The sequence below is a fragment of the Homalodisca vitripennis genome, chromosome X (genome assembly GCF_021130785.1).
Source record: "Homalodisca vitripennis isolate AUS2020 chromosome X, UT_GWSS_2.1, whole genome shotgun sequence".
Taxonomy (NCBI): Eukaryota; Metazoa; Arthropoda; class Insecta; order Hemiptera; family Cicadellidae; genus Homalodisca; species Homalodisca vitripennis.
In genome coordinates, this window is record NC_060215.1 from 140,523,354 (window position 1) to 140,647,757 (window position 124,404).

The 124,404-nt window shown below is 33.7% G+C and overlaps 1 protein-coding gene across 2 annotated transcripts; it reads left to right on the forward strand.

The window, feature by feature from the left end:
• The first annotated feature begins 6,248 nt into the window (after positions 1–6,248).
• Positions 6,249–106,003, forward strand: LOC124369920 (prohormone-3). Of its 2 annotated transcripts, none has more exons than XM_046828105.1 (7): positions 6,249–6,347; positions 67,892–68,046; positions 77,060–77,186; positions 95,957–96,100; positions 96,804–96,892; positions 101,390–101,561; positions 103,766–106,003. In XM_046828105.1, the coding sequence occupies exons 2-6, from the start codon at positions 67,894–67,896 to the stop codon at positions 101,534–101,536; spliced, it is 660 nt and encodes a 219-aa protein (XP_046684061.1). In that variant the 5' UTR covers positions 6,249–6,347; positions 67,892–67,893; the 3' UTR covers positions 101,537–101,561; positions 103,766–106,003. The 2 variants fall into 2 exon arrangements, with proteins under 2 accessions (XP_046684061.1, XP_046684060.1); XM_046828104.1 differs by having other exon boundaries at positions 103,869–106,003.
• Positions 106,004–124,404: the final 18,401 nt, after the last annotated feature.

A 124,404-nucleotide genomic window follows, 5' to 3' on the forward strand; every position in this document is an offset into this window, starting at 1 on the left:
ACCTTCTGGTTTTTCATGAGACTTTAGGAACACAACCAAAGGATGTTAATATATGGTATGAATAGTTCGGTCTGATGTGGTAGGCTTTCCATAAATGCTGAAAATTTATTTTCTCTTGTTATCATTAAATCTAAAACTTTATACTATTTTTCTGTTCGGTTTCATGTGAGATCCTAGGCTCAGTAATATTCAAATTTAGCACACTAAGTTGCCTCACACTGCGCATAACATAACAATAGTGTCATCAGCGTTCCTGTGTACAATTAAATTTAACCCTGATTAAATATGTTCTATGGCGTATAAATGAAATATTTTGTACAATGAAGAATTTTCACAAGAACTTGAAAACTAGATCTAGTATAACACGACTCTTCCTTGTACGGTTAATCTGGGACACCAAATATTTCAGCCGCTTGAAGGACAACCCGTGATGCAAGATTGAGGAGTTGCGTTTTGAAGTCCTATAAATGTCGGGAAGATTGAAGTCGTCGACTAAATAAATATAGAAGCATTGTGTGTGTTCATGACTTCTGCCACGACATCTGTGAATTCAATGTGGAAGCTTGATTGAGGGGATGTACAATGTCTAACAGCAAAAAAATATATTATTATTGTTACTGATATTTATAGCTCGCTATGCCTTCTTGTGATGGATATAAAAATGAAAATTTTTCTTTTTTCAGGCGGTTAGGGCTACATAGCATTTAAAGAATATCATTAATAGTTTCTAAGTATTCTAAAACTAACTACAAAGTAGTTTATAAAAACTAAATGCATTGTTAAGTTTATACTGTGCCTAAAACTAATCATATATTGGAAAATAATATTGATGATGATTTTCAAACAGAAATAAGGTTCAATATGTAATTTCAAAATAAAAAAAGAATTCTATCTTTATTAAAACTATTCACTTTTACTAACATATTCGTTCATTCGGTCTACAACAAACCAAGAGTAGCGACCCTCGGGTACCACGGCCGCGGAAATCCGTTGCAAAAAATATAACTTAACAGCCGAAACAAACCGATCCCGGGTCACCAAAGACTTCTAAGGTGTTGGGAGGGAATTCCACGAACGGCTAGCAGATACTACAAATTTTTGAAAACACCCGTTCTGTAGTGAGGAATTCGCAACATCGACGAGCCAGTGCGGGTGTTCCTCAAGCCTTCTTCAGTAGCAATGAACTCAAAATAGTTTGCAAAGTGTTTTAGAAACCCAATTTTTTAGAATAGAAAGAAGTAAAATTAGGATTCTGAAAGCTCTTAGATCGTGCAATTTTATCGCTTATTGTTAAGTTAACAATAAGTAAACAATAATTTTGGATTTTCTGCATTCTATTATTCAAAGCAACAATCATGTAAATAACCACAGCACAACAGTAAAGGAAGTGGGGAAATACGAGCGATTTAAACAGTAGAAGTTTCATGTGGTGTGGTAGAAATAGTTGCATTCTCTTCAGCGTTTGAACTGCTGCAAGTACCTTTTTACAGGTACCTGCAACGTAGTCGATCCAGCGCAGTGTTTTCGGAATAGTCGATCCCAAACTCCTTACACTACTACAACATGCTAATGTCTCTCCGTTTACCAATATTTTACGTACGTTGTTAAGTCAATTGAATTCAAAAATCTGAAATGCCCAATTATTATGGGTATAGTTTAGCCCGAGTGGAGTTTCAGTCCATGATTTTCAGTCTAAAGTACAATATTTTGAATGTCCAAGGTAATGTTTTCAATAGTTTGTTTAATGTTACTAACGTAATGGGGATTACGTGATACAACATGGGATTCTGGATGGAGGCGGCCCCTATCCCCGATATCCCCCATTCTGAACATACTGTCACTCCGGAAATAGCGCATAGGTTCTTTATAATGAAATACAATGATAAGTTTCCTCAGCTTCTTGATCTAAGTAAAGATAAACAGCAGTACAACACTGCATTACTGAGGAAAATATCTACGACAGTTACACAGAAACACAGTACACTAAAAAACAGTGTATGGATTGGCTAAAACACTAAGGCACTTCTTGGTGGTGCATACATCCCATCAATCAAGCTTGCTTCTACGATGAATTCACTGATGTCGTGGCAGAAGTCATGAACAAACACAATGTTTCTATATTTTATTTAGTCGACTACTTCAATCTTCCCAACATTCATAGGACTTCAAAATGCCACTCCTCAAATCTTGCATCTCACAGGTTGTCCTTCAAGCGACTGAAATGTTTGGTGTCCCAGGGCAACCATTAAAGGAAGAGAAGTCGTGTTATACTAGACTTAGTTATCTGAGTGTTTACATATTTCATATATTAAGTGATAAAACATATTTCATCACGGTCAAACTTCATTGAACTTAGTGTGCTTTATTTGAATAGTACTAAGCCTAGGGTCACACATGAAATTGAATTGGAAAACAGATCAAAAACAGCACAGGAAATGTACGCGAATGTACGATGTGCACCTAAGAAGAACTACATTTAGTAATGTAATGATTCAGTTCCCAATTCATGGCGCTGTTATTTACAAAGTTTTTCCACGTACAATCAATCTGACTGATTAACATGTTAGATAATTCAATAAAGGAAAGGAATAAACTACAAGTTAAGAAACAGTTGAACAAATTTCACTGGAAAGATATGACTGAATTATTATAACACATAACTGAAATGTTAGATATTCTGTACACATTTTTCTAAGTAGATAATCGTTTTGATAATGAAAGTTAGTTTTTGTCCTAAAAAACAATGCGTTTCTTTTGGAAATGGTAAACAATGCAAAGTCTGTATCTTGTCTTTTTGAATTTGAAGCATTCAACGTAATATATTGAAAGAAATATGTATTTAAGGACACAAATTAGGTTTTAGTAGTGTAAGTGTTTACGTTTTTCTTAGTTTTGGGCGCAAGAAAAGGAAATTGCATATATAATTATTTGTGAAGTTTTGGACCTGTCCTGGTGGAAGAGTGGACCTGACGTGTAAGCTCAACTAGTTTCCAGAAACCCGAGGAATGTACTCAGCGGAGAGAGAGAGAGAGTGAGGGGGGGGGTACTCTTTCTTGAAACTAGTACCTAGACTAGACACTAGACACTAGTAGTGATAAACGTCTAAAAGTCGCGCACATTCACACGAGGTCACTGGACACGAGGTTAGATTAAATGAGCTCCCTTGTGTGTGATTTTTTTTTTTTTTTTTGTAGGGAATAAACAGAGAAGAGGTGTGGCCTTGAACATAAAAGACAACATCGCCTATGAACAATGCAAACATACTCAAGAATTAGATCTTGTTTCAGAGACTCTGTGTGTGCGAGGAAGAATGGGAAAAGGTTGTGGTTTTGCGTGTTTTACAGACCTCCATGTGTTACGTACACTTCTATTTCGGCTGTTTCATTCTCTCTTTATAAACCTGACAGTTGAATTCAATTCACTTATTCTATTAGGCGATACAAATATTTATTTCTTGTTTAACAAGTCCAGTAATGCTTAATACCTACGCCGACTCTTGAAGGAGACTCCAGTAAATTTCCTCCATATTCTGGAAGCATATTCATAATTGAATTTTGAAAAATCCCTCTATGTCATAACTCTGGTTGTGTTATACTCAGTACACTGCATTATACAAAACTTGTGGTCGAACATCTTTACTGCTCTTTGGTCCAAGATGCTAGGAGCATCACTGTCGCCGGTCCTCTTGATCTCAGTTGACCTGTCCATTATAATATAGGCCAACAAAGTTGCTGAGGAAGCAGTGATCCTCGTTGGTTCATTGATAATTTATACTTATAATTTATAATTTGTTTAAGTATAAATTATCAATGAACCAACGAGGATCACTGCTTCCTCAGCTACTTTGTTGGCCTATACGAGTATTATAATGGACAGGTCAACTGAGATCAAGAGGACCGGCGACAGTGATGCTCCTAGCATCTTGGACCATAGAGGAGTAAAGATGTTCGACCACAAGTTTGTATAATGCAGTGTACTGAGTATAACTCAACCAGAGTTATGACATACAGGGATTTTTCAAAATTCAATTATGAATGTGCTTCCAGAATATGGAGGAAATTTACTGGAATAACATTAATCTTATCAAGAATGTGGACATGACTAAACAGTACATATCAATAAATATAAAAACATTTTTATGAACAAGCGTTTTTTGTAAGCAAGTAATTAGAAAGAGAGTACCGTGGGAAAATATTTTGATAAATAATCAGATTAAGCTCAAGAATAAATTCAAGAAAATTCTCGAACACCAGAAGCAGTGAAGACTGGAATAAATACAAATGATTAAGAAATCAGTTCAATTCCTTTATCTGGCTTATAACAAAGCAAAATTTAACTCAATAATGAATCCAAGTGACTTATAAGCTTGCTCAAAACAATGTAATATTCTCAGTGGCAACGAAAATGGAAACATCCAACAAAATATAAAGATACGTGTTAATAAGTAATTTGTACAAATGGGAAATTTCTACATAATCAATATATTCTACGACCTATATCAATATTGACAGCCATGTCAAAGATTTCAGAAAATGTCACCTTGCGCCAAATAGTAGTTTACATGAAGTATGACAATATATTATTAAACAGACAATCTGTGTTTAGAAAAAATAACAGCATATGCTTTGCCCTGTTGAATCTATTTAGTGATTTAATTTATGCAAAAGATGGGGAAAAATATAGATCTTTGGTGTTACTGGATTATTCGCAGGCTTCGATTCTATTGATCATTTATTGCTGACTTACAAATTTCATTTTCATGCGTTTGGCACAAATTGAGTGGGTCACGCCGTGTTTAAATTACATATCACAGGTTGCAAGGTTGGGAGGTGAAACTTCAGCTGCACTAGTAAAACATCGTGAGGTTACTCAAGGGAGCAGCCTAGACCCTGTCTTGTTTAATATATACACATCTGACCTCCCCAGTTGTGTGTGGAACTGCACTATCCATCAATATACAGATGACTGTCAGCCTCACTTGTCATATAATTCGGAACTCATTGAAGAGGCCATTGTTCAGATCAGTGCTGATCTTCAACTTGTATTCTCCTGGTCAGTCAATAATAGCCTTAAGTATATAGAAGTGTAATGTGCTCCATCTGGCGCCCAAAATGTTATACATAATCTCAGTGGGAGTGGCGTGAGGGTTGAACTTGGCGGTAAGTGCTTGTAGCTAATTACTTAAATATAAACCTTAGGTGTCATAATTGACAGTATATAATCACGACACTCACGCAATTCAGCGAGCTGTAAGCAGGCTGAAAGGTCTGTGTTGATTTAGAAACATGCTGCCAGAATATCAGCATGAGAATGTATCAAGTTACAGCTCATGCTGTCACTTGTTCTTTCAGTATTATATTATTGCTATCCTGCTTATGACAACAGCGTATCGAAGGAGAACACCAATAGAATTCAGAAAATACAAACCGCAACATTACGCTATGTTTACAATTTGAAATATTTTAAAAACGTGTCCTCTTATCGGCTTGGGGCTGACTCGGTATTGACTAACTGCATGATGCATAAAATTCTAGAGTACTTGTGCGAGAGGCTGCGGTTCCAGAATGAGGTCTCCCAGCGTAGAACCCACCATGACAAACAGCTTCACTTCTGAAAAGTGAGGCTGGAGGTGGGCGGAAGCTTCTAGTAGTTCAGTCCGACCTTGTATAATGGCTTCGCCGAAAATTTAAGGAATCTTTCCATTTGACAATTAATAGGAACGTGTATTTTATTTAGTTATAATTTAAACATTATTATGATGCTTCACATTGAGTTGTTCTGTAAACCACACACATATATATATATATATATATATATATATATATATATATATATATATATATATATATATATATATTTCTGAGAAACGCTCGCAATAAAATGGATGTTTATTTTTTATTTGATTTATTCTTTATAAAAACTTCTATTAAATCTTTCTAAAAAAGTTGTTTAATGTAAAATATGTCCCACGTCATATATATGCAAATGATTTACAAGTGTTTTCATTGAATTAGTGTATCTAAACACAAAACATAAGTGATGTTTTCCACAGTACACACAAAACTGGATTGGTGAAAGGGTCACCAAATAAACACCCTCAGTGTTATAAAGAGGCTGATAGTAAGTCCATCAGTTTCCAGAAGAAGCTATAACGGCTTGAAATCGTGATAGGATATCCTGAAGGAATAACATAGTAGACAGGTAGGCGGGAGTGCGTAGGGGTGGCCGGGCCGGGTGGCCGATGGGTGGCAGTGGGTGGTGCGCCAACAGTACTGGCCCTATGCGTCGTCTACTCTCTCACTAAGGTTCCAGGCTCTCTCCAGGTCACCAACAGCTCAACAGCCCAGGTCAGTACTGTATTACAGTTCTTCTCATATATATTACATCTCTACTTGAACACTCTTTCAAAAATACTGAAGGACATCTTTACTTGATCCAGTCATTTAGCGGAGAACGACTATTTCTAAATCTACCGGTACGAGCACAACAAAGGAGTCTCTCACGTCCCGCTTTTGGTCTTTTAAAAACCGGACTTAAAAATTCTGAAACTTAAATTACTTTTGCTCTCTTTTAGATACCTTTATCAACAAATAAATAAGAAAAATATTAACTAATCCTTCGTCTAAGTTTTGAAAGTAACTGGCGTTATTTTATGACACCGTTCCGAAAAAGTGATGGAGGAAGTTGAAAAATAAGGTACAGTTTTTGAATATAAATAAAGAGCGCGCAAGGTTTATTTTGTTCACCCAATTGTTGGGGCTACCGGAGCTGGTCGATACTACGCGGCGACGGCAACGACAGCGGCCTACAATGCCGCGGCCTGCGGGCCACTCAGTTTGGGCCCTCGTTCCTTTGTGGAACGATGGACTTCGTTTGGAAACGCTCTAAAACTAAACAATAAAGATGTTGATTTATTGCAATAATATCACGTCTTTCACGTTTGAAATTAATTGCACATTGAGGAAATTGCGGGCGAAATAATTTAAGTTTAAAAAATAAAATAATCGAATAAATTCCATTCTGAATAAAAAGCTAAAACATTTCCTTATCGTTTTTAAAAACTACCAAGGTCTTTCTCAAGACTTAATTTTTAGAAACTGAATTTATTCCACGTACAACATCGTAATGGACAATATCTTACAAAAGCATAAATAAGCAAACAAATCATAACGTTGGCATCCACTTAAGCGACGAAATAAATTAGATTACGGGTAATGCATAGTTACGTAGGTATTGTAATTCACGGCATTAATTCTACATAATGTCACATTAAGATGTAATGTACTGTAAATTCAACACCTTGCAATTTAAATTACACAATTGCACTGTTATGATTTATTTTCATTTAAATTTCAATTGAGGCTGAGACCATCAGAAGTTCGCTTCTGATTGGAAAGAAACTCTGATTCATTTTGTCTGTTTTTCACTAAGATCTCATGAGATATTTTTTTAAACTTATATAAACCTGTTGTTGTTAAATTTGCTGATTATTTATTTGAAGGGGTTATTATATTGTTCAGAACAAGGATTTTAGTTTTGAACCATTTTATATTAAAAACACGTTAGGTCGTTACTTCCATATTTATTGATACTGAACAGTAACAACAGTAAGGCTCGACTGACAAGAAGGAATTTAAGATTTACTGAAGAAAAAGAGGTTGGACATCAAACTTGAGAATGTACATTTAACGAACAAGCGGCAAGTGAATACAAGATTGTATAGCTTGTTGAGAGTTTTTATGCATTGATACACCAACAACTTATTAGAAGCACAACAATTATTCCCTCTCATAATTGTTATTCTATTAACCAGCATTATTGTGCGTAGAATTATATGACGTCGTTACAAAAAAAGTGAATTATACTTTTCCCTGCTCTGTTAACTAACTAAACTTCTTTAACATTTTTATATTTTTCGATTTGAAACAAGAAATATGCCAAAGATTATTAAAAAAATATACTAATATTGGCTATAACGGTAGATAGTTTATTTGACAAACCGAATGGAAATAATCATTATGTATAAAATATATTTTAATACAATTAGTTAATGTTATTCATTTCAAACTTGCATTCCTTTTTAATTTTATGAGTTTTAACAAATTTTTCATATACAACTAGAACCGTATTTAAATTAGCTAAAAGTAGATGAATCTTAGGAAGCATAATTTCTAAGTTTTTTGTATGTTTGTACGATATTTGTCTCATTGCACTTTACAAGTGTGTACTAATCTTAAAAATCCCTAGAATGCGTTGACAAACCAATACTTATTTAAAGATTAATAACCATACTATACATTCGATTGACATTTGAAAATTCATATTTTCATTTATATATTTTGGTTCAATTATTTTCATCGTAAATTTATCTTAATTTATAAACCTAAATCTTTGCATTCCATGGGTGTTATTCAGTACCACATTATACGGAATTAAGTTTTTATATTTGTTTTTTGTTATTAACATTCTACTGCACCTTGTGACTCAATTTTCAAAAAACGTAAGCACTTAGTTTCATTATTGGTAATGCGATCCAGGTAAACACACAATACAAAAAATATTTTACTACATTAAATCGAGGGTAAATTGTAAAATATTATGCATTTGTAGTAGTTGTAGTGACCAAACTCAAATTAAAAGGGAAGCTTGGAATTTTCTAGATCTCTTGTCATTACAAATATATAGACATTTTTGTAACTTGTTATCTTTTTCACACAAAAAAGACAAATAAGATTTTATCTTCCCAGTAAAGAATTGACTTTATTTTGAATTCTAAAACACCTTAGGTTACGTTTTAAAACATTGTTAGGTTCACAAATGAATACGTGAAATTGACTGTGCCTATGATTGGTTATTTTATAGTGTTTTTAATCAATATTATGAAAAGACGTTTGCAATACAATTTTGTCAATTGTTTTTTCTGCAATAAAGAAATGAAACTTAGGTATATACATTATATGTGTAATTTTAAGATTTCTGCAATAATTACTAAAGTATCGCGATTAAAATGTGCAATAGTCCATCAGTGTACGTTGTTCAGTATTAAAATATACATCGAAGGACATTTTTATAATTTTTAATGTTTTACCAGAAGAACTTTTACTCTCGGCATTCAAAGTCTGAAGAGACAAAGATGGTTTGCAAAGTAAGCATTTAAAACGCCACAGTCTGAATTTGTCGCACACATGTCGCCGACATTTACAGGTTGCGTGCACGCTGTGCAAATATTCGCGACGAACATGTTTGCCAAACAAAATATTGTCCGCAAATGTAAATATTTCTTGCAAAAAATGTTTGCCAAAACTTTCTTTGGATGTTTGTCAAACAAATTATCTTGTTTGCTGCCCATTCAGTGTTCGCGTTATCAGTGAACATTAATTTTGGTGTGCATCTCCATTTACTTGCATCTACTGTTATTTGTGCGGCAAATATATTTATCAGGTATCAGCGCTGTGGTGGCAGGGACACCATCTAATTAAGAAGACGATACGAATATAATGAAGACTTCAGAGTGAACTTGACAGATTTCTGTTTTCCAATTTTACTGCCGGGAATTTTAAAGTTGCCTGCTTTCCAACTTTACTCAAAAGATTTAGAATTTTTTAGATTTTGAATCGCTAATAATATTCATAGATCTTGACATTTCAAAACAGAATACAAATCTAGAATCAATAATTGTGAAAGATGGACTAGTAATTACTTTTATACCATTCCTTACTGTATTTCTATAAAATATCTGAACACAGTATATTGGTCCAGGTTTCCGGAGTGTTGTTGTTCCGGAAGCATATAACCCATTTGTGCATTATCTGCTTATCAGGCTTCTACTGGGTTGCAGTAGCAAATAAATACAGAAATAAATGATAGTTTAATGAAAGTTTAGGAACACCTGATGGCAAACACATCGAGCTGCAGTTCCCATCGACTCAAAGGGCTCATTCACCGAGGCAAACATAGGGCGAACATTTTAGCCAAACAAAATTGTTACACTAACACTTACCGAACATCAAACATTCGCTGGCGAACAATCCATTGTTCACTGACAGGTTTACGCATACAGAGTATTTCCAGTGTCTCTAGATTTAGTGTGGCTACATTAATAGTGATACTTTGATTACCATATGGAACATGGTGCATAAAAATATTCTGATCAGTCATTGGAACTACTGTTCATTGAATTTATGAGAGTTTGGTGCCAAGCGGTCTAAGGCGTTGGACTTTGTACTTGAGTTAGTATAAAATCCTGTCCGCGGCCTACACATTTTTTATCAGTTCTGTCGACTCTTTTGTGGTACCGAGGTTTGCTGAGGTCCTTGCACAGGCCAGTGGTGGCCCATGAGGACGGATAGCATAGGCTAATAAGGTAGTCGGTCTTTCCTTTAAAAGGTACTATCGTTCTCCCTGGTACTAACAAAGTTTTATTTTCTGTTGCTATTTATAGAACTGTTACATAATATTTTGTAGCACAATATGTACCAAAAGACAGTTGAACATTGCACAAAACAACTACGAGGAATGCCGATGCTCCGACTTCTTTCAATTACACTGCTAATTCCATATGCTATTTTGAGTTAGTCATGAAGCATAGTATAAAGTAGAAAAAAAGATGCAATAAAATATTACATGTATACGTAATAAATTAATGATATTTTGCAAGTTTAATTAATACTAAGAAACGTTTGACTGATATTTGATCATCACATCACATGTTGTGTAATGTCAACGGGCTACTCTAACATGTGATGTATGACCAAATACCAGTCAAACGTTTCTTGGCATTAATTAAATTTGCACAAATGTCATTACTTTACTATGTACATATATATTTTTTTAATTGTGTCCCTTTTTACTCTAATTTATTATCACACATTCACCATTGTATGTTGGAAATAATATTAATGAAGCTTTTGTTTACTAATTTATTATGATGGGTAATATTCCTCTCTGGTACTTTAATTGGTGTTTCAAACACAACAAATGTGATTTTCCTATTTTAACCCCACTTTCCATAGAGAACCTGTACCATTAGTATTCAAAATGTATTTTATTACTTGGAGCTATTGAACAGGTACAGAGCAAACTCAGACTACTGTCTTATTGAAACTGGTAATAACATTTCTTATTGGCTGTTTAAATATTGTGTCACATTTCATCAAACTAGTCTCAAAAACTGAAAATTTTATAAAATTGAATTATTGCATAGTACTACATATTATACTCTGGATGTAAAATAAGCAAGAGGCTTATCTATAAACTTAGGCGTAGCACTTTTGAGGTTGTCAACTATTACAAAATTTTATATTTCGTGCACTTTCTAAAGATTAACTGAATCGCGAGTGCCAATGAAACATTTATTATTATTTATTGGTTTTCTCTTAAGGTTTTTAGCTGACTTAAACATTATATTTCACCTTTATACTATGGGACAGTAGTTTCACAATGCTCACAGGGTTTATATGAAAAAGTAGGATGTCTATAAAGCTGAAACTTTGCAACTCTTATAATTTTTTATGATGTTTTATACATTTTAATAGCTTAATACGTGAACTCGTAGTAAGAACTCATTGCCAAATCTTCTAAAAATGTTGTAGGCTGCGTTTTGAATTGTGATTTACCAAGGGCGCATACAAAATCGAAGCATTAATAATTAAGGATTATACATAAATCCCGTATATATTCTCCTTACGGTCTTTTAACGAATAGCGGAAAATTTACCGAAAACGGCGATTGGACTTACTAATCTAACAATCGTGAAATTTCCACAAATATGGAATATGACGCTTAAAATATAAAATACATATTGAATTTACTTCTGAAAATAATAATGTAATTTTATAAATGTATCATACACCTGTCATTTCTTTCCATAACTCTTTCTTAAACAAAAACTAAATACAATGGTAATAAATATTAATAAAATTGGTACAGTTCTATGAGTAATAGTAAAGAAATAATTTTAGCAGGTAGCTCATCATCTGCTTGAGGAAATATTATAATAAGTAATTAACTTCCTACAGCTATAGTTTGGAGAATTATAAAACTATTAATGACTTTTAGGTTTATTGATGATTAATTATAATGGTATGACTTAAACGTTAATAAGTATTTTTAAATAAATTATATGAAGATATAATAATTGTGCAACGTATTACTTTGTATTGGGGAGGTCCCCGCTGAACGATAATACAGAACTCAACAATGCACGTTTCTAACAATACAGGATTCAACGGCTGGAGTCCCACACAGATTATTATACCCATGGGTTATGACTCCACGCCAAAACCGATGTCTTTAAACCTAAACGCTGAAATTCTCCACTACCAGTGGTACTGTTGACATTAAATTGAACAGTCTTAACGTTTAAATTAGCATTTGGGTTCCACATGACCATTAGGCTGATCCCATGATGAGAATTTTAGCTCATAATTGATCCTGTAAGTTCACGACAAATCACGACTGCATTCATTTATTATGAATGAAATATTGATTATTTATAGGTATCCGTTAATATTGGGGGTTGAAGCTTAGAGTTAGCTTGGTGTTCTAATATATTTCGCACATTTGTGAATTTTGCGACATAAATTTAGCATTAGAATCCTAGATGCAATTCAGCTATGTGTCCTCAAATCTTGAAATTGTTCCATGTACAAATATCTATCTAAAACACTTTTATACATTATTCTACATTTGTGTCGAATTAAAGGATCAGTTTCACGGCCGTTATCAGTGAAACTATCCGAGTCAAACGTCTTATCGCTATAGAGATAACGCGGGCTTGCAACTGGTCAGCTGGGCTTGGAACTACAACTTATCCCAATAGAAACTTATCCCAGCAGAATAAATCTATGCAAATGCATTTATAATTATATTTTATTGCTTTCTCAGGCTTTTGTGATCAGACCCTCTTTGAGTATATTTTGTTACGTGATAGACATTATCTCGATGGATGTTTTCATTCGCTGATATTCTTCCATAAATGATTTCATTTCTTGATTACCCTCGATGGATAATACCATTCTTGGACACAATTCAATGGATAATTTCATTCGTTGATATCCCTGTATGGATAATTTTATTCGTTGACATCCCTCGATGAATAATTTCATTTATTGATTTCCCTCGATGGATAATTTCATTCTTCGACATCCCTCGATAGATAATTTCATTCTTCGACATCCCTCGATAGATAATTTCATTGACATCCCTCGATAGACATTCTTCGACATCCCTCGATAGATAATTTAATTTGATGACATCCCTCGATAGATAATTTCATTCTTCGACATCCCTCGATAGATAATTTCATTTGATGACATCCCTCGATAGATACTTTCATTCTTTGATTTCCCTCGATGGATAATTTCATTCTTCGACATCCCTCGATGAATAATTTCATTCTTTGATATCATTAGGTGGATAATTTCATTCTTTGACATTCCCTCGATGGATAATTTCATTCTTCGACATCCTTTGATAGATAATTTTATTTGATGACATCCCTCGATGAATAATTATCATTCTTCGATTTCCCTCGATAGATAATTTCATTCTTCGACATCCCTCGATAGATAATTTCATTCTTCGACATCCCTCGATAGATAATTTAATTTGATGACATCCCTCGATAGATAATTTCATTCTTCGACATCCCTCGATAGATAATTTAATTTGATGACATCCCTCGATAGATACTTTCATTCTTTGATTTCCCTCGATGGATAATTTCATTCTTCGACATCCCTCGATGAATAATTTCATTCTTTGACATCATTAGGTGGATAATTTCATTCTTTGATTTCCCTCGATGGATAATTTCATTCTTCGACATCCCTCGATGAATAATTTCATTCTTTGACATCATTAGGTGGATAATTTCATTCGTTGATTTCCCTCAATGGATAATTTCATTCTTCGACATCCCTCGATAGATAATTTCATTCGTTCATATCCCTCGATAGATAATTTCATTTATTGACATCCCTCGATGGATAATTTCATTCTTTGACATCCCTTGATAGATAATTTCATTTGATGACATCCCTCGATGAATAATTTCCTTCTTTGATATCATTAGATGGATAATTTCATTCGTTGATATCCCTCGATGGATAATTTTATTTGTTGACATCCCTCGATGGATATTTTTATTCTTTGAAATCTTTCGATAGATAATTTCATGCGTTATTATCCTCGATGGATACCTTCATTATTTGATTTTCCTTGATGGATAATTTCATTCTTTGACATCCCTCGATGGATAATTTCATTTATTGACATCCCTCGATGGATAATTTTATTCTTTGGCATCTTTCGATAGATAATTTCATTCCTTCGTTATCCTCGATGGATACCTTCATTATTTGATTTCCCTCGATGGATAATTTCATTCTTTGACATCCTTCGATAGATAATTTCATTTGATGACATTTCTCGATGGATACTTTCATTCGTTGACATCCCTCGATAAAGTTGTGATGGACCGTTCGGAAACAATAATAAATGTTGTTTTCCTTGCTTTGCTCGTTTTTGTGTCTATATAACAAGGTTCACGATTAGAGGGCATACAACTCAATTTAACCGAATTCCATAATAGTCCATGTGTGTTTGCAAGAAATAGTAGTTAACTGCTTTCGTGACAAATTGCGGTACTTAGTGGGAACATTTTGTGCCAAAGGGTTACATGTTAGTAACAAACTAACTGAGGTACATAAATCTATAAAGCCTCCTGAAATTGACTGAACTTACCTAAAACATGAGCATAAAAACGGTTTGATATCTGATCAGAAAGCTCTTTCTTACTTGCCTTTAAATTGTCAATAGAAAATAATATATTATAAGTACTTTGAAATTAATTATGATACCTTACATTTTTAAACGACAAAGGTTTTATTCAATCCGATTTCATGACCCTATCTTATTACCTACGGATCCTAGATTATAACCCTAAGTATATTTTCTCTATGAACACGAGGCCCTTAAATTTATTTCAGGACGGCGCAGATTTCTGAATGATTTGAGAAGGAATCACTGAAAAAAGAAGAATATATTTTTTGATAATAATTTACGTTTAAGAAGCAAGTAACTTGAGAGAGTATTTACAACGTTAGTTTCATTCACATGTACATGAAAATAAAGGAAAGGACAGTTCTTTCGTTCTCTAGCAACCTAGAGGTTAACGTTACTGATGTTCTCGAAGAAATTCCTGAACGATATTGTGAAATGTGATTCAGTCAGCTGTATTACACAAGTCTGGAATTCTGTACACAAAAGTATTTTTGCACTTTGGTGTTTGTACATGCTACCAACTCAGAACTAACAACCCTAGTTAGTTAGAATGGATTCTATAAGTTACGACTCAGTTTTATTATAACACTTTTATTATAACACTATTATAACACAGTGCCTCTAAATATACTTGATTTTTCAAAATTCCAGAGACGGATCAATAACTTTTTACTGGTTCAACTCGTAAAATTGAAACTCTGTATACTAATAGGACTTGAATATACTTTACTTATGCGAATAATAATTGCTAACCTCCCGATGGAACAGCTTATTCTAAATGTCATTATGAAGGTTGAACAGTGCCATGACAATCGAAGTTCAATGACGGTTACAATGGGCTAATATCAGTTTTCCCAATTTTTTACAAAAACAGTTGACTAATTATTTTTTTAATACGAGTTTAGGATAGTGAGAACCAAATAAATGAATAATTGATGGCGTATAAATGCATGTCTGATTTAATTAAATATAAAGTGAAAAACTCATGAGCCTTGTATAATTTCAAAGAGAGATATTTTGTAATGTCTGTTAACAGCAACTCATTTACACATCTACTATTATGTCACACTAACTGGCGACGTTTATTCTTATGAAAAATATAGTCCCTTTTTATGATAAAATAGGACTATGAAATTGCTATAAAATAAAATTACAATGTGGTGTTGTTTACTTATTGTATATAAAATAAATTAATATTATCAGTTACTTATTTTTCAGTGCTTCTACATTTTTCGTAGATGTAATTTTTACGTCATATATATTTGAATGAATGTAGACATGTATATGGCGAAAATACAATTTTCTTGCAGGACCATTTCCGTGTGCTTTAATTCATATAAGTTTTCTGCAACTAAGACTTTAAAATATTCCACATGTCCATTTGAGCGAACATTTTCAAAAAATAATACAAATATTTACACAACAGAAAGCATGGGAAACTGTGTAAAAGGTGTATTACATGTGGTAAAGGTCTTTTAGTATTCACAATCATTCATTGCATATATTTATTCTAAAATAGAATTCACATTGGTGAAGTTAATTTGTAACAAGTCTGACAGAAGTATATGTGTGTAACAACACATTTAAGAATTATATTTCGTAGATACGTAAACACTGATTGTGAAGTTTCTTGTAAAAAACTTTTTGTGCAGTCATGTTTAATAATACAAAATAAAATAAGACAACGAATTTAATTTCATTTACATAGTCACATATGTATTATTACTACGACAAAAATACTAAAAAGGATTAAGTTTATTTACAAGAATTAGGGTTTTGAAATCCTTACAGGAAAGCTGAAATCAATTCATTACTTTGTTGTTGAAAAATTAACCGCTAATAACAAGTGAACACTCATTAAAATCGTAACGGGAAAACGAAACTCGCTAATTAGAAATGTGCATCAATTTATCAATCAACCGGAGATGGAAACCATTCCCTCCGGAAGCGTAGCTTAGCTGTAACCCAAATCTCATTACATATTTCGAACCTTGATGCTGTCTGAACTGACGGAATTCCTGTTAAATAATTAATATCGTACTCGGTATTGCAACAATCCAGCATGCTATTTAGGCTTCTAACCGATGTGGGCTTTTGGCCTTTTTCTATGCAGTTAGTTACGTAGCTACTTTCAGATGATTGGTGATGAATACTTATACAATTATAAATTTGGTGTACAGCCATAATATAAATTGTTTCATTTGTTTTGTGAAAAAGGAGAGGCCAATTCACTATAACTTTATTCTGCCCGTCCTCATGGGACACTGGCCTGTGCGATGATCTTATCAAACTGAATAAGGAAGAGGGTCAGTAAAATGCCTGGTTGACAGTATTGATAATAAGTGCAGCGGCGTCATTATAAATATGGTGTACAGCCATAATATGAATTGTTTCATTTGTTTTGTGAAAAAGGAGAGGCCAATTCACTATAACTTTACTCTGCCCGTCCTCATGGGACACTGGCCTGTGCGATGATCTTATCAAACTGAGTAAGGAAAAGGGTTAGTAAAATGCCTGGTTGACAGTATTGATAATAAGTGCAGCGGCGTCATTATAAATATGGTGTACAGCCATAATATGAATTGTTTCATTTGTTTTGTGAAAAAGGAGAGGCCAATTCACTATAACTTTATTCTGCCCGTCCTCATTGGACACTGGCCTGTGCGATGATCTTATCAAACTGAATAAGGAAAAGGGTCAGTAAAATGCCTGGTTGACAGTATTGATAATAAGTGCAGCGGCGTCACAAAGGATTTGAACCTGCACTATCAATAATTCAGATCTAAAGCCCTCCACCTAAGACCGAGAGGCACTAGCTCTCCATATTGATCCATTCATCAACTGTACAAATTATTAAGTATCTTTCATGAAGAATTGAAAATGCCATGTCAATAATCATAACTTCTATTTGAACCAGTAGTTAGTAGCTATAGAACTGTTTGGTAGTAGTCACTGGCCTGAAAGCAATAAAAAATACACACTTTATCCTATTTGATGTAAGGTAACTTTTTCGGACTTTTATACTTTATTCCAGTTAGGTCTTATGGGTAACGAACAAAACTAACTTCAAAATTCTTGAAGATGTTCATTGCTTTGACATCGACAATGACAGAACCTCTTCCACTTTACGGAATTCCTTGGTGTGTGGCTTTTAGACATGTTTATATGTGGGTGAACCGAAATATAAAAAAAGATTAAGAATGTGGGCAAGCTTCAGGAAAAGTAAGCCTTTTCTTCATTCTTTTTCGTGGGGTTACTTCTGAATTCTATCCTAAAGCTTAACGGCTTAACGGTGGAGTATGGAAACACTAAAAAGACCTTAATATATTGAGAATATTTATATGTAATCAAGTATTTTCTAATCTATATGTTGTATGTATCTATATGTTAGAAATAAGAAAGAATGTGCTATACCAACTTTCATTCTCACAGCTAGTCAACGAGAAAGAAAAACTATACAGAGGGTTGTTATTCTGTCTGTGAGTTGTAAGGGATCACTCTGCCACCACTTTACTTTGGACTGAAACGGTAATTACGTCAGGAAGACCTGATCTGTTGTTTTTCTGGAACTACTGAACTTAAATTATAAACTGTCAATTAGTTTTATACCATTTCAGTATTCAATAGACCTTAATGCTTAAGTACCTGTCAGTAGGCTGCCCTTTAGAAGAAATATATTAACAGTAGAAACCAAAATACACGTACGAGAGAACACTAAAGGCACTACTAATACTTGCATTGGGGAAATTAGACCTCCAAATGGGTTTATAGAAAGGCCTAAACTAAACATATAGATTTTAAATATGGGTAAACTATAGAAGAATCGATTAGTTAAGCCATTCGAAGTATTATACATAATATACAAATATATAGCAAAAGAGATTTCAACATTGTTGGAACTCGTTTAGGCCAAGACGCTGAAAAACCTCTCATTGCATTTACACCCAGTAGGGATCACTTCTGGCTGGTTTATACCTTCCAGTTGACCCTACCACTGGGCACAGCAAGAACCGATGTGTCACTTAAATCTGGGCAACCTTATGGATGTCCAGGAGCGGCACATGACTAACTGTAAATGTAGAGAGTCTAGGGTGCAAGGGTAATTCGATAGGTCTAGTCTACTGCGAGAGATGACTGTTGGAGTTGGTGGGGTTCTTTCTCTATGTATCAGAGATTATTGCTAGCCTCAACAACGGTGTGCCTCCAACTTCCTGATTTGACTGGAGAGGCCGGTTCAAAGATCCCTCCCCCTTCTTCCTGGGGGAACAGGGCGTTAGTATTAGTGCCCTAATTCTTCCTCTACAGGAGGCCCCTACCCCCTAACTTTACCCATCCGAATATCCTGTCTCTCCGGAGCAGCGTTAAGGTCCTTATAGGTCTAAGTGCAATGTAGAGAAGCTTCTTGTCCTAAGAGAACAAAAAACCTCTCATTTCACTTAGCCGTAAGTGACATGGAATGTTGGAGATACGGGATGCAATCTGTCAAGACCTATTTTACCTCTCCCATGGAGAGACAATGGACACTTACTCAGTTTTGGAAGAATGACAGCATAGCTCTTTTTCAGCCTGTTCCTGTTCCTTCAAAGCGAGAAGGAAAACAATACTCTCTCATGTTTAGGCTTGCAACAGACTAAGGGATCCTCACCCACTCCATTCATCCTCCGCTATAAAGCACTTATAATTTTGTAAGAAAAGTAACGTTAATGGAGAAACAATTTTCCTACCAAAAAAGAAGTAACGTGGAAACCTTATATCTATTAATATTATTTTGGAAATATTTCTGAGCGGATGAATATTTTCTTGAACCTTTTTTTATTGACTAAAAGAGTCAAACCTGTTATATGTTTTTGATTTAAGTTTTTTTTATTGGTGATGAAAGGATAATAGGGTTTCTTATATGTGCCATTGTAGTATGGCACAAAAATAGAACACTGTGTTTAAAACGTGGCATTTTGTGATTCTTTCAGGAAGGAAAGCACCAAACGCTATTTCTCCCGTTTCCACCAAAGTACAAAAGTAATGTCACCGAAGTGACATCTACAGAAAGACGGAGCGTTTGGTAAAACCGTTGACATTTCTGTTCCAAGCAGTTACAGCTAAATTGGATTGGTTAGATTCGACGGAAACCTTACTAAAACACATCAACGAAAATGTGCGAGAACTAACGATAACTTTTCATTCAATAACTTATAACATAACTATTCCCTATTTTGTAAAGTACGTTACACTCATTACATTGCTAGTGAATTGCTAACATTTCTCGCTAAATGTCTTAACTGTATTATATTAAAATTAATTTTATGAGTAAATTTTGCTATTAAATATATTATAGGTAAATATAAATTATGAATGATAAAATTATACAGAAACTTTAACTCCATCCACACAAACTATAAACTCACAATTTGGCTAGTTCATAGTTCTTGGGATGCTATCTATAATGAATTTTCTTTTAATTAAAATTTTATTTTGCGAGTATGAATACTTCTCGTTTTACCCTCATGTAACATGAGAAAAGCACAAATACTTTTATATTTGCCTACTTCCAAAATTTCGAAAGTAAAGTTTAATAAAACTTGGTAATCTAGTAACAATACACTTCATTGTTATTGTAAGTAAACAGTATACATGTACGTTATTGAGTGTGATTTATTCTTTTAATCTTCAAAGTTACTAAATCTAAAAGTAAAACATTTGAACATAAAAGTATGTTTTGCAGTGGTGAACTTCACAATTTAAATAATCTTGTATGGAAGGTATTCTTTTTGTAGATCAGGATATAACTTCAGTATCAGAGACAGCAAACTTTTTTACTTACAGTGTCCAAAAAGAAAGACGTTTTTAAACAATTTTATCAAAATTTAAATATTACAAAACGTTCTAAATCAGTATATTGTTCATTAGATTGTAATATAAACCCATACGTTCAAAAAGTGAAATATTTAAAATAATAATAATAAATTAAAATAGTTATCCTACTGGAGTGGTTATTTTCTACTTTCTACTTCAAAATTTAGTTACTTTTTTGTAAAATTCAAAATTAAAGACATGTGTCTCCATAATGTGCTACACACACTATTCCATGATTGTATACATTTTGCGGTGCAAACACGTTATTAAGACCATATTCATCTCATAAATACGACTACAACTTTGGCTTTAGGAAAACCCTAAATCTATTGCCGTATTATAATTTTAACGTAGCCTTCTATAATGATAAGTAGACTATTTTCTACTTAGAAAAACAAGTTCCTAGTTGTAGTATAGCACGCTAATTTTAAAACATTTAACGTGTCATGGAATAAAAATGTAAAATAAATAATGCAAAAGACATTTTATTTAAGGTGTAGATTATATTGTCTCTTCCAGGATTAAAAGATTCTACTGGCGGAAACGGAAGTGGGCTTTCGTAACGCTTGTGCTTTTATGCCCTCAGCCAACCCTGTCGTCGACACGGCTGTTTGGCGCTTTTATCGCCAACCTAATCACATCTAATTCCCTTCAAGCCTCCTTGCGTGTATTACGAGTGTATTTCACTTTCGTTTACATATTGCATGAGAGAGGAAATCGTAGCATTTAGGTAACTACTCAGTAGCTGTATAAGTATTACAAATATACTTTTCTCAATGCAAATATAAATACAGCATTTGTTAATATCGAATTTCTACGCCTATATATGTTTGTTTTGTTTTACATACATATTTTGCGTCTTGAACTATTTATTGCCCATCCCTATGTGATAATTACAGTATCAATTACGTTAAGAAATAAAAATTATTTAAGCTGTAAAATGTAAATCGATCTCTTCAAAGATTGAAAAGGCTCTTTATTGCACTTATTAAAACAAAATATTTCAAGTTTATTTAAAGATACAGGTTCGTTTACTAAATTATCAATTTCCAAGCTACCATCTTCGGGCATTGATCTAGAAGTTACATACGGGACAATTACAATGAAATAGGATGATTTATAACGGCTGATCTTCAATTCTTATACAATGGTACACAATATACCCGTGGTTTCCTACTTGCCACAGAAAATACTATAAAATCTTTTTTTTAGGGGCTAGGTATTATTTTAAAATTTAAAAAATGTAACACTCCAGCTTAGGCATATCTATAACAAAGAAATGTTATTTTTTGAACTCCCCTGTAAAATCTCAGGACGAAACGTGAAATTTAACATCTAAAAACAATAATGTCATGCTCTGGGGACTGTTCTTCTGATAAAGTTACTTGGAGAAGTAATACAGCCATTGTTGCATAAAATTTCACGTGCAATCATATTATTCTAAATGGCGTTAAACCAGTCAAAAGAAAACCAAAAGACTATCCCAAAATATACCATCTGACGATCACAAACACAATGGTAACCGATCGGAATTTGACTGTATGTTTTGAGTAGACCTTTATTGCAATAATACTGGACTTAAACCCAACAGGGAAAGCGGAATGCTCTCACAATCAAGAACAAGGTAGAAGTGGACAAAAATATATTTTTGAACACTACTCCAAAGAATCTTGCGATATATATTTAGTACTTTATGTTTTAGATGAATAGGTAAGTAAGAGAGGAAGGGTGGTGGGAACAGAATTTAAAAGAAGGATTCTACGAATGTTCCAGTGTATTCAATCTGATGTATCCAATATGAGTAGAGTGCAATGTACTAATCGCAAGAATCCTCGTTCTAAGAAAACTTGCGTGACGCCGGCAATCGGAGCTATCAGTGGTAGTAACGCAAGTTTCTAATGTTAGCTAGTCACGCAATATCTGACAGAGAGGTAGGATAGTAGGAGAGTATTCCTTGTGTGCAGAGAGACAGGTTGGAGAGGGTAGTAGGAGGGTATTCCTTGTGTGGCAGAGAGACAGATAAGACATGTTAATAGAAGAGTATTCCTTGTGTGGCGGAGAGACAGATCAGACAGGGTAATGGAGAGTATTCCTTGTGTGGTAGAGAGACAGATCAGGCAGGGTAATAGGAGAGTATTCCTTGTGTGGCAGAGAGACAGATCAGACATGTTAATAGAGAGTATTCCTTGTGTGGCAGAGAGACAGATCAGGCAGGGTAGTAGGAGAGTATTCCTTGTGTGGCAGAGAGACAGATCAGACAGGGTAATGGAGAGTATTCCTTGTGTGGTAGAGAGACAGATCAGGCAGGGTATGGAGAGTATTCCTTGTGTGGTAGAGAGACAGATAAGACATGTTAATAGAAGAGTATTCCTTGTGTGGTAGAGAGACAGATCAGACAGGGTAATGGAGAGTATTCCTTGTGTGGCAGAGAGACAGATCAGACATGTTAATAGAAGAGTATTCCTTGTGTGGTAGAGAGACAGATCAGGCAGGGTAATGGAGAGTATTCCTTGTGTGGTAGAGAGACAGATCAGACAGGGTAATGGAGAGTATTCCTTGTGTGGTAGAGAGACAGATCAGACAGGGTAATGGAGAGTATTCCTTGTGTGGTAGAGAGACAGTTCAGGCAGGGTAGTAGGAGAGTATTCCTTGTGTGGCAGAGAGACAGATCAGACATGTTAATAGAAGAGTATTCCTGGTGTGGCAGAGAGACAGATCAGTCAGGGCAATGGAGAGTATTCCTTGTGTGGCAGAGAGACAGATAAGACATGTTAATAGGAAGAGTATTCCTTGTGTGGCGGAGAGACAGATCAGACAGGGTAGTGGAGAGTATTCTTTGTGTGGCAGAGATTAAATTAGTATTAATTGCATGGTAGAGAAATATGAACTTGTAAATTTGCATAGAAAAGTTAGACAGGACAAGCAGAAATTAGTTATTATATGTCTGAGAGGCCGTGGCACTCTTGCTTCTAAGACTTCCCTTTAAAACGAAAAGTGAATTAATTCATTTTACTGATAATTTGCGTCAGTTCACTATAGTATGGGTTTTGTTCAAAACTAAGAGGTGCAATATTATAAAGCTAATACTCGATATAAGACGTAGAGTGCCTTCTTCTCTTCACACATTGTAAATTAACATGAATACGAAATGATACTAGTTATACTATACGGTAAAATCCCATTGATGTATTTTTAAATAACTAGTAAATTGACATTTCAGTGTTTGTATTAGTACTAGCCTTAACCTTAATCAATATAAAAACCTTAATTCGTTAGTTGATTTATCATTTCAATTATACTCCTATAACAACAGATAATTATACTGATATTTTTTGTATCTCAATCTTTTTGCTTTTATACGTATCATGATATTAATTGTGTTTGTTTTATAACTTATAACACGCGGGCGAGAAGTATCATGTGTATGACAAACAAAATTTAAGTTTATTTAAACAACAGGAAAAAACATGTTACAAGGTAACGGGAAAACATCCATGTGAAGATGTATCGTAGTGTAAATGTTCGTTTAAGTAGTTTTTACACCACATTGTTGTACTAACCTGTACTAACACTTATATTCCACCTGCAGAAAAACCAGTATTTGCTTTCACTATAATTTTTTACTAAACAATATATGTCTGGTTTATTTAAAGTACACTGTATGTAAGAGCTAGTTATTTATTTATTCTTTTTTTAATTCCCTCAACAAATTTTATACCGTTGGTAAAATTAAATATTGTTTAAATATATTTAATAACAAACTCAGCTAACATAACCATTTCATCGCTTAATGTGTTATATGCATGTCAGAACTAATTGGATCTATTTCATTAATGTATGACTGATTGGTTCTAGGTTAAATTAATGTTGAGCCATACTTGCAATTACGGTCTCGAAAGTTCGGTTTACTCTGGATATTTTAGAAAGTTATTAATGAATACAACTAGAAAAACAGCACTGTATAATGAATCATTAATTTTCTTGAGTTCGAAAATATATAAAAGAGTTTAAAGCTAATCCAGACAAAAAAGTTCAATCGTTTTCTGTAAGAGGTGTTACCATACTATTCACCTTATTAAAATTGCCTAGTACAATTTAATTCCTTTCAAATGCCAGTTTAAGAAATATTATTAAAAATATTACAATAATTTAAGTAGTTTTAATTTAATGCAGTTATTTGTTGGCATAATTATAAAAATCATTTACAATTACTTCATTGTAAATGCATTATTCTCATTTAAAGCACGTTACACAATATTGTAGAAGAAATTATAGGCTGCTTATAAATATATGATGCCAGTTTCATAGAAGCCGTACCTCAATGAATATTCAAGTATACATTTGAATACTTTAAATCTGTTGACATCAGGCATGTCATAACTAATTGGATATATTTAATTCATTTATGACTTATTGGTTTTAGCTGTAAATGAATGTTGAAACATACAAGCGATTACGGGCTTTACAGTTCAGTTTTCTCTCAATATTCCAGAAATTCATCACCGAATACAACTATAAAAAAGTACTCTATTATGAGTATTGATTTTATGTCCGTTTCACCTCTCGTTTAGTGCAGCGTCAGACATCTGACGCTGGTACACACTTGACTCCTGGAATCTGGAGTCCACGTCTTCCGCTTAGTGCAGCATCTGAAATCTGACGCTGGTACAGACTTGACTCCTGGAATCTGGAGTCCACGTCTTCCGCTTAGTGCAGCGTCTGAAATCTGACGCTGGTACAGACTTGACTCCTGGAATCTGGAGTCCACGTCTTCCGCTTAGTGCAGCGTCTGAAATCTGAGGCTGGTACAGATTTGACTCCTGGAATCTGGAGTCCACGTCTTCCGCTTAGTGCAGCATCTGAAATCTGATGCTGGTACAGACTTGACTCCTGGAATCTGGAGTCCACGTCTTCCGCTTAATGCAGCGTCTGAAATCTGACGATGGTACAGACTTGACTCCTGGAATCTGGAGTCCACGTCTTCCGCTTAATGCAGCGTCTGAAATCTGACGATGGTACAGACTTGACTCCTGGAATCTGGAGTTTACGTCCGTCTGAAGTGGACTATCTTCAAGTACGAAACGGTAGAGTACCTTGGCAATACTACTTAGTACTCAACATTCACATTGAATCAATCCTTCCCTGCATAGCACTGTTATATGTGGTACTCAATTGGTTACACCCAAAATGAATAAATGAATAAATGATTTATTTCCATCAGCATCATACAACAGAAATTGCAAATACAAAACCTGGAAATTGACTGGCCACGTAACCAGTAGTGTGGCCAGTTTTTATAAGGCAAAGATAAAAATACAATAATTTTTTTTTCAGTCTAGCACATAAAGTTTAAATATTCAAGAAAGACACTCTCTGCAATGTTTATGCTTTCAAACTCTAAACTAGACTACTTAAATATTGTAATAACTATTCAATAATTAGAACTGTGAAAAGGTTTTTCAAATGTGCGTTAACATTAATTTATGACATATATTGTATGCTATGGAAATAATTAAACTATATTAACTAATTACAAGATTCAAAAATTCTACATCTTGTTTAGTCATTAGCCAACTTTTCAACAGTGAACAAAATTCCCTAAGTCTAATGCTCTGTCTTATATAATAAGGGACCTGATTAAAATATTTAGGTGCAAGGTAACTATAGGAATGCCTAAAAATGGATTTGTTTACTTTAATTAGTCTAACATCACCTGCAGAACAGCTCCTAGTATTATAGTGATATATTAAATTATTTTCTTTATTGCCACTTCTCCTGTAGAACAGACTTAAAACTTTAAACACGAAAATATGACGGAAAGGTAGTATATTTAACGTTTGGTATAATGGAAAGGAGGTTTCCCTTTTCTGCTTTTTTAAAATAATACGTAAAAAATAATTTTGAGAGATTCGTAATTTATCGATCAGAGTTTTAAATGTGCCTCCAAAGCAGACGATACCATATTGTATACGTGAGTGAATTAAAGCAAAATACAACGATCTTAACAATGAAGTTTCACAGAAATTTCTTAAAAAATAAAAAGTTCGAATAGATGACTTTATTTTCCTGTGTAGAGATAATATATGTTCGTCCCATTTAAGTTTGTTATCAAAAATAATTCCCAAATATTTAATGCTTTTCACACATTGGATTGTTCCACAGTTACAAACAAGTAAATCACAATTAGTGGAATGGAACTTTATCTCAAAAGGTAAATCGCCACCACCTGGATCAAAAAGTATCGATTTCGTTTTATTAACATTTCATAAAATTCAAAGAATCTTTTTAATAAGCTTTAGCCTAACTTATATAGTTAAGTTATATATGTATGACATATTATTTATGAAATTATGTGTCATGGAATTAAAATAAATTTTAGAAAAGGTCTACCTAGTTAGGATAAAAAACTATAAATTATATGCAGAAACGTGTAATGTCAGGCAAAAAGATAGTATCCATATTTTGTCACAGCATTTTGTATAAATTAATACATGATTAGGTAACTCATACCTAACTCTATTTTTGCATGTTAATAAGTAAGTATTAATCTACTACTGTTAAATAAATTTGTTTGTATATATTTTATATAACATTATTTTTACTAATCATCAAGGATTTATTCTGAATTGTTAATAATATAACTTAGAAATGTAGATGATTGTTTGATTATTGTAAGAAGCTCATTTTTTTCAAATCTCTAATCCTGTTATAGATTTTGAAATTATGAAGGAAATAAACATCTCTTTTAATAACATTTGTTTTAAAAAAAGGTGTCTTATTATCATTCTTTCATCCTGACGATTCTTAATTTCTAGATTTCACAGTATTCATAGTTTTTAAATTGATTCATTTTCATTTAAGATCCACCAACTACGTTGGAATATTGTACTGGCACCAAAATGACGTTCAAATCATTGTTTGTATAGTTTTATTAGATAAAAGATTAATTAATGCTTCATACATAATGGAGGAACGTCTCCCATATACAAGCCAATTTCCTCTTTCCCAGCGTTATCGTGGATCGAACGTTGCTTATTTCACAAATCAACAGCGTGTTTCGCCGGAGTAAAGATGAAAACATCGACAGAAAGTATTTCGTTTACTTTGTTATCGGGGGCAACTCAGAATCGTTATTCGATAACCTGATTCAACAAAGGAACATCACAAATAACTGTTACTTACAAGATGTACGAAAATTTTTATTAGAGAGGATTTTATCCTTTGTGCTTAAAAAATACTGTTGTTAACGTGTAGAAAGAACGGGTGAGCGTTTTAAGGCAAAATAAAAGATTATATAAAACAGTGATGGTATATACTTTCTAAGGTTTTTATGTACAAATTTTACTGAAATAAAAATATTCAGGTTCAAACTCCAAATCCGGGTGTACATTATCCAACTTGATCGTCGTTTCATCCAACTTAGTCGGATGATGAACGAGGTTGGACTGGGGTGGCGACGGGCATAGATGGTTGGTAACTCTTCACACACTATCTAACATGGTCGACGCAAAAGCTGCAACATTATCTTATGTTCGGACTATAGTAAAGTAAAGATGTCTTATTTTACCAGGTGAAGTTAGGGCTAAGATGCCCTGTATAACTCGTAACCTGGAGACCAACAGCTTAAAGGTGATTTCCAAACCTCCACCAACGGCCGTGCAGGCGGGCTGCTTGCAAAGAAAAGATCGCTTAGTGGTCTCCCATCCAAGGACTACAGTCAGGGTTCTTACATTCATACACAATAACAATACCGTATCACACCAACCTTTTATATACACGCTCAAATCATTGTGTCTGTTTTATTTGTGTTACCGTTTGTTGCAATTTTATAAAATTACAATTCGATTTTGAAATGGTCTGAAACAATAGGAAGTAGAAAACTTTTAGTCGCTGTAATATTGCTATTAGATAAGACTGGGGTGTTTATTCAAAAAGCAAAAAGATATCAGTTATACATTAAACATTTCAACAATTTTGTTATTGTCTGTAATGACCTCACATCACATGTATTAGTCAAAAGTGTATTAACTATGTTTTGGCTCAGATGTAGACACGGCAGAAAAACGCCATATTTTACAACGTTATTATTATTACGTTATTATTATACGTTATGGTTATTAAGGCCTGGAAAACATGGAGTGCGACCCAACAATGCCCCGGTCTGTCCTCCCACAGCAGGCTCGTGTTTACAGTCTAGATCGTAAACCAGAAGTTCGGCCAACTCGGTACGGTACGGCCCGCCAGTCACAACACACCATCAAACCCAGCCCAACACGATCGTGTTGGGGCCTTGTGTTGGCGACCAGTTTTAATTGCGTATAAAGAATGTCTGACCGAGGATTTGTGCGTGCCAACTTCAAGCAAACCTTGCACGGTCTTGAACGTCGGCCCGGGGTAGACTGTCACAGAGGGGGGGGGGGTTATTGCGTATTGTGAGTAGTGTGGCCTTCCACAATCGGTAGACATTAAGACTAAACAATCATTAAGGAGCGGTTTATGAGCTCGGGTTTAGCTTGGTGGAGCCGAGAACTTGGCGTTAGTCTTGGCCTATTCTACGTTTTATAGCCCTAACCTACCTCAGAAATAGGCTAACTTAGGCCACGTCCAATGGAACCGGAAAATATTCGAGCCGCGAGGTTGGTAACACTCTATCACCAGTCCTGTTAACTGTCATTTATTTACCTAAAAAACACACATTTACAAAAGATATATTCTCAAAAACTACTTCAAATATTTTGAAAGATAACAACGCCTAATAAGTTTTATATAAAAACACTGACTACGCTAAACCTCTTTAATATTGAAAACATTAAATATTACTAAAAAGAATCCCTTCTGGGTGCAATATTATTAATATACACCACTAGACGGATTTAATATTACTGAGTGTGAGGTGTAGGCAGCAGCTGCGTCAGAGAATTAACTTTACTGGCGCGGTTAAGATGGAGTGAAATGTCAGAGCGCCAGATCACGTCAATGGTGGAGCAAATGGAGCAGAGTGGAGCGGGCGGCGGTGTATCACTTTGTCTTGTCTACATCTTGAAAGTTAGCTTTTTACCGTCAATATCGATCACGCTTATCAGATACAGCGAGAACACGTTGTTAAGATCGTGTCTCGGTGATTCTGCCACGTTACGTCGTTACGTTTTATACTTTTTCAACCATGTATTGCAAAGAGTATTATACTTTGTGGTAAAACTATATAGTACTTAGTACTATAATATTGAACTAATGGTTTAATAGTAACTAGTATTATACAAGCATTTTACCTTTATACAACATACATTGTTATTTGACTAACTGACAGAAGTGAAGAGATTTAGACTGAAAAGTAATTGATATTATCACGGTTTCTAATTGTATACCATACTACAACTACATAGAACTATTTATGAAATATAATTTTATGTAATATGGTTTATTTCGTTTGAGGCACCTTTTTTGACTAGTTTATAAAAGAATTTTTCTTTCAAGACCAAACACGGATTGTGATTTATCTCGATCTACTGAGTTTAAAAATTGTAACACTATTAATCTCTTTATAATTCAAAATAATCCCTGGAAACATATACACATTTAACTCATAGGGCTATGCCGAATTTCATAAAACTACACCGCTTGTATTCTTAACATTCATGAAATTGCATCCAACGTAAAATACAAATAAAACCCTCTTAATGAGATAGTATAGCTATGTAATGATATTCTCTAAAAATGTATGCTTTTAAGTTATCATTTTGTACGATATAGACGGGGGAAAAACCACTCGTAAGTATTAATGTGAATGTTTAGAATACTTTTTTATTCATTAAAACAAGTTATTTTAGAAAAGCCTTTGAAATTAAATATTATTTATAAAAAACTGTCTAGGTGTTCGCAAACAACACCTGGATGCCTAATTTGTTGCTAAAAATTGCGTTCGCGTGTCAGCATACATATAATGAAAATTTATTTTGAAATTACTTTTGTAACTGACTTGATTCCAAGACATGTATTTCCACTGTTTTTATGTGCCTGCTAAAAACTTCCTTCTATAAGGAAAAGGAAGTACACCGGTAAATGTTTTTATATTACTCGTTAATTTCCAAATAAAACATAATGAATTTTTGAAAGGTTGGAATTAAGTATAAGACCATTGGTGTTGCATAGACGTAGTTTTTAGCTATTAAAACAAGCGATGAATTAACACTATAATCAGATTGTGTATTTCAAATTGTAAAACTAAGATTCTTGGAAAATGTGGGTTATGCCGTTGATGGGCCTGCCATGAAAAAATGATCAAAATGAAAATTTTGTTGATCACCTTCGTGATCCTCACCATTGTTCAGTAAGGTACAGAAGGATGCAAGTTGAAACATGGCCATGCTTTACTTGGAAACGTAAAACCTAAATTGATCACCATTTCAACAGATTGGTATTCCCCAAATACCCTACTACTGAGAAATGGCCTTAAACACGATCTTGATTTCAACGGAAACTCAGGGCTATTGAGGTGATTTAGTGAAAATGACATGCTTACGGGTCAAGAATAAAGTCTTATCTGTAACCATAGTCGTGACTAAATCTATTAAGTTGTTTTATTCTACCGATGAAGCATTTTTTATATCTTCTTCTATACGTTGTTTTAGCAAAGAAAACTTCCATTATTTCCCCTCCTTTAGTTTTAATTCTTATTGCTTAGTACTCATATTTGATACCAATGAGCGTTAAGTAATTTAAAATACTTGTGTTTCGGTTATGAACATATGCATGAAAGATCCAGTAGGAATTTTAGAAAATGTAAATACAAACAATGTATGTTTGTTGTTGTTGAACGTGACAACGTGAATGTATAGTTTAGTTCCAGTTCGCATTCCTCTTAATGTTATGTGTACAATACGAATTCAAACTAAATTAAAGTTGATATACGCTACTATATTGTATGAGTTTTCTTATACATTTTCAAACTGAGCTAACGTATTTGACAACCAAACTGTAAGGTGGTGTTAGTGTTGAGCCACTATGTAAAGGTTACCTCACAAGAGCTCTTGTCTCGAGTTGGCTTTTCTTGTACGTGCTCTCTCCTCACCCCTTCATCTCCAATCTAAGTCATCCCGCCATTCTGCTGCGTATAATCTCTAAGGAATGGCCATACGCCTTCCTCAGTTTACTATTATTGGTGGCCATTACACTCTATGTTGCTCTTTGTTGTCTTTGAAGAGGTCTTTGGATTTTAGAGTGGCCTCAGGGAATGGTAGAATAGTACCATAAACAGGACCGTAAAAGTTCAGAAATGGTTCGCTTTATAGATTTCTTTAAGGAAACAATAGCATTTAGGGGGAATTCACTCTCTTTCTGATTATTTGAAACAGATGATAAACAAATATGGGACAAATTATTACACTGTTTTTTAACCATATGAAATACAAAGTTATTTACATTAAATAAAATACAGAGTAAAAAAGCTAAAATGTCTGGTAGATACAAATCATAAAAATCCAGCTAAGGGGCCAGACCAAAAGCGGGTCGACATACTAAAAACTTATAATAATTTATACTTTTAACGGGAAAAAAAAAAACTGTTTTCGATGCTTTTTGATGTTTTTATATGTATATATAAACAGTAGACAAAGGTTTCGAGTATGAAAATATTTTCGCCCTTGGAGAGGCAAAGTGGATTTAAAAATTTGAGTTACCACGTTACTTAACCAGTTTTTCGTATTCCTTTAAATCGAAGCAAGGCCTAAGAAGATACTCGTATGTAGGAATATCCATAACTTATGGTTTCGACTAAAAAATAGGGAAAACATTTCTTTCCGACGGAAAGTTTCTTAACTGAGCTAAAGTACTACCATATAAATCAACTGATGAATCAAAAAGCTGTTTTGGAAATGCATTAGGAACAATGTTAATAACTTGGAACTCAGCAATTCCTAAAAATACCCTCTTAGAAAGAAACCCCTTAGAATTAGAGCTAAAGATACTCTGTTGCCGTTATAGGAGAATACGCAGACTTAAACCACTGAAATATTAGCTGGCTTAACCCTTATAATCCCGCGTAATAAAGTGAGAGTACCACTCTCGAGAGTAAATACTGCACGTAGTGATGTGTTCACATGGCATTACTTGGCTTTTACGGGTTTAAAGCTTTAAAAGGACTACTTTGGTGCACTAAAAGATGCAAACGGCCGTATCCGAAAGTGAAAGACAGGTGAATACGTACTGTAACTTTTTTAAGTTATATTAATATGTCGAATAAAGGTTCATATTTTTCAATTTAAGATCTTAAGAAGCGTTCAATATATCTCTTTGCAATTTTGTTGCTTTTTACACTATAGTATAACTAACAGAAAACTTTTGATGTAAGTCACGAATTAGTATAAATGCAAATTATATTTACAATAATTATTACAACAACATAAATAAGAAGAAAATTATAATTTTTGTATTTACAGTATAATTGGTTTCATTATAAACTTGCCAAGGAATTCCAAAACATCACTAAGATTTGTAACTATTTGTCTTAAATGAGAGTGTATCTAAATTTAGGCTTTTTAACATGGGCTTTATAAGACATATTAATAATTTACATATTTACTTTAGTTTTGAAACAAACTATTTTTTAGCTCGGATTGCGTTCTTAATCTAGCCTTTATTAATCGAAACGCAAACATTTGAAATCTTTCGTCGTGTTCTAAAAATTATTTTGAATATTTATTTAAAAATGGTTATTTCAAATTTAAATGCCTGAAGGAGGATTCTTATATTGTTTCTATCCAAAACAACCACATCAATATATACAAATCAACGTTTATAGAAATGGCTTTCGTCTACATTTTGCACCTCTCATTGGTGGTTTACCATATAGAATTGAAGAAAAAATGATATCATACATGCATTTCCTTGAAAATTAAAAATTATGTTTTTGTTGTTATACCAGTGTATAACGTGCAGATTAGAGGGTATAATCAGCTGTCTGTTTAACCACACATTATCAATGCATTTATACACACCGAAGGTAAGTATCTGGTAGTGAGATGGATCTCAAATTTTCCTAAGTTTAAATGAATGAAAAATGCCTTTATTAAGCGTTTAAGCGTTTAATTTGCAAAATATTCAGGGGTACATTCGGACATACTCATTTTTATTTGGCGGTATTACACTTTTCCCAAATCCTCTTTTACATAATGTTCAAAGTGTACAAAATTTTCATCAAGGCACATAAACAATTCAAGGTTATCATACATACTTTAGAAACCTTCAGCCAAACAAACATAAGATTTTAGAGCCTAAAAACATATTGGACGAGGACAATACCCATTCATGTTACACATATAAGAGTAAACATTACAATTACTATAGGTTTCAGGTAGCCATTTTAAATTATATTAACATAAAAATACTTTTATTTTCATTTTTATAGTTACATAATCTATACAATATACATGATTTAACATGATTATTTGATAAGGTTCAACAAATAAAAAATAACATTGTAGTTGTTATTATTTTCCAACGAAACATAATCCACCGGGAATAAAATTAAATTTTCATTATTTGCAAACGGATGTCTTATCACTTAATAACAGCTACAAAAGTTAAAAGAAAATAAAGACATGTAAAAGGTAAATCTTAATTACCTCTTATAAAGAAGATTAGTATTTCGTAGAATTAATTAGTCGAGAACAAAGAAACGACACTGTTGAAAACATTTTTGTTTGCAAGAATAAAGCAGTCCCAGACGTATTCCTTGGCTTGATATTTCTTAAACAATGCAAATTCCCCTCTAACTTTGCTGTTGTTGGTGGATATTAGCCTTTAGTTTCGTACGTTCTCCATTCCTCCACAATAAAGAATCAAATCAACTTTTTTAATATTAGCACTTTAGCTCGTGCATTTTCCAGCCAAGGATTAATTTATGTATTTATAAAAAACAATAAAATTTTAAAAATCAATAGCTCTGTGGTGTAAAGGTAACATGCTCGCCCGGCAACTGAGATACCCGGGTTCGAGTTCTGGCGGACCAAGTACTTTTTGTGATTCAATCTTTACTTGAATTAAATCAGGCTATTGCACATTTTTTAAAAAAGTAATAAATGTAAAAAGTCGTTTGACAGGTACTTAATCTTTCGATCATATGTTAGTTTGCCCATTTAAACAAATTTGTGACAGAAACGGCCAAATTCAAACTCATTAAATTGTAAAAAGTAATGGCTCTGTGGTGTAGTGGTAAAATGCTCGCCCGGCAAGTGAGAGACCCGGGTTCGAGTTCTGGCGGACCAAGTACTTTTTGTGATTCAATCTTTACTTGAATTAAATCAGGCTATTGCCATTTTAAAAAAAAGTAATAAATGTAAAAAGTCGTTTGACAGGTACTTATAATCTTTCGATCATATGTTAGTTTGTCAATTTGAACAAATTTGTGACAGAAACGGCCAAATTCCAAATTATTAAATTGTAAAAAGTATTGGCTCTGTGGTGCAGTGGTAACATGCTCGCCCGGCAAGTGAGAGACCCGGGTTCGAGTTCTGGCGGACCAAGTACTTTTTTGTGATTCAATCTTTACTTGAATTAAATCAGGCTATTGCATTTAAAAAAAAGTAATAAATGTAAAAAAGTCGTTTGACAGGTACTTATAATCTTTCGATCATATGTTAGTTTGTCAATTTGAACAAATTTGTGACAGAAACGGCCAAATTCCAAATTATTAAATTGTAAAAAGTATTGGCTTTGTGGTTGCAGTGGGTAACATGCTCGCCCGGCAAGTGATAGACCCGGAGGGCCAAGTACGTTTTGTGATTCAATCTTCAAGTTATGTGCGTGTATATATATATAAATATACGCACGTACATATATTTGGATAGATGAATCTGTATAATTAATTATGGTTGTGTATAATGGACTTCACTTATATTATTTATCATTCCATTTATCAGTTAAACTTAACAAAGTTTAGACAGACGCCAAGAAACCTTGTCGACTATATTTATATCGACAGGCAAAGTATAACAAATGTTACACATTAAAAGAAAGAGTGAAGCTGTTTGTTGTGAAAAGGTGACTTTCACATCACAAGATCATGTTATTGGTTTCTCATATACTGAAAACTTATATGTTGCTTATTTATATTGAATTACTCTGTTTCCTACTTTGTACTGGTTTATCGATTTATTCATATTATAAAAAATAAATCAAAATTATTAATTAGTATTATATTATTTTCATACTACCAACATTCGTTGTAATATATTCCAAAAATAATACTATAGCTATGTCTGTACTAAGACAAAAATACACTATCACTTCATTATCATCATGACGGAACATCACAATATAACCAGTGTTCCTTAAAATAAGTAAACACTTTACTTATTCTGGTGTAACTGACAAATGGAATTATCATGGTGTTAAACTATATCATTTTAACACTAAAGAATTCATTTTTAAATTCTCTGCCATAAAACACTAAACGCTCCTACTTCTCAAAAGAGAAGCTTGAAACAAAGAGCATTTCTAAGAACGTTATTCTCTGTTACTGGTACAATTTCAGGCGACGTTCCTTCTGGACCTCTAAGGTTTTAGACTTTGTCCTAGAGAAGTGAGTCTGTATTAAATAAGGTAACATATGGGATTTTCTTCAGAAAATAACTAACCTTGGAAAATATCTTTTTTAATTCACTTATAATCTTCAAAAATCGCTTTTTGAGAAAGAGCGTCCTGCAGTGCAAGAAACACAACGGGTTGTCGATAAGTGGTTTTATAAATACGCAAGTTATTTCGTTATTGGAATACTTATCTCGATGATGATTCATAGTTGAATAATGATTTAATTTAATTTATTTATCTCATAAATATATACAAATAGAACAAGGTTTCAAGTAAGGGTTCTAATGGCGACTCCAATTTAGTTATCCGCATGAAATTATATACAGAGGTAACGATAAGAGGAGAGAAATTAAGAGTTCTTAAACTAACCATGAATGATTTTGGGGATACTTAGGGTCATTACAAATTTCACTTCAGATTTAAAGATAATGAGATCAAATAAGTGCAGATAAGACCCCCATGCCATTATAAAGGGTGTCCCGTAACTCTCTGGACGAAGGTATACTACACTACACTGTTTATAGATCAGGTCAAGATAAACATATTTTACAATATGAACATGGGTCTCTGATACTTAGTTTCTCATCTGTACGTATATGTTTTTAAGAAAAGAATTAACAACTTCAAAACTAATAAGTATAATTATACCAAATTTGGTTCAAATGTAACAAGGCGAATTACCGATAAACTTATCATGAAATTATCTTTATTATTTTGAAAATGGTGGCCATAAGAACTTTTAAACTTTGAATATCTTAAAAACCAGCAACTTTTCTCAATAACTAATAGAAAAACCATTTTTAGAAAATATTATCACTAATCTAATGAAAAAAAAATTAAATCGAATAACTAGATAATTTCATGATATTTTTTCAGTAACTAGCCTTTTTATCATAAAAAATTTCAGCCAAATCTGGTACAATTTAATTCATTGGTTTTTTTACATATTAATTGTTAAATAAAAAAATATACGGCAGAAAGATGGGAAATTATGCATCTAAGACCAATGTTCATATGTACGTTTTGTCTTAACCTGAACAATAACGTGGTATACCTTTGTCCGGATAGTTACTGGACACGCTGTATATTTTACATGAAATTCAGTCGATTAAGCTCTCGTCTCACTTTAGGACCTTCTACACATGGTCTCTAGGAAACTAGGCACCCAAAAATCTCTGGGATGGTTGAAGATTCCTGTCCAAATAAAATAGTTCATTAATGTCCCCTGAAATTCAGAAATGCCAGCCGGCATAGGACAAAGAATCAGAAACTGTCTGACTGTAGGTGTTTGAAGGTCATGTATTCACAAAATGTTATGTCGCTTATTCAAGCATCCCAATCCTCTGAGGATTTAAGGGCGCTTACGGACCCATGTAGGGGGGGGGGATTAACAATTTAGAATACAATTTAATGGTATGACGCATCATGTACGAGTAATTTCATACATTTTGTTTATAATCAGCTTTATAAAAGCCCCCAAAAAAGGGAAAAATCTAAAAAGTTTCATATGAAAAAGGTCAAAAACCTTATACAAATATATTATCTATTTTAAATATTGGCTTGAAGAAAATTCAATTCCACATATGTGCGTACTAGTACGAATCTAGAGGCCATCAGTTGGGTTAATGATATCAACTTCTTGGTTTGGTGTGAAAAAAAAAAACTACTGATATTCGCATGGTAACTAATGAACCCCAAATCGGGGTGCATACACCGCTTTTTTATGTTTAGTTAACCTGTATATAACCACGAGTAACTGTCGAAATATAATCATTTTATGCGAAAAACATACTGCGGTCCTTAACGCAGTACTAAATATACTGCAAAAAAAAAAACTAGTATAAGGAAGATAAGTTTCATCCTAAATCATTTTGTTGAAACCAATTTTAACATATATCTAAAACCTTGTAGGCAAATGGATGTTGCAGGTTTTATCACTCTATTACTCAATGTTATCACCGGCTCTAACAACTAGTGGAACTGGAACATTTCATTAGGTCGTGTTACAAATTAATTACAAACGCTTGATAATGTTTAGAATGGGGATTTTGCGCTAAGGGTTTAGGTAGTACAACCTCCAGTTACATTACAATACCTTACAGGCTTGAAGCCCCTTGTGTCGATTAGTCAGCTGCTATCAACATTCATTAGTCATATCAGTTACTCACTGGTTTCCACACATAAAAACACAATGGGAAACATAATGAAAAGTGATAACAAAGCTGAGCAGTATGTGGACGTGATTTATCAGGCTGGCGCTGGAATGGGAATTAACGCTCACATGAGTGGCGCGGAATAATGGCACTTGTATTGATAAGGTGATTGTTGATCACAGAGACTGAGCCATTAGAGACTGCAATATTAATGGCTAATATGTGGTGTGTTCCACATACAGTTCGTCAGAACCCATAATAGTGACGCCTACGTGAATTCACACATTATAAAAATCTTCTGGGGCTATATAAAACACTGCGATTGAATATAGGTTAACGGATTTCTGACACTGATATTACCTCACAAGGTCTTTTTAATAGGGCAATATATTTCGCAAGCAAGCGTGAAAACCATAAAGGTTAGCTTATACAAATTAAAACCCAGGTTGACTGAATTAAACGATCAGAACAATTTATATTTAGTACATTTATTTAGAAACAGCTGTTCTTATTGCAGTAGGCTTAATATTCTCAGTACAACAACTAAAAATATTTATTACATATCAATAATCAACAATTGTGCGAACATATGATTGGACATGTATACTGATTCTCAAGATGAAAATATTAACTTAGCAATGTCTTTTTGGACAGGTTAATTTATTCTAAAACAGGTCAGGGGTTTAATAAACTAAAAAACAGTACGACTGAGGGATTTATCCAGGATGAAAAGTGAAAGGTAGAGTAAATCGACATGAAAATAATTTTTCTTTATATTTTAGAAGACTTAATATTCTCTGTTCTATAAAACAGTTAAAAATTTAATTCCATATTAAGAATTAACAATTGTGCAAACAATCGTAGAAAACTTTTTGTCAAATTATTGTTGGCTCGGTAACTAGAACTCGGAGAAGGAATACTTTCTAACTGGTACAGTGAATTCCTGATAAACAAATTGCTTAAAAAACTACATAGACTTACGGAAGCTTGTGGCCGACGAGCTAAACGACTATTTTCACAAGTAGGGTACAATATGGCACATGTGCTAGGCTCAGGAGGACTACCCTCTACACTTCCCACGGTTACTGAAAATGACTTACTAAAGTACATAAATAGGCTGCATGGAGGCTCAGATCCAGGGTATTACTGTATTCTATGCCTTTCCTCCAGGAGTTCTTTCAAAATCCATTACTACTCGTATATACAGGGTGACCATTAAGTCTTAGGACGACTTTATAACTTTTAAACAGCAAGAGATATCATAACCAAATTTTGTATACCGTTACTGGAAATTGTAAGCTACTTTTCTGTGTACATGGTGGTCGTATTTCACCTTTGGGGGACGGCCCGTCGGGGGTTATAAGAAAATCTTTAATGACAGCCTATGTTGAGTTGTATATCATTTTAAAGGTCTAGTTAAACTGAAAACAATGCCGCAAACCGGACTTCAAAAGATTGATCCAGTCGGAAGAAATCGCTGTTCAAAGTTTAAAAAATGTTTAATACCATTATTACATAAGAAATATCCAATACTGTAGCTGTTAGAAGTTAAGGGGAATACTTAGTGAACTCATTTAAAAGTAGATGTTCAAAATGTTTCCTTTTGGCCGTCTGACAATGTGCTACGTTTAATCAGAAAAACCTGCTGCATTAAGAAGTACAATGAAAAGTGAAAGCAGTACCTCTAGGTCAAGGTTTCCCATCCACTGGACTTCCCCATAATGGCTGTTATCTGTCTATCAGTTCTCTTATCAGTGTCACTTAACCTACAGTACTTTTTGCAGCCATATCCTGTTACTGCAAGTTGTAAGTTTTAAGAGATGTTGCTTAGTGAGCGTGAAAGAATTACACTTTTAATGATACGCGACTGGGGTGATAATGTAAGACCGTTTGCAGAAGTAACACATTTATTCAATGCTACTTTTCCTGATAGAGCTCCTATTTCTAAATCCACACCACAGTACACAGTTCCTCGCTTTGTAGACACTGGTAGTGTTAAGGATCGAGCCAGATCTGGACGACCAAGTACTGTGACAGACGAAAACGGCTCATAAGACAGTCTTTCATTGAAAATCTAACTAAGCGAAGGTGTTTTTGATCGCCGGATGGAATTCAGTGAAATTATGATGAATAAAATTGACCAAAACCCAATACTTTTAGACGGTATTGTATTGAGTCGACTTTTATGTTGCATGGCCATGTTAACAGGCATAACTGCCGGTATTGGGATAATGTTATAACCCACACTGGATGAGTGAGTGTCACACACAAAATCCCCAAAAATTAAACGTATGGGCAGGTATCGTACGTATTTCAATTATAGGACCATTTTTCATCGATGGAAATTTAAATGCCAACAAGTATCATGATACGCTCCAAAATGAGATTGTTCCTGCTTTACAAGCTACTCTGGGCGCTGACTTCCAAACATGATTTTTCCAACAAGACGGAGCACCGCCACACTATGGTGTTCAGGTAAGGCAATACTTAGATTCCCACACCGGTGGATTGGAAGATGTGGTGCGATTGAGTGGCCGGCTTGTTCCCCTGACCTAACTCCGCTTGACTACTTCCTATTGGGCTACATTAAGGACAAAGTGTATCGAACTCAGCCTACAGATCTGAACGAACTCAGACATAGGATATCACATGAAGCTCAACCTATTCCACGATAATAAATACAAAATGCAGTAGCCGGCTTTTATAACCGGTTAGCACATTGTCAGACGGCCAAAAGGAAACATTTTGAACATCCACTTTTAAATGAGTTCACTAAGTATTCCCCTTAACTTCTAACAGCTACAGTATTAGATATTTCTTATGTAATAATGGTATTAAACATTTTTTAAACTTTGAACAGCGATTTCTTCCGACTGGATCAACCTTTTGAAGTCCGGTTTGCGGCATTGTTTTCAGTTCAACTAGACCTTTAAAATGATTACAACTCAACATAGGCTGTCATTAAAGATTTTCTTATAACCCCCGACGGGCCGTCCCCCAAAGGTTAAATACGACCACCATGTACACAGAAAAGTAGCTTACAATCTCCAGTAACGGTATACAAAATTTGGTTATGACATCTCTTGTCGTTTAAAAGTTATAAAGTCGTCCTAAGACTTAATGGTCACCCTGTATAATCAATAATAGTATATGCTTTGGAGAGTATACCGACGACTTAGATTAATTCCATTGTATATAGACAATGATATACAGGACAAATAAAATTCCCACACAATAAACCTGCTTAAAGTGTTTACTGAAATAATGGTAAATATTATAAAAGATCAACTCACTAAGTACGTCAAATGTTTTTACACTTTAACTAATATTCAGCGCGGGAGTTACAGAAACAAAAGAACATTAGAGATGTATGTATGTATATATATATATATATATATATATATATATATATATATATATATATATATATATATATATTTAACTCTTTGTAAGGTGAAACTATGTTTAGTTAAACTACACCTAGGAAAGCAATTGATTCCATCAACAGATGCAAATTGATACAAACATTACAATTTATAGGTGTGAAGGGCAAACATTAAATTGGTTTGATATTATTTTACACATAGGGAACATTTCACTACAGTTAATGGAACCGATAGCGATCGTAAATCAATAAAGTACGGAGTAGTTCAGGGTTGTGCATTGGGTCCGTTACTGCTTTTGATATAAATTCATAATTTAGTTAAGGTTAATATCAAGTTTTTAAAAAGTTTAAAAGTTGCTAACTCTAAATATTTTCAATTGTAATAGGCTAAATTGAGCACGTTTGGTTGCCTATTTAAATTATTAACTTATGGATATGTTATAAGTTTTTAGTGAGATAAATAGTTTACTCACTTCAAGTGAAGTACGATAGAATTTTCTGTGCAAATAATTTTCAGTCTTGGATGGAGGTATCATGGCATGGGGAAGGGCATATTAAGCCATTTGAATCCACTGGGTTTCACTCAGTTAAATTAAGACAGTTTTGAGGTAACAAAATCAAAGTTTTTTATCGGTCAACTTGATTTGAGCATTGGTTGTACACATTCACTAATATGGAAATACTTAATATAAACCAATAACACCAGAGTATGCCACTTAATATAAACCAATAACACCAGAGTATGCCACTTAATATAGACCAATAACACCAGAGTATGCCACTTAATATAGACCAATAACACCAGAGTATGCCACTTAATATAAACCAATAACACCAGAGTATGCCACTTAATATAGACCAATAACACCAGAGTATGCCACTTAATATAAACCAATAACACCAGAGTATGCCACTTAATATAAACCAATAACACCAGAGTATGCCACTTAATATAAACCAATAACACCAGAGTATGCCACTTAATATAAACCAATAACACCAGAGTATGCCACTTAATATAAACCAATAACACCAGAGTATGCCACCAGAAGCGCCAGTAGTGTTTGGATAGATATATTTCAATTTTCAAAAACATTTTCGTCAACAAGCTCTTACTCTAAAGCCAAAAATGTTTATATAAATCCCTCAACAACACTACGCGACAACTTAGACAAACATTTAAGAGTTCAACAATAACAACTGATAAGATTGGGAGTGCCGATGGCCGAGCCGTCGTTGGACTTTGGGTCTGAGTTAAAGATAAAGCAGGTTCAAATCCTGTCTGTGACCATTGCACTTTTTATCAGGACCATTTACCTTGTACTGTATCGACTCTCCCCCTTATTCTGTTTGATAAGATCCTCGCACAGGCCAGTGGCCCATGAGGGCGGATAGAACAAGGCTTAAAAACAAAGATCAGGTATTACATTATATTATCGATAGTAATAGTACACACTTCGTATTAATTGATTATTTGTATAATTTATACTTTTAATTGCTTTTCTATTTCATTATCAGGGTAACTTGGAGAATGTTTTTGTGTAATGGAGTGTGAACGGTTTCCTATGTGTGATTTGGAGTGTGAGAACGACGCGTGAATGCATGAGTGCATATATTGATGTTGAAAGGAAATTGTGTTCCAGTAGTGAATGCTTCTAGCACAAGGTTGGGTTGTGCATAAACGAGCCGTGGTGTTGTTGGTGTTGGTGGTGTGAAGGGATGTGTAAGGAGGGGGGAGGTCTTTGTCCACCTGTTTGTAACCGGTTGCATCCCAAACTGCAACCGTCCAAACCGTACATGTCACATTATTCGGTGATCTCAAGCTAATTTGTGTACCAATTATATTATTAAGTGGCTGTTTAATCCATGTAAGCGTATTTCAATACTTAAAATTCAAATAAAATACTTGCGTTTGTATGGTATGACATATTGTATAGTATAGAAAAATATAAAAATCCTCATTATTTTTTTTGGAAATTGATGCAGTATTTTTTTAATTTTGTTCGTTAATAACATGATTTTGATTCAATCGCATTGACTGAAACACAAATCATTGCAACTCTGTGTCTAATGATAAGGCAGTACCGCTTCATTTCATTTGTTATGTTTACATGTGAGATAGAATCAACACATCACAATGTATCAGATCCAATCAAATTCTAAAATTAAAAAAGCAAGTATACATCAACATTCTTAAATTGGTAAATTTTACATCCGGTTTTCCCAAATGTATTTATAAAACTGTTTTCAACTTTATCACATATGGGCACCACAAGTCTTGTTCAGCTTTGCGTGAAAATTGGATGAAGATGAAAACAATACGGTCAGATAAGAACAAAGTAATCGCTTCAGTGATGATAACGTACGCTTTTTTGGGGTACGCTCCAGTTGCCACATTGCTGGAGGCCGACGCATTCAGCAATGCGGAAGAGACAGCTCTAATGTATTGTCGATCAGATAATTCTAGTAACCCTTCCCTCTCTGGGTACTGCAAAACTGTCATTGCCAACGATTCGTTTGGGGTTTTCATACATGTATGTCGCTAATATACAATTAGAGATTATATTTTTTAAAAGTGTTATCTAATATAACATTTTTATAATTAAAAACTAATTTTAAATTTCAGTATGTAATGGAAAGCATTTAATGGGCAAAATCTTTGTTGCAAACAAAGTTTGAAGAATATAATTTGTGGATAGCATAAAAAAAGAAAATCTCTTCCTACTATTATTAAATTAATATATATTTTTAATAAAAAATTACCTTTTTAATTTGCGATAGCGTCCAAATTAAAAGTACCAAATTAAAATTAGTGATGGGTTCAGAGAGTAACTGTTTGAAATATTGTATTGTTGATTTATCAATATTAAATGCATACATTATTGCGTAATAAGAGTTTTATAAATGCATAAAACTTATTAAACTAGATAACAATTTCAATTTATGATAAGCAGGCAAATATATTGCAATTTTGAAAATTATTTAAAAATAAATAAATGCATTATTCATCTCACCTTGTTACGAATAAATGTTACATCCCCGATCATGACACGTTATGAAAAATGAACAATCATGATTTTAAATTAGCACGAATTCCATAACGAATAACCGGAATTGGCTGTTATATTCCATGAGGTATTTTATATTCGACTCTGGATTATCACAGGTTGGCAATCGTGCTGAGGACAGAACTCCACAACTCACATCGCGTCGTCACCGGAAATGGTTTGACAGATCTTATTTGTTGTCGTACGCCCAGAAAATCTGTATTACATTGTGTGCTTGCAATCGTTTTCGGAAACGTCAGGGCAATACAGTTCACGATGTAAACTTTCGGATTATTAGATTGTTAATCATATTTAGCTGCACAGTGGCACATCATTAAAGTGACATCATTATCGTTATTTTACAGATGTACTTATTTTCCTAGTACTAATTTTTCACAAACCGCTGCAGAATTATATATACTCACAAAGGCTGAGTGAAAGTTACAAAATACTTTTGGTCATTAATTTTATACAAAATACAGCAAAATATATTTAATAATATATACTGTATACATTTAAGAGTAAAACAATGGAATTGCTGGAATTAGTAGGCAGAGAGAATATATAACAACTGATAAGATCAGGTATTAGATTATATTATCGATAGTACTCGTACATACTCTGTATTAATTGATTATTTGTATATCAAATAATCAATTAATTTGAAGATCAATATTTTTAAAGATAATCATATAGTTGCTATCGTAGTTACATAATCAACAGCAGCGGTTAAATATGATGACTATTACGAAATCGATTTATTTTTAGAACATCACATATTTTTCAGGTAATTAATTGGTAATTAAAACCGATGGATGCCAACTTCTGGACCTTCAGGTTATGCATAAGTTTTTTGTGACTTAAATCACGTTCTGTTGTCAACCTTGGATTTGGTGGGCTAGTCACTTTACAGTAATTACTTTTTAACTGCTGCATTTGCTTTAATGGATTTTGACCCTAGTGAAGAACATAGATCCCAACCGTAGAAACGAAGTGTTTTGTAACATATAACGATAGCAAATGCCCATACAGCTGTTATCCTTAATCTCATCAGTATTTGATTCTGGAAGGATTATGAAACAGTGTCGTCAGCCCGATTTGATCGGGTATAAGAAGGTGTAAAAAGTGTAAAAAGGTCGGCAACCTAACTGTGTGTCACTGACACTTAGGTGGTAGTTAGAATTCTTAGAAAAGAAAACATAAATATATTGTTAGAAACCGACCTCAATAAAATATCAATAGAAACTAGTCTAGTGAAAGCTCAATTTATACTCAAAAGATTGCGATACAGACTTACAAAAAGCAGATGTTTGTTATCTCATAGCTGATAAGGATTGCAGAAAACTAGAAAATATCCAATCCTTATCAGAACAGTGATGAAGATAAAGATTTGATTAGGCACAGACGCGGTAGATAAGACAGGTAGACTATTTCCATCCCTCGAGCAGGTCATCTCAAGAAAGATATTGAATAAACGGCCTCTCTCTCAGGTCCCACCATTGCTTGAGCACCTTTAAACACCAAATTCTTGTAAACACCACGGTTATCGCAATCACAGTTTTATCAGGGACAAAACAGTTTCTCTCGTATTTTGTAAAACTTTTTTTGAATTTTTATTTAGAACTTAACATCGAAGAACACAAGATATTATCAGAGTATGAAAGGTAGAACACATATTGCAATGGATGGGTATCGATTGTTTTACATTTGCAGGCGGAGGGATTCCCTATTGGGGGTTTTAAGAGTTTATAATGCATTTGTACGGTAAAACTTTTTACGTGTTGCAAATCTGAGCATTTAGAATCTAATTTTTTCCGGATTATATTTTTCAAGAGGACATAACTTTTTGTAAACAGATCAAATTTTAATTTTTTTTAGAAACGCCCCACCAAAAGATAAAGTAATATAAATTGTTTGCTCCAAAATTCCTGTATATTTAATATTTCATTTATAAACACGTATTACACAGAGGGTTACAATTTGAAAGTACAGTATTGAATCGGTGGCAACGCCCCAATATAAAAAATGTTGTTATAAAAAAAATGTTGTTATATAAAAATGTCAATGTTGTTCTAGAAACATTGGTAAAGTTTCATTTTGCTGTCTACAATCGTTCAATCGTTGGAGTCAGACTATGATTATCATGCATTTTGAATGATTGCTACTTCAGTCTGCAAGACGAAAAACTATATTTTACCGAAATAGTTTAGTCAAGTCTAAGGCCTAAGAAATATTATCATTTCGATTGTATAATAAACGATACTACAATTATTAAAACACATTGACTTCTTACTTAAGTTCTAATAATACATACGTTTTCATATTGTTACAAATATTCTAAATATACGCTGTAAATATAAACAAAATAATAAATATCACTATAATACTCTTTAGAAACGTATTAATACAGTGCAATAGGAGAAAAAACAGTTCTCATAAAGGCAGTTAATAATATATGTTCACTGATTGAACTGGCTTTATATGTCCTTCAGTAGTTCCAGGCGACTGCGTTACATGGAAGTTAAGTCGATACCTACGAGTCTACACCAACCACCTTCTGGCCCAATAACAAAGTTCTCAAGCTTTATTGTCTCTAGAGAATAGTTGTAACTGATCCGCACAATCTGAGATTTAAAATGTAGATTGTATTTTGATTGCGTTTTTGTAGTTTTACAAAAGAAAACACTTCTTTTATGGGCTATCTGAAATCCTAAGTATAACTATTAACTATAAAGTTCAAAAAGCAATAAATTAAATATATTTAGTACAACTTTGTACTAATATTAATCCAAGCTCTTCTATTTTGAACAGAAAATTGCAACACAGAAAATATGTTACACCTATTTATATTACATATGTCACACCTTAAAATATGTTTCTGTAAGTAAATAGTAACGATAGTTATCACATTACAGATATTAATGCCAAAATTGATTTGATAATTTAAACTTGCTCTGTTTTGGCATTGGAGCTTCCTTTGAAATTAAGTGAAAATTCCTTTATTTTAACACTTACAACTAGGAAAGAATACCATTTTTTACAACAACCTGCATTAAATAAAATAAATAACAACATTACTAAACGGAAAGAAAATATTACCTACAATAAATAAATTTACTAAATAGACTAAACACATTTTAATCTTCCCCTCCCCCCAAAAAAATTCACATATCCGTCAGTGCTAGTGATGGTCACTTCTAATACGACTTTGTCTCGATCTGTAAAACATCAATTCCTTCTGATTGGCTTGAAACCGTGAACAACGTCTATTAGATTGGATATGATGGAAAGAGGAAAGGAGATCTGTACTCCCTTACAATTTGAAAGTACGGTGTTCAATCTGTTATACCACCCGAATATCAAAAAGTCAATATTATACTAGAACACTGCTCAAGTTTAATTGTACTAGTTGATTTGATATATGAATGATGATTCATAATTGACCATTAGAAAAATCCAAGGGCAAAGGTCAGTAGACTTATCATGAAGCAAATTTAAGAAACTGTTTTGTGCTAGTTTAATTTTGAGAATTCTAATTAAAAACTTTATTTTCATCTTGATATTTACTAATAGCATCAACAAATTGAACCAGATAACTCAGTGCAGTACCTAAAATACCTTCCAATACCTAATCCAATTGATTTGTCAACCAAAAAGCTTCGTATCATCGAATTACTCCTTCAACCATGACATTCAAGAGCATGGAAAGTTAATGAACATCATACACACAATCATGTACAACTATGATTGTATTTTCATTACGGATATTCTAAATATAAACCGTTTTATGTTCATAATATAAAATGTTCTCCATTTTTGCACATACAACTTGATTTACCGCAGTACGGTAGACGGCCAAGCTGGAGCTAAAAATAAAACATAAACTTTACACCACAACTTTTCATCGCTCTCCCTGAGATTGTGACCTTTTTATTTCCATAGAAAGTTTACGAGACAGCAGTAATGAGATCGTAGGTTGCCTTATGATGTTCACGTGATAATTTTGCTTTAATCTGATTTAAATGTTTCCGAGTTCGACATCTAAGGGGACTCTAATTTCAAAGATATTAATATAAATTCCAAGATTCTTTAATTCCACAACATATATTGGAATTACTGACAATTATATATGATACATTATGATCAAATAATGTTTATGTGTGTGTGTGTGTGTGTGTGTGTGTGTGTGTGTGTGTGTGTGTGTGTGTGTGTGTGTGTGTGTGTGTGTGTGTGTGTGTGTGTGTGTGTGTGTGTGTGTGTGTGTGTGTGTGTGTGTGTGTGTGTGTGTGTGTGTGTGTGTGTGTGTGTGTGTGTGTGTGTGTGTGTGTGTGTGTGTGTGTGTGTGTGTGTGTGTGTGTGTGTGTGTGTGTGTGTGTGTGTGTGTGTGTGTGTGTGTGTGTGTGTGTGTGTGTGTGTGTGTGTGTGTGTGTGTGTGTGTGTGTGTGTGTGTGTGTGTGTGTGTGTGTGTGTGTGTGTGTGTGTGGTGTGTGTGTGTGTGTGTGTGTGTGTGTGTGTGTGTGTGTGTGTGTGTGTGTGTGTGTGTGTGTGTGTGTGTGTGTGTGTGTGTGTGTGTGTGTGTGTGTGTGTGTGTGTGTGTGTGTGTGTGTGTGTGTGTGTGTGTGTGTGTGTGTGTGTGTGTGTGTGTGTGTCAAGAAATTGAGGGAAAATATGACTTAAATGTTACATCTTAGTTAGTGCTATATAACGGAAAAGTTTCAATTACGGAGGTGCAATCTATTTTGGGTTTGGAAAATATTCTTTTGGGTTTAAAAAGAAGGCACATGGTCAAAGCGCATCAGGCAGAAAATAGAGCTTAATGCCATTTTAAGCTGAATGCAGAGTTCTGAATCCTTTTTTCTTTGGGTGTTCTCACATGAAATGCTGTTTCCGTAAGCTAGATAACAGTCAAAACACTGGCAAGACCATAGATTGGATGGGTTCCAGCTTTAAGGATTGTAGCAGCAAACTTTATCAATATAGACAGAGCCCTTGGCCTTCCAACCCGTTGAATGGAATGAGTCACCGTCGGAATATAGATCCCAGAATTAAGCACGATGCCAAAAGATTTTATTTTCTCTAATTCCTCTAAACTCTCATTATCGAGAATGAAACTCTCTTCGGGTTTTACAGGTTTACCACAGTACCAGATGAAGGATAGTGCACTTGTCTATGTTTAGTTGTAGCTCATTTTAGGCTGACCACTTATTTTGTAAACCAAACATTGAATGAGAAATAGCCTTAGCGGCAAAGGTGGGCTCATAGGCAGCCGGGAAAATCGTATGTTTACAAATTAAACAGCGTAGGGTCCAGGTAAATCCTCTGTGGCACACCTCTCTGTCTGATGAGAGCAACAGAAGTCTCACTTTCAAAGCTCGTAATCTGAACTCAGTCTTCAAGATATGATTTCCCCACTCCATTTATATTTCACCAAAGCCATGATGTTTCATTTTAGTCGACAAAAATGTGTAGTTATTAGAATCAAATTCATATGAATAGTCCAGTATTACTAGTGTGCATATCTTCTCAAGTCTTAGGCATCAAATAGATCGCTAAATATACTTACCACGGCAGTACAATTACTGTGACTTTCTGAACACAGATTGTGTCTTCGGTAATATATTTTGTTTAGTTGAATTTGGCGTAAAATTTGGTGTAATTTTCTCCATAGCTTTAATTCCTGGCAATGTCGACATGGGACGAGAATTTTCAGGAGCCGCAACTTTTTGGATAAGGCGTATAGTTTTTTATTTGTAATATGTAGGCAACTTTCCTTTGCATAATGAATTATTATTAAGATAAGTAAAAGCTTCTACAGCGTACAGACTCACAGCCTTTATCATTTGTATGGATATACAGTCCAACTTTTATTATTATTCAGGTTATTTATTGTATTAATCAGGCCCAAACAAACGCGTCCTAACATAAAAATTTCAAATATTTACATGTTTATCATGTGTATACAGTAAAAAGTTTACATTTTTATCTTGAGCTGTATTTTTTTGAGCCACATTACAAAACGGCCTAAATTTCCTACTTGAAATGGCTGTAGTTCCACCACGGCTGGTATAAAAATGTTCTACTTTTTCCGTCTTCGAGAAATTTATCTTAAAGAGCTATGAATTTAACATTAAAAGGTATTTTCCAAATCTAATATCGATTGAACCATCTTAACAAATTCTAGTCTTTTCTAAATCCCAAAACAATTTTTTCTTTAAAAGACTTTTCCGCCCGTTCTAAAACATACACTGTTCTTGCTCTATAGACAATTAGGGTTAAAGTATGATCTAAAAATTGTCTACGTGCAAAATTTAATTCAACACGTAGACATTGATAAAGTTTACCGGGAAGATAACGTTTGTCTCCCCGCTGTTGGTTTATAGAGGATGCGATACACCAACACGAATAAGTAATGTGCGGCTACATGTTTATGGTGTACATAAAGTAAACTTGCGCACAGTTTCGGTAGCGTTTTCACACTTTATTACGATTATCTCTCTCTCGCACATAGTGTCCTATTTTACAACAATCTGTAACGTATAATTAAGGATCTTTACAACCGACACTTAGTAATCGGTTGTCCTCCTTCGACTAATACGTACAGGGTGAGTCCATAAAAACCGAAAGAATTTTCTATATATTTACTTTCTAACTGTATTTGTTTAACTACTGTTCGTCTATGCTTTTGTATTATCTAATTAATAATTTACGTTAACTCTTAAGCGAAATTGTAATGCTATTACTCTTATTATAAATTAATAAACCTGTTATCAATAGAATTAAGGCTTTACAGCGTTTCTACTAAAATTGTTTTAAGAGATATAATTTATTATCTAAGACACATAACCGTATTTTTATTATTATCTTAGCTGTTGGTCCTAGGTTGTGTTCGAAAGAGTTTCTTAGCCCTAACTTTGCCTGGTAAAATAACACACTCATTACTTTTTTTACTTTTTACACGTTTGTAAAAACTACTAAATTTTACATTTTACAGCTACTGTAGAACATCTTGACGAGTTTACAAAGAATCTCCGGTCGAATGGTATTTAAGTTGTAATTAAGAGTCTTAGGATATATATTAGTTTCACTTATTTCGTAAGGAATGTAATTATTTGCAAATGAAATAAACTATTATTTAATTGCTGTAATAATTATTTATGGCAGTTTGACCATTGTGGATTGTATTACAACATCCTATATTTTACCAAAGCCGATTATATTTCGCAGCGACTTCCATGACCTCGTCAATCAAGTAAAACGTATTCACTATTAGAAGATTTTTTAATCGATCCGAAGGCTGTGAAGCTTGTATTCGTTTGATATATTCAGGAAGCCTATTAATCAGTTTGACACCAGCTTGACACGCTAGGTTCGCAATACGGTTGTTCTATGAACTTGGATTCGAAAGTTATTACTGCCTCTAGTCCGATAGTGAGGACGCCCCGACCTCGGATCAATGCACACTCTGACCCACGGAATATGACCAACTTCATGTCATAGAGACAGGGTGACGTTAGCAATTCAAGTGCCCTAAATGCATTGTCCTACACGACTCTCGTCCTGAATTGTATTTACAAATAATCCGGACTGCCTTCTTTTGGAACTGAAATACTCTTTCTAATTTATATTTAGCACATCTGCCCCATATACCCAAGCCACATTACATGTGATGATATGTGAAGCCATAGTATGTCATTTTTGAGACCTCTACGGTTTAAAACTGTAATAGGAAACTTAAAGCGCAAATACCTGAAGGAACTCTAGCACAAATATTATCAATGTGATTGCTCCAGATACATACCAGACTAACATACCAGATTAATAAAAGTATAGTATGAACGTAAAAAGTACTAGTCCACGTAAAAGTACCAGCCCAATACTAAATATTGATTTATATGAAAACTGTAGATTAGTCTTATTATTAAAGATTTTTTCTAAATGAAGCTTATTTTTATAACGTTTAGTAATGTTTAATTGTTATATACACAGTGTGAAAACAAACAAAATAATTACTATTGATTAAAATACGGCCATTTTAATATTATGATGTAGATTTCCAAGAATACCAATACAGAAACTTCTTAAAAGGGACACACTTAGTATTTCATCAGTTATGATACTAAACTAAAGCAAATCTCTAAAAGAAACAGCGAACATTTTTCGCTAACATTTGAGTGAACATAAATGCCTTATAAATTTAATTTAATATGCGTACACACAGATGGTAAAACTAATCTTATAATTCTACTAGTTCCCAAATTCTCTGCAAAGTCCCAAATAATTTAACTTTTTCCTTGTTGGTGATGTTTTTTACGTTCTTTGAGATCTTTTAAATGTGGTAGGATGTTGTGAATGGAGTTTAATGATAAATATTAAAATCATTTTGAAAGTGACGATACATTGTTACTTTTAACCCCACCTGTATGCCATCAAACAAAAGTGATGTAAATTATAGAACCGTTTTACTACCAAGCCAGTTGTTAGTACTTGGTGGTTGCCAGTATTCATTTTATGATTTGTAACAACGAATTGGTATACTGTATTCAGCGTAGCCTGATTTTTAGTTTCTATTTAATCTACCTGAGTTGGAGATTAGATTGCAGATCTCGAAAAGCAGTGTTGCTGTTTTTTTCACTTAACGATGGCAAATCCTGTTACCATAAAAATCTTCCACCATATAAAACAAACGTTAAACAAGAAATTGTATTTTGTGCTGGGAAAATTACCGAATAAGAGCGGAAACGAATGAACTCAATCATACAAGGAACCGGAAATGTTCCATTGCCGTGCCTGTCACAACATGCGTGATATGTCGAACAGGGTATTTCTACATTGTCCTTCTATATACGAATATAATGTTACAGATTTTTCAGTATTCAGATTAAAGAAATTAATTGGGCATGTAAATAGATTATTTTCTATGATTTTTAAATCACCCTGTGTAAAATTTCTAAGCCGGAAGAAGCGTGTATGGATAAAAAAAGTCTCAATTTTAAGGTCCCACAATCGATTTTGGGTTTCGTTATTTTTTTTTATAAACACATACCTATTTAAGATCAAATAATTTTTTTTTAATGTTTTGTTCACACATCATGAAATTGCATGCATAATTTTGGGTATTTTGTAAACAGACGCAAATAAAAATTGCTGGAGATAAAAAGAGAAAATTCTGCAGAATTTACATGAGTATGACATGTTTTTTATTCATTTATGACTTAAGGGATTTATATTGTTAAGGAATACAATGTTAAAAATTTTACATGTTTAAAAATATTTTTAAACGAGATTAAAATTATTAGAAATATAAAAAAATTGTCACTCCCTGAATCTATAATTACGTGTACGTGTAGTTAAAACTTAATTTAAATCTATTGCTGTTTTATGTATGCCTGATTACTAAATGTCTAAATTTTCTAATTTAAATTACTACAGGAATTGATAGTAAATATTTTCCATTTTTTATATAGGAAAGTTACCCGAAGGAGCTATGTATTTAACATAAAAAATACTTTCCACCACTTACAAAAATACTTCTATTGCACCACCGTAGTAAATAGTATCTACATAATTCAACCTGCCAACACTTGTGTAGCTTGGTAGTAATAAATTGTTAAGAACATATTAATTGTGACCACAGAAAAGGTACAGTAACTTTGATCAGTATGATGATGCATTACGGTATTACATATCTTTATTCAATCTAATCTAGACCACCGAAAGAAATACAATACTATAATCAATATTCCGACGTATATCAATTTTCAATTGAAGGTTATACGTTAAAAAAGGAAGAATCGTTCTTTCTACTTACACTAGATAAAGCAAGACAAACATAATATGGGTTAATATCCACGCTGTCAGGACAAATAGATTTGCCAAGAAGATCACCAATCATATATTTTTAACCTGCCAATTAAGGTGCGTATTAAAACCAAAATAGTGTTCATCAACAATAAACGCCAATTAAAGTTTGTTTAGTAAAGGTCCTATAAGTGCTAAGATGTTAAACTAAACCATTAAAAACCAACGATAAAGTTTACTGTCAAAGGTAATGTACTGTATTGTGCCTGCAACATTAACTATATGAAGTACACGAGGATTATAATGCGTACAGTATGTAGAGATTTAGATGAAGCTTCAATAACAGCGATCACGTTGTGGCAGCTCTCATGTACATTGTGTAATTGATATTGACTGTTTCTGACACATTTCGCTCCCACAATTACACCGGATATCCTGTCATGCCAACTTGTATCCTGTTATGATTTGTTAAATCACTGACGCTTCTTCCTTGTGTGCTTAATATGATATTAGATCCATTTCCACCAACTCTGCTCACTGCACGTCTGGTTCTCTCTTGTCTTTAATGTCATATAACAAAAGAAATGGAACTATTAACTGTTACCATGTCAAGGCAGTGCAAATGGATTATCTCCTAAGATATGAACGTTATTATGTTAGTAGAATAACTTTAGGCCATTGTTACTTTACATTGTTTAGAAACTTGACTAAAACGCGTAAAGTAGCTATGGTGGGAAGACTTGATTCCACGTGAATGTTGATGGTAAGCTCAAATTCACCTTCCTCCTAGCATTGGAGCTTAACTCAACATTCATGTGGAATCAAGTCTTCCCACCAATAGCTGCTTTATGTGTAGAAAACTCGGTCGCTCCACCGTGCTTAGAGATCGTGTATATCACATCGTAGTGCACTTAATGAGAATACCTCTTCACCTATATTACACTATATATTATGGTCTAGGTGTCTCTGGCGTCGAAACGATATAACGAGTTCATTTTGAGCCTCTTCGTTGCCGACGTTTTTGGATTTCTTCAGACGAACATGACTCCAGATTTCAGGAGTCGAGCCTGTAAAAGCGTCAGATCCCAGACGCTGCAATAAAAGGAAGGTAAATTGGAGCTGAACAAAACATTCACATAAAAACGCTTGATGTAATATCCATTACCTGTTAAGCTTCCTGTACCATCAGAGCACCATGCATTCTGCGGGCGCAATGCCGTCCTGTTATCTTGTTATCTGCTAAGGACACATTTATTATTTAATTGGACATTAATTAAATCTACTCGTTTAAAAAGGTAAGGATGACAAGACTTAACTTCCATCTACACCACCGTGGTACTTAACTTCAAATAACCAAGCTTAACTCAACTTAACTCAAGCACGCGTAGCTTAACCTTTCTAAGCAACATTTATTACTTTGCATATTATTTAATGAGGATGTTACTGGTTGTATTATATTAAGTAATGGAACAAGTAAGAAATTAGGTTTTTTATTAAGAATCTACCGTTAGCTAAAGAATTCATGAAAATTCACAATTTTGAAAGTAATAATAATAATAATTTTTGTTATACATTTTTATACATTTCAAAGATACTAAACAATCTTCTATAATGAAAACAAAACTCGAATTGTATTATACCATAACAACGTGTTTAATGACCGAAATCTTTAAATTGGTGTTAGTTAATAAATATTAAAAAGTAAAACAAAACGGGACCATTTTAGGACTTGAAAATGTTCGTGTTCTTTATAAGTAAAAAAAAACTAATGACATGAAAATAGACATATTTTTTATGTATAATTAAGGATTAACACACTTTAAAGTACAGTACATAGCTAATCAAGTTTAGATTTATGATATTTACATAATTAATTGTATGTTATAGTAAATTGGCAGGCAATTGATACAAACAAAATTCAGAGCTTAGCTAATTTAATTTATCGCATAACTGGTATATATTCTGACTTCTCTGGCCATCGTAACATCCCAGATTCTATCTTCTTAGCCACATCAACACTTTATGAAGAAACATACCGTCATTTATTGACAGTATGAATCATGAATGTGCGTTGAAGGTAGAAAGAGGTATGTGGATGACAGCTTTAGGATGAAATGATTTCTTCGATCATCTTAAAAAACTGCTCTTAGGGGATCATTTTGTAGCAAAAGGTAATCGTTTATGTTCAGGTACTAAAGAAAGTTTTCTAAGGGGTGTAAGTGCGGATTATAGGTGCCTGTGTGGTCAATATGGTCGGAATCGGAGTTTTATAAATGATTTTAAATTACCAAAGAAAGGTCTTAACACATTTCTTCGCTGAATCTACAAACCAACCATCATTGTTCTTTTTAAACCACGTTATTTAATCAAGTTATAGAAAACAGTACTGTAGAGCAAAATAAATAAATATTTCCTACCTACTCAGGATATTTCTCTCTTATACAATTTCATCTTGAGTTTTGTCGTCCTCCAACGGAGAGTGTTCTTGTTATTGTATTATCTGACAAGAGACAGTCAAGAGGCCAGTAAAGAGGAATAACGTTTGCTCAGAGAGCTCTTGAAACAGGAACGATAACGTTATCTTGATATATCGAGCTCTTAAACCACTGCGTCTATATTCTGTTTCCCGCAAAGTGTCTTTTTGTTTCCTTATCTAGCGGAATATACATTTTCACAGTTTTACCCACCCACAGTTCTACTTTCTTTAAAGAGTATTATTCAATTTGTGGTCTTCGATGTCAAATACCACTATCTAAGTCCAAAAGAAATAGATACCGCAAGAGTTGAAAATGAACGATAGCGTGAAGCGAGCAATTGCATAATTTTGCATACCATTCAAATCATTATATTACAATAATAATTTTGAAACTAAAATACTACTCAATTCAAGCAAAGGTGTTGAATACGTGTTCAAGTACTGAAATGTAGTGTATTGTTACAAGCATAAACTGTGTTGCAGTAGGTTTATAATTGATCCCTGAACACTATACTTTACTTTGTACAAATTACATGCAAAGCTGCTAAACCCGGTCATGACGTGGCTCAGCGGGTAGCTGGGAGAAGAACGGGCGGGCCTCTCAATAATTCATTGCAGTTTTCTAATTACTCTGGAGGTAAATTGTTTTCCTCAAACAAGCTAATTGCTGTTATTTTGTTTTTACCGTTAAAATAACTCTTGTTGATATTGTATGATTCAAGGAAACCCATACCGACAACAATTACAATCTTTTAGTTCTATAAAATAATAATAAATTATTGTTATCGAGTTTTGGAACTGGAAATTTAAAGTTTTTCAAAATTTAAATTGATATGTAAAAGAAAAATACTCCAGTAGAATTATTAGCCGAATTGTTTCACTACCCCATTGACTCAACATAAATATTAATTACTACACTCTTACAGGAGTATGTGAAATTCGGAAAGTGGGGTCGCTTCCTATTTCAATTTTTGAAACATGAATAAAAAAAGTGATACCTAGAGACTAATATGCTACCTAAATAAAGATTATCATGAATTATTAATATTAATTCCTCTGTATTAATTAAATCAATTTATCAATATAGTTTATACCCTACCATCCTTAAAACGTAACATGCCAAATAAACAAAAATAATATTAATAGCCGAAAAGTCTAGGTTCATATTGTTTCGTATATAAATTATAGTGCTTAACAATTTCAGGCGTTATTATTTTAACTGGTATTTTTACGTGTGCCCATTGGTTATCATGTTAATATTTTATTTAGAAAATTCCATTAACCGTCATTTAAAACCCAATGAGGACTTTCATAACCTTTTTAAAATGAATTATACACTCAATCGTGTAGTTTCAGTTTTCATCACAAATTATTTAAAAGCTCGAACTATGAATCAATTAACTACGTAATGTACACATCTAACAAATACTTTTATGTAAAGGTCATAATTGACGATAGCTGGTTAAGTAAAGTATAGATGCCTTATTTTACCAGGCCAAGTTAGGGCTAAGAATCCTTCTCTAACACTTAACGTGGGGACCAACGGCTTAAAGGTAACTTCCGAACCACAAGCAATGGCCGGGCAGGCGGGCTGCTTGCAAGGACAGGATCGCTCAGCGGTCCCATCCAAGTAGCAGCCACGCTCGACGTTATCTTGTGATAACAACCGTACCCGCTACACTGCGCCATTGGCACAGAGGGACTGTGCATTGGTGATTTGGTTGGTTTGAGAGACTGATAAAAGTATCACTGGCATTCTTTGCCATAGTTGAATATAAGTAGTGATGGTTCACAGCTCAGTGATGGTTTATCTCACAGATCAAACGTCATTTTGCCCCACATTCAACATAGATTTGTAAAATCTTGTAACGCGATATATAGTAGACGTATTTTAGTAAGAATTCGCGATGCAGTTTCTTTTTCTTATCTTACAAAGTAAATCTTTACTAAGATTATTTAATTACTTGTGACGTAGTTTTATTATAACTTGCAAGGTAATTTTGTCCGAACTGTAAGCGTAGTTTTGTTAGAACATAGTGTCATCGGAGCTTGCATTGTAATTTTATCCGAGGTAAGTATAATTTTGGCAAACTTTTATGGTGTTATGCCTAACTTCAGACGTCGTTTTAAAAAAAAATAAATAAATAAATAAAACGTCATTATGTATAATTTTACGACGTAGTTCCGCCAGTGCTTGCAACTTAGTTATAGTTAAACTTGTTATATACAACTACTTGTGGGAGGAGGGAGCCGTACAGCCATGGCACAGTTGGCAATACTGGCACTTTAGTTACATCCATTTATTTAACCCTATGTGTGCTTTGTCGGGAGGTACGTTAAACACACAACGTACTCATGAGTCTTCTTCACCTTATTTGTACACGAATCGAATACCATGTCATACACATCAAAATGAGGGAATCTCCAATTGGTGGACAAACATTAAAATAAATAAAAACATTTTTGTACTTTTGTAAAGTTAAAAAACACTTTCTTGGCTCATGATTGGCATGATTGTGTGTAATTTTTAATTTAAAAAGATTTTATATGGAAGAGAGAAATGTCATACATTCCCCTGTCGACCTACCTATATATAATTCAACAGTCTGGGCCAGTTTTAATATTTTGTTCACGGTTTCCAACGCACAATGGGCCGGTATAAACGTCAACTCTATTGTCAGTGAGTAACACATTCGTGAATTGCTAATCTTGCAATTAGTGTAACATTTCTCTCTTGCATCTTCCAACAAGTGGGTCACCACTGGACAAGCTGTTTGAAGCGTGCAAAATAGAAGCAATTCACACTGATCTACATTTCTCAAGTTATTTAAATTTAACTACATGATTTTGGAACTAACTTGCAATAATATCATAGATTTTTCGGGGAGAATTTTGAGTGATCTCCTTTAAAAATTGCATGTAAGTTTTATAAATCACACATCATTCATGACTAGGCAAACAATTATAACACCACGATAGTGCGAATACTACTAGTAGGTTACTGGAACGTACATTTACTGTAAAATGAAATAAAGAATAATAAATAGAACAATGAGGTCAATTTAAATTTTATATTATAAGTATGCATGTTTAAAAATATACTTATGACTGGATGTGGAATGGGAGCAGATGAATTATTATATATTCTCTAATTTTGTTCAGTATCTTGAATTTTATCACTTTACTTCAATTTTGGAAGTTTATGACTTCAATAAACCTCACTTCTAATTTGGTGTAGCGTGTAAAATGCAAAGCAATAAAAACTATAAATTGCTTGTGTATTCTTTTAATTCACCATTGCTCCAGTTCTCTCATATCGTGGTTCCGTTTCACTATACCTTTGAAATAATATAAAAATATATATTTGAAATTACATTTCTTTACCACTATTTAATCGTTGGCCAGTAATTCTCTAACGCGACTAGTAATTAAATTACTTAAGACTTTAAGTTGTTCTTTAAGCATCATTATGAATGCTCAAAAGAAAACACCGAACAATGAAAGCTGCATAACTCTAAATAAAGGGGCAAGAGCATAGCTAAGTAAGTTAGCCGGAAGTTAAAATTAGAGCTTGACGGTGCCCATGAGACCACTGTAATGGAACTGGAAGTTTTAAATGGATTTATCTGTGAAAGCCGCCGGAAGATTTAATTCCAGCTAAATGCAGATGCGTACAATGTACAATCCAACGATCTGCTTACAGCATTTTCTTCCGTGTACATTAATTACTTCAATTCATTTATTTAGCTCGCTTGCAAAACCAAATGAGAGATTAAGACCACTTTGGAAATAAGAGAAGGATTAAATAGTCATTCTCTCTTGCTTCCATACATGCATGTGTCATATAGTGGATTACACCCAACAACGTCTATATTACATTTTCTCCGCATCTGAACTAATGAATTTGATAAACGTTCTCTACGGGGGTTTGCAGTATAATAAATAAATATTTATTCAGATATTTACTAAATTTCCTTCTATTTCATCAAAAAGGTTCGTGGGCAAAAAATGGGAGCAATGTCTTGATAAACAGGCCTACCACACATTTTATGTGTGTATGAAACGAATGAAATACCTCTTTCGTTAAAACTAAACTAAGAAAATCCTCTGTAGAACAAGTATTTCCCACAACGAAAATGATTTTTTTGGGCATTTCAAAACATTTGTATCCAATTACTTTTTGTATGACTTCAAACTGAACATTTTGATTATATACAACCGGTGGTGCCAATAATTTGAATTCCTATAAATCCTATACCTAATATTTAGACCATTTTTTTGTTAGAATTTACTAATTTTATTTCTGTAAGGGGACAATTTAGATACCATTTAGGATGGAATGATCAGAAATGAGTCTTAGTGGTGCTTTAATAAGAAATTTCACTACAAGTATCATATTTTTACCATAGCCTTGAAAACTTGTTCATTTCTACACTTTCTTTAAAACTAAGTAGTCACCCTTTAAATTACAGTTATTGTAGTGTGAGTGATTTTATTATTTTCAAAGATTAGCCTCTTAATTGAGCCATTTTAGCAAGGGTGGAAGGAGACAAAACTAACATATCAAATGTCCGATTCTAAATAAACATTTTCAGAATTTGTGTGTTTAAATTGAGTAGTAGTTAGTAGACCTTGAAAAATGTCAAGTTTGGATTGCGTTGACAATATGAACCGTATGCGGTGGGAACTGGAACTCTTAGAAGATAGTAAAAACATAATTGATTACTGCACAATCTTAAAAGGATTATTTACTGAAAACAGGATTTGATTTTCCCAAATATGCTTTTATTTCACATTAACGTAAACTTAAAACAACAGCAACCTTTTATTTTTGCATAATATAATAATAATACAAAGAATCTTCATAACGGATTAAATTATATATCATCTTTCACCCTCAGTTAAATACTTAAAGGCATTATCTACAACTTTTAATTGAATTTTATCAAATTCTTACAAGAGAAATATGAAAATACATAGTAAAGTATATTTATCAGTATATAGAGCCACGCGTACACTACATATGTATCATAGTCAGTTATTTGCGTTACACTGTAAAAGTACGAAGGTAGGTATAGTGTCAGAAACATATGCAAACATTCATTGATAGCATTCATTGATAGATATTTCAAATGTATTTTGTATAGACAACATCAATGTAAACTTAACCAATCCTGGGTGTACTCATGCTTTCGAATACTTTTCATACTAGTAATAATTAAAAATCTTCATATTATATAATGAAAACACGGTAAATTTGGAACGATTTGAACTGTAGGATAATAACATCATTTACTAAATGACAGTGGCTTTGGTAAATTTAAAATTTTTGCTAGGATATTCCATTAACAAAATCACAATATTATTGATTTATAAACAAATTCAGGTATTCTACATTCAACATTAGCCACTTCCACATACTGCAAACACTTGTCAGATTAGAGGATAACGCATAACGTAATTACCGTTTTATTATTAAAGTGAAACTTGTATTCATGAACACCAAGAGATTAAACCCTGAATTTTCCTCGCTTCACATTCAACCCCACATGAGTAGTGTGTAAACCACACTATATCTTTTTAGCCGTTAAATAAACACGGAACCAGACAAAACAAACTTTACACCGAGTTTACAGACATCCCATATTCTCCACCACGAGCCGCAGTGAGCTTTGCACGAGTAAAGCGTAATTCTATAACTTATTCAAAGGTTTCTTCTTTTTAAAATTTTATATTAATTATATTTTACTAAAAAAAAAGAAGATACTTTTTTTTATTTTAAACCAAACCGTAAGGCACAGCAATATTTTGAATAATCTTTTTTTGAGATTATATTAAATATACAGGCTTTATTTTTAAAGCTAAATTCAAGCCGGTAAATAATAGAAACAGTCAGTATATACTTAGACGTCTAGCTGAGGTCGGTAATATTAGGACTAGTCAAAAGAATGCACTAATTGTTTTATAACTTGCTGCTGGATAGCATGCTAAAAAGTGTGTATAGTTTTGTATTTTCCTACCGCTTTTAAGCTTTAATACTTAGCATGTAACGCAATACACAAATGTTGGTTTCTACAGAATTTTTAAGTTTTAGCAGAACTGCACAAAATACTTAGATTTACTCCAAGCATGGACATTTTACAGTGAACACGACATTTCAGTGTGAAACTCCACTCCTGTTCACCTCTCGGTTTAAAATCCCAAGACGGTTAACTTTACATACATAATTAACTCTGGTGGTAAGTATAACATTCCACATTCCCTGCACTAGGCGGCTTGAATTCTCGTGAGGGGGAACAGCATAATTAGATAATCAAAGTTTACACTAAGAATATTAACATACCGCTGTCTGCATTGTACTATGTAATCTGTTTATTTCAATGCTAGAGCAGTGATAACACTTCAGCGATCTCGTCTTGGGGACTCATTTATATATATATACATATATAGGGAAAATGCGATACAACAAAATTTATATTTAACATTATAAATGTTGAACTCCTTTTTATAAAACTTTAGTTTAATTCATACCACCATAAAGTTTTCTAAACTTTCTGTGCCAACTGATTTAGTTATAATTTGCTTTTAACGGGCTATTTTTATTTGTATTAATGTCCTCCAATTTATACCAAGTTAGACCCCTTATTACATGTCATAAACGGCATTTTCATGGAAGTCCACGTTAAAAAAAATTCACTTGCAAAAAAGCCCTCGACTATACCACAAAAAGGCCTTTTAAATCACAAAACCACAAGTGGTTTAATTTGGACGTGGTGCAGAAAAGGTTGAAGTAAACAGGTCACTACGTTGTCTCTCCTCTAAAGAGCAGGCAGCTCTCCGTGACCACATAATTAGTCTTCCAATATAAAATATTTTGACCGAAAAAGATTTTGGTCAATCGTGGACAGAATTTCAAAAATAATGGTCATTTTTGTAGACTTTCTGGATCCAAATTATTAGGATGGAATAACATCCCACAAAGTGTGGGTTTGAAATGAACGTCATCTTTGTTGCTCTATGTTTTCAAATCAGCCTACTTCTTTGAGTTCTCCACTTTCAGTAGATATAACATCCCCTATAACCTAAGCCCTCACCTCTTTTTTATTAATCTATAGGGAGAGGAACTCTCACCCTAAGGACACTTAAACACTACATCTCTGTTTTATTGTCACATAAAATACAAACGCTTATTAGAAAGGTTTATGACCCCCCATGTCAAGTTTAATAGTATAAGCTTCCCAGGAAACAATTACTGCACTGTTCTCAAAGGCGTGATTTCTGTCACAGACTTGTAAGAAGGAACACGGTTTATCTTCAACTGCAATATAACTTACGTATCTCACAGTTCAAGCAAGCTTTTAAAGTCACTTTAACCAATGGATTTTAAATCATTTTTTTAAAGGTCAATTTTAACCTGGTTCATTAAAATACGAAATACTGTTGTTTTCATATAAATAATGTTTTTTATGCATAACTCCTATGGATTTACATTTATTGCTACCAATAATAATGTTTTCCTGACTTTTACATCACTGATGTAAGTTTAATATTACCCGAATCAGCTATATCACCACAAAGTGGTGTGTGTTTAAGGTTTTCTTATTCTTTTGTTAACAAAATATTATCTTATTAGAGTACATATGTTTTAACATAACAAATGAGGCACTAGTCCATGTAACAGTTTTTAAATAAATTTTACTTGTAAAAAGAATTATTCGAAGGTTTACATTTTAGTCTAAATTTACTCCGTCACTCCTGCTGGATTATAGTTAGTCATTCCCTGTTTTGGGAATGTACACGATTAGGAAATTTGAAAAAGTGATGATCTTAAAACAGCGCTGCTCAACATTTTAGTTTGCATATTAAACCTCAAAATTTACAAAATGCTTAGTCTTTTCCTCAATATGTTCCAGGATGAAATCCTATAAGTAATTTCCATTAATTTCCTGAAAATTAACTGGCTCTGGTTGAGGAACCAGGTGTAACTGTAAAGCTACGAATCTTCCTAACAAAGCATGATACTTGGCACTGGGGTAATGGATTGATAAGGCCCAAGGAGAGTTCTCTTCTGGTTAGCTTATACCCACCAATAGAACGTATACTTATTACAGGAAATCCGATGTATCACTTACATTTGGGCAACCCAATGGATGTCCAGCAGCAACACGTCAATATCAGCAAACGTCAAGATATAGGGATATTTTGATCGATAGGTATAGTTTACTTTTCATGGTGTGAAGGGTTTTTGAAAGCCAAACTGAGACATAACTGCCCTCAGCCCACTTTCACTGGTAGGACACAAAACATAGAAGTGCCTTCCTCCAAGGGGGCATGGCTGAGAGAGTGCCCACTATCCCTTCCATGGAGGTTGTACCATCCAAGTTTGGTGGAATGAGGTGCAGTAATCTAACCCATAATGTAACTCTAGAAGTTGCGCAGAAGTCCTAAAGTATTAAGTGTAGAGAAATATCTCCTCCTAAGAATCCTTAATAAACAAACAAAGGTTTTACAAACATAAATCATGTTTCAGACGTCGTATACTTTTAGTCTACTATACTGCAGACTAACAGTAATCCCGCCTTTCTTATCGTAATCGCTATCATCTACTGTTAACCGGTTGGATGTAGACTTTGTTGTTTCGAAGTATTATGTAATGGAAGTGTACTTAATTCTCCATAAGTGACAACCATCTAAGATGTAATAGCGCTTCATTGTGACCATAACGTCCTTGTAGGTAGTAAAGGTTTTATTGCATCCATCACCAGCAAGATGAGGCTGTAAATAGTCTTGTAATGACAGAAGATCTAGCTGCTTATTATTGCCCTTACACACCATCCAGCCAATTGTAATATTCTGGTTCTGCATTCGATTTCTACACTATATTGGCAATAAAGTCATTGTGATTGCACACAAGAATAGGTGACTTTGCCACTTTTAGGGTTATTTTTAAATTGATCACAGGTTCACAAATTTTTGATCTCAGCACGTTTTACACCACTTGTTTGGTAAGGTCCATGTATTAAACATTTGTCACTGTTATTACGTTGGCACATAAAAGCAGTATTAATAAAACTTCAAATCAATGCACACTAGTGTAAAATTATTACAAGATAAAAAAGTCAAGGTTCAAGATTATATCATACGAGTAATTATGCATGAACGTATATTTTTCAATTGCAACAGTTACTTCTCCATCATCAGCTCCAACGTTGGCAATTCTCCGTTGACATCGCCATCGCGGCTATAAATTCTAAAAATACCATTCATTGCGTTGCTAAACTTAGATGCTAAATGTGTACCAGTAAAGATTGCTATTTGTTGCAGTTGCTAAGTTTGTCTTCGCGAGAATCGGGGACTGTCGGAACTCGTCGGAGGACGTAAATACCGGAAATAACGAAACAAATATTCTGATCAGACTACCACAATTTATAAAACTTCATTGCTCACAAAACGACTACCTTCAAATGTTAATTTCCAAATTTTATACGAACGTTCTTTACAGTAATTATTAAGACCGCTGTCTGCTTCCGTACATCAAATTCTACGATTATCTAATTTTCGATATTAAAATCGATTGGAAACTCAAAGAGAAACGGAAAACATAACTTTTTCCACTGTGGTGCTACCATTCTTCGGGTAATTATCTTGACATTCCCCGGTATATTTAGCCTTAAATGTACGGCCGTTCTCAGAGTTCAATCACCATGAAGGCTCCTCGTCAATTCGGCCGGCAACAATGAACTTAATCTCTTTGGGACAACTAATCCACTCTCCAACTTAATTCCTCAGCAAAATTAACCTTCCGGTCAATTACCCATATCAATTTCAGTCTTTTGTCAACGTAACCCCTTAGTTAAATTCCGCAAAATATATCCGATCACTAAATGATGTTCTTTGATCTGTTTCTGAATCCAAAGAAAAAAATTATAATGACTCTTAAAGCGGGATTTTGAATTAAATCATTGTGTAGGTGTGTGTGTGTGAACCACTTACTACAGGATGCTATGACATTATTTTCCAATTAAATATAATTAAAGAAAGGATTATAAAAGTTGATTGTGGAAGAATATTATAGTTTGTTTTGAAACTGGAATTACGTTGCGGTTGGTAAAATCCCAGTCTCAAGAAATTTGCAACAGCTTTTGGAGTGTAAACTTCAACTACGAAATATAAAGTCATCAAAAACTACTTCTAACTTGATTTGCGAAACATTTTTTTCAAGCTTTTGGATTTAGTTATTGTAAAGTATGTAAAGAAGCATAATAAAATATACTTCAAACTTCTGGGTAAATCACTTCGATTACTTAGCTTAAGTCTTTATATTTAAGTAATGAATAATAGTTCTCACTCCTTAAAAATAATATATTGAATTCAGATCTATGCATTTACTTCTTTGTAGAATTTTTCCAAAAAATTCACTACTAGTGATTACTATACAGGACGACAGTAAACAGCGCCTAAGTTACGAGAGCTTTTTTATGGAAATACCACGTTTCAGGTGTCTAAGCCTGATCAGGTGTCTTTCTCAGATCGATAAATAATTTTAACATATAACAAGATAAACTAGCTTGAGTAAATAAATTATGAAAAAAGTGTTGACTCTCAAAACAACTTTAGAATAAACACCGTGTTGTAAACACGCCTGAACCTATCCAACACTAAACACGTCACAACTCTGGAGCGTCAATGTGGACTTTAGTGGTTGCCAACGTGGGTAGGTAACTACTAAAACTACATGGCCTATATTAGTTTAACTAATGTTAAGGCTTGTCATACTCCGTAGCATATGCTGTATAACGTGCTGATGTTACAGACATGCTGATGTTAGCCGCACTCCTGCTGGTGGCTGCCCAGTCCCTGCAACCCGCACAAGCCTGGGGCGGTCTCTTCAACCGGTTCAGTCCGGAAATGCTCTCGAACCTGGGCTATGGGGGTCATGGAAGTTTCAGAGCACAGCCGTTTTTACAGGTAAGATAAGAGAGTCATCTCTTTACTAACGTTATTCGGGTAAAATTAACATATGTAAGAAATTATATAACGGAACTGTCATCAGTGTTAAGTTGGAAAAGAACGTATTACCTTAAAACCAATAGTAAGTAGAATAAAAGGTAAACATAGGTGACACAGTTGGTTTGTTCTCTGCAATTAAGCTTAATACTTAAAGTTATCATTTTCTAAGCTAAACAAAATATATAGTAAAATAATTTAAATACTCGCGGTACAGGAAACGTGTATTAGTTATCAAACTTCTCAGACGCAATATGCCTATAACCCAGATATGGAGGTTATAGATCGATTGAGCCACAGATTGTATGCCCAAAATATAAAAATGATAATGTTTCTGTAATATTTGAGAACTAAGCAGAAGACTAATTTAGACTAGCAAATTTGATGAATGTATCATAATAAATATTCACAATTTTCCCGACGTCTACTGACTAGACATTTTTCTCGTACTTCTTTATCGCCCCGTCGCGTCATATAAGTTAGTGGCTTAATAGTCTTCACAGCCAATAAACATAAGCATTTGATGATGGATGTGGTTTAGGTGTAGCTGAGTTGGTCGTAACCATAACTATTCTTTGGTCTTCAATGTAAAGTGTAGCATCTCATTATTTTAGCTTCAATACCAGCATGGGTAAACACTTTTTCTGTGAGCTTTAAGGTTTTTCTAACATCTAAGAATTTGTATTAGGCAGCTTCATGGCAGCATCCTTCCGGGCTCAGTAATTTCACTTATTCGTTTTAATGTGTCTGGTTCTGTTGAAAGAATTTACAAGACCTTTGGCCATTCTAATTTCCCCACCTTTCAAATCACATCTTGTGACTGATCAGAAAAACCTAGTGGCAAAATCTATCGTGTCACTTACATTTGGGTAACATTGGGGTAAAAGGGTTGATCGATAGTCTAGTTTACTGCGAAGGGTAACTGTTTGAGTGGGTGGAGCTCCTTTAGTATTGAAGGCTATTGTAAACATCAATGAGTACCCACATTGACTGTAAGACGCTGGAGCATTAAGCCCTTCCATCTTCCCAAGTGACTGTGGTATAGTGTCTCCTCTTTGTGGATTTAACATGGTTCCACCACAGGAAGTAGCCGCTGCCCTTAACATAACCCAGTCTGAATTCCCTGTAACTGCAAAAGCAACGCAAAAGTCCTTCTAGGACTATAAGAGGTAAAATATATATTATTCGACGAGCCATTGAGATTTAATCCCTATATTTTGGGGATTAATGTGATAATTTTGATGTACATCAAAAAAGGTTATCAGTGATGTTAAGCTTATTTATAAATAAGATATGATAATTGCATACTGTTAAAGTTTAACTTATCATGTGAGGTTAGATTTTTTGGAAGACCCGGTGTATATACAGTGTGTAAATTTTGAAACTTTCTTCAAGCTAATAAACAATAAAACGTAGAGAGATACAGTTCCCAGCATTTAGTTATAAAGTCATTATAGGATTGTTATGGTCTTTTCACGAATTTTCACGCTCTTCGAACCAACTTTTTATTCAGGAGTCGGTCAACAATGTACAATATAAGCATATTTCGAATTAGATGTCAAAATAAACGCCTATTTAACCGATTAAGTGCCTTAAATTCTACTTAAAAAGGTAACATCTAACTCGATTATTGGGCGTTTTAAAATTATGAAACTAAAAAACTAAGCAATAAATTTTAAACAAATAAACCAACTCATTGCTCAATCATGAATTTTATCGGCTTGTCAATAACGGAAGCACAAGAGCAATGATATCGTATACCTGTCGTAATACAAAGGAACACTATCAATCCCGCAGGCGGAGCTAATTTTTATGTGTTTGATAAGAGACTGAACAGTGTCAAGTCATACGAGGCCAATTATCTACGTTATATTCATACGAACACTATATCAGGTTCCTCTACAAACTGAACTTTATCGAATATTGATATTCGGAAGCGAAGCACCCTCCACACGTTGAGTACAGAACAGTGGGTGGAGTTATAACTTCGTCATCAATATTGACAAATTGAACTGAGAGAAATTTCTCCCGAAATTAGTCCACGTAGTTCCAGAGGTTCATCGCTTTAGAATTCAAGTAGCTCTTTCTACCTTTCTGGGATGAAGTTTTCTACAACAATCCTATTCCACCTTTTCCCTTTCTTCTCATTTCTGTATACACAGTCTGGATAAATCATTTATAATTCCAGATAATATTAATATTTTTGTATTTCCTCATTAAAATTTATAATACTGCATAACATGTGTTCAATGATTACATTGTTATAGTAATAATTAAATTGAAATTAAAACCGTCAATGATCCACTAATAGTAAGTAAATTCCAAGATTCGGAATCACAACCCTCGTAACTGAATTAACCATCATGGTGCATAAAATAACAGATTAGTATCCACTTTGCACCAACATCTTAGCTTCTTCCTAAATAGTGGTTTCGTTTTCCATACGCAAATCCAAGGGCAGCTTGTTTATAAGTTTGGCTCCGACCACAGACGGTAGAGCTCAGAAAGCTCGGAGCCGTTGGGCACGGTTCCCAACGCCTCCCGCCCTCTAGTGTTGAATTCATGAACTCCTCTGCCCCCCTACACTTTGCATTTGTAACGAGCGCACAGGACAGTCTTGTACATTTAGAGGGAAGGAAGCGAAATGGAAAGTAATATTTGCGAATTGTCTCCACAAAGTTATACGGTATGACGTGTGGGCTGTGTGCCATAATAATTCGTTTTTAATACTGGCAATTCACAATAATAATCAGCAAAGCTCAACAAAGCATACATGTTCGAGGACATTATAATGCAGCCTACGTCCATATGGCTGTCCCAGGGCAGTTCTTTGTCTTTGCCTTTGTTAATTCCTAGGAATTTAATTTGGCTTGCTTCATTCAGCATAACAGGCGGACTGCAATTCTGAGGCGCTCTTGGGCCTGTAAAAATGCAAATCAAATTATAATAAATTTTTAGCAGAAATAAACATTTCTAATAAGGATTGTAAACAAGAATTAGAACGTTTAGCCATATGGTATGGATAATGTTAAATCATTGATGTAAATCAAAAAAAGAACCGAGCTGAGAATTGATCCCTACGGGACCACGTATTTTACTGATGCATTACTCGACAATGCGCCATTTAGCTGAACTTGTTGATAGCTGCTTTTGAGGTATGATTCCAGACGCAAGAGTAGTGTGCATGCGATTTGTTATTGAGACGGATGCAGCATCAAAGCCTTTTTCAAAAGAGTCCAAATTGCACCCAATTTCAAATGTGATTCCTTATTTTCTAAATAAAACCATGCCTCTACTCCACCCCTTTTATACTGGCCTTAGCAAAAGAATCATCCAAGAAGCCCTCCAACTATAACTGGTGAATATTGTCACGAAAGTGATGATCAGTAAGTGCCAATACATGGGGTAAACTTTTCTCACCCATCAAATTCGTGGTGTCAGCTTTATTTGTGGCGGTCTGGGAGTTTTGGTGCCAAATTTTGAATTTCGAATTGATTCTGGTAAATTTTATTTTTTGCTCATTTTGGATGAATAAGATGACTACATCTAGTAATTACCCCTACGTTGGAATTTCGTATGATATAATTTGACTTACAGCTAAAAAACGTTTTTTTGTCGACTGTAAGTTTCTGTTCACGCTCCTACGTTGAAATCGCCTTTGAACTTGTAGGATATCCAGAACTTTTAATAAATTTCTAATTTAAGAAAACTCACCTAAACATTAAGGAGAGGTAGCAATTTTTGCTAGAGGAATTTCTTTGTTTCATTGCATTATTCTTTCATCAATAACAATATTGTTTCCAAAAATTACTGTTTTTAAAATATGTCTTTACCCAAATCCAAAATTTTTTCCCAGATTTTTTAATCGCTCTTTAGATAATCAAACTGATCAAAAGTTGATCGTCTCGTATTGTCACCTAACTACCTTTACGGCAGATGTATGGATGTCTAAGAGAGCATTAGATTTCTACACATACTACTTATTTGTTAGAATTTGTGGTACAATTTTAGATATCAATGTTTGGGTTTAAAATGGAAAATTCGTTCTTATTTACGTAAAATCATTTCTTTGCTGATTTTATCTCATAGCAACGTAAGTATACAGGACTGGTATAGGTTGGCATGATCAACTGTGTTTAAAAGTTTATTTTGAGCTACGCATTGAGCAATTTAAATATTCTATATAAATGGATTCTACATAACCTCAAATTAGCCTCGCGTTCGTGCGGAGCCTAGATCGATTTGAATTACGTATCACGAAATTATACACTGATATGAAGTTAAAGGCTTGGAGCCTTCCAGATACATATTTCAAAGTGTCGCAAAGTGAACTGCTCCATAATGTATTCTGGAGTGCAAGTCCATTAGTGTGCCAATTACGAGGCAACTTGTGACCTCAGAGTTGACCTCACCTCCTCCTCCCCTCCTCCTCCTCCTCTTCTCGCCGGTGTACAGATATAGACTCTAAAGTAATTTCCTTTTTCATTTCTACACCTTTGCAAATATACGAATGTGTATATAGCAGTAATTATATCTACCGAAATTCGGACGTTATGTTATGTAATTTCTAACACTTAAGAACGTAAACACTTTTTGAAGTAATTATGCAAGTAATCAAATCAGAGTATCTTTCTGCTTATGATGTTTATGACCAAGTTTATTATGTTTGTTTCTTACTACTCTATGGTACTTGGGGAAAGCAACTCTATACATACAGGAAAATTAATATACTAAATTGGAGAGCCAGGGCTGAGCAGTTAGAAATGTCGGACTTTCAACATTGTTTGAGATGTTGTTGGTTCTACGTAGTTGAACTTAAGGACCCGACATGTTACAGCACATTATACAATAATGTGTGTTAATTAAATATTACATATCTAAATTTTATTTCTACGTATGAAAACGTTTACCTTTTTATGTTCACCAGCTGTTTCTTCAGCCTGATCTCAAGAAGGCAATAATTACTTCTTTAAATGCCTGCAATTCCTTGTAAAACGATAAAAAATCGTTTTCCATTTTTCCTTTCCTCAGGGATACGGCCATAAATTTAAATAAAAACCTAACTAAAATTCACTACACCACCGTGGGTTCGCTGCAACATTTAAATCTTTGGGGAAGATCACTGCACAAGCCAGTCTCTCGGGAACGGCCAGAGTTAGCTAAAATGTGAAACGCTTTCTTTGTCTTCTACGAAGGTCGTTCGGATAGTAAATTGCTTCACTAAATAAAGCACTACCTTTACAACTTTTATTAAATACATTGAAAAGAGACCCTATCAAACTATGTTTTACCATACATAACGCTTACATTTAGCATTTTTCGTATATAGGTAAGAGCTTTTCAATAACAAAGAAATAATATCTACCGCCTATGCTCGCAACTGATCACGGGAGATTTCTACACGACTCAATATGAGCTCACATTCTATTGGTCGTCTGATTGAATTGTTCGAAATTGACATGAAATTTCATGTTTCATCACTAGTTTCTATGTGGTTTTAAAAAACTCCCCCACTCCTTTATGATACTGGATAAGAAACTGTAGAGCTAGTTCCATCCTCTCTGATTTTAGCTCATCAGTCCAAAACATTGACGATAACAAAGTTTCTTTTATAAAAACCAAAAGTTCTTTTATAAACCTTATAAAAGTATTTCCTTCTAGACCACTGTGGACTTATCTATATTTATTAGTTTTTCTCCTGTTCCGGCATTTTTTACGTTTTAGTAAACAGCATTTTTAATCATCTTATTTCCCTAAAGAACTTTTAAATTTTTATTAGACTCTTTTTCTCACCCAGAGATGCTATGTACCTATGTAAGGAAATATTTCCACACATATTTAGAGTATATGTCAGTATTTAATATTTTTACAAAGTTATTACTTTTTAATTAGTAAGGAAATTCGAAATTATAAATGATAAATTGTGCTCCTACGACATATATTTTTTGTAACACGATGGAATTAGAATTGTACAAGGGTGATTTTTTTCTCAGTCACAATTTCATATACTACATCTGTCATTTTGAAACTTTAATTTGTCCTTACATTATGATTGGTTTGTTTGGCGAAGCCATCGGTAACCTCTTGAGGTGGTCAGCCACTTTACTTCTCTTCGTGGACATCGGTTTGTTATTCACGAACAACGGACACCATTTTTAACTGCAGAGTAGCTCATAATGTCTTCCCCATAAGCAGAACACAATTCATGATGAATTTCAACCGGTTGAATTTTGTTTGCCAGAAGTCTAAAGAGGCTTACTTCACAGAGGGCGGTAGATTTGATAGCAATGTCCATTTTAACAGTAGTTTAGGGCGTTTAGAATGGCATAACAACATTGATACTATGACACTACTAGATGGCATAATGGCATTGACACTATGACACTACCAGATGGCAAAATGACATTGATACTATGACACTACTAGATGGCATAATGGCATTGACACTATGACACTACCAGATGGCAAAATGACATTGATACTATGACACTACTAGATGGCATAACGACATTGATACTATGACACTACTAGATGGCATAATGGCATTGACACTATGGCACTACTAGATGGTATAACGACATTGATACTATGACACTACTGGATGGCATAATGGTATTGAGACTATGACACTACTATATGGCATAATGGCATTGACACTATGACACTACCAGATGGCAAAATTACATTGATACTATGACACTACTAGATGGCATAACGACATTGATACCATGACACTACTAGATGGCATAATGGCATTGACACTATGGCACTACTAGATGGTATAACGACATTGATACTATGACACTACCAGATGACATAACGACATTGACACTATGACACTGCCAGGTGACATAACGACATTGATACTATGACACTACCAGATGACATAACGACATTGACACTATGACACTGCCAGGTGACATAACGACATTGATACTATGACACTACCAGATTGCATAACAACATTGACACTATGACATTACTTGATGGCATAACAAACATTGACACTACCAGATGGCATAACGATATTGATACTATGACATTACCAGATGGCATAACGACATAGAAACTATGACACTACCAGAGGACATAAAGACATTGACACTATGACACTACCAGATGACATAACGACATTGACACTATGACACTACCAGATTACATAACGACATTGACACTATAACACTTTTAGATGGCATAACGATATTGATACTATGACACTACCAGATGGCATAACAACATTGACACTATGACACTACCAGATGGCATAACAACATTGACACTATGACATTACTAGATGGCATAACGATATTGATACTATGACACTACCAGATGGCATAACGACATTGACACTACCAGATGCGCACTGACTGTGGCTACACAAGGTCACTCAGATCGCTTTCAGCAACTTACCTCCCGGACGACCCTTGTATTTAATAAATTTGGATTACAATCAAATGTAAGTTTATTGAAACCGGGAAAACCAGTGAAATTCAAACAAAATTTCCTCCAGCCTTGTTTATCTTTAATAATCATGTTTCCTAACTGAAGCCATGAAAATTATGTGGATTCCATAATTTAATTTGAGTTCCAATAAATTGCAGAATTTTGAAGCAAAAGAATTACAGAAAAATTAAATAAAATTTGGCAAGTTTTTGCAACAAATGCATGTATCAGCGTTACAAAGTTACCAAAGACCTATATATCTATTCTAGTAAGACAATATAAAGAAAGTTCAATACTTAAAAGCATTTACTTAAAAGCAAAATTAAGCATAAAATATGCACACTATATCTTGAAACTTAATTTGTTTTAAAAATTAAAGAGAATTTTAATTATAGAAAATCTTGTTTGATGCAAATTTTTTCAATTTATCAATCTCTTGCTCCTGGATACAATTCTATTCTCAATACTTTGTTTAAAGTTGGTTATTGGCGATGGAAGGTTTGGAAGGATTATAGGATTTCGGACATTGCCATCGCTATACGTTACAAAATATATAACATTCTTTGTTACATACGGTTTACACTTTTTGTAACATATAACAATGACAAATGCCCGAATTATTATATTATCCTTTCATTCTCATTAGCTGGTAACCCAATTATACGAGTATTATGATTCAAATATAAATATGGTATACATTATTGATTCAGAATACTGTAAACGGCTTTGTTTTACTTGGTTACTCAGCTCTTGCTACTTTTACAAGAGTATAAGTTAAAATTTTAAATATGCAATTATAATTTTCTAAAGAAAAATATTTAAATGTCATGTTTCAGGAAAAAATCAGTTACGGTGTACAAAAGAACAAACAGTAGTTATACCAACAATCACAACATTAGTGTTTACGAAAGGTAGTAAAAAACTTTAACTGAACAACTCATAAGTTTATCAGTTGAAACTTTTCAAAGAAATTACAATTAGGTAATTGAACAAAAAAGGAAAAATAAACATCCAGTAAATGTATGTTACAATTTTGTTTACAGTCCAGGAAAACATTTAAGAGCTGGAGGAGACCGAGATGGACCAGGAGACCGACTGCTACGACTTGGAGTGTGTGGCGAATGATCAATGTTATACAGGACAAGTTTGAATCATACTGGATGACAAATATATCTAACGCCCTGCATTTATATTTTTTAAAGTCCAAGGGAAGCGTTTCAAGAGCTGCAAGAGATCGAGAAGGACCAGGAGACCGACTGCTACGACTTGGAGTGTGTGGCGAATAATCCATGTTTTTCCGGGACATGTTCGAATCATGCTGGATGACTGTATATGTAACGCCCTACATTGATCTTTTTTTAGAGTCCAAGGGAAACGTTTCAAGAGCTGCAAGAGATCGAGAAGGACCAGGAGACCGACTGCTACGACTTGGAGTGTGTGGCGAATAATCCATGTTTTTCCGGGACATGTTCGAATCATGCTGGATGACTGTATATGTAACGCTACATTGATCAATTATCTTTTTATTTAGAGTCCAAGGGAAACGTTTCAAGAGCTGCAAGAGATCGAGAAGGACCAGGAGACCGACTGCTACGACTTGGAGTGTGTGGCGAATGATCAATGTTGTCCGGGACAAGTTTGCATCATACTGGATAGCAGTAAGTGTGACATAGCTGCATTAATGATAACTATTTATTGGTGGTACATTTAAAACTTTGTTTGATGATCCTAATTTGCTTTTAATATTCATCATGTTGAATGAATTGTTTTTATTGGGATCAAAACAATAATTTTACTTACGATTACTTACGTTTTGATTAAGATTTATAAGTCATAAAACGGACGGTTTTCTCTAATTCCGCAGGAACGTTGTACCAACTACGGAAGAAAATGTACAGAGCCTGAACCTTTCCAATCGTTTAATGTAGAGGACGAGATCACGTGTTTATATGGCCACATGTGAAGTTATTGCACAGCCCTAAATTTTTTCTTTGCATCAAATTCCCTTTTTACCATTTTTCTGATAACTGAAACTGTCCATACAAGAAATCAGAGTACTTAAAATAAACAAAACCCATTGCTATAACAAAACCAAGTTATTGAGGTTCAAAATTTATCTATTTTAATATCTTAAACTTTTGTAAACGTATCATTTTTTTACAAATGAACAGCTCATAAGTAAGTCTGATTAAATTTACTTACTTATTTAAATTATTTTAATAATAATAAATAATAATTTAAAATTAATAACATTAATTTTAATAATTAATTCAACTACTTGCTTATTTAAATTTATTCACTTTAGATATTAAATTATTAAACCATATAACCTCATCAATCTCGTAATGACATTCATTATCACTCTTGATTGTAATGAGTCCCTGATTACTTAACTCTTAGCCAGAGTAAATAATGACTTGAACGAGGACGCTATACCGTCTACCCCAGGGATTAGATGAAGTTAATGAGATGAAAAATTGCATTAGCTTCGCATGTGTTGATATCAAAGTCGCTATTGTTCAGTGTAAATGAGTTATGTTGTTTGCTGTGTTAACACTTCTTTATAATGTTAAATACTCGCACATCTGCCGTTTGATATTTATTACTCGTATATCCACTTTTTTGTGCAGCACCTCATGTAGCACACAATATCTTTTTGAGGTGAAGCCAATTCCCTTTTTATCTAGGCTTTGAAGATCGATATGATTTTAAATTATTATAAACCATATATTTCATCTATTGAATATTAATTTAGACGCAAAATAAACTTCAATTTCATTTTTAACGGATTTTCACGGATTTTACACTCCTAATCGCCAATTAGGACTTAAAAGAAAAAACATAAAAAATTTATTTTGATATTTCCATATATCACACAAGTGCTAAAAACCTTAACAGTTGTGCATGAATATTTAATTTATAACAGAATAAGAATATATTTTTTCATAAAAGTGTCACGTACATATTTTTAAAAAAGTTACAAGAATTTCAAACTAATAACCTAAGAATCACTTTAACTATATTTATCACTTAACACACATTTCAATATACCACTTGCATGATGGCTCTTACAATAATTCAATTGTGAACTCAAGTATAATTGAGAAATCCCATTTTGAAAAAAAACATTTTCATATTTATCAAACACATAAAGTGAAACATATACCTGTATTATCCTAAATATAAAAAAAAACACTGCAATAATGCTATGAATTAAACCTGTTTCCTGTGACAGTATGAAATGCTCTATTGCTTATTTTATAAGGAACCCTGCGTTGTGGTTAACATTGTCGATATGCCTTAACAACGGCCGTATGCCTGCCTTCACATACACCTTAAATAAATAACATATCGGTGTATTCCTCGGTAGAATACATCTCTGGTATTTATATTTCAATATTTCCATCGATACAAAAATAAACGTCAATTTACTAAATGTCTACTCGGAGTATTTTACTGTGCGACTGTAATATACGGACGGTAAACACATTTATTCAGAGCTACGCGCATATCAATTGAAACTCAATTGTAAGCTCTCACAATAATTCAAGTATTCAACCACTCGAAACAACCCACTCTGTCGGCAACTGTTATTGTTTTGCCCAGGTATTAAATACAGGTTTCTCTTAAAACGTTATTCAGTATTATTATTTAATCTGAACTCATAGTGTGTTAACAATAGTCTAATGCAAGATATAATTATATTGTACCCGTGACATTGTTCGTTTATTAAATAAACAATTATAATCTCTTCATTGTGAAATTAACAAAAAGGGTTTTATATTTGAAAATCTAAAATGTTTTGCATTGCACTGTTGTTAATTAAAAGTAATTTAATTTAGCATTAATTAACTTTCTGCGTTATTTGCTTCCTCCATTTCGTTTGTAATTAATCGTTACAAAATGTTTATCTAGAAACAGTATCTATTGGTTTAGAGAACAACTTTATAGGCAAAATATCAAAAAGTATTGTTTCTACCGCAATTTATATTTTATTTACACTTGATCTCTAAATAAGTAACGTTAAAGTTCTAGAGGTAATTCATTAGATATTCAGATTTAATTCCGTAAAACCCATCACTTTCCCCATTCCAAGATTAAAGATCTCATTGTGCATTTGTAATACAAGAAGACTAGAGCTTGAATTTAGGCGATATATTTTGCAGCTAAAAACCTCCACAGTGAAGAGTCCCCGTATTCAGTTTATATACATTTTTTTAATTATATTATAATGTAAAAAATTCTTTATTTTTACGTAAAAAACTGTCACATTAATTTGTGTATTTTTCCACAGACCACACTTTACACAGAATATTAATTTAATTAAAATTTACATTTACTTTCGTGTCAGTTGACAAACGTAATTGAAATAACTCACTTAATGAATTATGATAATTAACTCTTTGCTGCAAAATCCGTAAAAATCGGTAATAGTTTTGAAATCTCATACCTAAAAGGATAATTTAAATAAAGCTCAAGTATATATGTACTAAATTTGACGAAAGAATCTTTCTGTTGTTAACCGTGGTCTTGATTAGTTTTTTAATTTTGTGTACGATTTACCTAATGCCTTAAGGTTTCCTGACACTCGAAGAAGAGGATGGATTCAATCCTTGAAACGTAGTGTTTTATTAAAAAACAATTTACTATGGCAAATGTCTGAAATGTAATTATCCTTTCTCACAATCACTCGTCAATAGTAAGCTTTAAAACAATAATTTCTGATTCGCAAATGCATATTACGAATTCTAGTAAAAGTGTATTTGTTGCTTGTTAAAATGGTTAACATTTAAAATTAGTTATCTTCGCATGTTAGCCTTTTTGCCAAGCTTACACTATAGGCCGTACTATTATATACTTCTGGACTGTTTAATTCTTTATTGATAAAAATTTAACTTACCTTTACAAACTTTGTTTTTCTGTTATTTTGCAGAGTGGTCAATAGTGTTAAAATAGAGCTTAATTGATGCACACAAATACACAAACATAATATTCATCAAAGTTTAAAACTGGCTTTTCATTGGTTTGGCAACCATACCTAATCTAACCCATTGATATCACATATGCAGACTTCTTTTGAGAACCAACCAAGTTTGCAATTTTACATTTTTATGTGTTGTATGTTTTTTTTATGTGTGCATCTTATATCAACTGTATTTAAAAATCACGGACAACTCTGCAGAATAGATGAATGATTTATATAATTCTAATGGTGGAGATTTTTAGACATGAAACATAAAATTTGGGCATAAAATAACAGTAAGGTGAGGATTGTTAAGTAAAGTTAGCTTTTTATCACTTGATAATGTACTGGGAAATAAGCAAAAGAAATTGGTTTGAAATTAGTAAATGCGATATCATCACACATTTTCCGTAAAATGTGGGAAGAAAGAAATGAAAAACATTGCTTACTAGATTTACAGTAACACAGTTTAATGCAACCTTATGATTTATCTTACAAAATTAAATTCAGAAAACCGGATAGAAATTGATGTTCGTTCAACCTCTTAGCCTATTTAGATGGCATTACAAAACTATCCATATATAACAGTAATAAGGAACATCAGCCAGTTTAACACATGCGTGTGTAATTGTAGCTAATTCCAGACTCGGTTTGTCTTAATTACACTAAAGCATACCTTGAGAACAAAAAAGGTTATCTCAAAACAAAGCTCCCAGGATTGTTGTGCAGAGGTAAAAAGCTCCTTCAGTCTTAATTGTGGAATAGCAGTTTACCCTTCTCACACGGCTGTCCCAGTGTCCCATTCCTCTATTCCTTAATAAATATGAATGTTGGTTTACTCACAAAAAACACGGGTGTTTTATTTTTATACGGTAATTTACCAGCTGAATGATATTTATTTCGTTTCACCCATAACAATTGTATTGAATGATATAATTTATTCTCGTGCACGTTGTATTATTTTTTTACAGATGGAACTGTCCATATTTATTCTCGTGCACGTTGTATTATTTTTTTACAGATGGAACTGTCCATATTTATTCTCGTGCACGTTGTATTATTTTTTTACAGATGGAACTGTCCATATTTATTCTCGTGCACGTTGTATTATTTTTTTACAGATGGAACTGTCCATATTTTTTCTCGTGCACGTTGTATTATTTTTTTACAGATGGAAACTGTCCATATTTATTCTCGTGCACGTTGTATTATTTTTTTACAGATGGAACTGTCCATATTTATTCTCGTGCACGTTTTATTATTTTTTACAGATGGAACTGTGCATATTTATTCTCGTGCACGTTTTATTATTTTTTACAGCTGGAACTGTCCATATTTATTCTCGTGCACGTTTTATGTTTTTACAGATGGAACTGTCTATATTTATTCTTGTGTACGTTTTATGTTTTTACAGATGGAACTGTTCATATTTATTCTCGTGCACGTTTTATGTTTTTACAGATGGAACTGTCCATATTTTATGAGCTGTAGGTATAATTTCACATTCTGTAGAGGTGTACCAGATTTTTTCGAGTTATAGATAGATATAATGGCAGCAAATCAGTAAAAAAAGATCTGTATGCTTTTGTACATTGTTTATTTAGCTCAAATTAATGTCATTACAATGGCCTTATGATAAGGAATTTCAAAATATGTCCTTTAAATGGTATAAAATACAAGCAACTCACAATGTGTCTAAGTTATTTTTAATGAAGGTAAAAGGACTTTTGAGATATTTTTCATGCTTTATTATATTAATACAAGAAATCAGTAACACTAAGTTTCGATATCTGCAATCTGATCTCTCTTTAGATGCTTAACTAGCCTAACAAGTGACTATAATTTAGGTTAAAATAAACAAATAATACCACAGCGTTGTGACATGAATTGATCAGGAAAGTACATAACTGTACTTGCTGTCGACGAACCACGAAGAGACTTGGCTAACCCCATCAATCATCCTCCATCATTTTGATTTATTGCCTTTGTGTCTTTGATTTATTACGAGCAGTTGATGTGCCTTTGCTCACGAAATACATAGAGCTTTCAAATCAAAGTGTAAAACACGCGTTAAATCAAAAACTTGTTTCTTAATTAGAAAATCTAGTTCACCTCTTGTTTATATCAGGAAACAAACATCTTTGATATAAAAATATCACTAGAAATATAATATTCGGCTTTCAATGTAATGGAATGTCTAAAAATAAAACTAAAATATTAAAAATTGTTACTTGAGGTTGTTGAACAAAATTTATAGTGAAATTAGTTGATAGTTGATTTTATAACTTGTTTTCATTCATTATCAGTTAAATTGGAGGAAACCAATATTTTTCTTTAATTTTTTTTCAGTGTTCTCAAAAAATGCTTATAAAAACTGCACTAGTAATGCAAGACCATCTGTGAACCATGAACTTCTCTGCTATATCGAAAAACATAATGTATTATATGTTTCTCGCAAAAAAAATATGATTGTCAAATGGAGGCTGAACATTACCTCACCTCGGAGAGAGAAACATCGACGCTAAAACCGTCCAATTCCTACAGCGGGTAAAATATTCAATAGAGCTGGAGGGTCAACGGATGTATAGTGGTACCTTGGCTGCAGGGTTTGTAACCGCTTGGTATATATTGATAAATTGGAAAAGAATATCCATAGAATATCCATATATATTATATGAATGTTGAGGAGAGTATTGAGGGTAAATAGATGAACAATGGAAGAACTTCGGTATTGTTGAATTGTCGGAGGGAATATGTTAACCTAGGGCGTCACGGCTACCAACCAAATCAGAAAACTGCTGTATATACAAGTCGTATTTTTCTTTGTAATTTTGGTATGACTTACGTGGAGTCACGACTAATATCTATAGTTTCCGCTTCGCACTGCGCCGAAATATTTTGAACACAACTAAATTATTGAAATAATTCAGGCTCAATGTGGGAAGCCACCTCCAATCAACATTTGACCTTCAACTCTACCGTAGCGTAGGGTTAAGGCTGCGGCTTTCTAACCGAAAGGTCACGGATTCGGTTCCCGGGAAGGTCAATAAATATTTTATTTGCAAGTAAGTTTGGACCGTTTCCCCGTAGCAACGTTTAGTGTGATCAATTAAAGTATCATTGGTGTAGAAGGAACCCCTTAAAAAATTACTAAACATTGCAGTTGTTTGAAAATGGTAGGATTGAGACGGAAACAGAATTTCAACGGATATTTTCCACCGTTTAGTAGTCTAATATTCATTTCTTTGAAAGGAAATTAATCGAGGCTGCATGCAATAAATTATCGGACCAAGCATCAGTCAATTCGCGCTTTAGTTGCCAATTCGGAAAAAATTAACTAACGAGAGAACGTAAAGTTACAATCGTATTAGAAATTCAAATAAAACAAAGAGGAGTCACAGTACGGTTTTAAGAATTTAATCTAGAGTGAACTACTAATAAAAAAGATCCAACTCGTTTACTGGTTTGCTGCTCTCTTATTTATTTATTTATTTATTTATTTATTTATTTATTTCCAACGGACATACTCCATTTTTACATTCAAGATCCATAGTTCAAGATCAATAATTACAACTTAACCTAAACCAAAAAATTACCTCAACAAAAACATCAACAAACCAAACCTTGTTTCTGATATGATGATCGCCATTTACTATTGGCCTTCGGTCGGTTTTCAGTGGTTGGTCGTTCAATGCAGACCTATTGTGATCTGTTTGATTTAGGTCGGTGTCAGCAGATATGGTTTTGTTATGTGTTTAATAAATGCATATTTTAGAAATTTTGTGCATGAAGTTTACACAATCATGTTTGTTGTGTTTCCTGATCTATTCATGTCACAATTCTCTGGTATGATTTGTTTATTTTACCCTAAATTACAGTAATGTGTTAGGCTAGTTATGCACCTGAGGAAGAGATCTGACTGCACATATCGAAACGTAGTGTTACTGATTTCTAATATTAATAAACTATGGGAAATGTCTGAAAAGTCTGTTTATATTCATTAAAAAAAATTGGGACACATTTTGAGGTGCTTATTTATTTATTTCCAACGGCAGCAGCCAACTTACAAAGACAAGCATAAATGGTAGAATACAGCGGGAAAAAAAATTAATACAATCACATGAAAAAATCTACATAAAGTAACAAAATAGGTAGGCCTATACAAAAATTTGATAATAAATAATAAGTATCCAAAGATATAACAAGTTATAAATATCCAAAACATAACAAAAAATAAAAATAAAGATTAACAAACAACAATAATTACTCAAGTATGGAAACAACTCAGAAAAATGATTAAAATAAATTGTACTTTATATAAAAAACAATAAAAAACAACTAAAGTATAGGTACCAAACCTATAGTATAGGTTATGACTGATACCTGACTAACAGCGAGCGTCTAAAAATACCATAACCTGGAGGAACACATCACTGCAGGAGCTAAACCTCAAAATGAGTATCGTTACATCAGGAACGAACTGTAATGAGGGTCAAAGCCTTCAATTATGAGGTGGCTGCCAGATACAGTATTCTTCGCATCTTCGACTTCAACAAGAAGATGCGAAGAAGTTTATTTTATTTTATTTTATTAAATAAAATAAACAGTATTGGTGGAGAGTTCTCTAAGCTCATTTTCAGTATCTCATTAGGAAAGTTGTCTATCGCATCCGCTTCATCCATATGTGAGAACTATTGCACCATTTGCGCTTTGGCACATACAATACTTCGCTGTCGTGAAAAATTCTCCAACGTTGTGACTTGTAGAGGAAAACACTGACACAACCAACTTTTCTTAGAAATCCCAAAAGCACTGCACCTTTAAAATGAATTTAAAAAAAAATTAAAGTTAGACATTATTCACCAATACGCACAATACGAACTTAAAATGGTGAAGAATGATCAAAGCTTTGATGAACAAAGTCCAAATGTTTAGGGTATATCAAAGTAAGGATTTACTGAGAAGGCGATTAGGATCTTCATTATAAACTAGATTAAATTGAAGCAAGTTCACTGGAAGCAATTGAAATAACACGATACAGCAATTAGCCGTTCAAGAACGAAATTTTACGATTAATTATAGCTTATAATTGAATTTTTAACTTGAAGGCGCTCATTTTTCATTGAATAATTTAAATATATACTTAATGGACTGGATAAATTAATCTATTCAGACAATCTCGGATAAGACGTTTTTCTTCTTTAAAGAATCAAAGTATATACCTTTTTGATCGCAAGAAACATCAATATTAATGATTTGTATCACACCAGTTCCGAAGACTCAGTGTCTTCACAATGTTCTTTCTTCAATAGATTTTAAAATGATATGAGATCTCTCTAACAATCGTAACTGTTCCATCGAGCACTGCCATTCATAAATTAACTACAAATATTCATGATTTCCGAACCTCAGCTTTTGAATTAGCCATTGCATATAACATTAAGCAAGAGTTTTTCATCAATTGAATTCACCAAGAAAAATAAAAATACAATTTTATCACACATATGTTGTTAGTTCTCAAAAAAATTTAAGAATTCGAATTATAATTTTTGCTTTTCAATACTCTATATCGGAACCTCATTCTTAGATTAATGATGCAGTTTTATTGAAAAGTTTTATTGCTGCCCTTTTGTACTTTTATAACCGATAAATTACACGAAGAGTGCATGGATTTCATTACTTCAATGCCTTTAACCTCTCGATACAATTACTTGAGTTACTCTTAACTCATAATCCATAATTAAGTATAGGGGACTTTATGGTCTTAACTTCACCTTTAATAAGTAATTTCCGTTTTAGTTTTTCAATATACATTAATTCTTGTATCAAGGCGTTACATTTTTAACATTCATTATACAAGTAGATTAACGATGAAACTGTTAGCATTTTGTAGTTGATACAAAAATTATACACAGAAACATAAAACTTCCAGGGCGTATAAGGTTGAATTCGACGTGCAAATTCTCTTGTGTAGTGATAAGATTAAACTGGCTTATGTAAGAGAAAAAGAGGTGAAATTATAACAATAAAACAAGATTCGAAAAAATATTATAATGACATCAATAGCCTTTTAATGTTATTAAATAAACGCTGCTATAAGCACATTTTGAAACCATTGACACTACGAATATAACCCTCTTTTAAACAAAAAAAGTTTCAAACATGTATCACATAAAGCCAATCGGAGATCACATATTTACTCCAATATTTAATCAGGAAACCCTTCTTTGATAAGCAATAAGTTCCCATTTTTTGTTAACCTACCTTCATTAAAATATTACCTATTCTTGACAGGCTTTAACAATTTTTAAAAGCTTATATTTATTCTTTCCCGAGCAACGAAGATTGAGAAAAGTGAGTCAACGATTGGCGCAATTAAAAAGCTATAAAAGCAATTAAAAAGATAGCATTCTTTAAGTTTGTTTATTTTAATCTCTCTAAGGAATTCGACTACGTCCACCGTCGATATTGCAAGATTTGTAGATATGTGGTTTAAATGGACTGACACAAATGAGTTAAGTCACATTTTACCGACGGATATGAGGCCGTCCAAATCCAGCAAATATGTGCCAATACCTGCGAATCATACTGTCATATATATATATATATATATATATATATATATATATATATATATATATATATATATATATATATATATATGGTGTCCCACAACAGACTTACCTAGGCCCAACTTTATTTTTTGTATATTTTTTTAATTTAAAGAAACCATTCACATTTCTCTGGTTATACACTTTTTTTATGCATTCGGACATCGAAACTTAAGAATTTCAAACTATGTGCCCAAATGTATTCAGAATAAATAATTCAGCGAACAATCTTAAATACAATTTATTAGTTAAGATGCAAAATAACATTTAAGTGTTCAAGTAACAGTTGTTGATGTATAATGGCTGCACGCTCTCTCGGTTAAGTGTTAGAGTGAGCTTTTTTTCTTCCTGACAAAACAATAACCTCTTAACACTTTTTTGAACTTTAGCTTGTATAAAACCAATTATTTTGGATACAACCACTAATTGTGTCTGAAATATTTCATCGTTTTTAAATGTAATTATTCTCATATACACAACAATCTCCAAGGTAAAAGCACGCTAACCAATGATAAATAAACAAAGCTTCTATAAAAACTTAGAGAAACAACGTTTTTTACCTAATCATGGATACAAAGAGATCGGTTATCTCTGTCTCCCATAGTCAATGCAACAACACTACAGTCGACGGTAATTCATTACAGTGAAATCTAAGATTTATGACCACGACGCAAGTTTTACGACTTTAATAAATGTTGGGAGGAGCTTCCCCTTTTTGTTATATTTTGAAACCGCCAATTTGGAAATGCTTAGGTATTCTTGAAAACCGATTCCAAAATCGTGCTTCTAGTCCTGAAACCCCCCTCCCGATACCGATTTTATTTAAATTACCCAAAGAATGAACGGGGGTCAAAGGAAAGGGTCCTTTTGTATTTTTCGTTCAATTCCCCTTGTTTGATGCCACCATCCTGGAAATGAGTGGGTAATTTGTAAAAATGATATCACGTGCGCATTTAATGACCCGAAAACCCCCACAAACCAAGTTTAGTACAAATTCGTTTTTGAATAGTTGAAAACCCCTTGTTCCGCTATTTAGCGTCCAATTGTGATAGATTCCAAGATAGAGGCGCGACTTCCGGTTTGCGCCAAAAATGTTTTTTATTAATCCTTTTCCAACTATGCATCACATGTGGAGAGTTTTCATTTGAAAATATTGAGATGGGCCCCCAACATTGACTGATACTCCAAACATTAGGTACCATTAACATACAAAGATCCCCAAATTTGTATTTAAATAATTGGTCAAACTCTCTAGATATGACAGGGGTGGCCACTGGCTTTTTGATGAATCTGTATTTATTTTACCATTATTATACTTTTATAAGGTACTTATATACTTTTGATAATTACTTTGTGCAACTATAATATTATATCTATCTCATTAAACATATTTCCTATCAAGATCTTAGAATATGCCTAGAGTAAAAATCCTTTTTGGTAATTACCTTAAACCAATGGCAAATAATCTCTTTCTACCCTAGCTTTACAAACTGGTCATAGTTTATGGAAGCTCCGGGTACGTTGTATTTAATTTAGCCTACATATTTCAATATATAATATCTATAGGACATTTTGAATTATTAATAGAAGATGAACGGGGGTCAAAGGAAAGGGTCCTTTTGTATTTTCCGTTGAATTCCCCTTGTTTAATAGATTAATAATAAATTATTATTAATAAACATAGATGCTAAGAGAATATTCAATCCGGTTTATATCAAACATCAGGGAATGATTTTATCTATAGATATATTTTACTTAATAAGTCCTTAAAGTTCATTTTATTTTCTGACAGATGGACTGTAACTTTTGAAAAGCACACTAAACATGGACGGAAAACGTGCCTAAAACATTAATTTATAATTTAATAAAATATTTTTAACAGGCTTTTAGGCACGCCTCAAGTGCAAAAAGTGCAGGACTACAGGATCAAGTAAGGCACTTCGACACGAGGCTTATATCGACGATCTTATCAGCAGCTGTACAAGTGTCACTTGGTCGAGATGGTTTCCTCTTCTCTTTTATAGAGGCTATTAAAGATGGAGCGAGCCTTCTCATTTAATACGTGCTTTTTCGTTCCTCATTTTAAACAAACCAATAAATCTCACATTCCTGTAAGTTGTTTCACAACTTACCCTTCATACATTTAGAACTTCAAGGTCATATTTTATGTACTGCTCGGAGATCGATCAAAGTAAAGTTAGCGCTGAGGTCATACATTTGTTTGGTTTTATTGTGATTTGTTTATATTAGTGTTAGTTTTAATGCGATTTTTATCATATTAGGCACTGCAGTAACTTTAATCTCATTTACACTTTTGTGTCAAGTAGCTGTGCATTCTTTACTGATTGGCAATTTCGGGTTGGGAGTTTTGAAAACAAAATTGAACTTTTGTTTACCTTTTTTTATAACTCGCGTGGAATAAACCGAAAACAAACGTGATATTTTCTGCTCTATGCTATCTATACGTTGTTTAACAATAACTATTTACTGGCGCTGTATATTCTATTACATCAGACTCTTTGGCAAATTATTCTGATCTCTTAAAGCGAATGGGTAGAAATTTTATTAAAATGGATTTGTGAGGTGAGACTATTTGCTGTAAGAATGACATAATGTTGGATGAATTTTAAAACAGAGGAAGGTTTCTGAACCTGCTAAAATTAAATTTATTGTTCTGTGTCGGTATAGTTACATCAAAGGCATTTATGTTATTATATTCCTTTAAATATTTCAGAAATAAATTAACTCCCCTGATGTTGTTACAAAACTTTGCCATCTACTTAAAAGTACTTCTTTACAGACCTTATTTAATTTTTTAAAGGCCTTAAAAATTATCATTGTTGGAGCATTGGTAGTCTACATACAAATAGAGAATATCTAATCTGTGTGGATTTACATATGACTCAATATTTAGTTTGTTCGTTTATTTTATAATTTTTAAGGTTGTTTATATTTTTAAGAACGATTTTAAAATTCTTTCCAGTGTTTTAGTTACTTAGTAAGAAAGAGGAGAAGGTTAATCTGTAAAAGAAGTAATGGACACTCTTTGTGCAGTTTTAGTAAGCCACAGAGCAATGGGTTTTTTACAGTTATTTATTATTCCTTTTGATGTTCAGAGGAGGTATCTTTTCTCTCTACTTCTGATAATGCATAAAATAAATACTGTCTGATGTACATTATTAAGGTTGTATTTCCTTTATCACCACACTTGCTTTCTCTAGTTATTTTTAGTCACATTTTCGCAATAGTTGAGCATCATATACAGAAATTCATATACATTTCTTATTATTTGTTCACATTCTGTGTGTATCGTAATTGTTTACACATACAGTATGTATGGATGGTAATGTTGTTATGATAATAATGTGAATTCTCTTTATAATGGCAAAACTATTAAATGGCTCCAATATAGTAGCAATACAAATATTGTCTTTGAAATTGGCAGATAAATAATTTGATTATACTTATATAATGTTATTTGTGAATGGAGCATTTTCTCAAACTCGAATACATCGTTTTATTGTACGTATATTACATTAAATAGAAAACGCTTTTTATATTGAGGTTATTATCTATCCCGACATTTCGAAATTATTACATTGTTTAAATAAAGATGTTGTTCAACATACATGGTGCGTTTTAATCCACATGTGCCTTATTAAATATAAGATCATGATACAAACTACGTTCATTTATGTTACAACATAACATCTTTGAATAACATTTGTATGTCAGCAATGTAACTTCGAAACTTTGGGATAGATCATATTCTCAAGATAAAACGCGTTTTCTTTTTAACGCACGTTAAAACAATATATTCAAGTTTAAGAACATTGCTCCGTTCACACAAATATTACCAGTATTTGTACAGTATTTATTACCATAATCAAATAATTTGGTATATAATGTTTTGTTATATTTTGCATAATCGAGTATTATATGGTGTACTTTATATATTGATATTCCAAACCATCTCTTTGACATTGCCACTTGACTTATTGGACACTATGTGGAGGATAACATCCATTCCAGGAAACTTGCTCATAATAAAGTCAGTATTATGAGCCGTCTCTTAATATTGATCGCCTCTATTTCCATCCCCAAGGGGCACATAAAGATCTCCCCCCCTCACCTCCCCCACAACCTACAGCACGCGGCGGCCACCTACCGAGTAATTCTTCACGCGTCTAATTTCCATTTTGCTAACATCTCTACTCACGGTAAATCTTTGCTACAGCTATATTGACGAGTAACAAAACAAACTTATTTCTATAATTTACAAACATCCTCAGTATCCTTATTGTACACGAAATTTGTACCACATGTCCCTACAGAGGCTAGTGTGTGGTGACGAGTTTATTTCTTGTCGATGTGCACACATGGTGCCATAACCGTTATCATATTGATCATAATAAACAATTTTATAAAAACTATTATGGTATGAAAAAACTAAAATGCAAAATGAGCAACTGTTTTATTTTTTGCTTCCGACCTCATAAAATATGCTCCGTTATTTTTTTTATCTGATTATATCTATATTAACATTATCAAACACGCAAAATAAGGTATGTTATTTGTTGCTTAATATAAGTATTGAACTGAAGGATTAATTATAAACTTTAAAAACTAAATTTGAATTATTTCAGAGGTATTTAGAACCATTAGAAAAGGAAAGCCATATTGCGCAGGCGGTCATAGTAAAACAGTAGAGCAGTTTGCTATGTGTAGTATCGTAAATGATTGAAATATCAGTCCAGTAAATAGATGGGGTCAGAAATATTAGTCTACTATATAGATGACTCTGCGTTTTCAGCGCCGACCTCCAACAGCCAGACAGAGACACGAGTTTTATGCGGACATTGGGACCTGCAATCCCCTTATGTGTTGGGGAATATTTCTGAGTAATAAATTTACAATGTAGTATGAATGAACTCTGTGGGCCAGCAGGCCACACTGACCGCATTTCTTGTTAAATATCTACGTGTGACAGCTGTTACGATCTCCTGCCTGACTCCTTGCGAAAACCAGTAGGTTTTTTATATATAAATGCTGAATTGAGAATTGATAACAATTGTGTTTCTGTATAAAGCAAGATATTCCGGTACAGTGGTAAACCTAGAAATATTTCTGAGTGGTGTCCAGAACACCAGGGAGTCAGGAGCATGGAAACTCCTGATACCAATAGGGAGATTGGGAGGCCCTCCCCCTAGAAAATATTGTAATATTAGGTTTTAGAATCGTTATTTCATAGTATTTCTGAACTAATCAAAGGTGGACAAAGATCAGGTCAGAGTGTATAGCTTACAGTAAAATCACTCTATTACCAATCACCAGGTTTTTCCCCGTGCGAAACATACATCCATAGCCCGCCAAAAGAAGTAGTAACTTCAATAAAGTTATTAAACTACAATCTTATCTTTTATTTTTGACCGGGTAGTTCACAAAATTCGGCACTGATCACATTATGGATTTAAGAGTCATTATCTTGAACGTGTAATTTTAAAAAACCATTATTTAAAACGTTTAATTTTTAACACAGATTAAATCGAGCAGGTTTTGTTGATTTACCGGTAACTGCTCGTTTTAACGCCCAAATCGCCAAACTGCGCCCAGGGCGGTGTTCCCTCGTGGTGACAACAAATTAACCCAGTACAGAACTGATCATAGCTCGGGAAACTCAGTCACTACTGTGACAACTGATCACACAGGGACTACTGTAACAGGTACTTTGTATATCGGATACTCGTCTGTCCCGAGAGTAGGTACAAGTTACTGCAAACCGAAAGTACCCGGTACAGGATACTCATAAAGGTACTTTAACGATACAGATACTTTACACGATTACTGCCTGGTACAAAGTAGCGGACTTGTTTAGCACTAACAGTACTGAAACTTGTACCTTTACCATTTTCGGAGTACTCTGTTACGTATGATTTTAAATCAGTACAAGTAAATTTTGTGCTCGGTCACTGAAAGTACCGGGTACAGACAGAAACCACAAGAAATAGTAAGAACTAACCACACTTTCGTAGTTGCCGCGTGAAGGTAAAATAAAAATATTAAGTGTTTTGAAAAAAATTGAAATATTGCGTGAGCACCACACGTGTATTTCGCAAATTTAATATATATATATATATATATATATATATATATATCAACTTTATATATAATTATAAAGTTTGAATTTAAATATTTTATTATGACGACTGATTTCCAAGATCTAAGAATAATTGTTCTTTTTAGTTGAGAAAAGACTTTTATGCATTCTATTATTTTGAAAAACTTCTCTTAGGGGGACCGGCCCTTTTGCCCCCCCCCCCAGTCGGTGCGCCCTTGGCCGGATATCTGATGTGCTTTTTAAACGCAGCCATAATAACTAAATTTTGAACAGTTATTAAGTGGATCTAAAATAGATCTATATGCCCCTCCTCAATCTATAATACCATATTGTGAAATCAATTGTGCACAAACGTAATAATTAGTTTTAATTTCATTGAGATTTTATATGTCAGTTAATTGATTAAATACGTAAATCATCTTCGTTATTTAGATTCTAACATGAAATTTGTGGTTCCTATTTTAATTTTGAACCCATGATGACTCCAAGGTACTTGTACTGGTTCACCCTCTGTAACACCCGACAATCACAGGAGCCACTGTTCGTGTCACCGCAAGAGTGGAGTACCAATCTCATGTCCACAGGCGCCTCGCCCGCGCTGTGCAATGAGATCGGCATATATTCAGTTTTTAAATATTAGTGGTTGAATGACATCCTATACGTTAGTAAGAATACACGTGTGTTTCATACAGGGTTAGGGATTTGAAATGTTATTCTTTGAAATGAATAATTGTTTCCCCATACATCCTAACTGTGTAAAATAGTTACAAAATAATTTCATGAATTTTCAGACAATGTTTGCCAAAATCCTAAATGTTTTTTTTCTAATCTTGACTTTTTTAAATAATAAGAAATAGAAAACAATAAAAACAAATAATAATGAAACCATTGAGTTATGTGGATCTGGCGATATTCTCGTCTAAAGCAAATTATCTCGCAACAAATATAATGTTATCATTACTGAATTGTTTATTTAAAAAATAATTAATGTTTTGAATATATAATAATATGTATTTGCAATTACATATTAGTTAGTTTAGTACAATGAGTCAAAAACAGCATGAAGTTTCTTTACAGTAAAAATTACATTTTTATAGGCATAACTATGTAATTGTATTACAAAATTTGTTATATGGCTTCGATTACTATGAATAAATAGATTATTAGACAATTTCGTGTTTGGTCATACATACAGTACATTCATACAATACATTCTGGAAATAAAGTTAGTACTAGTTCGTTGAAAATCGCTCGTTAGAAAACCAAAAGTGAGATATCTTACATATTCCGATACGTTCTTCTACCTTCCAATACATTAAACCATTACTACAACTAATTAACAAAACTAACAATATAAAATGTGCTCTGAACTTTATCGACACAGAATGTTTTAATTTTAACTAACCTTAAGGTTAAACATAACTATCATTTTAGAGTGTGTAAACAAATTACTCGATATTTATAATTAAGATTAAACAAGTAAATTACTGGGCTATAAGAGATAACCTACATAAGATTCCGCACTAACCCGTGTACAGAAAATTGCATCTTAAATTTAATATGTAGGTAAATCGTGTTTATAAATAAAAGCTAGATTATCATCACAAGTTAACTCCTATCTAAGCATTTGCATAATTCCCGTGGAAGTTCTTAGTGCACAAGCTCTGCATTAGACTGTAACAGATACCGCTCCAACCAAGAGAGGGAGGATGTTTAAAGTTTAAACTTTGACTTTAATACATTACCTCTTAAGGTTTCTGCATCTGACATGTTATAGTTTACTAGTTTAGCAGTTAATTCATTAAATATTTGTAGCTTGAATTTGTAAAATTATTTATATTTATAAGTAAAATAATGTTATACGTATTTTATACATATATTGAGTATAAGAGGCTTACCAAGGTAACATTTATAACCAGTTAGAAATGCTTTAGATCTGATCATTAATTTCAAAATGGTAGCCATTTTAAATTTTAAATGGACTGCCTCTAATTCACCTATATTGATAAACAATTACACTGGAATACATTTTTCAAATTTTATTTCAAATTTTAATATACTTTTTTAATAATCGGATATACGATAATTGAATATGATGGATTAATTGTAGTCCCGTTTTTCGAACTTTACTGTGTAATGGCGAAGCCCAATACGCGCCATTTGCATTTCTGATGCTGCTGTGTCCAAATTATGCTTAATAATACGCTCATAATGACCCAACAATTAAAATAGAATACAATTTAGACAGCTGCAATCGAGTAGATGAAGTAAAAGTATTATTTTAAAAATATACTGTATGGAGCAAACTTATTGAGGTTCGCATGAATTTCGAATATAGAAGGGTATAGGCACAGACGCATCCTTGTGTTTTCCAAATGGTAGTTTCTACTGCAGCCGTAAATTTTCATGCTTATTAGCTAATTAGAATCATTAAGAGGTGATAGCGTGTTCTGACTAACCTAACTTCTGACAAAACTGACCTAAAAACTAACAACTTAGCTATTCTTTGACCCCAAAATCTATGTAACTCTTCCTTGAAGCATTAGGGGCCTATATTCCAAGTTTCAAGCCTATGGGACTTTTCCATCATAAGTTATATCCATACGGACAAACAGACAGACAATGTTATGATTTTTAGAAGGGCCTGTCGAGTCCTTAGCGATTTCTGTTCGAACTTAGACTAAAAGACACAGAAAGGAACACAGCTCCTTAGTACTTTGTTGTTCTGTTTAACAGACATAGGACACTGCGTGTTCGTGTATGGTCTGCGGATGGGAGAGTTCTGCCAGAGAGACAATGAGTGTGAGACCGGCCTGGTCTGCATGCACACTGGTGACTCGCGCTCCTGCCAACCCGCCATCTCCAGTCGCAAACAGTACAGTAAGTAACATTTACAATCGTACGTTATACGAGTGTCACAGAGAGTAACAGAGATATGGGGAAATAAAAAAGGTTGAATATTAACTCCTATTAACTTTTTTAATGTTTCAATTCCGTGAAAGCCACATTCCATGAACGATCAATAGACGAACTATCAAGTAATTGTGTAATTTTGTTCCATTCGTGTGCATCAGATGTTACTTCGTGTAAACAGATTTTACTGCTGTGTAAAACAGCTGTTACAAATTGATGTCTTTCAGTTTATAGTATTACTATGTCAGTTATGTTAACTTTCTACTCTTAAGTGTTTAAGTAACTTGTAACTTTAAGTAAATATACAGGTAGTTACAAAAATACACAGAAGGACATAATTAAATAGTTAAAATGGTTGTTTCATTAATCTATTTACCATGTTTCTAAAAATATATATATTTCACATCTGACATACACTATTAATGGACAGAGAGTGTACTGTATAGATCAACAGTTACAGCAAATTAAAAAACATGAAGTGATAAAATATTTAAGAGTTCGCAAATTGTTCCCTTTTACATTTAAATGTTAACATTTGACCTTCAGCATTGGGAACTTTCATTTCGCATTTGCTTTGTACAAAAACTACAATATCAAAAGAGTTTGCTTTGGTAATAAACGTGATCAACGATTTAATCAATAATTGATCAGTGCTTAAATATTTTCACAGGTGAAGACTGCATGATGAGCAGTGAGTGCGATATCCACAAGGGACTTTGTTGCCAGTTCCAGCGCAGGCATCGGCAGGCACCTCGCAAGGTAACCTTATCTATTACTACTGGTAATTTATTAATCTCATAAATTAACATTGTCAGTATCACAAAGCGTAACCAATGCCTTATACACAGTATAGTATAGTAAACAGCTCACTCTACTGTTTGAATACAGTAAAATGTAATTACCAGTTTATTTTACTACTTTTATGATGCCAATAAGAAGTCATAAATATTGTTTGGACGGCAATGCTTTTATAACAATCTATTTGTATATTTATCTATCTAAACTCAATTTCTTTTAATCCTTTCTGATGTTAAAACCGGAGTATCTCAGGACAACATATTACGCCCAGTTTTGATTCACATAGCTGTGTGATTAGAAGCAACATTATAAATAACTTGTTTTTATACTCTGTCATTAATACTGAAAGAACTGTGTATCTGAGTTTGTATTTGACAGAAACTATCATACTAGGTACTTCTGCGTTGTGTGTACGTAGTTATTTATTTTCATTTCCTGTAGGTAAATCTATTATACAATTAACTATTACCTTTGCAGTGTAAAACCAAATATTTTTATATCTAAAAATCAAGTTTGAAAGAGCTAAAACCGTAAAAACAATAACCAAGATAATTAATTTAGAAACAACTAATTCATTTACAATATAGAATCAGACAATGAATAACATAACATAGCGTCTTTTGGTGTTACGAGATGAAAACATAAGACAAAATCATAATAATCACTTAGTGAAATAGTTATGGTGTCGTAATAACCGACTGAAGAAATAATTCTTTTTATCGTTTTCTTAATTTATTTCTTGGTTTTAATTGATAATTCTCAGTATCTTCTGAATGACGTCTTTGAGTCTAAAATATTGCCAAAGTTCCCACTTCTGATCAAAACATATATAAGAAACACGAAATGAAAATAATTTATAATTCCGTCAGAAAAGTTATTATTGATCATGAATATACCACGTTTATAATCATACAGAATACTGAACTTCTATTCAAACGTAGTTAAGTATGGCTTCAAAGAACTCTACGCAATACATCCTTATCATCTTTACTCTCCAAAACCCCATCCAGCATTGAATTCTCCATTCTATGTTACCATTCTCTCTTGATATGTATCCAGTCTGTTATAGGAATTGGATAATAAATTGCCCGTTTGAAAAAATTTCTTAAATCATCATTGTGCACTATTTGAGACTTTTCTAGAGCAATAATTTTAAGGAACCCAAGTAGAAATAAATTTTTAACAGTGCCTAAATAGCGAATTTACATTGGTAGCCATGCATTCAGAACAGGTAGAATTAGTCATTACCTTACCATCTTTCAGAATAATACGGAATGATACCTACTTCACTAAATTCATTAACCTTCATTAACTCTATCGGTTGGTAAGATTATGGACGTTATTCGATGATCCGATGATCTTCAATTTTTGCAATTCTACTCTTACTGATTACAGATATTACTCTTCGTCTTGTTTTCAAAGTCCAAAACACTACTCACAGATGTTTCGTCATATTTAACTCTTAGCCCTACCTTTAAACTTTTATTGTTTTCTTTATAGCAAAAGCATCTGAACGTTTATCTTTAACTGGAAGAAAAACTGGATATCTAAACTTAATTATTTTATCATATTGGTTTGTTATAAAAACATGATATAATCCTATTCCAAAAAAAGCAGCAAAATGATTATTTGGTGTCGTTAGATCTTTTTCCTTACCTCATAATTTTCATTCACTGTACTGTATGTGACGTAACATCAATTTACTATTCTTTTATTGTGTATGGTATTGCAATGGTCAATTCAGTAGTACAGTATTAATAGTAAGAGAACTTTTACAGCATTATCCGTTTTTCTTTTTAGTACACAGCATATTTTTTAATTTACTTACGTGAAACCAAATAGCAAGTATGGTGTAGCGAAAATATGAGACGAAAATAAAACATAAATGGTGATTAATTTTAATTTTTATTAGATAATTTTATACACTTATTACTGTTTTACAATTTTTCTATATACCTCCTGCGTGACCTAAACACTTTTGCCACCGATTTTGAACTTTCAGTATTCCCTGGTCATAGAAAGTTTAAGGGCGAGTTGTAACCCAACAGCGCACGTGCTCCTCGCCTTCTTTATTGCTGTCAAACAGTTTTTCTCCCAATGATTCCTTCGTAGGACAGAACAAAAAATAGTTACGAGGGACAATTTAGGGCTAAAAAGAGGGTGTTCAAGGGGTTTCCAGCCCATTTCTTCCAGTGTATCCCTTGTCAAAGCCGCGGTGTGAGGCCTGGGGGAGAATGACATCTCTGATGGGCACGTCTCTTCTTTTGTTTCCATAGGCGGCTTCGTCGACCCAACAACTGACAGTAGTAACTCGTATTGAATATACGATGATCATGTAGTAAATTGACCAATAAAATTCCCCTAGAGTCTAAAGAAACAGTTTGAATGACCTTCCCTGTAGACAGACATGTTTTGGCTTTCAGGGTGCCATTTCAGGGCATCATGATTTCTCCACTACTCCTTACTTGCTATTTTTGACTCGTGGGTTGTGGTGATGTACCCACGTCTCCTCACATGTAACGATGCGCTTTAAAAACCTCTCCCTTTCTTGCTGATATATTCCAGAAGCCTTCCAGTGATCTCCGACCTGACCTGTTTTTGGTCTACAGTCAACAACCTCGGAACCCATCAAGCACTAATGTATATAGAAGCCTTCCAGTGATATCCGATCTGAACTGTTCTTGGTCTTGGTCTTCAGCCAACAACCTCGGAACCAATTTAGCACTAATTATTCTGAAATCGAGTTGTTCAGTGATTATGGATTGAACACTTCCAAAGCTGATGCGCACTTCTGATGAAATTTCTGCCACGGTTAACCGGTGATCACGTTCAATAAGCTCTCGAACGGCACGAATATTGTCATCTGTAAGGTTTGTCCTTGGGCGTAGATTCGTTTTACGACTTTCGTTTACGACCCATTCTCGGTCACCCTTGAATTCTCTTGCGCACGTAAATACGCGATTCTGAGACAGTATACTGTCCCCAAACTCTCCCCACAAACGAGTTTCATTTCTCGGTGGTTTGACGCCTTCATTGATTAAAAACTTTATGATAACCCGTTGCGCAACAGACGAAGGGACTTCTTGCTCGGTCATGCCTGTACTGACGGCAATGCCGAACAGAACGCTTACCAGAACGGTTCCCTCATTCCTCATAAACCAAACAACTTTTGGTTCAATAAGCACAATACTAAATTGTGCTTATTTAGAAGACAGGTCCTTCACAAAAATGTCTCGGTAGGATCTGTATTCTAAGAAGAATACCAAAATTACCTTTTATGTTTTATTTACCCATTATATATGGGTATGGGTATATGGCCAAGGTGCCATTTTGACACTCCATTCATATTATACGCCACACATTATGGGTTTTATTCGAAAATAATAAACTACTTCCATGGTTAAGTTATTCCTGTAAAAATCTTTGAAACATAAAAAAAACTCAAATATAGATGGGTGTATGTTTTCATACGATTCAGTTTTTTAATTTGGCGAAAGCGTGAAAACTCTCCCGAACATATTAATCGAAGTCAGGGTCAGATTCCGTTATATGCCCCCAACGCTTGAACTTTTTTCAATGAACTTAGAACGATATAAAACGTTGTAGTTGAGTAACAGAACTAGCATTATGCCCCCAACGCCAATTTTTCATTTACGAATGATTATAATGAATTACAATTGGTTACTAGCTAAGAAAAAAGGGTACTTACGTATTATATCGACCACACCACTACATTTCTCCAAACACAAAAATTCAACAAAAACAAACGTTACCAAACTCTTTATTGAAAAAAACACGCAAAACTTGTTTTTATTCTTGATCACACTCCGCCACCCAAAATGCGAGTGCCTCCGGCCATCAGCGCGGGCTTTCCGCGCTGATGTCAACGAAAGAAAAACATCCCTCGAGATAGTACCTATCAGTAAAATATCGAATTTTAGAGGGGCTGATCAGAAATATAAATTTACTTCTAATGAAAAGCCAATTATGTACCGTGCAAAACACTTAAATAATCATGTGATGCCGCGCGACCTCCCGTAATCGGGATTCACGAGGAAGATAAGATAACAGCGACAGCAATACCGATCGCAATACCTGGAAATGCTTGTTGATTGATGGAATGTTAGTTCTGTTACTCAAATACATCATTTTATAACGTTCTAAGTTCATTGGAAAAAGTTCAAGCATTGGGGGCATATAAGGGAATCTGACCCGAAGTCAGTACTAAGTCCTAATCGTCGTAAACAATTATTTAATATAATCTGACAACAAATATTTTCTACTTTCCTTTGGATTGTATAGTTATGAACTAATAGTATTACCATTATTCATAGCAGTAGTATTGTGGTTTCTTCAGGTAGTATAAAATTCTCAAAATAATTTTTGTTTTGATTGTATTACTGTATTTATTTCATTCGCATGAAGGTTTTAGCATTCATGAGATGTTTTGTCGCACAGGTATGCTCTTACTTCAAGGACCCTCTGGTATGTATCGGCCCTGTGGCCTCGGACCAGGTCAAGATGGTGGAGATGGAGCGCACAGCTGGGGAGAAGCGACTGACAGCCAAGAGCGTGGCTAATGGCTATAACCACCTCAAGCGCTAGATCATCAGTAGTTCAATATTTTAAGGTATGTAACTGACCTTATCCTCCTTTTTGCGATATCTATCAGTTATTCCTATATCTTTTAAAAAATCTGTTGTATAGGCTGATCCTTGACAAATGATTTAAGGCAACTGTAGACAAAACATACTTTGTCTCGCATGGAGAAATCTGTCATATTCTCCCAAGATGTTCCTGATTATTCTTGATCCATTCATTTGCTCCATCGCTCATACCTTATTGCTTCCAACAGTAACTCTATTTTCCAATGACAAATACCACAATTCACTTAATATTTATAAATTGCAGTTTATTTTGTAATACAAAAAGCAACGTGAATTTTTAACTGTAATGAATTTAAAGTTACGAACGTCTACTTTACTTCCTTAAAGTGAAACAAGCGTTTTCGCAAAGCGTCTTAACATTTTTGTAAATACAACAATTTTTCTCTTAGTATGTTATTTATCTTGAAACAACAAGTATTTCAGTACAAGAGCTCGTTCTAAAGTGTAACATGAATTTTAAATAATTCAATACGAAAATAGGAAAGGAAATATTGGATAAACGCTAGTATCCACATATCACACCCATGTTTGATTCATTCTGCTCTATTGATAGATATAGACGAATTAACATGATCTGGTAAGCCCTGAAGATCTTGTGGATATAAAGATCATATGGTTGCTTTGGAGAATCAGTAGTGTGATTCGTTAAGCGTTCAAAATGTTAGTCCATAGCTCATTAAGAATTCTGCAGTTTGAGGCAACCCATCCCTGCAAGTATTCATGAGCAGTAGTCCATTTTATTAGTCTTGCCATTGTACTTCTGAAACAGAATGTCTTAATAATTGGTGGCAGTAGCAGCATGCAAACCGTTCAACACAGGGACTCAATTTATTTCCTCGATTGCAATGATCGTGTCATCATGATATCGAGCGTGGGCGTCCATCTGTGTAAAAAAACTGTTCTTGTGCTATCGCACCCAGCATTACACAAAACTTGTAGACACAGTGTTGCATTCATAATCATGATAACTTTTCAACAAATCTGATTCACAAGATTGGTAGCAGTGGATTCCTCTTGTCAAGCGAAATATTGTTGAGAAGTCGTTGATTGAATGTGAACAAATTGGAATTATCTAATTCCTGAGCAAGAAAAGCAGATTTCAACCTATGAACTTGTAAAACATTCCCTAAGTTATAATTATTTTAAGTGTACATCGAACCGTAAAGAGCTTAGCTTTTAATAAGCTGTTTTCAACCATCGCGTCGCTAGTGATAGTAACTGTTTCGATCCTAACCGATCCGTCTCTGTCGGAAAATGTTACTTCTTTGTCAAACATCTAAACGTGGGTTGTGAAACCAGATAGCTAATCCATCAGGAAACACGCTACCGTGGAAAAGGCCGTCGGCATACATTTTGACATCCACAAATATCGTCGATCCATTGCTACTTTGATCAAGAAAATCTACTGTCTCTATGTCAGGAAGCCATGTATCCCCCACCCATCTTCTTGTATCCAAACTGGACTTTGAGGTTCATACATAGGTGACGAAATTTCCCTTATACAGCCATTGGAAAGACAATAGTAAATTCTCCTCCAAAAATAAAAGTGGGTCGGTAATAAATCAAAACACTGTACTTAGACGGATTTAAGATAACCCTCTTCGCGATGACGTCAATATCCTAAAGGGATCGAAATTTGTCTGAAGAGCCACTTCAACTCAGATCGTCCAAAATCCCAAAAATTGCATACGAGCATACTAGCTCTCATACGAAAAGTCTATATCTGGGATTACGAAATTCACATCAATGTCCACAACGAGGCAAAACAAAATCGATGAAAACTTATCTCTCACTGGTATTAAACATTGACGACCTCTCTCCTGCCACATCCAACACCGTTAGACTACAGTTACAAAAAAGACAACAGCAAAGGAAAAAAGGAGAATATTAAGAAACACCAAGTTAAGCCCAATCAATCAAAGTGCTAATTAATGGTCGTAACAAGACCTTCTTTTGACTTTATTAATAAGTGTAATCACAGCTAAACTAGTATATTATGAAAATAAAGATGATCATATTATGGTCCTAACACATGTGTATTTTGTATGTTTTCAGGGGGCGCAGTGCAACCGCTCCAATAGTAGCTCTTAGTTGCCGTAAGTCAACTGTATAAGTCAACGTAATGGCAATTCAGTACAAAACCCATGCGTATTTTGTGTGTTTTCAGTGGGCGCAGTGCAGCCACGCCAATAGTAGCTCTTAGTTGCCAGTTGTAAGTCAACATAAAGACCATTCGCTACTAAATACATGCGTATTTTGTGTGTTTTCAGTGGGCGCAGTGCAGCCACTCCAATAGTAGCTCTTAGTTGCCAGTTGTAAGTCAACGTAATGGCCGTTCACATTTTCTATTTCTGTTCCTCGTCTCCTCCCAAAAATCTGTATGGCCTAGTGACTCGATAGTTTTACAATCAATGTGGGAATTAATATTTAGTATTCTTGAGTGTTTCGTTAACGTTTCGTTTTTTTAAAGTTTCCTTGCCATTTTGAATCTTCTCAGTTTGGTAGTATGTACACGCTAAGCATTGTTACAAAGCTTTTGCTACCTAATATTGTATCCTATTGGTACTAAACTATACTTAGGCTATTTAAGTTGTGCTTAAAAGATCCCCAAAATTTTTACTAAGTATGAAAAATAAGCTTTGTATAAATGTAATATCAAGTAAACAACATAGAGTATTGGGATCTTTGATTGCGTTCTATGTGTATACAGCATGGAATACAGCAAGTTAATAGTGTTGTAATATTTAAAATGGATAACAATTCGCCATATACAGTAAAGCTTGAGATAAAAGAATATTTTAGGTATATGCGTTGTTGAAGTAGTTGTATTATTTATTCGACAGTAATATTACTTACAGGTTATTACTTTTTATACGAATTGGTACGTATTCTCTGTAACTGTAATGTACAGTGTACAGTGAGGACGCCAACAACAATTACTAAAGTACCACAACGCACTTCAAATTAGTCAATAATTGCTTTTTATAGTAAATTATCAAAAATATTACGTCACCACTATTTAAAAGTAATGGGTACAGCTAAACTTCTTTTTTGTTTTCTATCATCAAATTTTAAAATACAATTTTGGTCGAAACATTGCTTTAAACAGTGGTATATATGGTAACAGATATGTGAATTAAAACCAAAGAGTTCACACAGAGAATTAAAAAAAAATAGATTTTGTTTCACATGTTACGCGTGGTTATTATCCATGTAAAGCAACTGTATTTGCCATAGATCTGGTAAAACAGTACAAACACCCCATCGGCAACGTACATCCATAGGAATGTATATTCATTATAGTTTACGTTTTCATATTTTTACTAGTTCTATTCTGTACTACAATTTTAAAATATTTAGCAATTATATATGTATTTTTAACAAACAGTAGTTAGTTTATGTTAATATATAAAGTTTCAACTTAAGGAAATAAGTTGTATCGTTTTACGTTATAATCTTGCTTTAAATAACGTCCATAAGTAAAACTACCGACTAACTATTGAAAAAGAAATGTATCACACAAAATTCTTATTAGCATTTTGATTAAGTGTTTCTTTTCTGTGATATTTTCAATTTGGTACTTAAAGTAAATAGGTGTAAGATAGGCATTTCTTACTAAATATATGACTCAAACTATGTACGTTACTTACTAAAACCTTTTATTTTTATAAACCCCTACCTTATTAAAATCTAAATGTGATATTGTTATATACTATATACACTTATTTAATCCAACTACTGAAGTGTGCAGTTGTGTTGTCTCGCATAACTCGACTACTCTTTTCCATATTAGAGGTAGGTAAAAAAAAGTTGGGTTTGTTTTATAACAGTACTTTTATGCAAGGCAACCACAAAGTGTGGATTATGTTCGTAAATGAAGAAGTTTCTTAAGAACGCATAAGTACACGCATACAAATAAGTGAAATTTGAGCATTTATCGTTGTTGAGTTTAAACTGTATTTTATATACATTACTTTAAATACCCCGAGCATTTATACATGTTGAGCTATTGTCGAAAGTGACTGTCATTCATGCAGCCCTTTGCATGTCAGTGTTATAATAGTAGTATAAGATTATGTGCAATGTGCAATGTCAGCTATTTAACCGATGAAGACGGTGAAAACTGTGTATCGATGAATGTCACTCCTAACTCCCAACTGGTTGTTTTCTCTCTTGGGTTACCCCGTGCTCTGCACGCTTACAGCCCCGGCTGAGGCGGACTAACATACATATCAACAGGTGCACCCCAGGACTTCACCGTCCTGCACTAACATATCAGACTTTACACTAGACTTAGATATAAATGTTATATTTAAATATTTTTGATGCATTTTCAGGATCTTAACCTTATATCTGTATTTGTTTCAATTGTATTGTATGAGACGAAATAAATGGCCAAATTAAATGTTTGCTTTTTATTTATCCTGCCGAACTATCTATGTAGATCTGTTTTTCTATAAACTCAGTTTTTTTCATGGTGCACTATTTTCTTCTCAAGGTTTCTCGACATTATAAGAGAGAATATTTTATTCCATGGTAAGTACGTTAGCTCATTAACATATTCTTAGCAGTTGGAAATAATGAGCTCCTTCACAAAGTGACATAAATTGTGTCAGGAAATGGCACATAGTCTGCTAACAAGACATTAGATTTCTCGTTTGCTCAGTACCAAAACATTCTGGAAATGCTAGATTGGCTTAAATATACGAAATTCCAATTTCTTTTATATATATATATATATATATATATATATATATATATATATATATATATATAAAACCTATCTAAAATATTCATAAAATCATTGGATTGGTCATTGATAAAATCTATGGATATATGATTTGTGGCTATTTATAAAACAATTTCGTGGACGCCTTACAAATTTTAATAGCAATAATTTAAATTTCTCTTTTACATGATTCTTTCCAGTTTCTATCAATACGTTAGTTCTTTATATATTATATGGACTCTTTACAGCATGACATAAAAAAATATTGATATCACAAACTTAGGTAAAAATAAATGTATTAAAATACATATAATTGTATATAAGCGTCAAATACCATAAAATTTATAATAAACTATAGACATTAATATCAAATCTGCACACTATTCGATTGCATGTGAGGAGCAGTCTGCTAATTGGATGTTTCCAATATCTGATCGGTTTGAGTAATCTGTCACGATACAATGGATTCTTGTCTGGATTATCCACATCGCATTGAGGGCTTCCCAATCGGTACAGAGAGTCCGTATATAATCCGATTCTGTTGTTGGTACCCATCTTGTATTTAATTGTTCTTTTATATTTTATTTATTGACAATTTCTAGAGCAATTTTAATAGAAGGTCGTCTTGATTTCCACCGCTGACGTACTTGTGCGATCTTTGTCGATCGGGAAACGTTCAATTGACTTAGTTTGTTTATATTCTCTTGCCAGTGCTGCGGAGCGGCACGATATTGCTGAGTGGAAAGCCAACGTACTAGAGTTGATTTAAGGCCGCCTGACGCCGCACCGCATGGGTTGGATGCTCGGTAAAGACCGCTCGCCTGCTTATTAAATAGAACTCCACACACATACATAACCGTCCATCCAACGGCTGGACGAAAATCCATCCAGGGGATGGATGTTTTGGAATCGCTCACCGCTTTACAGACGTCCGTGTGGACGATTTCAGTTGCGCATGCGCAAGTCAGCACTTTAAAAGATACCACCCTGCTAATTCCTCCCCGCAGTATTGTGTATGGTCTTTATTGGTCGCTGAACCCTATTATCCACGTTATTTGAACCGAAATATAAGTGTTTGCTAACTAATTCCTTGTTTTAAAGCTCCTTGTCGGATTGTCCACTCTTTGCTTTGGACATTTTGTGTCATTGGTAGCAATATTTAGAACATTTTGAAGTGACTAGTTCTTTTAGCTTGCTATGGATGTATGTTTTCCATGAGGGAAATCGCGTCACGGAACTTAACGTCACGTTTGTTCGCTCTGTAGCCGCTAGGAGCGGGACTATCACAGCCATTCTGATGTCAGCGAAGGCGTTTCTCCGTTCAGTGGCTATCCAGGCGTGCTAGTGAGAGGTCACTTTCGCTCTTTGTTGAAGTGACTACTTCTTTCAGCCGGCTATGGATGTATGTTTACACGGGGAAAAACTTTCGTTTCGCGTCTCCCATGTATATGTTATCCACATGCTTTCAATGTAGAATGAAAACTTTACCGAAATGTAAGCAAAGCGTCATATAAACATCTGATCTGAACTAACCACATTTGACTTTAATGACAAATCTGTTAAAAGAGATTTAAATTGAAATATAAATCACAATAACATACAATATTATATATGTATATGTATATATATAACAAGGAAAATAACGAAACGCTACTCTAATCTAGTAGTGTTTTACAATGATTTGTTTTCTAACTGTTCGATCATATTATTGATGCAAATGTTCGAAATATTGCATCGTCTGGATATATCACTCCTTCTGCAGACTATCCTTGCTTATGAAGTTTTTCAGATTATTTAAGCTTCAACTTTAAAGCTGTCAAAATGTCAAAATAAATTAATACACAGCTATTATTAGCTATGTTGACTTTAACACGATAAAACACTTTCAATGCCAAACAATCATTGCAAATAGACTAAAATGCATGATAAAATACTGGTTTGAATAAATTTACGAACTACTAATTTATTTATTAATAAATCCAACGTAAAAGTGATTAACTTACACCATCATGTGGCAGCAGTATTTAAAGCTCATCGGATTATAAATTGAATTTCAGCACGGTAAATATTGATTCCTATTCCAGTTCATTACTAGTTTCGTCCTAATGAGATTTTAAAAAGGGCTAAAAATAAATCGATTAGTTGTTTTTTAGCTAACAAAGCCGTACTTCAATTTAATCCTGTAAGAAAATTAACGTTTTTGTTGATTCTTCGATTGGGATACGTAATTCCTTACTTTATCATAGGATCTTACCCGGTTTCCGTAGCCTTTCATCATCAGGATCATAATACGCTCTTGTTCACTTAAACAAACACTCCATTTCAACGTAAAGTATCACAAAAACACGTTTTAACTTAATTCATTCCAACCAGAATCTGAACAAGATACTGGACGTCCTCAAAACTGATAAGAGAGGTCTGTCCTGCAGCAGGTAATAACTGTAAAACAAGTTTGAGTTTGTAAGGAAAGTTGCTGTCTATTGCAGTTATATACCTTCTGAATGTGGATGTTCATGTTTTGTCTCAATTAATTTTAGTTAATTTCAATGAACTGTCATTTTGTACTGGGTAGAAAGTACATTTGATAATTATTAAATAGCTACTTTTATGTCTTAAAATAATACGAAAGATTCAATTCTTTAACAAAGAAAGTTTTATATTTTCTATTAATTTTATACATATGTTTGTGTGTTTTTTTTTTAATTTAATGTAACACAATGTTCACTGACATCTAAATATTAAAATAATATATATTTATATATTTTTATTATAACAGTTTATATTTGTTCTACAATTTGGTCAGTACCATTTTCATTACAGTCTTGCATTTTCGAAAAAAAATATTATATTCTAAAAATGAAACTATGGGTTTATAATAACTGTTTTATAATTAAAAAATTTGCAATAAAATGCTGCTAGATATCTTGTAAATACAACATCTATGTTGCGTATCCCGTTGTACTTATATTTGTATTGTTTGCAATTGTTAAATTTAATATATATTTTCAAAATTCAATCAATTTCACCAGCCACATTTGTATCAAAATTCATCTTTAGTAATTTATTTTTTCAGTAATGTGCTGTAAGGTTCAATGCAATTGAGTAAATGAATATAAAATTTGGGTAGAGTTTTTGTGAATTAATCACGTGGATCATTGATAATAATAAAATTACATTAACATTGTTTTCTCAGATGAAGCATATTTTATGTTCAACGGTGACATTAACAGACACAATGCTCGATATTGGGCTGATGTTAACCCTCATTGGATGAGAGAGCAACATATCCAGCACCCTGTAAAATTAAACATTTGGCTTGGCATTGTGAGGGATAAGTTTGTTGGACTTTTTTTATTGATGGAACCTTAATGCCGAGGTATGCCAGGAAATTTTACAACATGAGATTTATCCAGGTATCCAAGTAGGAACCAACAACTGTAATGAAGTTTGGTTCCAGCAGGATGGAGCACCTCCTCACTATGGCTTGCATGTCCGCAAGTATTTAAAGAATATTTTTATAAATCGGTGCATTGGCAGAAGAGGAAGTATCGAGTGGCCAAGATCGCTAGATATATCTCCACTTGACTACTTTGTGTGGGGAACATTAAAAATAACGTCTATAAAACAAAACCACAGTGCATTCAAGACCTTAGGGACAGAATAGTAAAGGAAATTCAAAAATCCCACGTGAATCCATACAGGCTTGGACATTGTCAAACTGTCCTGGGAGAGCAGTTTAAACATCTGATACAAAAACACAGGTTAGTAAGTTTTAGCCGTTTTATTGCTTAACGTAATTGTATTTAGTAGTGCTACTGTAACTTTACATTTAAGAATATTAAACTGGCCCCCAAAAAGCCCATAATGGGGAAATGGTTTACTGTTGTTTCCTAGAGGAGTTTCCTGAGTTTTGTTTTTCTATCTTTACCCACTGGAGGTTGTGCAGGATCCATTCATGCTTTTAACTTTAATTCCAATGAGCTGCCATTTTCTACTGGGTTCCACTGTAGAATAGAAAGCTCTAGTTCCACTGTTCTTCTTTTATCAAAAACTTTCAAATAAAGTGTCACTTAATGGGTCTGCATGTTTTAATATTTTGAGCCACCCCCTTACCCCAAAAAAACCCATTTTGGGGAAATGGGCAAAGTTTTAACAGTAAATAAAACGTTGACTTATTTCCTAGAAAGGTGTCCCGAGTTCCATCCCTCCATCTGTATCCATCAAAACCAAAACAGAGTGTATCCATACTTTTAACTCACACTATATATTTACAACTCATTGTAAGAAGTATTCACTTGTAACGGTCACTCTTGTTGAATACTTTCAACGTTTAATCTTTTAGTACATGGTGAAAAAGATATTATAAATAAAGTACAAAACATATGCAATAATAAATTTCTCGTCTTTAATTCTAGAAAACAAAATATAAATTATGAGTTTTGATGAAACATTATGTTTTTGCCAATATTAACTAAAACAGTTGTGATTTTTTTGGTACGTAACAGTTAAAAAAGCGTACCTCAAGCATACAGCTGGCCGTTCTCAGATTTTTATTGATTCCCTGTAATTCGTTTCTTCCCTCTTTATACCGTTCTCTATAAATGTCAAAACCTATTCGAATGTTCTTTACTTATAAATAGCTCTAAAATACCGTCTGAATTTCTCTTCGCCCCCTCTAAATCTGCTATCAAATGTTGGAATTCACCAAACACTTTTCTTTTTTAATAATGGAGTGCACCCAATTTTTAGTTCACTAACTGAATACAGTAGGACTGTATTTTCGTCAGCACTGCTGGAACTGTCAGCAGCAATCCAAGGTGTACATACTTCTCATAAACTCGCTGTTACTTTGGTGCACAAAATCCCATTATTTCCACGATTCCCTGACGGAAGTCGCAAATCAACTGAAAGACAATAGGAAACAAATTCCTGTCCACCAGCTGGATGGACGTTTACGATGTGAAGTAGTAACCCATGGACGTCCAAGGCATAAAATCCGTCCAGTGGATTGATGGACGTTGGGTGTGAGGAGGCCTTTAGTGGTTCCAGATGTTAGGCCTATGCCATGCGGCAGCGTCAAGGGGGCACAGGGCGGTATGACAAGTTGTATGGGCCTGGGTGGCCTGGACTTGGAGTTGGTTTATTGTTTCACCAGAATAATACTGGAAAGACCAAAGAAAACTATTTTTCTTTTAGTAGTTCTAAGGAAAAATAGAAGAAACACAACACATTAACTTCATTCAACTAACCAAAGAAATATTGTACAACTATTATAAAATTTTAATCAGATCTTCGGATGAACATCTAGACTGTGCTTGAGAACGTCTATAGAGGAGAGACACGAACATTAGAGGATGTAAAATTAATGCCATTTTAAATGTTGGCCGTGACGCAACGGTAATATTTGGTTTCCAATTAGAATTTTTCAACTTTATTTTGATGCTATCGTTCAGTATACAATAAAGGAATGTTTAAAACGTTAAGTTAATTGCAGTTTTAAGCAAGTGTCTTGTTAAGATAACTAAATATACTTTTATACACAATGATTCCAACACTTGTATAAATACTGTTTTAAATCAGTGCTGCTCATGTTAAGGAATCCTCGTATTTCTTGTAAAGACAAAATTATTGTTTAAAAAAGGACAAAAAAGGCTTTCATTTTCATTAAGTTTAAAACTGCTCTAATTACTAAATTATTACACTGTTTTCCATTTTAAATTACTGAAGTGAAGGCTTGGTTTCAAAAACGTAGGACTAATTTTGAACTTACAGATATGAAAATATGTACAGTAGGTAGTACGAAAATATACTGTACTGTATGACTCCTGGTATACTGTATTACGGGCCCATCTGGTGTCCGTGTGACATGCCCCAGTTATCGGCTAGAATCCGACAGAGCCGAGACACAGAACGGGCCCACAGACTGCAGTTGTGCCGGTGTGCCATGCTCCATGCTCCATAAACTGAGGGGTTCGAGGGATCTGAGCGCGCGGCCAAGGCTGTACTAGCCATCCACGAAACATTGGCCTCACCTAGGCCATTCTGTGATTGATTTAAAAGAACTGAACTATCGGAACACCTTTAATATTAATATAACCACGATAAAACTGAAAATTGTTCAGTTCTTGCCTCTTGGGCACAATAGTACTGAAGGGTGGGCTCTAAGGGAAAGAATGTTCTAAGAAAAGACGCTCCTCTCCCCCGCCGGCCGCGCGCGCTGATCCCTTGGCCCTAAATCTCAATGGGTCACTAAAAACCGACATAGCGGATTCGCCCGGTTGATCTGGCCTTAGGGCCTTTCCAATTTACATGAGGCCCTATTTAGAGAATACTAACTCCACCATGTTCCTAGGGATATACCTCGACAACGATCTAAACTGGAACAATAATGTTGACTATATCTGTGCTCGTGTTACTTCAGGCATCTACGCTGTGAGTAACCTTGCCCGTTATTGTTCACAAAACGTGTTACGGATGGTTTATTTTGGCCTGATTTATCCATACTTGACATATGGGCCTAGACTTTGGGGCAGCTGTGCTAAATGCTATCTAGAAAGGGTATTTAGACTACAAAAAAGTCTATCAGATTAATTTCCCAATAAAACGTCTGAGAATCGTGTAGGGATGGTTTTAAGGGACATTGAATTGCCGAGACTTCCCTGCTTCTGTATATTGAAAGTTGCCCTGTTTTGTTAACCAACATGCGTTCTTATACAGGGTAGTGATATTCGCAGGGAGAGGGATAAACTTAGGGGCAGGGAGAGCTGCCGTTCTCAACAACATAGGACGGTGGCTTTCGAACGCTTGCCGTCACAAGCTGGAATCAACTTTCTCAATCGGCTCCCTGAAGGTTTTATTCTGTCGAAGAGTTCATAGCTGGTCGGTGATAGATCAAAATTTTAGTAAAAATGATTTAGTTAAAGCCCCGAGTCTTATATTGTGCATGAAGGTAGGTTAACGTGAATGGACAAGAAATGCATGTTGTAAAATTTCTGTTGTAAGTATGAATATGTATAGTTAAGGATTTTAATTAATAGTATAAAACTCACTTTCACAATGCATTGTTTTAGTCATAATAGTTCAATAAAATAATTATTGTTATTACGAGTATGCCCGTCCGGGGAAGAACCGGATGGTTTTAAATCGTGGTCTGTTGACTTTCGCCCGAACGGGAACAAGACAACCGGAAACATCGAAAATACACTTAAGTTCTGGTGAGGGTGGCGTCTTGTTAATATGGATTGTGAGCAAATAGTTGCATTATGGTTACTGTATAGTTGACGGAAAAAATGCAATTGAGTCAGGGTTCATCCAATTAATCAGAGACGTGAGAATGTCAGGACCTATTATTTGAAGACCTAGAAATGGCGACCGAAAGATTTTTGACTACTTTCTTATGTCAGTTACCTCTTTTTATGAATTGCTGGTAAATATTTACTAAGCAAAATACCTACTTTTTTATATAAACAATACTTGATAAATGCAATTTGAATTTTTTCTGTCTTGCCCATGTTTTAAAATTCTAGGTTGAGTGCTAATAAACATACTTCTTCTTCCCACGCTTATTTTGTTGAGTTTCTGTCGTTATAAATATCTGACGTTTTATCCCATAAGACAGCTTTTGATTCAACTGTAATAAAAAAATATTAACGTAAATTCCTTCCATAACTTTTAAATAAGCCACTGAAACACGCAAACTGAAGACACCGCCAAACCGCAAGTTAAACTCGAACTGAATGAATTCACACTGCAAGGTACAGAGCCTGGACGACTAAAATCGTCTAGTGTGAAAGCGTACATGTGGTCACATAGGCCACTGAGCCGGGAGGACGACATGGCTACTGTGTGGCTACAGTAGCACTGGACGGTTACAACACGGGTACAAATCGTGTAATGTGCAAAGGGCCTCTCACACTTTGTATGGTTTAGCAGAACAAAGACTTTTTAGGTATGTTCAATTATAATCAATGAGAAATCTATGTACTTGGGTGTTACACTAACGTTGAAAGTTTGTCTCACAAAAGTAGCCAGCAAAGCAAGTATTTCTCCACTCTGATTCATTGCATAGTCTTGTGTTAACAGCGCGCGAAACTAACGAGCATGTCTCAATACGTGCCTGAGTGAAGGAATAGGAGAATAGTCCATAACTTTGATCGTTAATAGGCATGGCAAAGCTGTCGAGCATGACTGTGCTTATCAGTCACCAGTTAGCTCGAGCTGGTGAACATCATGGCGGATAAATCCATGACTTTAAGAAATGTGATTATAAGCGATTATTAAGAAAAGGACAAATAATAAATTTCACCCTCCAGTTGACTACATTTTTTAAGTAGGTACCAGCCAGTTTGTACAATTCAATTTATCCCTTTGCAGCTCCTTAGATAGGTGCCGAAAGGGTATACCCAGCAAGTCAGAACTAAATATTCCAGATATTTTTTAATTTGCATAGTATTCCTTCAAATTACTAGTTACTGTCCTAAGGTCTCCTACCTGTTAACCAGACTTCTTTGTATTCCACTTCACAGAAGTGTCTCACTAGGCTTGTCAAAAGACTACCCAACCGGACAGCAACCTTTTGTATGGATTCCAGAAGGGTGGAAACCTCAAAGTAGCAAATATGAACTAAGTTCCTTAAGTAAAGGTTTTTATAAGTGTGTATCCTTCTAGATGGTTTTGATTTTTATCTCCTTTTTGTTTCGGAGACATGGTTATGATCCGTGTACTCCTTCTGACCAATTTGAGATACGTGATGTTAAGAGCGGACAGCAACGCTCAGATTCAAACGATGGTAAAGTAAAGCAAAGTAAAGATTTCTTATTTTACTAGGCGAAGTTCGGACAAAGAACCCCTCTCGAACACAATCTGGGGACCAACGGCTTAAACGTGACTTCCGAACCACCACCAATGGCCGGGCAGGTGGGCTGCTTACAAGGACAAGATCGCTTAGCGACCCATCCAAGCAGCAGCGACACTCGACGTTGCTTGATTCGGTTATCTTGCGATTAACCGTTGTACCCGCTAAACTGCGCCATGGGCATGGTGGAGGGTTGGTTGCAATATACCACAATTAACACACCATATCTTACAAGTACGAGCATCGCGATATTGAGTAAATCGCCGTTGTTCTGGACATTTCAGGAGATACGACTTTTCATTGTCCACTAGCCTCCACGCGGCTTAAACATTCAGCAAATTTTGAGCCAACTGGAATGATAAACTTTAACTATATTGATCGATCGTATCACAGCCGACAAGAGTACAAGAATATGAGGAGTGGTTCCAGTATGTTAGATCATAAATAAAATAAAATTATTGATCAAAAACTAAGTATAATGCGTAATTGAGTTCAAGATAGTCGAACACGTGCAATTTTATTATTTACAGAGATTTAAATATTAGTTTCAATTTAGTATCAGCTTGAAAGATCTTATAGTGAACTGAGAGAGAGTTAGAAACACATTAAAGGAGTAGATGTCACAAATGAGTATAAATATTTTTGATAATTATTCCACGGTACTTAGACGTAACTCTCCAGCGAGAAGCGATGATTTTTCTTTTCGTTAGCTTGTCTAAGGTAAGAAATACATTCAATTATAAATACTGAAAGGTAACAACAAGAAAAAAAAATAACCCATTACATCGTATTTTGTAAATATAGTGTTGTGTTACCTTGTTGCGAAAAGTTGCCATATGTTTATGTATTTGTTTAGTATGTAGTAATGTTTTCTATTTGTCGTGTTCTTTTCTACTAAGTAACTGTTACGTTCGGTTACTGATGACTCAAAGGCGAATATAGTTACTACTTATTATCGTAACAGTAGGCCATCCAAAGCCGACGGTTATACCAGGCTTTCACTGTTCCAGAAGAATTTGTTATTTGATTGAATTTAAACAGGACACATAGAAAAGTATTGAAATACCTGTAAAAAAAGTAATGCTATTTCTTGTTTTGTTTAACAATAAAGCCCTTTTTTATTCATTCATACTGAAAGACAACTAATAGAAATGATTGGTTAAGATATAAAACATTATATAACATTTGAACTATGTAATGTAAAGGGCTAAAAATATAATTTATTAATCTAATAAAATCTAAATAGTTCTTGAAATCCAACATCAGAGAGATTTAAAGATGGAACAGAGGATAAAATAAGCTCGGCTCTGAATGAAACAATGGAAGGGCATCTGGAAGCGATGGAATGAGTACATGGTTTGTTTGTCCTTTTGGGGGCAATATCTCACCTCTCTAATGTAGCCTCCAGCTAGCCAGCTTCGTTCAACAGCCCAACATTCCAGATGAATCTTTGTTTAGACAAAAAGTGTCCGATGGGATACAACAAGTTAGTTTGGCTAAGAAGGCTTTTACATGTTTTCATTTCTGAAAAATTATTTTAAATGTGTTTGCCACACATAGGAGTATTGAGAAATCATTCACTATACAAGAGAAATTGTTATTATTACCCGCCAATATTCAGTGTAGTAAACAAGAAGAATCATAATTATTCTTATTGTCAAATATGATTTCTTTATATTATGAAAATCTCTTAAAATACTTAGTCAGAAACACAACCCAGTGGGTGATTCAGAAACACAACACCGAAAAAATTATCCATTGATGTTTTTACCTGAGACATATTTTACACCAAAAACAAAGTCCATCCCGTAGAACAATACCACGCTTTTCACTTCAGACACAAAGGGTACTAACCACATATGCATCTGGAATGAAGATATTTAATGTAGTTGATTATGAGGGGCATCACAAAGAACATATTGTCTCTTACTTTTGTACCTCTTATTGGTGCTTAAGAGGTAGCACGGGCTGTTTCAATTATTCAATGAATGGAATTTGAAACCTTCATTAATATTAAAACGCCCATATGTTTTATTTTTATAATTTATAGCATAAATGAAAAACTTAAGAGGGTTTATGTGGCTTTTAAGTTTTAACTTAACTTTTAAGTTTCACATACAACACGATTTCAATGCTTCGTTATAGAATTTACAGTTATTGATTCATTATACCTTCCCTGTTACTCGCGTCACTGTTACTACACAATTCTCAAGTTGCTATTACACATTTTAACTGCCGACAATCTAGTGATTACTTATTTATTTATTTATTAACGGCAAGCAGCCAATTCATACATAAATATACTAATAACATATGGCTCAAGACTTAGACAATACTAAATTGATCTAGCAATTATTGATCAGAAAACAAAACCAGTGCGTGGCAAAATAGACTAAATGACGGGTAACAGAGTGAAATATGCATAAATATATATAACCAAAACCTTTCAACAAGATATTAACAATAATTATAAATATAATAATACTTTGGTAAATAGACTACAAAGGTTATAACATCATAAAATCTATATAAAGCTATAATGATTATAAATCAACAAATCATTAACCACATAATAATAACAGTAGAGAAAAAATAAACTATATATAAAGAGAAACATTAAATATATATATATATATATATATATAATTGATATGATATATATATATATATATATATATATATATAATTGATATTATATATATATATATATATATATATATATATATATATATATATATATATATAAAACTATAACAAACTTTTAACAAAATAATAACAACAACGATTGACAGGGATTAAACAAAAAACCAATAATACGCAGAACTGGACACTACCTACAAGAACGACAAGTATTAAATATCGATGCTTAGAATTCTGAAGGCCCGACTTCGGATTTGAGGGATTCTGTCAAAGAAGAGATCACACTCCGCGGCCACTAGATTCCCCAGGCGGACAAGTCTTGCTAGGGGACTGTTGAAGTCAAAGTTTGTGAGGTGATATCTACGACTCAGGAGATCACGAGATCTGGAGATTACTTTATTAAATTATAGAATTAACAATGCCTTAATACGAACTGAGAACTATTGGCATGCTGAAAATATTATTATCAGTATTCAATGTGGATAAATTGCTTTTCAAGGTGTGAGGGTAGCTTATCGAATTAAGTTTGAAAAACGTAAACCATCGCTCAACCATAAATAGTTCTGTGGAACCTAACAGGATATAACGAAGAACTACAATATATGCATAACAAAAACCTGATTATCGTATTTAATGTGACACAGGTAAGCTGCATGTCATGCTATGGGGTTGGCTTACTAACATAGAATTAAAACTGTAAAATATATATATTATTGAAACAACGGACATTTTGAAGGAACTTACAAATAACTAACGATACACATGCCGTAAAGCTATCATATTTTAAAGTTGGTGAGCATCATGTAATGCTTACAAGGTGGCCTACCCATATTGAATTAATGTTGTAGAATAATTAATATTGCTGAACCAACGAATCTCTCGTGGAAACTAACGGTATACATGCCGTAAACCTAATTATGAGATTTAAGATGAGTAAGCTATTATTCACGCTGTGAATTTGCCTTGAACAAAATTGCATTAAAATTGTATGGTGATTATTATATTTCAAGTAACTGTGGTACACATTAACTAACAAAGAACAAACTATACATTTTCTGAATACGTGGTTATCTGTATTTAATGTGGGTAAGCTAGGTTTTCATCTGCTGCAAAGTTGGCTTACCCATATAATTAAGGCAGTAAAATGGTTAATATTGCTTATAAGATATTTTTGTCGTAAGGACTAACAGGAGCTAACGATATATATTCCAATTTTTTTTAATATGGGTAGGCTACTATGCATGGTATTAGGTGTTTTACCCATTGCATTAGGACGGTAAAATTTTTAATATTACTGAATTAACGAACTTTTCTTAAGAACCAAAAGAACTATGTTAATGACAAAATTAGTTAAACTATTTTGAGTACCTCTACTACACAGACCTAGGTGTACTTGTATAGATGGTATAATCGTACTGAAAATATATCACTAGTTGTACAGTGTTCAACAAATGATTCAGAAATTGATTTGTAACTACAAGGAATAAATTATATGTACCACGTAAATGTACATATTTTTGTAATTTCTATACAGTTGGTTAATGTGAATAATTAGTAATGAGTTGAATTTTTTTCACAATTTTGCTATCAGTAATTGAGTCATTTATTATATTCTATTAGTCTTCATTTACTAAACAATATAACAGCAATTCATATAGCGGGGTAATATCCCGCTATCCCAGGAAATTCTTATTTATTATTAACTCTTTACAAAATGTGTTTGGTACCAATTCTGATGCTGCGCTACGAGTAAAAAAACTACTACTTCATGAATGATTAATGAGTTTCATGAAATTTAACCTTGGTCAGAAGAGCATGCTGGGCCGGACATAGTTTTTAATAACACTTTACTGCTTTGGATACACATCCTAATATTGCTGATAGTACAATTTAAGTACTAAAAATTAGCATAATTGTTTTCAGAAATTCCATCATGACATGAAATTCAAACTTAACAAGGCCATTAGTTTTACATTGTGTTCGGTTCAAATGCTGATACTGTTGTACAAATTGGAACTGAGAACTAAATCGGGGTTTAATTGTTACCGTGAAATTCGAACATGGCCGCAGTAGCATGTCGTTGGCCCCGCCGTCTTTGCTAAGCACTTTTTACTGTGTTGAGTACAAATTCTTATACTTCTGTACAAATTAGTGCAGAATTAGTAGTAAAATGTAGGATAACCATTCAACAGCTATTCGTAAAATTGTAACAAGGCTGGGCTGGCATGTCGCTGAGTACCGTGTTGGGTAAACATTCTGCACATATAAGTACAAAAAGAGTACAAAATGTATAATTATTTTCTTCGCATTGCAACGTGGCCAGTCTGGCATGTCGCAGGGTACCCTGTTGGGTAAACATTCTGTAAAATAAGTACAAAAAGAATACAAAATTGTATAATTATTTTGGTCGAATTGCAACATGGCCGGGCTGGCATGTCGCTGGCCTGGCCATTACGGTTTTGTCATAAGAACAAAATGATAATTAAAAACGTGGTTTAAGTTTGTTGTGCAATTCCGACATGGCTGTGCCAGAGACACGGACATATACTATACGGTTGTCGCCCTACCGCCACACTCTTGTCTCCAGCTAGCACATACTCGTACAGCCTCCACATCACTCATCGGCTGTTCGCAGCTCGTCCACTCCTCTCTCCACCACTCCAAAGTTCGATGTACGTAAACATTTCGCATTTTTGTCTCTTAAATATTTTCTCATACATAATTTCCACTGCAGATTTCTTGGTAATTATGGGGTCTTGATAAACAAGACTTCAATAAAATAATTCATAGTTTGTAGTTTTCCAATGCATGTTTTCGGGCGTAGAGTAAATTTGGGGTATTGTAAGGTAATCAAATACTTTTCTGACAGTTTTTGAACTAACTCAACCTGATCATTACTAATAACACCTTACCCAAACCTGGTCAATTTAAATAATATAGCCCTGGCAATAGCACTGAAAACACAACATTTTAGTGCTATTTTCTTGTAACGATTTTTCTTTTAAATGTGATTCCCACGATAACGTGCTACTAAAAGTAACGCATAAATGTTTTTCTAACGCATAACCAGCTTTAATGTCTCTCCAACTTTATTTCCTTTTCTTAAACCATAATTATTTGATTTTATAAAGCGAACAATAAATTTCCACATGTTAATCATTCTTTTAGTTTTCTACAATTCTTTGGAGCAATGTGGAGTTGGAGGCAATAACAAAATCATCTGCATACATAATTAGGTTAACTCGTTGTTTTTAAAAACTACAAGCAAGCGCCTGATCCGTTAGATCATTGATAAATAAGTAAAATAGTAGATTGATGAAAATACAACATTGTCCATACATGCATTAAGTCTGATTTCCCATTTTTGTATCACACTACAACATTTGTGTCCTTGTATTTTAATACTCTTAGAAATTTCTTTAGCATAGGGTAGTTTATAAACCAACGCATCCCCATCAATCGAATTGTATTCCGCAGAAAAATGAACAAAAGAGAACAATAGATTCTCTCTTTTAGCCTGTCGTAGTTGTACAATGCGGGTTGAAAAAAAAAACAATCAATGGTTAAATATCCTTTTCTTAAACCACATTGAAATGTCTGTCATTTACCAACTCTTATAATCTATTGTTTAACAAAAAGTGCTTCCCCACACAATCTATAAAACACAAGCCTTAACAATTTCCAACCAAGTTTGTTTTAAAATTTATGCCACTTTATCCTTCTCAAACATATTATTATGTAGTGTTAACAATTCACTAATTAGTGAATTCAGTGCATTAATAAAACACTAATTGAAGCTCATTACTCGTGCAATGAACTAATCTGTATCCAAGGCTTCGCGTAAGCAATGACAGCGAACTTAGTAATTTTATTAGTAAATTTTGGAAATGTTTGTCCCAATCATCCATTTCAATACTAGCAATTTTAATACAACTTTATTCTCTTTTCGTTTGAAACAATGTATCGCTTACTAACATTTCTTTGAATTTTTTTACTAGACATCTCTCTCAATATATTACTTTATATTCGTTCTGCTTACTTCTACATTACGCCTTAAAAAATTTATTTAATTTCATATATTGCTGTCCAATTTCAGGTACATTTATTTTATATTAATTAAGCAATTAAAGACCTATCTTCTTAGTTTTTAGACACGTTTTCTTTATTTTCTCTGCATTGTCATACTGATTCTTTATTATTTGAATCAAGTTTTTGGTGGCCTACGAATAATTTATAGTTAAATAATATTCCCATTTTCAATTTTAGTTGGTAAAAGTGTAACTGACACCATACAATAGATATATTATTTGTAATAACGACTTGATTTAACCTCAATAAAGATTCAATAAAAATAAGTACTTTCTCCGTCGGGAATCTAACCCGTATCACGCAATAATAATAATATAACTTCTTTATTGCAATAACATAAGTACAGTTGTGTTGCAAGCGGCGTCGTTACATAGCCTAACCATCCACACACACACTTAAACACATTCAGACATACATTTGTTAACAGTTATACCACCATTCACACTGCTAACACCAGAATATGGGGGGGGGGGTTAATTACTCATTATCCAGCGGCATTGCAAGTACTCCTCAACTGTGTTAGATTATCCTGACACCAAAACATGTTTTAAACGAGTTTTTAAAAGGTTTCTGTTCTGATTTCCCTCAGGTAGAAAATCGAGTACCTGTGAAAGGGGTCGCAGACTGTGCACCTCTATGTTGTTGAGTTGTACAGGTATATTTGTCCGTGCCACATGTTACATAAGAGTCAACATCTCTCTTGAGTCAAAGGATACCTTGACTTGCTGTACAGGGTAACCTCTAAAGTATAGATACCGGATAAAGTCAATAATATAAGCTCCCTGAAAGCTTTAGTACACGAGTCTCTAGCTTTCAATTTCAATGTGGTTCGGACAGCTTTTTTGAAGTCATAATACCCTTTCCAGCTTGCATTTAGAACAGCTACCCTAAAAGTTTGTCCCATATTATTATAATTTAGATCAAGCCAAAATAGGCTGTTATTAAAACGTCTAGGGAGTAAAATTGTGCTAGGTTACGCGAGGCATAAATGCGTGAGTTAACTCTAGACCAAACTCTGTCAATGCGGTTATTTCAAGTCAAGCCCTCGCCGATGTGTATTCCAAGGAACTTTGTGGAATATGTTTCATCTATGAGTTTGTGATTATCATCACAGTTATTTCGTTTTGTTCATTACATTGCAGAAGAAAAAATGTGTTTAAATTTGTATTTGAATTTTTTGTTTGCAAAACTCATTGTATTGAAACGTTGGATCCACTAATTTAATTCGAAAAATTATTTGATCTCTAACTTAACGATTAGACAGGGCTTGAAGAGTGAATGCTAACAAATCAGATGACAGTTCAAGCGGGTGGTAGCCACTAGTAACGAGGATACTTTGGTGGGGTCGATTAACAGAGGAACTAATACTGTGCTGCATAAAAGCTAGGTGTATTTGAAAATACTGTATTTGTTTTCATTGCATTCAAATACATATTCTGTTATTATATGTATAATTTTACAGAATACTGGTTTAATTTTAAATTTGTAATGTTGATTTTAATCATTGTTAATTTTGTGTAACAAAACAGTTTTAAGGAGGTTCGGTACGGTTTATCCTTTTAATACTAATATATAAAACTTTGTGTATTTTTTTCTCAGGAATCTCTTGGTCTATCATAATCAATCTTTAGGACAACATTATATGGTTATTACTTAACAGTTAGAGCTCAAAAACTTTTTAATGTGTTTAATATATTTAATTCTTTGACAACACTAATATATCATATTTTATTTTTTTGCAAAAATTTGTTATAGTTTTTTAATGTCTTGCGTTTAAAATTTATGTACTAGTTTGAAGTACAATATTTGTAATTTTAAAAGCTTGCATAGCTTTTTTGGCTACATAGGAAAACATGCGCTGGGCTTTTTGTAAGCGAGGAATGTCCACCTTTTTCATTGCTTGACTAAAGTTATTCTAATTATCATTTCTAGGTGTTTTAAAACCATGCATCTTGCAATATTTCTTTTGTTGAAGGAATTTCCAATCCTAGGTGTAGAGTATGTGTGCCTACGAAGACCGTTTTTTTTGGGAGGCGAGTCCAAATTATTTGATTCACAGACTCATTTGGATTCTGCGATCTACCATGGAGACATTTTCTAAGCAAATCAGGTGTGCTCAGGTCTGTAAAATGGCCTCATGGTACTTTCCCTGGTTACCTAGAATGTTTGATGCGTCGTATATTGTTCAAAATTAAATTTAAATAGTTCCCGAAATTGCATTTTAAGAATTTTCTCAACAAACCCTTTAGAAAGTAACCTAGAATATTAAAATATAAGAAAACAAAAATTGAAATTTTTATAATTTGCTGTATTGAACCGTCTTAAGTTACTAATTTAAAAGTTATTTTTGTTAGATTAAAAATAATTTATCTATTACCTTGCGTATTTATTACCACAATGCGCTTGAATTTAGATCAAAAACATGAAATTTGTAGGGATCTATACTATAAGTCAAGATTATAGTATAGATCCTTTATAATCACTTCAGCAGAAA

Bases quoted from the DNA above. Each gene is read 5' to 3' on its own strand.
- LOC124369920 (XM_046828105.1), top strand. From the start codon at position 67,894: ATGCTGATGTTAGCCGCACTCCTGCTGGTGGCTGCCCAGTCCCTGCAA. The intron at 77,187-95,956 runs GTAAGTGTGACA...TCTGTTTAACAG, and splicing joins TTGCATCATACTGGATAGCA to ACATAGGACACTGCGTGTTC. The intron at 96,101-96,803 runs GTAAGTAACATT...ATATTTTCACAG, and splicing joins CTCCAGTCGCAAACAGTACA to GTGAAGACTGCATGATGAGC.